Raw genomic sequence first — 143,768 nt, forward strand, 5'->3', positions numbered from 1 at the left:
GTAGACTTGCCCTCGGTTCTTATCCCAGGTTGGATGAATCACATTGCATGTGAGGATTGGACCCACCCCCTGACCCACATTGTGGCTTGCATCTGGATAGTTTGCATCAGTGTAAGGGTTAATTTTCAAGCACTGCTGCCAGTTACCCAAGATAAAAGGTACTGTGTGGTGCATATCAGAGGACAGAATTGAGACCTTACTGTTAGCTAAAAGATGTAGATCCTTCACTTAGTGGCAACAGAAAAGTAAATGAAACCCAAAGGGCAGGTTTTCAGCAGAGTTCAGACAGCAGCAGTTCCTATTTAAGTACCTAACCTTAGGCTTTTTTGAAAATCTGGCCTGATATCTGTAGCGTTATTTGATTTGCAGCAAGGGGAGCCCTTCATCAGTCAAAATAAAACATTTTAGGATCTTTCTTGCCAAGAACTATATCTAAGCATTCCTCAATAGGACAGTGCTAATATGACATCCCTGGATGGGGCACATAGGCCTTAGGGCTTGATCCTACAAGATGCTAAGTACTCTGGTCCTGATCCAACAGAGCCCTTAAGCACATATTTAACTTAAGCACTTGAATAGTGCCCCTGGAGTCAATCTATCTAAGGGCCATATTCTCTGCCCTATGTATTTTTTTTGTGTATGGAGGGGAGGAAACTCCATGAGTCGTGACTCTCCAATATTTCTCCAGTGGGGGGTTGATTAGACCCTGCTCCCTTCCTTTAGCAGCATGACTCCTGAAGCAGATGGGCTAACACCAGCTGATTTTCTGCACAGCTGCACAGTTCCAGTCGCTGAAGGGATTCTGTAAGCATCTAAGCTGCATGAGTGGGTTTTGATAGAGAACACATTGAATATGGATGCCAGGTTCCATGTCTTCAAATGCTGCAAAGAGGTGACTCGGCCTGCAGAGCTCTCATAGAAAAGCTGTTGCAGGGGCTGGGAGAGGGAGCATGCAGCAGAGATAGTGCCTTTCTTTATATACCCACCCCACCCACTTGGGATCTGACCATTTTGGCTTTCTACTGCACACAGAACTGAAGGAGAAAATATGCTCCTATGATTTCTTGATCCCAGTAATTAATACAGCCTTTTATGTGACATAATCCATTACTTAACAATGCACATTTCTGTTGGCACTACATATCCTACAGGAAAAGGAAAACATACTGCTGTTCAACAAATGGAGTCACTTTCTCATGACTTTTACTTAGAAAAATTAAAAGCTTCTCATATGGATATTAATAAGGTTACAAGTCTCTCTCATTAATTGTGTAATAAGAACAGGAACACAGTGCTGCCACCTTTTGGTTATATAATAATTTAAAACAACAGATACTGGTTTAATATCTATAGTACAGTACAATAAAAATTAAAATATGCTGAATGCGCCCTCATCTGTATCACTGATAAATGTGGGGTGACTGGTAAGCATAGCCTTAAGCAGCTGTTTGCTGGTATGCCTGTAAAACCAACAAATTACAAAGGGAGGGGCTAAGACACATCCAAAAAAAAAAAAAAAAAGAAGAAGAAGAAAGATCTCTGTGTGTGTATAAATATAGATACACTTAGGCACACACACACACACACACACAGCCATATGATCTAAATATCTTTTTACTAAATATTGTACATATGTATAAGTACCTATGTACAATATTATTTAGTAAAGAGATATTTCGATCATATGGCTAATTTTTATATATTATGTACAATAAATATAGTATATTATAAGCAGTTGTTATGTGTTAAGTATCTCTTTATTAAATAAAAGAAATAATACATAATATATGGAGTAATTAATAGTAGTTATTATTATTATTATTAGTTATTTGTATTGTGGCCATGGATAGGAGACTCAGCCATATCCTAGGACCCCACTGTGTCAAGTGCTCTACAAACAGAACAAAAAATATGATTACAATTTAAGTAAATAATAATAAAGTTTTATACAGATATAACTCAATATGCTATGCTTTCTATAGTATATTATTATTTTATTTAATACTCATAAGTATCTTCCTTAGAGCCAAACAAATACATAACCGGGGGTTACCCACTGATGTCAATAATCCATTATCACACACAATAATGACTACCCATTCGTAAAGCAATTATCATATTAAGAGAGTTGCACAGGATCCAACATAATGTGAGATTAGAAACCAGCCAATACCATGACCTTCATATCGAGCAGGGCCGGCTCCAGCATTTCTGCCGCCCCAAGCAAAAAAAAAAAAAAAAGCCGCAATCGGCAGCGGCAGTTCAGTGGCAGGTCCTTCGCTCCTAGAGGGAGTGAGGGACCTGCCGCCCCCAAATTGCCGCAGGTGCCGTCTCTCTCCCTTAGCCGCCCCAAGCACCTGCTTGTTAAGCTGGTGCCTGGAGCCGGCCCTGATATCGAGTACCATTGATTGGCTGTACCAAATGCTGTTATTGACAACAATTGATCACAATGAGCCTCACTCACAAAGGAGGAGTGTACACTAATTGAAGAGCCATCATTAAATAGAATAATAAATCGGGGGGCCACCCATGCCACACTGGTATTTTTAGTGCACTAGCTGAAACAGAGCTAGCTCCTGTCTGTCTACCTCTGGTGGGAGGCACCCCCCCAGCTGTTGTGTAGACATAATCTAAACCTCAAGTAAGTGCATGTCAGGCATTGGTCTGAAGCTGCCACCCTCTTCCTCACTTTCCCTGCATTAGAGACAATTCAGGAGCTACACAGCATTATGCTTGTGATTTGGGATGGCGAGGAGGCAATCCTACCTCTCCACACCCAGTGAAACTTCTTTAAGGTCTAAGGTTTTCAAACATGGGCGCCTAAAGTTAGGCATCTAAACCTATATTCAGCTACCTAAATAAACGTGGCCTGATTTTCACTTCACTTGACTTCAGTGGGAACTGTTGGTGTTCAGGACCTCAGAAAATAAAGTCATTTATTTTTAATAAAATAAACACAGAATTAGGAGCCTAATTTTAGGTGTCCTGGTTTGAGAATTTTGACCAAAGTTCCATATGCCCAGCTCATGAATGCAGAAAATGTTGGGCAGATTTAAAAAAAAAAATAGTTGCATCAGACATTGTTTAACTGTATTTCAAAATTTACAGTAAGAAGATGGATGGTCAGTACTATCTGACACATAAGCTGTTCTGAAAATTCCAGTCAGAAATCCATCTAATATATATTGAAATGAAACAACCTAAAAATGTTCCTGTTAAATATACATATGGGGGAGAATCAGCTAAACAAAGGGCAGCTCTGTCTGCATCACATCTTGTGCCAGAAACAGCTGATAACACTTGCCTGCCTATAAAATCCCACTTCTTAATGGAGTCTACAGCAATTACATTCACAAGCACTATAAAGGGACTGAATTGAGAATACATAAGAAAGCTTAATTCTGGAATATCCTAACTTCAGAGTGCTGGACTTTGTAAACATAATGTTCTTTTAACATAATTTTTGAAAGTAATTTATTATTTATATTACAGTTCTTCATAGGCCCCATGCAGGAATCAGGCCTGCCTTGTGCTAGATACCATTTAAACATACAGTAGAAAGACAATCCCTGAGTTTACAGTCTAGGTTAGTGACAAGATATAAAAGGTGGATAAAATAAACAAACAGATAGGGATGGGGGAGAGAGAAGGTGAGCGAACTGTCATATGAGCAGTCTTGCATGCAGATTATCCATATGCACCATGAAGCTGGCCATCTCCCTAAGCGTTATCAGCTGGCAATGTTCTGTAAGCATCAGAGCAGAGGAGAGTTTAAAGGTAGAATTTGAAGAAGGCTAGATTGGAAGGGGAGTCAGCATAAGCTTTACCTTCTTCTTCAAGGAATCTCTGCCATGCATGAAGAGCAGCACAGGAAAAAGTACAGAGGTGTTTGTAGGAGGCATTGACTAATAGGCAGTGAAGTTTGGGAACTCGGGCATAGGGAAGCTTGCAGTGAACAATGCAGTGAGCGAATAGATATAACAAATACCATGGAGTTAAGTGCCTTTAAAGTGAGGACAAGAAGCTTATATCTGGTGTGAGGCGGAAGAGGAGTCAATGGAGGGACTCAAAGAAAAGGGGGGCATCTTGAAATCAAAGAACAAGGAAAAATATTTTGGCAGTAGCATTTTAAATGGACTCAAGGTGGGCAAGTTTACAGTAGTCAAGACCTAAGAGGAGTAGATGACAGTATTCAAGACATGAGACATAAGGACCTAGATGAGAGTTTTGTGAGCCTGGACAGAGAGAAAGCTGGATCTTGGAGATTTATGACAACTGTGGATACAGCCTGGATATAAGGGCTTATAGAGAGGGCTGAGTGATTGGGAGGATGGGGGTATCAATGGCAACCAAGAAAAAGGGAAGAGGACAGGGCTTTGGGAGGGGAGATGAGGAGCCAACTGTGGATTTGGTTTGTTTTTTTTTAAGATGGGGGAGTCTGAGCTTGTATTGTGAGGAGAATGAATTTGGGTATGATGGAAGGTTTTTCTTACTAAGGAAGTGCAGTCAGTCTTCCTTTGGCAGCAATGGCAGATTTCACTTTGTTGGAAAACTGGATGGCATCTTTCCCCTCCTCCACAGGATACAAATTAAGTGCTTTACAACTAATGCATTTTATCCTTCTTTCATTTTAAGAGATGCTGCTTGCTAGAGAATATCTGATGACAGCCTCTTTAGACACACATGAAGGCTTTTATTATTTCCAGTGAAGGTCTATTCTGAAAAGTCAGTCTATAAAAACGTTTATGATCTCTCAGTGATTCCATATCAGATTTGCTCCATTTACAAGAAAGGATTGTTTTCCAGGATAGGTTTCTTCAGGCAAATGCATCATTACTACAAAGAGCAAAGTCTATAGGGCATATTCTGTCCCTAGTACAATTGCCCTATTTTCTTCAGATGATGTCTTTGGTTGCCTTTGTGCCACCTTGTAGCTTTTAGAGAATGCTCTCAACTACAATTGTGCCACCCATTGTCTTCAATAGGATTGCCTAGGTGTAAATAAGGGCCAAATTAAAGCTTATATTTGGGGCCTGATTCTTATTTACAGTAAGGTCCACTTACACTGCTGTAGCAATGTAAAGGGGCCTTAAAGTCAGGTGTGTATCTATGTTTCTCCCTTTCCCCAGGAATGTTGCATGCATGACTCTTCCTAGTAAATGTAGACTCTGTGGCCAGACATTGAAAGACACATGTCCAATGCAAACTCAGACAAGAATAACTGGAATTAATGTAACAGAAAAAATAGAAGTAGAAAAACATTTTGTACTCCAGTGTTCAAAATATGTGTGATTGTGAGAAGGGTTTTTCATCAAATTATCAATAACAATAAAAGCTTTCATCCAAAAGGAACAAGGGAACTTTAGGCATAAACCTGAGAAAAGAAAGAAGTGGCAGAAAGAGCACACTAGCAATCTATCACAGAATAAGGAACGGATACCCATGACAAATGGACCGGGGGTACACCGTGCCCGCTCCACCCACCCCAAAGCCTGGTGATCCCTTATCCTGGGAAGATTGTATTTACCTCTGACCAATACCAGAGCCATCCGTCCCTCCTTCACACTTGACAACACTCCCATGCCTTATGACAATGCATTATTGAAGCAAATTTTATTTCTCCCGTTTCTCCACAAGACGGTGTGTGTTTCTCCTGCAAATAAGTGTGTTTGTGCACAGCAGAAGACTGTATCTTTCCTCGTGGGGGCAGAGAAGAGGGAGTTCCCAAGAAAGATCTGTAACTGCCTTTCATGACCAGCAGGGGGCATGTGTGTGTGCCCCCCCTCTTTCCCAAGCAGAAGAATATATGTACCCCCTCATTTTTGTCTTCAGCTGTAGGAGGTGTGGGTGTGTGTTTCCCCATCCTCTTCCCCCAGTAGAGAGGGGTACGTTTCACGTATATATTATACATGGTAGGTTTCAGGTCAGGCTTCTGAACCATACATGGACCTGCTACAGAGTTTCCTTCCCAGAGAGATACACCAGAGATGTGTTAACTATAAGATCCTTTTCATGTACTGCCAGGTATGGCTGAGGTTAGCTTAAAATTAAATAAGGGTTTGTCTACATCACCCGCCAGATTGGCGGGCAGCAATCGATCCAGCAGGGATTGATTTATCGCATCTAGTCTAGATGCGATAAATTGACCCCCGAGCGCTCTCCCATAGACTCCTGTACTCCAGTGCTGCGAGAGGCGCAGGCAGAGTCGACGGGGGAGCGGCAGCAGTTGACTCACTGTGGTGAAGACACCACGGTAAGTCGATCTAAGTACATCAACTTCAGCTACGTTATTCACATAGATAAAGTTGTGTAACTTAGATCGATTTCCCCCCCCCCCCCCAGTGTAGACCAGGGCTAAGGTATGTTACACACTGTGCTAACTAGTAGCTGAATGGTATAATACAGTTTAGCATTCCCTACAGTACTTACAGTATATGTGTGAGGTGTGTGTGTCCCCACCCCACTTCCCCAGCAGTATGTGTATGCGTGCATGCACAAGCACCCCCCACAGGGGGGTTATGTGTGTGTGTGTGTGCCCCCAGAGGGCAGTATGTGGGTGTGTCCCCAGCAGAGCGCTGTGTGTGTGTGTACGTATGTGCCCCCAGCAGAGCGCTGTGTGTACGTGTGCCCCCAGCAGAGCGCTCTCTGCGTGTGTATGCCCCCCTTTCCCCCGCCAGCCCGCGGGTGCCATTTCCCCTCTGGGCACTAGGGGTCTCTCACGCGGCGGCCCAGCGCTGCCATTGTTGCTCCGGCCCGCGGCCACTCAGGCCCAGGCGGCAGGCGCCGCCGTGGGGAGCATGGAGGGGGAGAGCACCTCGGCCCTGCTCTCCGGCTTCGTCTTTGGCGCCCTCGCCTTCCAGCACCTCAACACCGACTCGGACACTGTGAGCCGCCAGCACCGCCCCGGCCCCCGCCGCCTCGGCCCGGCCGCGGCCCCAGCCCCAGCGGGGACAATGGCACATGGGGCTGGGGGGGGTGGCCCGGGGGAGCGCCTGGGGCCCGGAGGAGAGGGGAGGCGGGGTCTGGGGGCCGGGGGTGGGATGGGGGGTCTGCCTCGGGGGGGTTGGGTGGGATGGGGGGAGATGGTTTGAGGTTGAGAAGCGGGTTTTCATCCCCTCCCCACACACACGCTGCCCCCGAGTTTCCCCTGGGCGGGGGAGCCGCCGCTGGGTGTCAGTGACTTCCCCTGGTTTCACTTTCACTACATGCTGCCTGGCTTACTCCAGCCCCTCTCTTGCTGGCTACAGTTTAACAGCCACAGCCCCCTCCCTATGGATGTAAATAACTGTGTGTAAAGTGTGTCTGTCCAGACCTACTGCCTCCCCCTGCTGGCCCCCCGGGGCAGGGGTCTGCGAGGGGGGCAGAAATCCTTTGGGGATTGATTTCAAGGCACAGTTTAAAATACAGTAAAGCACTTTGCTTTGTGAAAGGGAAGGGTTTTGCACCCTGTGTTTCAATGAGGTATTTACAACATCCCTCTTTTTTTTAAAATCTCCCTCACTTCAGATGTCACCACAATGTGAAAGCAGCCCCTGCTTACGTAGGTAGTAGTAGCAATGATGTGGTTATAATGATAAAAGAGAGGTAGGCTTCCATCCTGTACATTGATCAGTATAGGCAGACTCTTGTGCCCATGCAGAAGGCTGAAGATCTAAGTACATGGATGTGATTGCAGGATCAGGATTTAAGTTATTTCCAGAAGTGCAACATTCTCCCCCTCCTCCCCCCCCCCCAAAAAAAATTACACATTTGTGCTGAAATGTATTTTATTTCTGGGGGGAAAGACATGTGAAATGCTTTTCTGCCCAGGTCGTAGGAAATTTTCTGGGCTCTTAGTTTAGTGTTTGGATAAACTTGATTGATTTTTTTTTAATATCAGAGTTTGAATTATCTTGGTCCTAAGTGAAGATAAGCGTATTTTACCTTGTTTAACAAAAAGTTTGGTCCTTGATCCTGCAAGTTCCTTCATGCTGGCAGACCCCTCTCCCCATATGGAGCTCCATTGATCTCCGTGGGGCTCTGCTCAAATGCAGGGATCTGGCCAGGGAGATCTAGTTTCAGATCAGGGCATTAGTTTGGAAATGAAGTTATAGCTACTGGAAAATTGCTTACAGACCTGATGCAATTTATGATTTTCACTACATTTTAAACTAGAGTCATAGATATCAAGATCCACACACCCTTTTATCTTGGCAATATACATTTGATCTAGTTTTTAACTTTTTTTAGAAATAAAGAATCTTTTGTATTAAAACCTCTTTTATTACAACATTAGTGTTTAGAATTTAAGTACACTAATGTCAGGAAGTTTATGGCTTTCAGAACTGTAACTCAGCTACACTGTGGTGTGTGGTGTAAAAGTAGTATTTTCTACTTCTGTATAGTATGTTATGGAATAGTTGTTAAGAGCTGGCCAAACTTTTAGGTCCAAGTCTGACAGGTGGTCATTAAAACTAAGTCCGCATCCCATTCCAACTATTTAAAAAAGGAATCATAACAAAAGTAAAAAGCAAGCAACAACGAATACATAGATCCCCCAGTTTTTTTCTTCACTCATATTTTTGTATTTTAAAACAAAATGCATCCATCCCACACCTTTATAGCTTTTTATTCTTGTGAAATGTTTCCTTTTTTGCTATTTTATCTTTTATTCCTGCTGTCTCTCCTTCCTATATGCTTTTGCTGAACTTAGGGAGAAGTAGCATAAGCATTTTGGGAGAGTCATTTTGCTCCACCACTTGTGGTCTTTTCTGTTGTGCCTTGACTGCACTACTGTTTGTGTCAGTAAATCATATGGGGAAATGATTGCAGGCCACACAAAATAAAGGACAGTGCTAAAAGTTCAAGAGAGAGTTAACAAAGATGCTTGCTATGGTAAATTATTTTTGTAAATTTAAGAACTTCTGTCTCCCACAGCTCGTTGTCCAGATGATGGAGTGTAGATTTTTTTAAACATTGTCAATAAAAGCATTATTTCTAGGGCAGTCAAGCGATTAAAAAAATTAATTGTGATTAATCACACAATTAAAAAAAAAGTGATTTAATCACGTGATTAACAATACTAGAACACCATTTATTTAAATATTTTTGGATGTTTTCTACATTTTCATATATATTGATTTTAATTACAACACAGAATACAGAGTGTACAGTGCTCACTTTATATGTATTTTTGATTAAAAATATTTGCACTGTAAAAAAAACAAAAGAAATAGTATTTTTCAATTCACCTAATATTGTACTGTAGTGCAATCTCTTTAACATGAAAGTTGAACTTAAAAATCTAGAATTATGTACCAAAAAACTGCATTCAAAAATAAAACAATGGAAAACTTTAGAGTCTGCAAGTCCACTCAGTCCTACTTCTTGTTCAGCCAATCGCTCAGACAAACAAGTTTGTTTACATATGCCGGAGATAATGCTGCCCGCTTCTTGTTTACGTCACCTGAAAGTGAGAACAGGCGTTCTCATGGCACTGTTGTAGCAGATGTTGCAAGATATTTACGTGCCAGATGTGCTAAAGATTCATATGTCCCTTCATGCTTCAACCACCATTCCAGGGGACATGCGTCCATGCTGATGACGGGTTCTGCTCAAAATAACAATCCACAGCAATGCGGACCTATGCAAGTTCATTTTCATTATCTGAGTCAGATGCCACCAGAAGAAGGGTGATTTTCTTTTTTGGTGGTTTGGGTTCTGTAGTTTCCGCATCGGAGTGTTGCTCTTTTAAACCTTCTGAAAGCATGTTCCCGACCTAGTCCCTCTCAGATTTTGGAAGGCACTTCAGATTCTTAAAGCTTGGATCCAGTGCTGTAGCTGTCTTTAGAAATCTCACATTGGTACCTTCTTTGCGTTTTGTGAATCTGCAGTGAAAGTGTTCTTAAAATGAACGACGTGTGCTGGGTCATCATCCAAGACTGTTATAACATGAAATAGATGCTAGAATGTGGGTAAAACAGAGCAGGGGATGTACAGTTCTCCCCCAAGGAGTTCAGTCACAAATTTAATTAATGCACTGCTTTTTTAACGAGCGTCATCAGCATGGAAGCATATCCTCTGGAATGGTGGCCGAAGCATGAAGGGGCATATGAATGTTTAGCGTATCTGGCACGTAAATACCTTACAATGCCAGCTACAAAAGTGCCATGCAAATTCCTGTTCTCACGTTCTGGTGACATTGTAAATAAGAAGAGGGCAGCATTATCTCCTGTAAATGTAAACAAACTTGTTTGTTTTAGCGATTGGCTGAACAAGAAGTAGGACTGAGTGGACTTGTAGGCTCTGAAGTTTTACGTTGTTTTGTTTTTGAGTGCAGTTATGTAACAAAAAAAATCTACATTTGTAAGTTGCACTTTCACGACAAAGAAATTGCACTACAGTACTTGTATGAGGTGAATTGAAAAATACTATTTCTTTTGTTTATCATTTTACAGTGCAAATATTTGTAATAAAAATAATATACACTGATTTCAATTACAACACAGAATACAATATATATGAAAATGTAGAAAAACATCCAAAATATTTAATACATTTTAATTGGTATTCTATTGTTTAACAGTGCAATTAAAACTGCGATTAATCATGATTAATTTGTTTTAGTTAATCGTGTGCGTTGACTGCGGTTAATCAAGAGCCTTAATTATTTCTAATATGTTTTTCCTCTGTTTGCTCCCCCTACAAAGGAAGGCTTCCTCCTTGGAGAAGTGAAAGGTGAAGCCAAGAACAGCATTACTGACTCTCAGATGGATGATGTTGAAGTTGTTTATACAATCGGTGAGTCTACGCTTGATTTCATTAGGACAGTGCATATGCTTAAGTACTTTACTGAATCTGAGCCCCAGACTGGCAACAAAGACCACTGAATCTTGTCATAATGCTGTATTTAAATGTGGTATTTATCATTTTGTAAGATAATCTTTCATATTTCATCTTCTTTAACTTTTTGAAAATTTTACGAAAATATTAATGTAACAAAATATTTTATCTAATAGTTCTAGATATATGGAAACAAAAGTATGAGTTTATATTTTCTTGAATACATCTTCTATCCCAAGAAGTGACGTTAAAAACAGATTCTGCCTCTGACTCCTTCTGTTCCCTTGAGTAAGTCACCTAACCTCTTTTGGACCAAATTCAGTCCTGGTGAAATCTGGCATGACTTTGAATTCCATGAAGTTCAGCTCATTTAGACCAAGTTGACTTTGGGTCCTTTTTTCCAATCTGTAAAATAGGTATGCTATTTGCTTTTCTCAGAAGGTGCTATAAGGATTAATTCATTAATATTTAGGTGCCTTGAAGATGAAAAGTGCTTACGTGTCAAAGACTGTTTTATTATCAGAGAGACCAGGTGGGTGAGATAATATCTTTTATTGGAGCAACTTCTGTTGGTGAGAGAAACAAGCTTTCGAGCTTACACAGAGCTCTTCTTCAGGTTTTATTATCCAGCAGGCTTTCAGATATTTCCAACTTGAAGTTTATTTAAAAAGAAATTTCTGTAGAGCTATTACGTGCTGGGAAGTCTTATATTTTATATGAACCTTTGAGAAGAAAAAATGAACATAATAGAAGCTAACCCTGTGAAAAACATCATTTAAACATAATGTTATAAAAGTGAGTGCTATTGTAAGACTTAATACTCCCCTCTGCAATGAGTATTACTGTGGGAGAATTTGGGCAAAGAAGAGGGTTTTGCATTGAGCTCTGAATGTTAAGAGGTTAGTTGTCTTTATTTCTTCTAGTAGTGAGTTCCATATTCTTGATCCAGCTCCTGTGCAAGGTTCTGCATCCTATAGTAATGAACCTACCCCAGTGGCCAACAGCTCTAGTGCTTCACTGGAACACAGCTCTTGTGTTAGGTTGTAGTCAGAGGCCGTGGCTACACTCGAAACTTCACAGCGCTGCCGCAGGAGCGCTCCCGCGGCAGCGCTTTGGAGTGTGAGTGTGGTCGCGCGCCAGCGCTGGGAGAGAGCCCTCCCAGCGCTGCAGGTACTCCACCTCCACGACGGGATTAATTTACACGAGGGGATTAGCTGGGGCACTGTTTACACTGGCGCTTTACAGCGCTATAACTTGCTGCGCTCAGGGGGGTGTTTTTTCACACCCCTGAGCGAGAAAGTTGCAGCGCTGTAAAGCGCCAGTGTAGCCATAGCCAGAGAGAGAGACTCTCTTACATAACCAGGATCAATTCCATGCAGGATGTTGAAAATCAGGAGAGTCACTTTGGACTGAATTATATATTTGGAAAACATCTAGATTATTGTGAGCACTACAGTAATACAAACAATAACTTTTCATTTATGAAACAACTATATTCTTGCATAAAAGTTTAACTGTAAGAATAATTCTGATGCTGAGTGCAAAACTAGAAAGAACATTACAATTAATTGGTATTAGGTACATATTCTTATGCCCTGATGGATCTGGGCCTTAACTGAAAAATACAAGGCAGTTTGATTAAGTGTATTTTTTATCTTTACTCTTGTTCTCAAAAAATGAAGAGAACAAAATGGGAAAAACCGGCCACGATTCTTGCTTGGCAAAGCACGAGGGGAAAAAATAGTTTATTGAAAAAACACACCTAAACATGTAGATGGTTTCCCTTTAGTCTTGAAAAACCATAGGATTATTTTTAAAAAGACTTATTTTATTTCCTGACCCAGTGTCGGTAGATATTGGAGTTTAGTGTTTGTTTTAAGTTTTAAAGGTCCCTTGATAAAATTTTTACTTCTCAGGAGGGTATGGCTATGAATATAGTCGGCAGAAGAATGAGTGCTGAGTACGTGGAGCCAGAGTAATATGTTGTTTTTCTTTCAGATATACAAAAACATATTCCATGCTATCAGCTTTTCAGGTTAGTATCATTAACTAAACGTACAAAATTAAATGACTGGTTTCTACATCAGTTAATCTCACGTCCTCTGGGTGAAGAAATAACGTAGCTAGTGGTGAATGACATATCAGCTTCTCCGAATGACACAGATATGAAATCCCTATGTATCCATTTGATACAATATTGTATTAGTTTTAAGTACTTTTTATTAGATGTATACTGTGTGCATATATCTGTGTGCATGTATAAATACATATACTGTATACCACCCGTGTTATGAACTGTAGAACCATGGTCTGCACTTCGTAATCTTCCTGAGACTCACTCTAACATTAAAAATAGCTTCATTTAAAAAAAAAAAAACAAAAAAAACAAAAAAACCTTCTTCCCATAGGTGTAGAATTTCCCCCCCAGAATTACACTGGCTCGAGGTAGTAACAGTTTTAAGGTTGGATATCTTATGACCCATCAGGGATAGAAGTGAAAGCATTGAAGCTTTATACCATAGGAAAGGGGAGAATGTCAACTTATCAATGAGCTACACTTCACTTGCTTCTAGTTGTAGAAGCTTCTTAGATAACTGGCATTAAATGTGATGTATATAAAAATCTATTTTAGGTCATTTTTAGAGGTTTTAAAAATAGTCATTTTTCTTGTTTCTCCATGGCATGTACAGTTGAACTCGCAGTAGCAAGGTTCACAGGCAAAGGGATATGAAAAATAGTCCCAATAAACAATTTTTATAACTCTCAAAACCTTAAAATGTTTTATAATAAAAATGATGTGGCCAATACAGAATACATCGCAATGGAGTATAAAGGTTTTATTGGCATTCATTTGGGATTACTACAGGTATTCGTATACCACGATGGATGCTGTAGAAAAATGTAGACGACCCCACATCACTCAATACAGCCAGTCCAAACTCATGTTGCTAAAACCTTCAAGCCATGCCACACCACATCATTACTGACTTTATGTGGCCATGGTTCAGGAAAGCCCTTAAGCATGTAATAAATCTATCCTTATTCCATTAAAATATTTAAACTTGTGTGTCACATTCCAGGTGCAGTCCAGACCGGTGAGAGGTTGTGTCACCGCCTACCCTGTAACCCTGGGTGCCTCACAATGCTTTGCTGTTGTAGCTCCCAACCTGTGATGCTTACAAACAGCCTAATGGCATGCAGGTCACACCCTGAGTGTCTGTATATAGCTATAGCTCTGACCCCAGCAGCCTGTCAGCAACATTCAAGTCACACTCTAGCTTCCACCAACTGTGCTTACTACTTTTATGGTGACCTCAACACACTCCCAGTCCCAAATTTTCCCCAAAACATGTGTTCTGCACTATCCAGCCCTCTCCTGGACAGTTCAGATATTAGAGGTCCATTGCCACTGTAAGGAGTCAATATGCAACAGTTTGTTATTTTAACTGGAGTTACCAAAACAGTTCAGTTTAAACACAACACTGGGTTAGTATTGATTAAAAAATAGAACAAGTTTATTTAACTACCAAGAGAGAGATTTTAAGTGAGTACAAGTATAAGTAGTCAGAAATGGTCACAAGAGAAATAAAGATAAAACACTTTTAGTAGCTAAAACTTAGTCAGCTAGCCTTGGTTCAAGGTAAAATCCTCACCACGTGTTCCCAGCAACATTGCTGACCAAATTCTCAGGTCAGGAACTCCCCCAAAGTCAAAGGACTGGTTCCTTTGTCTTCTTAGGTGAAAGAGAGAAAGGGAGAGAACCCTTGCTGTGTTTTTGCCTCTCACTTTTATAGTCCACTCACCCTTTGAAATGCATTTCCCTGAGGGTTACCCCTAGATAAAGTTCATTCCAGCTGTAAGGATGGAGCTATGGGGTCTCATTGTGAAAGAGATTCCATGCGGCTGTTTGCTAAAATGCAGATCCATCTGTTCCCGCCCCCATTCTTTGCCACTTGACAGGTGATTGCCAATCAACTTTGATGACACCTGGCTAGAGGCATCAGCTTGTCCTTTGTCTTTGAGAAACTAGTTTACGCATTTCCCAGATTTGTCTGGTAAACACGATAGTCATAATTTCAGCTTATGTTCATAATTGTTAAAACACATTTCATATAAACATTACACAAGAATATTGATTATCAGTGTGGTGATCGTTTTTAAATGATACCTCAGTAAGGAATATTTTGCACAAAAATTATTACACTGGTGTGTGGGGTGAATATGGGGTGCTTTTGGTCACACTGTTCTAAAAGGCTTTGCTAAATCGGGGCCTATATCTGTATTGGAATGTGAATAATGGATGCCATTATTTCAATATCACTTTAAGACAGGCCTAATTTTTTGGATTATTGTTAAGTGTAAACCAGAAAATCAGGATGTACTGGGAAGGTGTTTCCCACTAGACCTTGTTTTAATAACATTTGATCAGATTGAAATGAGGTGGCTGCTAGATTATTTTAAGAAGTATTTACTTTGGAACTGTAACCTTTTATTCTCTGATCCTTCTAATGATCTCTTCTAGCTTTTATAACTCTGCGGGTGAACTGAATGAGCCTGAACTGAAGAAAATATTATCAGGTTGCAAAAAGGTATTTTATTTTTAAAAATAGACCATACTCTGGGGTTTTATGCAGGGCATTGTGCTGACTCTGTGTAATTGCTATGTTGATTCATATTTTAGTTATCTGTTTCATTCCATAATCTCACTTTAGGTGTTTATTCCCTTTTTTTGTCTTTTCAGCCCATGACAAAAGTCCAAACTGAACTGAAATTTGGTCCTCACAAAGCAATCCTTTTTTTTTTTTTTTTTATTTAGTGTTGGGGAATACTTATTCCCTCTTCTGTGCTGCTGTTGGATTTTTTTTTCTCATCGCCCAAGTGAACCATTTAAACGTTGCAGTGAGATCATATGGCCTCTTCTGTATTTGGATCAGAGAAGCGTTTTTCATTTCAAACAGTTCACTTGAAACACAGTTGGCTTTCAGTTTATTGGAATTTTAGTATATGCATTGGAAGAGTTTGCCCTTTCATTTACTGAATCAGATTGGCATCCTCTTGTCTGACTTAAAATACAAATACTGTATATACTCATTCATAAGCCGAATTTTTATAGTAAAAAAGAGAAGCATCAGAGAAGGGGGTCAGCTTATGAACGGGTATAGAGAGGGAGAGGTGGGCAAGGAGAGGCAGCAGAGCCGCTTCTGGCCACGCTGCTGTCCCCCCAGCCTCCGAAGCAGCTGCAGCTCCAGGGCTGGCAGGCTGCCGCCGCACCGCCCGCTGGAGCACGCTGTGGCCGCGCCGCCCGGCCCGCCTGTCAGAGCACGCTGCGGCCGTGCCGATCGGCCATGCCGTCCAGAGCACACTGCAGCCGCGCCGCTCGGACCCGCCCACCGGAGCAGGCTGTGGCCGTGCTGCCTGGCCCGCTGGAGCACGCTGCGGCCGCACTGCCCACCCTGCTGGAGCAGCTCCAGCCAGGCCAGAGCCATCCTCCCCCGGCCCGCCCCAGCTAAGGTGGGAAGGGATGGGATGGGGAGAGTGTGGGGGTCCTGAGCTGGGGTGGGGTCATGTGGGGGATGGTCACAGGGGTTACTCTCCTGACCCCCAGCTTCTCCCCCCCACCCCCCCGCCAAATTTCCCCACCAGTTGCTGTCCCGGCCCGTCAGGGTAAGCAGCTGGTGCACCGGGACACTTTGTTTACCTAGGTTTACCTCCGTGCCTGCGGACGCTCAAGGTAAACAAACCGTCTCAGCCCGCCAGCAACTTATCCTGATGGCCCGGGAGCCAAAGTTTGCTTATGATAAACGAACCGGCTTATGATCGAGTATATACACTAGTTTATTTTTCATCAAACACCCTTGCTTCAGAACAGAATATTTAAACAGGATGACACTGCAGTCTGATGGGGAGGTGTACTGGTACATGGCCAAGTTCGGAGCAAGCTTAATGGTTTGGGCTTAAGCTTTGAAAGCGAACCAGTTTTGATAGATTTATATTCTCAGCACGTGACGGGTATGAAATGTTTTCAGTAAGGCCTCAATTCAGTAGAACATATAAGCAGGGGTAGGTCTAATGGAACTACTTGTGTTTAAGTGATTTGCTGAATAGGGATGGTACTACTTGTGTGTTTAAAGTCAAGCCTGTACTTATATGTTTGCTGAATCAGGGTCTACAATCTTAAAGAATTCCAATTCAGTTCAGGGCTGACCTCTCTTCTGACTTTTTCACACATGTGTGTTTTGTTATGTGGTTGTGTAATGCTAGGGAATGGTAACACTGATTAGATAAATCTTTTTTTTTCCTACCCAGAATGTGATAGGCTGGTACAAATTCAGACGTAATACAGACCAGACAATGACATTCCGAGAAAGACTTCTTCACAGGAATTTACAGTCATACTTATCAAATCAGGGTCTTGTCTTTCTGTTACTAACTTCCAGTGTAACTACAGAAAGCTGTTCCACTTACAGATTGGAACATGCTTTGCATAGACCACAAGAGGGGTAAGTACCTCTCAGTTGTTGTTCTCTCTAATTCTAGTAGGACACAGGGATGTATGATATGCTGTGACTTCCCTTATGTTGTTCATTTTTGTAGTACTTCTGACCAAAATTACTATTTTTAATGCCAACATTGACTGATTCACTTAGGAAACCTGTTGATTTTCTTCATGAAAACAATCTTCAAGTAAACTAGACAAAGTTAGCAAAACAGATTTAGAAATGATTCTTTATACTGGTAGATCCTCCCCTCCCTTGTAATTTGGATGGACAGCTTTCTGTACATTTCTCTCTCTCTCGTTTCTTTCATTTAAACACTCAGCCCCCAACCCTTTGTTTTCTCAGCTTCAAGTTTTCCAAGCAGCCCAAGATATAATTAAGTGATCTTGCAAGTCTTTATGTTCAGTCATCATGTGGTTTTTTTTGTTTTTTTGAGGAACCTTATAGCAGATGTAGAGAAATCTTTAGCAATGACTGTTCTTAGTCTCTGACAAAGTTCCCCTGGCATAGGCAAAGAACAACCTATGCAAGTTCCTGTATTGATTTCATCACTCTTAATTTGTATCAAATTAACCACCAAGCTATTTAAATTATTGGCAATTCTTTTTAGACAATCTGGGAACTCAAGTCCTTGCAAGCAGCAAACCATCTACGTTAGAGTGGGTTATAAGTTTTCTGACAACATTTTTCCATTGGAAAATGCCAATTAGTTGTTCTGTGGGAATATGTATATTTTGACAAAATTCTGATGGAAACCAGGCAGGTTTCCGATGGGACAGAACCCTGCCTGGTTTCCTGCCATTTTGTCCGCCTGACTCCTTGGCAGCCCTGGTTCTCAGGCTCCTGGCTCCGCAGAAGCACCATCTCCTTTGCAGCTCACCTGGGAGCCCTGGTTCCCAAGCTCATCTGCATCCCTAGTTTCCAGGCTCCCAGGGTTCCCCTGCTCCACATCAACTCTCCAGGTAGCTGCCTCACCTGGAGGAGAACTTGACAGCCAGGAATCCCAGACCAGGCTGCCTGGATCCTTGGGGTGGGTTCCTTCCTGTCATCAGCCTGGGGGTTTTCCTCCCACCAGCAGCAGGGCTGGTGGACAGGAAAGACAGGCAGCAGTGGCACTGGTATGTTCCCATATTGGGATATTCCCTTCCACAGGAAAGGCCAACATTTTATTCTGATTCGGACCAAAATCTCAAACTCGGTTTCCTCCCGCACGGATACTCTGTTTTCCACCCAGCTCTAATCTGGCTGTTTTGTATCTAGCTTGTTCAAGCTATTATGTCAATGCCTACCAAATTTTTCCTAGTACATATTATGTTGAATTTTCCTGTTATCTTTCATTATATTTTGACATCTTACTTCTTGGCACTTTTTATAAATGTTGCAATTTGATACAACAGCAATACAACAATCTCTCTAAATTGGTCTTATGGCTTCATTCATCAACAACATAAACAGCAGTTTAAGTAAATTCAGAAAGCTGGCTTAATACAGTAGTTCACAAAACTATTTCATTAGTAAATTAACTCAATTTTTTCAAGAAAGTTTTTGTTGGTTTTGTTTATCTATTTGAATTACAAATTGGCCTGTCTCCCCTTTTTAAAGGTAATTTGCACAGGGCGGAAATTCTTTTGGGACTTTTTTGATGTTTTATAATCTATAAAGAGGCCGATTTTTCTTTTTTATCTTAAAAAATATCAGGAACATCCGGTCTTGTCTTCCATATTTTACGATTTCATTGGAGGCCCCCAAGGAATGGATTTGGGAGACTTCTTGGTCATTAATTAAGAGGCTGGATGTTCAGTCTTTGATAAAGATCTTTTTCCAAATATTAATTTTGGCATTTGTTTTAAAACACAAATTCAGAATGCTTAAAATTGAATTAAATAAGAATCACTTCCCCTTTCAATCAGGTTTCCTTTCTTGATACCTGTGATGTCAGAATCCTACTCATGGCCTTTCAGGAAAAAAACAGAGTAAAAAATATTAAAAATAACAAAAAACTTTCAGGCCAGAATGAACAAGAAACAAACCATGTTCACACTGGAAACCGTTTACATTTGATTCCTTTGCATCCTTTCTCTGCTAGAGCTTAGAAACAGATTGTCATAACCAATCATCATTCAATTTTTAAGACTCTCTTGCTTGTGTTTAAAGAGTTCCCTTGATTACTTTGCAAACCAATTGATGGCATGCTGTCCTAACCAAAAAGACACACTGCCAGGTAGCTTTGTCCTGAAACTTAAGTTTTACAAAACCTAAAATTAAAGGGAGCACCTCAGTTCAGAATGACAGCTTTTTTTTACTTGTATTGCAAATGACACCTTAAAATATTACACCTGAAAGAAACAAATATTTTGGTTTTTGCTGTTTATGTAGTATGATTTTACATTTCAGCTTGGACAATGAAAGTAGATTAATCAGTTTCTAGTCTGTTTCACTTGCAAGGTACAGTATCAAGTTTGAGTTGCAAATGTGGTAGGGGAATGGTCATGTGTTTAAAAACAGTGTCTCCACGTAAATAAATTAAATAAAAACATCAGTCTTCTAATTACCTAGCTTTTGTCTGTGTTCCTGCCTGAGACTAAATGTGGAAACCTGGTTTTACAAAACCTAGCTTTTGAACCAAATCTAATCCTACACTATATCTCTAATACAAATGTCTTCATGGCTTTAACATTTCAGTTGAATACAGTGTGGCTTTTGAAAGGGAATGTTTAGATGTAAACAAACACTACAGTGTTAACAAATCAGAACCTAAAAGTAAAACTGCCTCAAAACTAACTGAAATGTTTTGATTCATTGTTGAAAAAATAAGTGTAACCTTAAATAGTACAAATAAGTAAACTAATCTTTAAAAATACCTTTTTCAGTAACTAGATTCAAGTAAGAAAATAGTAATTTAGCTAAGGAAACATGAATTCTCCTTTTGGTATTTTACATATTCAAAAACATTTTAAAATAGTAACGTAAACTTAAACACGGGAAAACTTGAGGAAATGTGACCTTAACTGGACTTTTGACCCATGTGTTAAATTTCAGATGTAATGACAAAGACCCTGATCCTGTAAGCTATGTATGCCGTCAGCCGTGTAAAGCCCAACTTCAGTAGGGCTTTACGCAGAGTTTCCCCTTGCAGAACAACTTGCAGGATCAGAGCCAAAATACAGAAACCAAGGTCATTTCCAGTGTTTCAAATATTGAGTAATAGTTCATAATAAACTTATTGTGATGTGGATAGGGCCAGGCTCACCAATTATAGGGTATATAATTTTAGCATTTGGGGCCTGCTTCAAAGCCCACTGAAGTCAATGGCAGTCTTTTCATTGACTTCAGTGAGCTTTAGAGAATGCTGAAAGTGAACACCTTCATCAAGTAGACTTTTTACTCATAGCTGCTGGTGTCTCCCCCAAGGGGGAAAAAATCTATACAAGAGTCTCAGATCTTATGGGCTTGCTTCATTTATGGCTGAACAAAGCTAGGTTCACTATATGATATACTAAGTTCCATAAGAATGGCTATACTGGGTCAGACCAATGGTCCATCTAACCCAGTATCCTGTCTTCCAGCATTGGCTGGTGCCAGATGCTTCAGAGGGAATGAACAGAACAGGGCAATTTACTGAGCTGATGTCCAGTCCCAGCTTATAGTAGTCAGAGCTTTAGGGGTACCCAGAGCATGGGGTTGTGACCTTGATCATCTTGGCTAATAGCCATTGATGGACCTGACCTCCATAAACTTTATCTAATTCTTTTTTTAACCCAGTTATACTTTTGGCCTGTACAGCATCCACTGGCAACAAGTTCCACATGTTGACAGTGTTTTGTGTGAAGAAGTACTTCCTTATGTTAGTTCTAAACCTATTATTTCATTGGGTGACCTCTGGTTCACATGTTATGTGAAGGAGTAAATAACTCTTCATTATTCACTTTCTCCACACAATTTGTGATTTTATAGGCTTCTATCATATTGCCTCTCAGTCATTTCTTTTCTAAACTGAACAGTCTCAGTCTTTTTAATTTCTCCTCATATGGAAGCTGTTCCATATCCCTAATCATTTTTGCTACCCTTCTCTGTACTTTTTTTTTAATATCATTTTTGAGATGGGGAGACCAGAACTGCATGCAGTATTCAAAGTGTAGGCATACCATGGATTTGTGCAGTGACATATTTTCTGTCTTATTATCTAACCCTGTCCTAATGGTTCCTAACATTTTTAGCTTTTTTGACTCCCACTGCACATTCAGCAGATGTTTTCAGAGAACTACCCACAATGATTTCAAGATCTTTCTTGAGTGACAACAGCTAATTTAGACCCTAGCATTTTGTATATATCGTTGGGATTAGATTTTCCAAAGTGCATTACTTTGCATTTATCTACATTTGAATTTGGTCTGCCATTTTGTTGCCCAGTCATCCAGTTTTGTGAGATCCTTTTGTAGTTCTTCGCAGTCTGTCTTGGACTTAACTATCCTGAGTAATTTTGTGTCTGCAAACTTTGCCACCTCACTGTTTATCCCTTTTTCCAGATCATTTATGAATATGTTGAACAGAGCTAGTCCCAATACAAACCCTTGGGAGACCCCACTATTTACCTCTCCTGTGAAAACTGACCATTTATTCCCACCCTTTGTTTCCTCTTAAAACCAGTTACTGATCCATGAGAGGACCTTCCCTCTTATCCCATGACTGCTTATTTTGCTTAAGAACCTTTGATGAGGGATCTTGTCAAAAGCTTTCTGAAAGTCTAAGTACACTATATCCACTGGGTCACCCTTGTCCATGTTTGTTGACCATCTCAAAGAATTCTAATATATGGGTGAGGCATGATTTCCCTTTACAAGAGCCATGTTGACTCTTCCCCCAACATATTGTGTTCATCTCTGTGTCTGATAATTCTGTTCTTTACTATAGTTTCAACCAATTCATCTTGTACTGAAGTTTATTCCTCTGTGAGAATCAATAAAATGAAATTCTGTATCATACATTTTTATGATAAAGAATATCTTTCACAGAGACACCACTACTTCTAAAACTTACAATGATAAATTTTTATGTTCTTGCTTTTTTTAAAAAGTCTTTTCCAGAAAGTTCCTTTGGTAGTTGCCAACTTGGGTATGGCAGAACAGCAAGGTTACAGAACTGTGTCTGGCTCCTGTATTTCTGATGGCTTTGGCAGAGCAGTAATAAAACACAGGTAGGAATGATGCATTTTTTTCATATTGAGCTTGTTTCTTCTAATGATATTTTGTAGATTTCAAAAACTGACATACTGGGAAGGAACCAGCAGTTTGACACTTTCCGAACCATAAAGAGTGGGAAAAAATATTTATATTAAATTTTACCTACAATATCTCATCTGATACACCCTACAGGTAACCTTCATAACTGAATGGTTTTGTATTAAATAATATGTGCCAAAGAAGATTTGTAGGGTAATTGAACTCTTCTTCTCTAAATGCAAATCAATGACCAGTTCACAATTTTGGGTCTGTGCTTCTTTGTATCCAGATGTAGAATGCTTCATAGGTAAAATTCTAACCCATTAAACCTCTTCAGCAAGTGATGCAACCCTAATTTGCTAGTCAGGTATAACAATCACCTCAACTTTTGTTTTGTAATTCATTGCTTTTCCAAGCTTTGGGCCAAGCTCAGTTGTCATATCAAATTGAATTAACACTGTCAGCTTCAAAATAATGTTATGTACAAAATGTCTTTACCTACATTATTAATAATATCTTAAATTATTTAAATTAAATCCAATTTACTTTTCTGTATTGCTCTTTGTTCTTTGCATTTCTATAGATTGGTCAATGAAGTTGAGGTCACTTTTATTTAGTTGATTTTTCATATTCTTGGTGCTGCTGGATTTTTGTTTTAAGAACAGTTTATTTAAAAAATAAATCTATAAGCAATCAATTGAAACATTTCTAATGGAATTTTAAAAAGTCCATGGAAATAATTCTATTAGGTTTGTAACATCTTGCTTTTACAAAATCTAAATGTGGAGCCAGATAAGAGTTTTTCCTTAACTATAATATTACTTTGCCCTCTCTCACCTTCTGAGGATCTGACAATGATTATACTTACTAACAAATTAAGCATCTTGACACCCCTGGAAAGATAGAGACTATCCCCATATCACAGTTGGGGAAACAGACACAGAAGTTAAATGACTTGCCCAAAGTCACTCAAGAGTCTTTAGAAGAGCTGGGAATACAACTCATATGTCATGAGCCTGTGTTTTAATCGCTTGCTAGATTATTCTTTACTATGAAATATTCTGTAGTATGGAGACTACATCCTGCACTTAGAGGGACACTCAAATCTCTCTCTCTAATGTTTGAGTCTGCAACTGGCTGGTGAGATGTTTCATACAGCAACTTGGCATTGTGCTCCTGTACACCCTAATAGTTCCATCAATGGCTCTTAGCCAGGATGGCAGGGGTGGTGTCCCTAGGCTCTGTTTGCCAGAAGCTGGGAATGGGCGATAGGTGATGGATCACTTGGTGATTACTTGTTATGTTCATTCGCTCTGGGGCACCTGGCATTGGCCACTGTTGGAGACGGGATACTGGACTAGATGGACCTTTGGTCTGACCCAGTATGGCCGTTTTTATGTTCTACCATGCCGCTATGTAAGGGACTCTCAGCAGCTTTCCTCTGGGCACTGTCCCCTGCCCTGCTTTATCCCCACATCTGCCACTCTGCCCAGCTCCTTCCTGTGGGCTTTGATACCTGTTTGGCCTATTCTTCCAATAGGTTCAATTCTGCACTGCTCTCTCCTTCCCCAGGATGCTGTCCCTGACTTCTCCCAGCTCTCTCTCCAGAAGACTGGTTTTGTCTGGCTGCCTGAGACCCTGACCCTACATAAGCAATGCAATTGGCTGGAGAAGAGGGGCACATTCTCCTGGCTTGCAGCCTCTTGCCCCCACACGTAGCTCACTACTGCGTGAGAATGAAAGGAACAGATCCCTGTTGCTACCAAGCTGCCTCCAGTCCCCTGTGCTACACCTGCCCACATAGAGTGCAGCATTCCTGCTCGGCCTATGAAGGGAGCAGCCTCTCTGCAGGAGTCAGTAGGCCCTGCAGCTGCTTCTGTTGTGGACACCCAGAACTGCAGTCCAATCCTAACAGCTAAGGCTACCATCAGTGGCAGCAGCAGCTATAGCTCAGCTAGAAGGCCTGCGCTACCAGGAAAAAATGTGTAGAACCACTAGTATGTTCCCTGCTGCATGCCTGTGTTTCCCTTAGTCTGAGAACCTCTGCTATAGACCACTGTACAGAGATGTATTTAGGTTATTGACTTGTATATGTGTTATCTAATCCTTTTACCACAGATTCTGGATCTGAGGCGAGGATAAAATCACAAAACATCTTTTTTAATAAAAGTTTTAAGAAACAAGTATCTCCCAGTGAAAGGTGTACTGTTAATCAGCAGTTAATACTGGGTTGGTACATACTAAGTAAAAACATACACCTGAATATCTGTAAAGTATGCAACCTCCCTCTCACCCCCCACACACACATTGTATATTTACATGGGACTTTACAATACATAGACAGAATCCTTGCCTAAAGAGCTTACAATATAAGACTAGACTAAAACACTGGGAGGGGTTTAAATGGGAGTGAAGACTAATTATCTCCCTTTGAAGGCTGGACAACTGCATTATCCTGCTTATTTTTCACCCAACACCTGCTGGTATTTTTGCTTTCTGCTAACCATTTTAATCTTGGAGTCCCGAGACCTACAGTTTATATTCTAACACAAAAGTAAAAGCCAAAAGTCCACTATTGCTCCTCGTTGAAAACCTGTTATGCTTAGGGAATTACTGCTGAGGTAGACATCTAAGTTAGACTTTAGTGAACAAAAGCATCACTCAGTACACAAGCATAGTTAAGTTTAATTCTACATTGGGCTTCTTTTTGTGTCTAAAGGTCAGAATTTTTTTATGAAGATGGATCACTAAAAGAGGTTCATAAGATTAATGAAATGTATGCCACCTTGCAGGAGGAACTGAAGGTAGGTCATTAACTTTCAGACAAGCACAGCTTGTTAAATCGTAGATGTTTAAGGTAGCACTGCAAACAAGTCAGATAATCACACAGTAGGTCCTGACTCTCATTTACACGAAGGAAACCTAACATAGCCCAAAGAAGCCTTAAAGTGACTGTAAATATAATTTGCTCCCACTTCAAAGTCCTTTTGTACTGCCAACATGATGTAAAGTGGCATTACTGTACATGAGAATTAGATCCAAGGTGTCTTGTGCAGAAATATGCAAATATAAAGGAGGTGGAAGAAAGACTGGGTACAGGACAGTAAATCATACAAAATCTAGCATTTCCATTAACTCCTTGGATGATTACAAATAATGACCCAAAACATGAAGAACTTGAGTTATTTGCTGGGATCTCAATGCAGGGCTTGAAAAATGTACCTGATACAAAAGATGATGAGCTGTTGCAGAAGGGACAACCCACTAAATACCAGCGTAGTACCAAAGAAGGCAAGTTCCTTCCCTCCATCTGCTGAAAAGGGGCAAGGTGCTGTTATTCCTAGTAGGATGCTCTGCCTGAGTCTGCTATATCGGTCAGTCATACTTGTGGATAGCGGTCTCCCTCCCCAGACAGCTAGAAATTTAGATCTCTTCTACAAAACCCTCCTTTTTTGTGTGGGGAGAGGTTCACTGGCTCCTGTAAGGGATTGGAATGAGGAGAACGGTGCCCTCTGCTACTCTACTCCCAATCTTGTCTTTTAGTTTCTCCTCCCCATAAATATCTATGCCTTCCACACCTTTCTTTCCAAAGGGAATTATGGATTAAGCAGTAAAACGGGTGAAAACGTTAATCTGCCAGATTACGTAAGTGTTAACATCTCCGAGGAAATTGAGCAGTGAATGAAATGCTTGGAGTGAGATTGAAGGTGACACACCCTTGAAAAGTTCACAAGCTAGCATATGGGTCTGCTCTTAAGTGCTGAAAATTCTATGTAGGAAACTTTGTGGCTGGCAGGGCATAAACTATGAATTTCAGTACAACATAGCTTTCATTTAAAAAAAAAAAAATTCTAATCCCTGGGGTTGTGAAGATTACATCCAGTTCATATTTGAAAAGTTAACTGGTAACTTATTGAATGATAGCTGTAGTGTCTTTGCTGCAGTTCATATATTTTCCAATGGGCAAAAAGAGTGATAGACAGACTACTTTTGATTTCATGTTACTGTCCAATGGAAGCTTACAGCAAGCTTTTCAGACTTTTCCCTAATTCAGGATAAATTTAGATCTTGCTTGCTCAAAAAAGATCTTTCAGGCACTTAGTCCTAAGGGAAACCAGAGATATCTTAACAGTGCTTCGAAGTTCCATGAGGAAGCAAAGCAGTTTTCCATTCCCCACAAGAAAAGGGTATGTTCCCAAACACTGATCGCTGGACTGCAATGTAGCCTATCAGTCCTTCCACAGAGTTTTATTAGTCACTCCTACTAGACCATATGGAAGACTTGGATTTTGGCTACTGTGTTAGAGAAATTATTAAGTTTTTTGTAGCACAACTAGTCTTAGTTAAACTTAGTGTGTTCAGTCTCCTAAGAGGAGTTCCTCAATATGATTATGGTCATGGAAGTCTTGGATTTGTCCAATAAGACTTTTGCAAACATCAGGAAAGAAAGTTGGCTCCTTATCTGGTAATGAGCCTGCAATCACAGTTTTTAAAATTAATGAGCTATTGCATTACTTTTTGAAAATTGGTCTTGAGAAAAATAAGTAGGTAGTATGGCTATTTGGAAATAATAAGGATTGTAAATACTGTTTTTAAAAACAGGAGAAATTAAATGTCAATCATCCAGGAGTTGCTAAGTAGTATGCAACTCAGAGTCAGATGGGAACAAGGTAGTTTACTAAGCTGCTGGAAATTTGTAAGTAGTATCATGATTTTAGACATCAGAATGGAAGGAGCTGGGGGAAGAATTTTCTTTTAAATACTGAGTAAAGACAACTTTACCATTACTAAGGTCGCATCCAGGAGATAGGTTCCGAGCACAAAAGAAACAGCTTAATCATAAGCACTATATACACAGGATTAGAGAGAAACTTGGCTGTCCTTTTAAATTAAGATGAAAAATAGTGAAAGAAGGAACACCATTCATGTAACTTTTATAGACTTCAGTAAAGCACATGATATAGTACCTCACTTTCTTGAAATAGTCATTCAAAGTTATTTGGATATGAGTAATACCTGTCAGCCTGAGGAGTGTCACAAATCAGTTAGGTTCATTTTTTTAAAACCAAGTGAATTCAGTTGTTAAAAGTGGTGGAAGTAGGAGTAGTAACATGAAATTAAACAAGGAAAACATGGGAAATTTCAAGTGGTATTTGGAATAACCCTAATGGGAGAATGTAAATTGGCCTCCAAAAGGAAAGAAATAAAAGTCTCATTTCTTGACTTTAAAAGGAGACTGCATAAAATACTAAAATATACTGTCGCAAACCTTCTAGGATTATAGGTAGAATGGATTAGAAGATTTTCTAAGTGTTTTCCAGTTAGTTGCTGATTCAGTAATCTTGCTGTTCACTATACCCTCAAGGTTGCTTTGTATGCTTTGTTTAGTCGTATTGGATCTTGTTTTTAAAAGACATTGTACAATGTGTTAACTTTTTTTTTTTTTAAGGATGCCTTGAAATTTATCTGGAACACTTAAATAAATAAATCCAATATAAGACTGACTTAATGACTACAATTGAATGTTCAGTAGAATTGACTTCTCTTGCAGAAGATATGTTCTAAAGTAGAGGGCAGCGAACGATCAGTAGAGAAACTTCTAGCAGAAGTGGACCAACTAAAACAAGCAATAAAAAGAAAAAAGGAGCAGACACAAACTTCAGGTAATGTAGAAAGATTATCAAGCCTCTCCATGGAAATATGAGTTATGTGGCAAAACTGGACCTGTAAACAATATTTACTATAACTATTCAAGAATGACATTTCCTTGGAGGAATCCATAAGACATTAAGGTAAACCTGATATTTCAGCTATACTTATCCCACTAAATTCAGTCTGGTCTAAAAACCCCACAGTATGGAATTAATTCTAGAGTCTACATTAGTGAGTAATCTCTACAGTTGCAATTTCAGAAGTTTGCCACTAGATATTAAACTACATATGAAACGCCACTCATTACTAGCACTCATCTTTATTCTCAGTGTATCAAAAAATAATTTGCTAACCATTGAATTTTTTATAAATGGAGTCTGAAAACAGTTTGAATATTTGGGTTTAGCCAGAATCACATTCTAACCACCAGTCAAAAGAGAAACTTAATACCTTTTCTTGAAAGAATAATAGTCATAGTACTAATCATAGTAAGGTAATTGATGTATATGAACATAATTCAGTAGAGAGGTCTATGCTGGTAATGTATAGAAATGAAAAGGACTATTCTGCACATTAAGCAACTAGAAAACTTTAAAACAAAAAGGCTACTGAACACTAATGATGGGAATACTAGAAAATGCTATTTTGAAATTCTTATTTTTTCTATTATTCAGGAGAGAACAAGTGTGTTTCAGATGAACCAAAGGAGAATGTTTTCCTTTGTCAAGCTTTACAAACATTTTTCCCAAATTCTGGACTTCAGACCTCCCTTGTTTCCTTAAAAGGCAGGAAGATTTCTAAACACTGCTGTAACACTGACCACAAAATAAATGTAATGGACAAACTGACTCTAATGCAAGAAGACAGTGACTTTTCTGAAGCTGGAACAAGGCAGATAACCAAGCGTAAAGCTAGTGTGACCACAGCTGGACGAAAACCATTCAAGAAATCATGCTCATTACAACTTCACCATAAGTTACTTAAAGGGGACCAAGACAACAGAGACCAAGAAGGAAAGCTTGCAATGAGTGGTACTGAAACAGATGAGGAAACTTTGGAGAAACTTAAGGACACTAATGAATATCCACAATCGCCAACTTTTTAATCCTTTTGGGCCAGGTGTAGGATTTTCCTCAGGGTGACTACTGCTGCACCAAAAAACTGCTGCCAACACATTTACTATGTTCCATCAATTGACAGTAGGGCTAAACTAATGTATTTAAGTATCATTTTGTAAAAAATTTTAGATGTAGAACCGTTTTTTTTAAATGCAGGTATCTTATTTGGAAAATATAGAGAAGAGTCCAGATTTACATTCCCTCACTCAGCATTCCCTTTCTCTCAGGGCTCACAGTAGGAAGAATAGTAGTAGAGTACAGACATTGAAATTGAAGAGCTACTGCAACTGTCAGAGTTGGGATGTACTGTACCTTGCCTTTTTAAGTGATGCTATGTACTTATTGCTAAACTATTGTTAAAGGAGGCTATCACCACATTTAGGCTTTGCTCAGCAGCAGCTGACGTATACAGTGCCAAAGCAGCTTGGTATCTGGGTCTGCTACAATGTTAACAGCAAAAGTTGCTGTCTTACTCTAATCACTTGCTCTCTTGCATTCTAACCATTTATATTTTGGGTTTTATTTGCAAATGGCTCCTATGATGAGCAAGTTTAACTCCATGTTTTCCTGTACTTCAAACTCAGAAAGGTATGGAGGAGGGTCCTGCTGCATTTTAAGATCAGATTATAATGCAGGAAAACAGCACACAAGTGTTTTGAGAAGTTTCCTACAGGTTTTAAGTTTTCTCTATTGCAAACATGGAGAACTTTCTCTCCTTATGAGTGCTCAATTCTGTTATTTGTTATAGTGTGTAATATGTCACAACTTCTTTCTGGCAGTTATGTAAAGGAATGCCAAGCATTTTGGGTAAGAGTATAACTGACCTGAGCATCCATTCTAAAATTGTTAGTATTGTGTTACAGAAGTAAAGGTTCTGGTAGTAATGAGCACATAAACATTATAAATAACTTTATTGTTTTATGCACAATTTACATAATTTACTCCGGATGCCTGATATCACAAATTTTTGGGTCATTAAGAAATGTTGGATCCTTGTACACAACTGGCATAAATCCTGCAAGAAATTAATACTGGTAAGTGTTTAAATAAAAAAAATAATTTTGTCTACAAAAACTAGTTTACAGCTATGCTTACCAATTACATGAGCTCTTTTAATGGCTTTTGAAATCTCTTTCTGTTTCTTCCCACACAAACCTGTAAAGACAGTTTTTTAGCATCTTATGTCAGGTATCCAAACAATGGACTCAGTGATGAGGTCAGTTATTAGGGATTCCCTTGGGCCTTTTTTAAAGGCCTTTTTTCTTACTAGAAAATAGATAAATCAGATTACAGAAACTATTAGTATGTAGAAAGTGTACAATTCAAATGTTTGAATTCCTAATCATGAAAATACCCAGTTATGTCACGTTACTCGGTGGTTTCACAATGGATAGTAATTGTTACCACTAAGATGGTTAAATACAAAATGCTAAATTTTAATATTAGCCCTAAGTAAACACTTGTAATAAGATAAACAAAGATTACTTGTTAAATTGACATTAGACTACAGCTTACATACCTGTTATATGTCTGCCATAAATGCGACCAGTATATGGAGAAACAAACTGGGATAGAAGCTATTGAAGAAGCAAAAAGTTTAATAAATATTCTTGCAAACCAGTAACTTTAAACACTAATTTTTTTTTAAAAGTTGTATTCTGACACTATTCTATGCTCCCTATGTTGTGGCATATGGCATTATTTGCCTTAAAGAACTTACCACAAGAATAACCTGCTGGCTTTTAAACCAGAATTTTAAAACCTTGTATATTAATGTTCTAAATAGGATCACCTTTTCTGTGGCGCTCATCTTAGTTCTTTACAAATATTAAGAAATTAATTAGCCCCTCACCTCCTATGGTTATCATCATCTGCATTTTACACATCAGGAACTGAGTCACACATTAAGGCCAGAAGTATCTGCTAGCTTTGGAGGTCCAGTTTGAGAATCCTATGGCGTGAGAACTCAGAGAACTCCCATTAGTCTCCGTTGCAGTTGTGATTGCTCAGCACTTCTGAAAGTCAGAGCCTGAAGCATCTCAAAGAGACAGCTGAAAAACTGTTGCCTTTTTGCAAAACTGAACTTACTTTCCTGAGGAAAATTTTTGTATACATTATCAGCCAGATAAATGAATACTAACTTCCCCTACAAGCTAGTACATTAAGCTCTTCACTCTTCTGAATGTCATGCCTCACCCACACAACCCTGTTGGGAATGTCTCCTCCAGTAAGGCTAGAAGACCCAAACTATTCTGTACTTAAGATTTCAGTCTTCTAGTCACTCAAAGCAAATGATAGTTCAACTGATCACTGTCCTAACCTCCTGCCCCTTGTGGAGAGCCCTACAGCATCAGTCTAGGTTTGCATGCCGTGCTCATCACCATAAAAATCATACCTGTGCCCCAAATACATCCCCCAGCAGAACCATTAAAAGCCACAAAATGAAATTGACTGTCAATTTGCCTCTGCTTCTGCAGTTGCAGCATTTCCTCCAGCTAGTACAAAGAGAACAAGCTAGTGGGGAGTATTGCTCACTCTCCCCCAACTTCATACCCTTCATTTCTAGAATTGAACCCCTCTAGTCCCATTTTTCCCTGGTTCCTCCTGCCTAAATAGCAACTACCCCACAAAGGCAATTGTTTGGTCAATTTTATAAGACAATCACTGCACAAATTCATATTGTAAAGAATCTCACCTGTACATTCTTGTAGTCTACATTTATTCCACACAAGACACATCGTTTAGGAGGATCCTTATAGGGGTTTTCCATTTCAATTGGCTGAAATAAGAAGTAGTTTTTGTCTTTTTTAATCCCCCCCCAATGGGACAAAAAATAAAGTGGCTATACACAAAAGAGGATATTCTACTTCTTGATTTCATTGGAACACAAATAAAAACATTCTGTAAAATTGAAATGAAGGCTGATTTTAAGACTTAGCAATAGCACGTCATTAGAGGTGGTTTCATATGGCAAACCCAGACCTTTGCTTCCCAGGCTGCCATAGGTTAAAAGTAGGGCTGTTGATTAATCAAAATTAACTCGCGCTATTAACTCAAAAAAATTAACTGCAATTAAAAAAATAGTGGTTAATTGCAGTTTTATTCGCATTGTTAAAAAATAACTACCAATTTAAATTTATTAAATATTATTGGATGTTTTTCTACACTTTCAAATATATTGATTTCAATTATAACACAGAATACAGTGTACAGTGCTCACTTTATTTTTATTACAAATATTTGCACTGTAAAAATGATAAAAAAATTCAACTCACCTCATACAAGTACTATATTGCAATCTCTTTATCGTGAAAGGGCAACTGCACTCAAAATAAAACAACGTAAAACTTTAGAGCCTACAAGCCCACTCAGTCCTACTTCTCGTTCAGCCAATCGCTAAGACAAACAAGTTTGTTTACATTTATGTAAGATAATGCTGCCCACTTCTTATTTACAACGTCACCAGAAAGTGAGACGAGGCGTTCGTATGGGATTTTTGTAGCTGGCATTGCAAGGTATTTACTTGCCAGATGCGCTAACCATTCATATGCCCCTTCATGCTTCGGCCACCATTCCAGAGGACATGCTTCCATGCTGATGATGCTTGTTAAAAAAAATAATGCATTAATTAAATTTGTGACTGAACTCCTTGGGGGAGGAGAATTGTATGTCTCCAGCTCTATTTTACCTGCATTCTGCCATATGTTTCATATTATAGTAGTCTCGGATGATGACTCAGCACATGTTGTTCATTTTAAGAACACTTTCGCTGCAGATCTGACAAAATGTAAAGAAGGTACCAATGTGAGATTTCTAAAGATAGCTACAGCACTCGACCCAAGGTTTAAGAATCTGAAGTGCCTTCCAAAATCTGAGAGGGATGAGGTGTGGAGCATATTTTCAGAAGTCTTAAAAGAGCAACACTCTGCTGCGGAATCTACAGAACCTGAACCACCAAAAAAGAAAATCAACCTTCTGCTGGTGGCATCTGACTCAGATGATGAAAATGAACATGCATCTGTCCGCACTGCTTTGGATTGTGATCAAGTAGAACCTGTCATCAGCATGGATGCACGTCCCCTGGAATGGTGGTTGAAGCATGAAAGGACATGAATCTTTAGCACATCTGACATGTAAATATCTTACGAAGCCGGCTACAACAGTGCCATGAGAACGCCTGTTCTCACTTTCAGGTGACATTGTAAATAAGAAGTGGGCAGCATTATCTCCCATAAATGTAAACAAACTTGTTTGTCTTAGCAATTGGCTATTTTTGAATGCAGTAATTTTTTGTACATAATTTTACATTTGTAAGCTCAACTTCCATGATAAAGAGACTGCACTACAGTACTTGTATTAGGTTAATTGAAAAATACTATTTCTTTTATTTACAATGCAAATATTTGTAATCAAAAATAAATATGAAGTGAGCACTGTCCACTTTGTATTCTGTGTTATAATTGAAATCAATATATTTGAAAATGTAGAAAACATCCAAAATATTTAAATAAATGGTATTCTATTATTAACAGCGTGATTAATTGTGATTTTTTGAATCGCTTAACAGCCCTAGTTAAATTTAGAGATACTGATCTTGTCTCTAAGGCGCTTTTCTACTTGTATGTATAGAGGCCATCATCTTAGTATTGAGCAGTAACTCTTCTCTCCTCCCCACTTTATAAAAGAAATGGCTTTTAGTTTGTTCTATGTAGAACCACCATGACAACTGCTGGAACTCAATAGGTGGAAGCAGTAGGTTTCCTGGTCCCCTTCCTTGCTTGAAGGATGCTCCTCTAGGATTTACATAATTTAGGGATGAATGTGACTATATTAAGGCAAGAGGAGGAGGAGGGGTGGCTGAGTGGGGGATGCAGGGACACATGGGGATGGGCAGATGTGGGGTCTGCATGGCGGAGATTCCCTAACAGTCGTCCCACCCCAAAAAAAGACTTCCATACTTCCCACACCCAACAGCCCTCCAGGTTCACCTCCAGGCTTCTTCGCAGCAATTACTTCCTTCTCCCTCAGCTCCTCCATTACCCCTGACTCCCCCCAAGCCTTTCCTCTCCTTCTGAGGGGTGCAGGAAATAAGTTTCTGTATTGTAGTTTAAATGAATTATTACTCAAATTTATATATTAATATGCCTACTAAGGAATCTATTTGTCAAAAAACATTTCCTGAATCATTGTTTTTGTCTGTAACAATACAGACAAAAACATACTTGTTGACAGGTATTTTGAAATCAATTACTAAAATTGAAATTGGCATGATTATGTTATGTTGAAAAATAAAATATGCAGATTTTTTTATTTTTTGGCACAGAATTCCCCCATGAGTAAACTCATACTTTTAAGAGCTGTTTTTCGCAGCACTGTAAGCTTAGTTAACGACAAAATGTGTCAAATTAATGCCTCTTACCAGATCCACGTTGTGGGCCACCAGTTCCTGCTGTGAACTATATCCCCTTCTCCACAACACTGTTGCCAGAACAAAATAAAAGCGACTGTTAAATCACTTTAAAAATACTGCCTCTAAACAACAACAACAAAAAACAATTTCCTGCCTAAACTGAAAGTTGTGCATCTTCCAAGGAGAGAAGTGGGTTGCTTGTATAAGGAGTTTTTCCATTAAGAGATTATGCACAGGGTCGGGAAGCCCCTTCTCTGAACGCTCAACATCTTCACCTGCTGTTTGTTTCCCTATTTTAAAATACTCTTACAGGTGCATTAATGTAATATTTCTGAAGTAGGCAGGAGACCTACTGGCAGCAGGGATCCTGCAAACACCAACCTCTGGCTCCATCCGTGGGCAGGGAACCCTCCCTCCCTATACTAGACCAAGGCAGGGGTGATGACAGCCCGGCGTGGCTCCCCGGGCTCTGGCGAGGCCATCCCCGCCTGCCTCCTGCGGGGGACAACCCCGGAGGCTTCAGAGGGGAGACACCCCGGCGCCCCTGGTCCGTGGCGGTACCATCCCAGACGGGTCGGTGCTCTGCGGCCCTGTCACGCTGAGGGTGGAAGCTGGAGGCGGGCGCTGCCGAGGCTGCGGCCCGGCCCTGCGGAGCCGCGGCTCCCAAGCCGCAGACAGAGCGCGGACACCGGGCCAGGTGCTGCACGTACAGTCCCTCCCGCCCCCGAGGCCTCTCACCCGCGCAGAAGGCGCTGGCGCCTTTACCAGCTCCCAGGATCTGCTGGAGCCTCCCCCAGCCCCGGAATGAAACCACTAGGGTGGCTGCCGCCGCCATCTTCCTCCCGCTTGGCCCTTCACGGCACCCGTCCGGCTGTTTCTACACTGTGCCGCGGCCACCGGGGCTTGGCGTCCTTGCCCAGCAAGTAAAAATGCTACCCAATCAGAGCGCAGCTAGCCACAAGGCAACCAATGGGAACACGAGCACCGCGTGACGCCTTCGCTCTTCTGTCTTTTCTTTTTACTGGTTGGTTGAAGGACGGAAATGACGTTTGGGACGGGGCGTCCTGCTGGCTGACAGTTGGGAAGCGGGAGGCTGTTTCCTATAGGAGGCCCCGCTTGCGGGGGGCAGAGGGGAGCCGCCCCCCCCAACCCGTCTAGCGATGGCGCCGCTGGAGGCATTTCCCTGCTCAAGAGGCCTGGCGGCCCCCGTCCGGACCTGACCGCCCCGCCCGGCGCCCGAGGGGCGGGGGATGGAGGGGGGTGGTCCCGCGGTGCGCAGGAGGAGCCGGTCCACCTTTGCCCGCAAGAGGAGCCGGGACCGAGCCCAGTCCCGCGTCGCCTGCTCCCCTCCAGCCCGGAAGAGACCGAGCTCTGGGGCCGGGGAGGAGCCGCAGCCCGCCCCCTCCAGCCCCGAGGTACGCGGGGAGCAGGCAGGACGCCTGGGTTCACTCCCCGTCTCCCCGTAATGGGAGCGAATGAGGATAAGCGGTTGGGGACGGGTAAATCGGGCGGCCCTGCTCAGGGGAGGGGCCCTGCTGTTTTCACAAGCCAGTCGTTCCCCCCACGCAGCGTTGTGGGGAGCCGGGTCCCAGGCCACAGTGTGGGGCAGCTGGGGGAGTCAGAGCAATGGTCCCTCTAGCTCAGCGTCCTGTCCGTGGCCAACGCTAGATATTTCACAGGGAATGAGCAGGGCAGCTATCAAAAGGTCTCTTCTCATCCAGTCTCATCTTTCGACAGTCAGAGGTTTAGGGACACCCAGAGCATCGGGTTGTGTCCCTGACCATCTTGGCTAATAGCCAGCAATAGAGCTATCCTCCGTGATACTTCTGGCCTTCACAACAACCCCTGGCAACAAGTTCCACAGGTTGATTGTGCGTTGTGTGAATAAGTACTTTCTTCTGTTTGTTTTAAATCATTATTAATTTCATTGGGTGATCCTGGTTCTTGTGTTAAGTGAAGGGATTAATAACACTTCACTATTCATTTCCTTCACGCTATTAATGATTTTATAGACCTCTGTCATGTCCCCTCTTAACTGCTTATTTTCTAAGCTGACAAGTCCCAGCCTTTTTAATTTCTCCTCCTGCGGAAGCTGTTCCATATGATTAATTGTTTTAGTTGCCCGTCTCTGCTCCTTTTCAAATTCTAATATATCTCTTTTGAGATGGGGCTACCAGAACTGCAAACAGAATTCAAGTTGTGGGCATACCATAGATTTATATACTGGTTATTATGGTATTTTTTGTTTTATTATCTATCTCATTTGTTTTCAGAGAACTGTCAACAATAAGGCCAATATCCCCCTTTTAAGTGGTAACAACTAATTTAGACCCATCATTTTGTACATGTGATTTTTTTTTCAGTGCATGTTACTTTCCACCTGTCAGCATTAAATTTCATCTACCATTTTGTCATCTAGTCACCCAATTTAGTGAGATCTCTTTGTAGACGCTTTGCAGTCAGCTTTGGACTTAACTATCTTGAGTAATTTTGTATCATCTTCAAATTTTGCTACCTTCTTGTTCATCCCCTTATCCAGATCATTTATGAATATGTTGAACAGCCTTGTTCCCAGTACAGATTATTGGGGGACCCCACTATTTACCTTTCTCCATTGTGAAAGCTGACCATTTATTCCTACCCTTTGTTTCCTGTCGTTTAACCACTCCACGAGAGGATTGTCCCTCTTATCCCATGTCTGCTTACTTTGCTTAAGAGCCTTTGGTGAGGGACTTTGTCAAAGACTTTCTGAAAGTAAAAGTACACCATATCCTCTGGATCATCCTTGTCCACGTGTTTGTTGACACCCTCAAAGAATTCTAATAGATTGGTGAGGCATGATTTCCCTTTACAAAAGCTGTGTTGACTCTTCCCCAGCATAATGTGTTTATCTCTGTGTCTGATAATTCTGTTCTTTACTCTTGTTTCAACCAGTTTTCCTGATGCTGAAGTGAGACTCACTGGCCTGTAATTGCTAGGATTGCTTCTGCAATCTTTTTTAAAATTGGCACTACATTAGCTACCTTCCAGTCATCTGGTACAGAGGCGGATTTACATGCCATGGTTAGTAGATTGGCAATTTCATGTTTGCATTCCTTCAGAACTTTTGGGTGAATACCATCTAGTCCTGGTGACTTGATTTATCAATTTGTTCCAAAACCTCTTGTATTGACATCTCAATCTGGGACAGCTTTTTAGGTGACAGATCTAAAGAAAATGGCTCAGGTGTGGAAATCTCCCTCGCATCCTCTGCAGTGAAGACTCATGCAAAGAATTCATGTAGCTTCTCCACAATGTGGAGACAATGCCTTATCTTCCTTGACTGCTCCTTTAGCACCTTGATCATCCAGTGGACCCACTGACTGTTTGGCAGGCTTCCTGCTTCTGATGTACTGAAAAAAAAAATCGCTGTTAGTTTGTGTCTTTAGCTACTTGTTCTTCAAATTCTTTCTTGGTCTGCCTTATTATACTTTTACACTTGACTTACCAGAGCTTTTGACTTCCAATTTTTAAAGGATGCCTTTTGCCTCTAACCACCTCTTCCACTCTGTTGTTTAGCTATGGTGGCATTTTTTTTGGTACTCTTACTGTTTCATTTTGTTTTTTATTTAGGGGCATACATTTAATTTGAGCCTTATTATGGTGCAGCACTTTTCCAAACCCCTTACCTTTGTAGTCCAGTTTTATATGCACTTACCCCTGTCCCCAAACATATGACAACTCCCTGGTAGAAAACATTAGTGATCCTGTGTTAATTCAAGTTAATTGGCTAATTTAATCGAGGTAACATGCATTTTTGTATGTGCTAATCTAGACTCTTTGCCAGGGTATGCAGGTTTATGCTTCACCCTGGTCTGACCCTTACTCACTTCCCCTCCCAGCTTTGTTACTTACCCTTCACTCCGTACCTCATTGCATCTATCTGTAAAGCATCTGTCTTTGTATAAAGCACTTAAAGATCTTTTCATTTTAAGTTCTTTTGGAAAAAATGCCACCAAATGTGACTGAGGGCTTGTCTAAACACAAGAGTTGGCCCACTTCAACTATATTAGTATATATAAAGCACCCCTTGAGTATGAACAGTTGCACTGGTGAACAGGTGGCTGATATCAGTATAGTTTATTTCTGAATGGGAAGGGGGAGGGGGAATAAGGTATGCCAATATAAGGCATCTTTATGCAGCTTGTTGACGCTGTGTTGTACCAGTATAACTAGCACTGAAATAGTTGTACCAGTATGAAATCTGAGTGTAGACCTAGCCTCAATGATTTAGGACCACAAGTCACTTTAGTGCTTTTGAAAATCCCACCCATTATCTTTCACAAATAGAATGAAATGCACACTTAAATTACTCATGAAATTGAAATCTGGTTTAATTTTGGTTTTGAGTCAGATGTTTCAGATATAAACCTGTCAGCATGTGAGTCAGCCTCCCATTTGCTGTTGAATATTCATAAATATACTTTTTTTTTTTTCAGTATAATAATGACAGTGAAGAAGACATGTTTGGTGACTATGACAGCTTTTCTGGAAATGATTCTTTGTTAGCTCAAGTTGATAATATGGAGCAGGAATTTATTCAATCTATTGACTTGACTTCATGTACTAAAAACATGGAAGACAAAGCTACTGTAGAGCCTGCATTTGGGTATCTTCAATTACAAAATGCCAAAAGCAAGGAACTAATTTTTTCTGCTGCAGGAAACATTACTGGTTTCAGAACTGAAGAAGAGAATCATTTGAGGATCACAAGTGAACAAGAGAACAGGACTCTAGAACCTGGAGACTGTTTTTTAGATGACTTGCCATCTTCACAGCTTCTGTATTTTGAGGAAATGAATAAGACCTCAGTTGATTCTAGAAAATCATCAGGTACAAAAGAGAGTGCTAATGACATGAATTCTTGCCTTGATAAAATGTTGAATCAGTCATCTTGTCACCATAATGCAGAGCACACCAAAATAAATAATGAATTGTCCCTAAGCACCTCTTCCAACTTGAGTAAAAGAAAGAGTCTCAAAGATCACCTCAAAAATACTATGACTGGAAATGCCAAGGCTCAGACTCCACAGGTTTCTAGAACTAAACAGCTCAAAGAAGCTGTTCTGTCTGAAGAAATTTGTGTTGCCAAGAAAACCATTGAAACTTCTTCTGTTGATATTGGCCCTTTTTATGGGTTACCCAGTAAAGTTAAAGATCTCTTAGTACAGTTCCGAGGGATTGAAAAACTTTATGGTAATATCCATTACATTTTTGTTTAAAAAATCAGTTGTTTGCTCTTGTGTTACAGTGAGTATAATATTTCCAGCAGATTGATGCAACCTTTTCATCATGTATTCATGGACAGTAAGTTTGTTGAGGTGGAATTAGTTAAAATTAAGTACCCATAAATTCTAAGGAAAAACCTTTCAAAGAATGCTGTAGCTCAAAAAGTGGAAAGCAAGGAAACTTAAGGTTACTCTTAATTTTTTTTTTAAACATTAAAATATGGAAACTGTAACTCTGTCCCCCATCCACCCTAGGCATTCTTTGTGTAACCTAACTCTCTTTTGAGAACTTAAAAGCATGATAAGGTCATCTTAAAACTGTAGCTGAGGTAGGGTGCAGGGAAGAGATGGTTGCTATTTACCACTTTTGCTAAGAAATTCTGAAAGTTTATTTTTTTCATTGTATTTGCATATGTTTTGTAAATAGGCTGGAGTTACATTGTTGTAGCTACTTAAAGTTGTATGTTCCTGTGTTTACGTTTTATGGTAAGATTGAGTTACCGGATCAACAGAAAGAATAGTGACTAAGAAGTTCTTATCCAAAGGCACCTCAACTTCTGTGGCCCCTAAAGGATAGAAACATTCTTAATTTCTCAGTTTATGGTAAAATGTCTTCTCTTGGAAAGCTGAGATAGGCTTTGCCAACTACTTTGGGGTTGTATTTGTGTCTAGATAATGTTACATTGAGTATTTCCATTGAGACGTTGTGCTGTTGGTTTTGTGACTCCTATTTTTGAAGATACAGGAACTCCTCACTTAACGTTGTAGTTATGTTCCTAAAAAATGCGACTTAAAGCGAAACGATGTTAAGCGAATCCAATTTCCCCATAAGAATTAATGTAAATGAGGGGGTTAGGTCCCAGGGAAATTTTTTTTCACCAGACAAAAGACTATATAATATATACATACACACACATACACAGTATAAGTTTTAAACAAACAATTTAATACTGGTACACAGTGATGATGATTGTGAAGCTTGGTTGAGGTGGAGGAGTCAGAGGGTGGGATATTTCCCAGGGAATGCCTTACTGCTAAATGAACTAGCAATTGACTGAGCCCTCAAGGGTTAACTCTCACACTCTACAAGGCAGCAGGAAAGGAGGGAGGGCAGACAGAGACACACCCTGTGTGTGAGAGAAAAAATGCGCATTTCCCCTTTAAGTAGCTGACCCCAGGCTTAAGTACACTGCCTTGTTAATTAAATCAGCTTGCTGAGACAGCAGCTACTGCCTAGAAGCCCCCTCCATTGTGTGTCCCCCCTGCTCTATGGAAGATGGGGTAAGCGGGGTGCAGGGGGGAGGGGGAGACACCCTGACATTAGCCCTCCTCTTACCCCCTCCCCCCGTACAGCAAGCAGGAGTCTCTGGGAGCAGCTCCAAGGCAGAGGGCAGGAGCAGCACATGGCAGTGGGGGGAGGGACAGCTGCTGCACAGGGAATTTAGGGGTGTGGGGAGTTGATGGGGGGCTGGTCCACCCTGGTTCCAACCACCCACCAGCTAGCTGCAACCGGCTGTTCTTCCTGCAAGCAGTGGACGAAACAGATGGCTGCCAAACCGTGTTAGAAGGGAGCATTTCACAACTTTAAACGAGCATGTTCCCTAATTGATCAGCAATTTAACATTGAAACAAGTTAACCGGGAGGACTTTAAGTGAGGAGTTCCTGTATACATAATTCAGGTGCAAGGTTGCCTGCTGGGTTTTAATAGTGTGCAGGTGATAATATGTGGGTGGAATTAAGGTGGTTGGGATGACCTAATCTGGTAATTTTTTGGTAATGTCAAAATGAAATGGTTCTTTTAGATATCACCAAAACATTACTTTTCACTGAACCAAAAAAATTGTATTTGGCAAACTGGAAGCTAATTCTCAAATAGTTTTAGGTCAACCAAAACTGTATATTTTGGCAAATAAAACTATTCACCGAAAATATTTTGCCCAGCTGTATCTGGTGGTCAATCCGTGAAGCTGTTTTTAATTTCTCCCTTCTGAAAGCTGTTTAACTATCTGGGCAATCTGAATGGCAAGCTGTTGCTGTAGATGCTTTAATACTATATGCAGGATGGAGCCATATGTATGTGGTATATTAAAATATTTTGTTCTGTGGACACTTACAAGAAGGAGGGTTGGAAGGCTGGATCATCAGAAATGTTCAATACTTTATCAGTGAAAGCCATCTGAGACAATACCCATACCCTTTAGTTTTACAGAAAACTTGCATTTTGATCCTGAATCAGCATGCATGTGAGAGGAGAGGTGGCAAAATAATTTTTCTTTTAATTTTACAGAGTGGCAGCACACTTGCTTAACGTTAGAATCTCTGCAACAAAGAAAGAACTTAATATATTCATTGCCAACCAGTGGTGGAAAAACACTTGTAGCTGAAATTTTAATTCTTCAAGAATTACTCTGCAGGCAGAAAGATGTTTTAATGGTTCTGCCATATGTGGCTATTGTCCAAGAAAAGGTGTGAAAACAGTGTTTTGGTTTTTTGTTTTATTCTTAAATGAATATTACTTTTTATACATGCACTTTTTTTTACCAGTGTTGGAAAATTAACTGTAAATATTTTAGGTCCTCTGTTAATCCATAGGAGATTTCTAGTGAATATATTCTTGTGTATCTTGAATAAATATCAGCTTGGAAATTAAGAGTATGTTTCTATTTTCTAGTTCAGTTAAGAGGCTCTCAAACGACTCTTTGTGATGAAATGTACATTGTCTATAGTTAAGGATATCCACTTTAATTGAGTTGTGAAAAATTGGATTTGCACTGAGCTTTTGGAATATTATTGCCTTGCTCTCAGTCCTTCTAATCCAAGTCTACTCTAAAATCCACATTGACATTTAAATAATCTAGCAAAAAAAAAAAAACCATAACTGTCTAGTGTAACTAATAAGTGATTTATGGAGGACAGATGAAGTATTTTTCACTGGTTTGAAAAATCTCAACACCTGAAAGGCTAACATGCTAAAATATTTTTGTCGTTAATAAGCTTTGATTTCACTTTTCACAGTAGTCATTTGTTCAAGTAATAATTCTTCATGTCAGCTGTATTGTTGCATAATGTATACATGAAATAATGTCTTAATTTCAGGATTAAGGCCAGAAAATACATCAGCATGCAGGATCAGAGTAATTAAGTGTGATAATTAATTTACTCTTCATCTAATTTGTTTTTGGTATTTTATCATATTGTAGGTTTGGGCCTTGTCAAGTTTTGGAATAGAGCTAGGCTTCTTGGTTGAAGAATATGCGGGAAGTAAAGGAAGATTTCCTCCAATCAAAAGGAGAATGAAGAAATCACTGTATATTGCTACTATAGAGAAAGGACACAGCCTAGTGAACTCCTTGATTGAAACAGGAAGAGTTGGTGACCTGGGTCTAGTCGTAGTAGATGAGGTTTGTTATAAAACTTGCAACAGGTTACTAGTACATATGTTATTATTTTATTTACAAAACAGTTACAAGAAAAATACACCATTTAAACCTGTATATATACTGTATAAATGGACATATTGTACAGATACTATATTAGAAAGCCATTGCTTAGCAAGTTGGAGAGTATTCAAGATTTGTCTTGGGTATTATTGCTCATTTGGGATAGGGTTTTTTTTTTTTTTGGTATCTTAATAGAGCAGTGGGCTCTACGTTTGTCTGAGAAGTCTTCTTAAAGATAGTTGGCCAATGTTAACTACCTAAAATGCAGCCATTTGCAGAATAGGATACAAGGGGCATTCATCCCAAACTAGTGTAAAACAAACTTTAAATTAAGCTTTAACTGGTTACATTGAATGTGTTCTACTGATCCCTTAATTATACACAAAACCATGTTCAGTCTAGTATAAACCGTTTTTGATCACATGACTTTCTGAGAGTCCATTTGTGGCATGAACTAATCTAAAATGATAAAGGAACAGCACCATTCAGATTTGAGATGATATGTCTACTACACTACAGCAGTGCAGCTAAGGCGCTGCAGGTTCCTATGTCAACAGAAGGGTTTTTTCTGTAGATGTGCATCCGAAGAAGTGGGTTGTAGCCCACGAAAGCTTATGCTCTAATAAATTTGTTAGTCTCTAAGGTGCCACAAGTACTCCTGTTATTTCTGTAGATGTAGTTAATCCACCTCTCCAAGAGGCGGTAGCTAGGTTGACGGAACTATTCTTCCGTCGATCTAGCTGCGACTGCTGCGTCTATCCTGGGGGTTAGGATGACCTAATTACAGCGCTCAGGGCATGACCTTTTTCACAACCCTGAGTGATATAGCTAGGATAGTCTAATTTTTAAGTGTAACTACCAACAAGATGACTCAAGTTGAAGGTGTTCCTTTAATAAAATGTTCTGTGAAGAAAACATCGAGAATTAAGTGTTGCTTTGCCAGTGATTGCTGTACTGTCACTAACTGTTAGGAAAAGGCCATCACTGTCTACTAAAGCAGGGGTTCCTAACCTTTTTCTTTCTGAGGCCCCCCACATATGGCCCAGCTGTGCCACAGCAGTTGTTTTTCTGCATATAAAAGCCAGGGCCGTCGTTAGTGGGGAGAAAGGAGGGCAATTGCCTGGGGCCCCATGCCTCAGAGGGCATCGTGGAGGTAAGTTGCTCAGACTTCGTCTTCAGCCCTGGGTGGTGGTACTCAAGGGCCCTGGATAGAGTCCCGCATGGCAGGGCTTCGGCTTTCTGTCCTGGGCCCTAGTGAGTCTAATGCCAGCCATGCTTGTCGGGCCCCCTGAAACTTGCTTGTGGCTCCCCAGGCGGCCCCAGACCTCTCGTTGCACACTTTGATCAAGATAAGAGATGTTCAAAATAAATTCTAATTGGGTAATAATAAAGATCACTGCACTGAGTATTTTCTGACAGGAAGTGCCATCCCTCTGACCATTGTTATTTAATTTAATGGAAAGCAAACCTTGTTGTTAAACACATACGTGTGGTATTAGATCTACTTTTTTCACCATTCTTCTTAAAAATATATATATATTTTATAGTGAGATGACATTATCGGAGGGGGCGTTAGAGTTAAATACACCAAACTTAATCAGAGAGAAATCTGACAAAAGGTTTACCATATTAAAAATATTTAGGATTTGATTGGTATGCTGGTTTGTATTTAGAAATATTGCTAAGTCAGTAACTAATTTAACATGCCTCACTTCTCTTTATTTTTCCCCGAAGTTGCACATGCTTGGTGAGGGGAGTCGTGGAGCTATACTGGAAATGATTCTTGCAAAAATTCTCTACACCAGCAGTAAGTAACTCCTACATCATGACTAGTTACCTTTAAAAATATCATGTTAAGTAACAACTTGTATAACTTGAGAGAGATGAATCCAATTTTCAATTTATTTTTTATTGTTTCACGGTTTCTAAAATTTCACAAATTCCACTGGGTAATAGTGTATTTCACCATGGATCACTGTGGTTATTTTTTACCTATTTGTAGTGCTTTGCTGGAGTGCATGAGGTGGCCGTGTAGTAGTCCTCTTCCTTCATCTCTGAGAAATTCCAGTTTGGTGTGAACTCTTCCCTCAAGAGTGATTTCTGACCCTTCCTGTTAAATGTGTATATAAAGGCCTTGGGGGGGCACTGTGAAACATTATCCATTGCATAGGATGCGTCTTCATGGCACAGTTGGCTTGAGTTATAACTAGTGTTACCCTTAACTTGACTTCCAGCCACACAACAAATCTGTAGCTTGAGTTAGGTGGTACTATAAGCTCAAGCTAGCTAGCCTTTCAGAGCATGTCTATAGTGTACCTGGGAATGTGCTTCCCAACATGGGTAGACACACACGCCCTAGGTCTGCTGGATCTAGTATGCTAAATATAGTAGTGTGGCCACGGTGGCACGGGTGGCAGCTCAGGCTAGCCACCCAAGTACACTCCCGGGCAGTCAGGTGGACTTGAACTCAGGTGGCTTGCACAAGCCACTGCCTATGCTGCTGCAGCCACGCTGCTATTTTTAGCGTGCTAGCTGGAGCAGAACTAGCACATGTGTCTATCAGTGCTGGGAAGCACTGTCCCAGCTACAGTGTAGACATACGCTTAGGGCAGAGGGGGGTTGAAGCCTGAGTGCTGTTGAAGTTTGAGCTAGTACTTCAATTGGGATGCATCAGCTTGAGTTGCAACAACTCATCAGCAGCTAATCCAGTCACTTTGCAGCTCATTCTGTAACTCAAGTGTTGTTTTGAACTGTAGTTGCTCAAGTGCAGTTAACTGGTGTGCTAACTCAAGCTGACCATGCTGTGAAGAAACTCCCATAGTCACCAGTGTGGGAACAACACTAAATTCTTTATTCCTTTTTCATCTAAGATGGTTTTCTGATGTCTTTGTGATTTCTCAGCTCCTGAGAAATGTTTTGACTTAAATGGAAGTGAAGTGTCTGCAACTGATCTGGGTAGGATGGATGCTGCTATGTCAGGGGATTAATCTAGAACAGTGTTTCATAACTGGTAGGTCACAACTCCCAAGAGATTCACAAAAGGCAATTAGGGGAATTTGTAAGGTGTTGAGTATCAGAGGGGTAGCCGTGTTAGTCTGAATCTGTAAAAAGCAGCAGAGGGTCCTGTGGCACCTTTAAGACTAACAGAAGTATTGGGAGCATAAGCTTTCGTGGGTAAGGCCTTGGCTACACTCGCGGATTCACAGCGCTGTAGTCGCGCCGCCAGCGCTGCGAGAGCTCTCTCGCAGCGCTGCAAGTACTCCCTTGCAGCGCTGCAAGTACTCCACCTCTCTGAGGGGAATAGCTTGCAGCGCTGCGAGCGAGCGTGCAGCGCTGCAGGCGCTGATTACACTGGCGCTTTACAGCGCTGCACTCGCTGCGCTCAGGGGGGGTGTTTTTTCACACCCCTGAGCGCAGCAAGTGCAGCGCTGTGAATTGCCAGTGTAGCCAAGGCCTTAGAACCTCACTTCTTCAGATGCAAGTAATGGAAATCTCCAGAGGCAGGTATAAATCAGTATGGAGATAACGAGGTTAGTTCAATCAGGGAGGGTGAGGTGCTCTGCTAGCAGTTGAGGTGTGAACACCAAGGGAGGAGAAACTGCTTCTGTAGTTGGATAGCCATTCACAGTCTTTGTTTAATCCTGATCTGATGGTGTCAAATTTGCAAATGAACTGGAGCTCAGCAGTTTCTCTTTGGAGTCAGGTCCTGAAGTTTTTTTGCTGTAAGATGGCTACCTTTACATCTGCTATTGTGTGGCCAGGGAGGTTGAAGTGTTCTCCTACAGGTTTTTGTATATTGCCATTCCTGATATCTGACTTGTGTCCATTTATCCTCTTGCGTAGTGACTGTCCAGTTTGGCCAATGTACATAGCAGAGGGGCATTGCTGGCATATGATGGCATATATAACATTGGTGGACATGCAGGTGAATGAGCCGGTGATGTTGTAGCTGATCTGGTTAGGTCCTGTGATGGTGTTGCTGGTGTAGATGTGGGCAGAGTTGGCATCGAGGTTTGTTGCATGGGTTGGTTCCTGAGTTAGAGTTGTTATGGTGCGGTGCATGGTTGCTGGTGAGAATATGCTTAAGGTTGGCGGGTTGTCTGTGGGCGAGGACTGGCCTGCCTCCCAAGGTCTGTGAAAGTGAGGGATCATTGTCCAGGATGGGTTGTAGATCACTGATGATGCGTTGGAGAGGTTTAAGCTGAGGACTGTAGGTGATGGCCAGTGGAGTTCTGTTGGTTTCTTTTTGGGGCCTGTCTTGTAGCAGGAGGCTTCTGGGTACACGTCTGGCTCTGTTGATTTGTTTCTTTATTTCCTTGTGTTGGTATCGTAGTTTTGAGAATGCTTGGTGAAGATCTTGTAGGTGTTGGTCTCTGTCTGAGGGGTTGGAGCAGATTGTACCTCAGTGCTTGGCTGTAGACGATGGATCGTGTGGTGTGTCCGGGGTGGAAGCTGGAGGCATGAAGGTAGGCGTAGCGGTCGGTGGGTTTTCGGTATAGGGTGGTGTTAACGTGGCCATCGCTTATTTGTACGGTGGTGTCTAGGAAGTGGACCTCCCGTGTAGATTGGTCCAGGCTGAGGTTGATGGTGGGGTGGAAGCTGTTGAAATCATGGTGGAATTCTTCCAGGGTCTCCTTCCCATGGGTCCAGATGATGAAGATGTCATCAATGTAGCGTAGGTAGAGAAGGGGCGTGAGTGGACGAGAGCTGAGGAAGCGTTTTTCCAGGTCAGCCATAAAAATGTTGGCATATTGTGGGGCCATGCGGGTGCCCATAGCGGTGCCACTGGTCTGGAGGTATATATTGTCACCAAATTTGAAATAATTGTGCGTGAGGATAAAGTCACAGAGCTCAGCAATAAGTTGTGCTGTTCCTGACAGCTTGTATTCCATCTGTGTGTGGGATGTTTGTGTAGAGAGCCTCTACATCCATGGTGGCTAGGATGGTGTTTTCTGGGAGGTCACCAATGCATTGTAGTTTTCTCAGGAAATCTGTGGTGTCACGGAGATAGCTGGGAGTGCTGGTGGCGTAGGGTCTGAGTAGGGAGTCCACATATCCAGACAGTCCTTCAGTGAGAGTGCCAATGCCCGAGATGATGGGGCGTCCAGGATTTCCAGGTTTGTGGATCTTGGGTAGTAGATAGAATAACCCCGGTCGGGGCTCTAAGGGTATGTTGATTTGTTCCTGTGTTATACACCTTTTGTAAGGTGTTGATTTATGTTGAAATAAAACTGCCAAATAAAATCTCTTCCCCCCACTCCTTGCACACTGTTACCCTTCAGTGTCAGCCTCTTGAAACAAACATACAAATAAAATTACATAGACTTTAAGGTCAGAAGGTACCATCATGACCATCTAGTCTGATCTCCTGCACATTGCAGGCCACCCACTATGTAATAGACTCCCTAACCCTGGCTGAGTTATTGAAATCCTCAAATCATGGTTTAAAGACTTCCAAGTTACAGAGAATCGATCATTTACAGTAGTGTAAACCTGTAAGTGACCCAGACCCCAGGCTGCAAAGCAAGGTGAAAACCCCCAAGGTGTTTGCCAATCTGATCTGGGGGAAAAGTCCTTGCCAACCCCAAATATTACAATTAGTTAGACCCTGAGCATGCGGGCAAGACCCAGCAGCCAGATGCCTGGGAAAGAATTCTCGGTAGTAACTCGGAGCCCTCCCCATCTAGTGTCCCATCACTGGCCATTGGAGATGTAGCAGTTGTAGATCAGCTGCATGTCATTGAAGGCAGTCTCATCATAACAACCCCTCCATAAACTTATTCAGCTCAGTCTTAAAGCCAATGGGCTTATTGTTGCACGCTTTACTCTTTTTATATAAATGGAAGGGGGTCACTGATCTAGAAGAATGGAGGTGGGGAGCACTGCCCTTTCACTGTGTGGTTTGTGGCCATGGGTTGTGTAAGATCTTCTTTTTCTGAGTACACAGAAAAAGGCATTGTGAGATATTTCTGTTATCTGTCTGTGACTAGCCCAGAGACTTTCTTTTTTGGATGCAGACCTTGCTACAGTATTACCATGTGTTTTGTCACCTAATGCAATTGTACCCCGGTGGACCTCTGCAATCTTCAGCTGATGCAGAATACAGTGGACCTGCCTTGTCAGTGGGAAGGGTGGATGAGAACACTCAGCATGTACTCAAGTATGGCACTAACGGCTACTTAGGTGTTCTGAGTAAAATTCAAAAAATCTAAGTATGCATTGTCTGGGACCCAGTTTTTTAGAAGACACCACCTTCTCTGCTATCTAATGAGGCCTTCTATATCATGACCATCAAGAGCTTCAGCCCCAGGCAGGGGGCTGTAATCTGAGCTCTGCTGCCTAGGGCTGAAGCCCTCGGGCTTCGACTTCAGCCCTGAGCTGTGGGGCTCGGGCTTCGGCTTTGGCCCCAGGCTCTAGCAAGTCTAAGCCAGCCCTGGCGACCCCATTAAAATGGGGTCACGACCCACTTTGGGTCCTGACCCACAGTTTGAGAACCGCTGGTCTAACCCAATGACCACTGTGAGAGCTTTAATTCCTCCACGGATAGTAAAGCTTCTTGTTCCCTTAAGTTTTCTTTATTAACCGAGTTAGGTTGGGTTTACAACAGTTGGCTCTGGTATGGCGACTACTGTGTTAAAATATGTTCATTGTTAACTAGAACTTTGCTTGTGCTATGATAACTTTCACTGAAATAGGTACAAAAGTCTGGCCCCCTTTTCTTGGTCTTTTTTTTTTTTTTTTTAAATGACATGATAAAACAGTTGCCTAGATACTGAATTCAGTTCTTTTTATATGTGCTATATAAGGCTATGAATACATCTTGTGACATTTTTAACATTTTGTGGCTTCTAATTGTAATAAATATTTAGTTTCAAACTTGAAAATGTACTCAACATTTAATTTTCTATTTTATAGAAACTACTCAAATCATTGGAATGAGTGCAACTTTAAACAATGTTGGGGACCTGCAGCAGTTCCTGCAAGCGGAGTATTACACTAATAATTTTAGACCAGTACGTGTTCAAGACTAGGGAAAACTATTGCTTAACATTTTTAGAGTTAAAAGTGACTGCTAGTTTGATACTTTGAGCTTTCAACACACAGTTTTTGTACCACTTACACTGATTTAGAAACCAACACAGTTAAAGCAGTATAACCCCCAAGTGCAAACATAGTTATACTGGTATAAAGGTGCTGGTATCTGTTCAGCTTATTTCCATAAACGTCTGCACTTGGGGGTTGTACTGCTTTAACTGTGTTGGTTTCTAAATCAATTCAGATAAGGTGGTACTAAATCTGTAAGTAGGCCAGCCCTTCTTTGTGATTGAGAAGGCACTTTTATTCTGAGCTCCTTCAATCAGATGCTTCAGCTACCTTTTAAAAAAAAAAACCTTTGGGCTGAAATTTCTCATTTGTTTTCTCTACCTGGGCAGGGAAAAGAGGGTATACAGTTTGATGTTTAAAAAAGTGTTCCTTTGCTTTGAGAATTAAAAATGTACGTCTTTCATTGTTTGGATTGCCTAGATTTCCAGGGAAAAATCACGTTTATTTTCTAAAAGATAGATGGCAGCAGTGGAAGTGGCACACAATACAAACTATATTTAACTTATACTGTTGCAATTCAGAAAGATACTTAGCTTTACTGATTCCCTTCAAGGTAACTAACATTAGATGAAATAGCATGCAAAACTGAAAGTAAATTACGTCATCAGCCAAGCTGTACTTTACCACTTGGTAGAAGAGGTGTGTATTTTCTTGAGGTAATGAATTCTTGGAGATAAGGGACAGGCAAGTAAATGCCTTATGCCAGCTCTTGGGTGTGGAGATAAGAATGGTTCTTTATTTTTTTTGAATTTGGAAATGTATTTCCAAGAGATCTCATAGTTTAAAAGTTGTAGTAATGCAGACAGTAATTTGACTAACATTAATATATATATATATTTTTTTTTAAACCAACCTAGGTAGAATTAAAGGAGTATGTTAAAATACAAGATAGTATCTATGAAGTTGACAACAAAGCAGAGAATGGCCTTACTTTTTCACGTCTTCTTAATTTCAAGGTAATGCAGATATATGTATGAAACTTTTCATTTCTTTAGGTATACAGTATTCAAAAATTAAGGTATTCTTAGGACACATTGGTTCATAAATATAAAGTATGATAAAGGGAAAGAATATCAATGGACAAGTGGTCTCTAGATGACCAAATACTAACATGAGGGGTGTTTTTTAGATTTTAATTTTATTCCCAGCTGTACAGGAGAGAAGAAGGGAGAGAACTTCTTTTCCCTTCTTACTGGGGGGAGCGAGCTGCTTGAAAATTTCAGACACCTAGCCAGAAGCTGATACAAAAAAGGTAGAGCCTATGAGCAAGGTCCAGGAAAACCACCTTGGTAGGTATCCCAGCATCCTCTCTTCTCAACAGCTGGGAATGGGTCACCATAATGTAAAAATCAGAACTCCTTGTTGTCTATACCTACTGTTTGCTGTGCCCCCACCCCCAAAAAGCCTTCTGATCTCTAGACCAGTACTCCTCTCCTTTGATAGAGTGACTACAAGTAGTATCGAACATGTAGCACCAGTGTTACCAATGAGCTCCAATGGTACTAAAGAGGCAAGACATTCCATTCACACCTTTCTGTTCCCTCCAGTCAAATTCTGAGCATCCCTTAATGTTCTGCATTTTTAAAGCGAAAGGAGATTCAGAATTGATTTGCAGGGTCAGGACCTTAGGTTTAATTCATGTAGTAACTACAAGTAGAGTGTGTGGTGACTCTTTTTTTTTCCACTTTTGTTTCAGTATTCTACTAATTTGCAGAAGATGGACCCTGACCACCTTATTGCCTTGGTGACAGAAGTCATTCCAAATTACTCCTGCCTAGTCTTTTGTCCCACTAAAAAGAACTGTGAAAATGTAGCTGAAATGATATGCAAGTACCTGAACAAGTATGTTTCTCTTATTACTATTTTAGAGTATACCTGAAATGCCAAATCAGCCTTGACTGTTTACCTCTTTTAGCACAAAAATTAATCACCTGCCTTTTCCCATGGTGATGGTGGTAATGATGATGAAAAAATATACTTGCCTGACCGAAAACAAACAAAAAAATAACTTGCCCTGGGCGAAAGAAATTATAGGGTAGCTTGAAGGGAACGCTCCTGTGTCAGAGTCCATTTTTGGTTTAAAACAAAAACAGGCACTAAAATACAATTTTTCAAGAATCAGTTTAAAAAATATAAACGCTGGGGAGCAAAAATAGCGAAGTTCCTTTAGAGACCATCTATGGAATTCACATCTTGTTCATGCTGTTCTGTGTAAATTACAGCACTTACTGTGTCCCATTCATGCTCTCAGTGGTTCTCTTCTTGGTCATGCCTAACAGTAGCCTGTTAAGCAGCTCTTTGTGTTTGGTTACATATGCTGTGAATGTAAGATGCAAACAAAAAGTTGGGTTTTATTTTAAAGTTGAATATCTTAACTTTTTATTTCATTATTAATGAAACAACCAATATCTCAACCAATATGCTCAGATTCATGCAATAATAATTCAAAAAAATCTATAGAAATGATCTTTCTAGGAAGTTACAAGGCACTTACACTCATTTTCAGTGTGTATATCTGATTACTTTAACAAAATAGATACTGAAAATTGAAATCTCTAACTACTTGATATTCCCATCATTGTGATTGCTGCCTATGAGGAAAAGAATCTGTGCTATTACTAGACTTGTAGGCAGTTTGTATCATTCTCGTCACTCATCTCAGTGCATTTGAAATAGAACGTTTACCATAATCTTGATCCTTTCTGTTTTCTTGACTGAGAGTATAGGTTGATTTTTTTTGCTGCTGACTAACGTTGATTCTCATTTTGGTAAAAATAATATTAGAAACACTAGAAAATGTTTTCTGGACTTCAAAGGTTGAGGTGAACATATTCTTGCTGTAGGAATGGAGAATGGGCAGGAGCAAATTAGAAGTATCCTTTTCTTTTAATGTAGTTACTGAATTGTTAAAATGTAAATGTTAAGGGTATTTGTTTATTTTCTCCCAACCACTCAAGGGAATATAGAAATCACAGGGAAAACGAGAAACAAGATCTTATTAAGGACTTGAAGAATATTGGTAAGGGAAGTCTCTGTCCTGTTCTAAAGCGAACCATTCCATTTGGTATTGCCTACCATCACAGCGGCCTTACCAGTGACGAAAGGAAACGTATAGAGGAGGCTTATTCTGCAGGTGTCCTGTGCCTTCTTACTTGCACATCTACTCTAGCTGCTGGAGTCAACCTGCCAGCTCGAAGGTTAGTCATGCAAAAAGTATTTGTGAGGATTCATTTAAACCCTATATTGTCAAAACTCCTGCATTGTCTAAAATTGGAGATGTCAACATTATATTAATGAAGTTCCACTCTGAGTAGCGATTAAACATGGCACAATCTACTCAATAGTTCTCCTTGTGTGGTGTTAGTCATATCTGCTTTTTGCTCCTGGGAACCTTGCTGCGCCAGTATCCTTCTGAACAATGAAACCGCATTCTGTTTTGGCTCAAGTATAATTAAGAGAATTGTAACTAAATTCCAATTGCAGGACCAAATCCGATGATTGCACAGGCATAACTGAGGTCAGAATTTGGGTTGCAGAATCTGTTACTTACGATGGTGCATGAGACAGTAAGAACACATCTTGGCTTTCAGGTAGAATCTATAGAGCTGGCAGTTAAGAAAACCATCACTTTACTTATAAACTGAGAAAATTTTATATTAAATCACTGAGATAGTAAATAAGGAAACAGATAATGCTATTTTTAGACAGTTTAAGTGGAATTGCACTGAAAATAGTCCTTTTATTGAAAAGTATAGACAACCCCAAAATGTGCTAGCATAGAGCACATCTGTTCAATCTGTATGTTTGAGGTCATGCTGGTGATTACAGCAGTGTGTCCAAATGACCTGTTGCTGTGTAAATGCATCAGCATTTATTGAAAACAAATATAGAATTCATGCATTCTTGAACTTCAGTTCGTCATGGTCTTGTCTTACCATTCGAAAATGGTACACTTAAACACTCTGGCGGATATTGACATATTGTTTCTCAATGTGATCAGTTACCTTATGTATTCTGATTGGCTTGGACAATGGCTTCTTGCCTGCTTCAGAAAAAAGGGCTTATCCAAAAGTAGCTTTTAAAATAAATTCCAGTTTAATGGATAAATTGGTTATTGATAGCCTGCAGTCTTAACTCATCAATGTACAATAGTAAATTACCTATAACTGAAAGAGATTAGAGAATAAAAATGTAATTCCAATGTGTTGTCTTTGTGCATTTGTCAGCATTTAGTAGGAAATCTCCTTTCCCTACATGTGTGGGTTTTTCACGCAGCAACCAGGGAAAAGAAAAACAATTTTTAAAAAAGGAAAATGTGATATAAAACCAAAAAAATTGGCAGGGGGCTCACAACATCTGATACCTGAAACTAATTTTAACTTACTTTTGTAAGTTATTACATTCAAGTTGACTCAGCTTTTAAATGGCATGATTTAAACCATAATGTTTGTGTTTTAGTAAATCTTAGGGGCACAATTTTTTGTAGGCTTGCTACTGAATAATCTGGCAGTATAAAACAGATTTGGCTCCTTTTTAATATTTTATATTAGAATTCTGTGATCTAGAGACAGAGTTTGTGTTTAATCTTGTTTGTTAAATTTAGATTTTTTTTTTATTCAATATAACTAGAATGTGACAAAATGCAATTTTGGCTTTATTTCTTTGTAGAATTCTTTAGAAATAGCCTTTCTAAATAGAGTTATTACTCAGGGAGATTTGAGGGCTTGGAAATAAACTCATTTTTGTTCTTTGTTTGACAGTTCATGGAATATGCATGTCTGTGTTTTAAATAATTCTCCTATTGCTCTACATTCTCAATTTAAATAAAACTTAAACTCTGTAGAGTGTAGACAGAAGTCCAAATTGTTTGTTGAGGTGAATCTCATATTGCATCAAATTAATATTTTTAAAATATATACGGTTGTAGGAGATGCTACAGTATAAAGATGCAGGTAAGGCAACTCATGGGTTGTCTGTAAAAGTCCTTGATGACATTGTGGTGCTGTTTATAATTTGTATTACTGTAGCACCTGGTCATGCACCAGAACCCCATTGTGTTAGATGCTGTACAAATACATAACAAAAAGACTTCCCCTGCCCTAAGGCACTTACAGTCCAAGTATAGGATGAGACAACAGATGGATACAGACAGACAAATTGGGGGATACAAGGAAACAGTGAGACAGTATTCGTCAGTGTGCAAGGCTGTGGTCTCAGCACACCAGCAGCCCTACCCATCGTCAATTTTTTGTTGTTGACATCTTGGAGAAAGTGTGTTTTGAATGAGTGAGTTTTGCGGATGTTTATGGGGAGCTCCTCCAAAGTGTGAAGGGCAGCCTGGGAGAAAGCATAAAGGTGTTTGTTTGAAAATTTAATGACTGAGCAATGCAGGCTGACATAGTTGCTTATTTGTGTGGTTTTTTTTTTAATACTAATAAGGTGCTTAGATACAGTTCCTAAGCTGATACAAAATTCAGTTTGGCACTTGTTCATATTTTATCAAAGATTCTTTCCATGTGCTCAGTATTGCTCTTGATTTTCAAATAGACCTGTTGGGGTATGTTTTGTATTTGACAGGCTTGTATAATTGTCATTAACAATGAGTCTTGCATCATGAGGCAAATAGAAACTTTTCTTTTAGGGAGAGCTTTGTGTTTAATATAACTTTACTGATGTTTTACAGAACGTAGCTTTTTCAAAGTCTCTTCTTTTTTTTTCTTAGGGTTATTTTAAGAGCTCCCTATGTTGCTACAGAGTTCCTGAAGAAGAACCAGTATAAGCAGATGATTGGCAGAGCTGGTCGAGCTGGCATTGACAGTGCTGGTGAAAGTATTCTTATAGTGCAAGGAAAAGACAAACATCTGGTAACTTACTCAAAAAATGTGGTAGCTTGAGTCATCAGAAGAAGTTGATGGGGGGGAGAAGGGGATTTGAATTGTTTGCCCCCAACTCTTCATTTGAAAGCAGCAGTAACTGTAACTATTTGACTCTCCTTGAAATAATTATTTTTGTGGGACCCTTTTCTGCAGTCATGAGGGCAGCCAGAGCCCTTTTCCAATCTCTCTTTGGAGACCAGCTTTTTCTCTGCAGCATATGTAGTCTCTCACACAAGAACTTATCCTAAAACTTGTACATCTCCAGCAATTTTCTTATTTACTAGCTTGATTTTTTAAAAAAACCTTCAAGATATTTTTTGAAAGTGGAATATTTTTCACCTGTGGAGACTTTATGAATGCATAGTGTAAATAACAATTGTTTTGTTTTTTAGGTTCGGGATTTAGTAAACAGTCCTTTGGAGAACTGTTACAGCAACCTCTTTCTTGAATTCACTAAGGGAATCCAAAGCCTGCTCCTGTCTTTGGTTGGATTAAAGGTAACAATTTAACTCTTTTGTGAGCAACTAAAGAGATGCATTTTGATATTAAGAGTATGGATGCAGAATAACTGTACGTTTCACTAAGATGGAGATCAGTTACATTAGTATTCACTAAGGCCTTGAGTTTAACCATGACTAGCTTGCACAATGCTGAGCACAACTTGCCCTTGTCTACACTAATAATGATGATGTCGTCATTGTGTTAGCTAACTCAGTTGTTAAATCATGTTGAAACATGATTATAAAATTTACTAATGTAGACAAGTCCCAAGTGGTTTCTGCTCTGTTTCCTCATTGATTTTAAACATGTTTTATATTACTCGCTCCTTAAAGAGCCCTCTCCCCTTCCCCCCACCCACCCCAAAAAAAGTAATACACTAAAAGCTGGAATGTTAGAGCAGAATGCCATGTAGTGTTCATCTCTCACAGTCAGAATGTCTGTAGTATAACTTAGAGGTATCGCACAGTTCTGTAGCAACATAAAATTAACAGTGTTGCCCTATGTCTTCAGTAAGCATAATGTTTTCAGCTAGACGAAGATTGTAGGTTGGCACTTATCTATCATGCTACGCATAACGATATTCAGATTGTTTAAACATAATGTTGCAATCACATACTAAAATGTTGTAGATTGCAAGAAACCCTGAAGAGATCTACCACTTTATGTGTGGCACACTGTTTGGTGTTCAGCAACAGTTTCTGTCTAAAGAAAAGAGCCTCTCAGCTATAACTAGAGAAGCACTGGGATGTCTGATAGAAAAAGGACTACTAAAAGGAAAAACAACCTCTGAAAAGGAACAAAAATCCCAAAGTAATCTAGAGATAACACAGTTGGGTCAAGCTACCTACAAAGGTGAGAGAGTTTTCTTCATTTTCATCGTACTTTTTTCACAATAACATTTAAAATCTGGACTTTTTTTTCTTCACACTCACTTTCATCCAACCTCTTATCTCCTTTCTGAAACGATAATTTATAATCAAAATAACAAAACACCTGGAAGATCATGATATAATAGGGTGTAACCAGCACCGTTGTAAAGGAAAATCATGTCTCACTAATGTCTCAGAATTCTTTGAACTTAGACTTCAAAAAGGCCCTGCACAAAAGGCTGCTAAAGAAGCTATGTAGTCATGGGATGAGAGGCAAAGTATTATCATGGATCAAAAAGTGAGTAGGAGGACAGGAAAGCAAAGAGTAGGATTAAATGGTCAATTTTCATGTTGGCAAAAGGTTAACAGCAAGGTGTCTAGGGTTCTGTAGTAGTTCCCATGTTTGTTTAATATATTAATTAAGCATACGGAAAGAGGGGTGAGTAGTGAAGTAGCAAGTTTTACAAATGACACACAGTGATTTAGGTTAGTCAGGACCAGAGAGCTTTTGAGAAACTTCAAAGAACCCTAAATAAGCTAGATGAATGGGAAATAGTATGACAAACATAGGTTGTATAAATGCAAAGTAGTGCCCATTGGCAGGGGAAACGTAAATTACTTGTGCACCTTTTCAGATTTCTAAATTAACTCTATCAACTCAGGAAAGGGACTTGGCATCATTGTAGACACCTCAGTGAAGATTAAGATTTCTGCTTGGTGTGTAGCTACTGATCAAAAAAGCAAACGATGTTAGGATTAACGAGAAATGTGGTGGAGAATATTATAATGCCTTTATATAAATCTGTGTGGCATCATGAGGAATACTGTGTGCAATGCACGTTTCCCCATCTCAAGAAGTATACTGCTAAACAAGAGAGAGTGAAAAGATTGGGATTGTTTACCTTAGAAAAGAAATGAAAAAGAGTGGACGTAATGTAAGTAAATGCAATTTTTGAGAAGTTAGATCAGGGACTTCTCTCAGAACTCAAGAGCACAGGGGCATTAAATGAAATTAAAAATGGGAAGCTGAAAAGTGATAAATATTTTTTCACACAACATGCAATTAGACTGTAGAACTTGTTGCTACAGGAAATTGTTGAGGCCAAGAAATTAGCAAGATTCAAAAAGGGATTGGACCTTTATATGGATATCAAGAATTTCCAGACTTGCTATAATCAATAACAAAAATTGTGGAAGTTATATTAAATCTCATGCTTTGGGACTTAAGACAATCTCTAACTGTTGATGTCAGGATGTCATCTAATGGGGGAGACCGATTAGCTCACATTTGTCTACCTTCTTGCACCTTTTTCTGAAGCATCTGGTACTGAACTAGAAGGACCACTGATCTGATCCAGTATAGCAGTTCCTGTCTTGACTACTGAGTTCTAATATTCAAATATCCCCCCATTAAAAATAGAGACCAAGCATCTTACATTCTTTCCCTTCATTTTAACTGCTTTTCCTTTTATACAAACGAGTTCTAAGTATATTTGGCCTCTGTTGTAGTAACACTCCCCAGGGTGTCATCCACATGAAGTATTGCTATTTTGGGGGTAGTAAAATGCATTTCTTATTGACTTAACAAATTAGATTTGGGAGTCCTTGGCACTGTGCTGGTTACTGAAATACAGGCTTTATTAAAGGTCCCTAAAGAAAGAACAGAGGGAGAATTACATATGATACAGTATATTATACTTACCAGTTTCTATAACAGTGACAGTTATCTTTATACTAATTCATTTTAGGCTCTATAGACTTGGCCTATTGTGATGCTCTCTACAGAGACTTGAAGAAAGGTCTTGAGGGGCTGGTCCTTGAGAGCTGCCTTCACCTTCTCTATCTGACAACTCCATATGACATGACTTATCACTGTAGACCAGACTGGATGATCTATTTTAGACAGGTAAGACAGGCTTCAACCATATACCAAGTGCTGTCCTGCACAGCAAAATATAGGTTGAATTATATAGCTGTTTCCTCTGTTATCTGTTCACTTGTGTTTGTAACCTTTATTCCTGGGGGAATTCTGCACCAAAAATTTTAATTCTGTGCACAATATTTTAAAATTTTGCAAATTGTATTTGTCAAAATAACACTATATAATCACACCGGTTTCAATTATTTTGGTAATATATTTCAAAATACCTGTCAGCAAACACACACACAAAAATTCCCCCAGGAGCAGAGTTAAAGAAACCCCTACGACAACCCAGTTCCTGCTTCTCTGCCCCCCCGTTCCCTCCCAGAGCCCAGCAAGGGGCCAGAAACACACCCCTTTCCCCCCCCCCAGAGCCCAGCTACGCCCCCCCCGGCCCAGACACTCACCTTCCCCATCCCTCCAGAGCTCAGCTGCAGAGCCCCCCAGCCCAGACACTCACCCCCCCCCCCGAGCTCAGCTGCAGCACCCCCAGCCCAGGCACCCACAACCCCTCCCCTCTAGAGCCCAGTCGTGGGGCCACCCTGCCCCAGACTCTCACACTTTCTACCCCCCAAAGCCCAGCGGCACCCCTCCCCCTCCCCGTCCCAGCCCAGACACTCACACCCTCTACTCCCTCTCTCTCCCCTCCCCCCAACCCAGACACTCTCACCTTCTCCCACCCAGGGGCCAGCTGCGGGTCCCCTCTGGCCCAGACACTTTCACACACTAGCCTCCAGAGCCCAGCTGCGCCTCCTCCCCCGGCCCAGAAACTCACACCTTCTACACCCCCCCCCCCCCCCGAGGCCAACTGCGGTCCCTCCTCCCCTCCGCCATCCCAGACACTCACAGCCTCTACCCCCCAGAGCCCAACTACTCTCAGACCCTACCCTCCTAGAGCACAGGGATCCAGAGGGAGAAACAACCTGACGCTGGGTCCCAGGCTTGCACAGAGTTTCCTGCGTGCTGCTGCCTCCTTCCTTCAGGGCATGCTGGGAACTACAACTGCTGGGAACCCTCCAGTTCCCTCCCCCTCCCCCTGGCCTTGTCTTCTATTTGTGAGCTGCTGGGCTCTGCTGGGTCCTGCAGCCCCTAGTAGCGGCCAACATTTCTGCAGCCCATTTCTGTAGGGAAAAAAGGAAAGATTTAAAAATGTTATTAAAGTTAAGAGGGAAGGTACTGTACATCTGGGGTCAGGCTTGAGTTATGAGGGATTACGGGTATCGGTTACAAGGATCACGAGATACATACATATCACATAACCAGCATAGACCCAGATTGGGGTGCGGGAGTTTTTAGAGCGTCAGTGGATAAGTGGGCTCGGATACGCCACCCATGGAATGTATTAAGAGTCCAAGTCAGTATCGGTGTAGCGAATAAGTTCATGGGTGGGGTGCGTCCCTTGGTTTGTCAGGGAAGGAAGTGGGTTATTTCCCTACATGCCCAACATTAATTCTTGCAAAATTCTGCATTGTGCAGTGGTGCAGAATTCCTCCAGGAGTAAACCTTTTGAACTACTAGCCACCGAGGAGCTAAAATTAATAAGTTAAAGAAAAGGGACAAACTAATATACCCATGAACATTTATTATAGAGTAGGAGTCGGCAACGTTCGGCACGTGGCTCGCCAGGGTAAGCGCCCTAGCGGGCCAGGCCAGTTTATTTACCTGCTGACGTGGCAGGTTCGGCCGATCGCGGCCCCCACTCGCCGCGGTTCACAGTCCCGGGCCGCATGCCGAACGTTGCCGACCCCTGTTATAGAGAAACTAAGGGGAAACAATCATATTGATTCAAAATGTAACTGTAACCAGTACGGTAGCATTAAGAATCAAATGTAATGATATGCTAAATCAGTTTGTTATTTCACTCATTAGAATCGTGTGATCCAATGAGCTCTTCACCAGGAGAATTGAGATATATAACAGAGCTGCTTCTTAACACAGCACGAAACAGTAGTTTTGTTTTAAGTAGTTTTAAGATGTAGTTTTGCATCTTATGATTTTTAGTTGTACTTGGGTCTGGCTAGATGTCTGCACTGCAGCTGGGAGTGTGCTTCCGAGCATGGCTAGACCGATGAGTTACATCCACTCACGCTAGCACACTAAAAATAGCCGTGTGGCCAATGTAGCACAGGCAGTGGCTCAGGCTAGCCAGCCGAGTATGTAGGCGGGGGGGAGAGGAGGCCCGGACGTAATTGTACACCGGCAACTAGCCTGAGATCCTGCCTGTGCTACCCCAGCTACGCTGCTATTTTTAGTACTACTGTAGCTCAAGCAAAGCTAGTATGTTGTGTGTCTGTTGGCCTGTACTGGGATGTATACTCCCAGCTGCAGTGTAGACATACCCGACAGTGATCATAAAGTGTAATATGTCCGTGATAACATTAAAATCCCTAAAGCTTATGGTTTGCTTTATATAAATACCATTCTGATGTGAAAGTCAAGATACAACTGGAAAGTCTGCAGTCAGAGGCAGTTCAAAGTGTAGCCAAGGAAACTGCTGAGTTCTGGGTAAAACCAAATAAATTGGTTGATGCTGAAGTGGTTAATAGAAGACTAAGAGATCACTTTTGTACTCTGATTACATTATAAAAAATACGTTTTATTTCTAGAGCATCCTTCATAAAAAGTACTAAACATACCGGGGGGAAAAATAAAATAAAGCATTCCGAAGACCTCTGCCTGGCTACTCTTATGCTGGCAGAAAGGGAAAATAGTCGCTGACTTCCGGTAACAAAATATTTCCCATAACTTGCTTCTGGGAATGATTACAGAGCCAGCCATCTGATAAGCACTTAATTTAAATTGGCTTTTTTGCTGTACTTCTTAGCATTGCTTATATATTTTATCAAAACTATATGCAAAGATACTAAAATTGAAAGAAAACTTATTTTGTCTGCTTAAAAAAGTTTTAGAATTTGATAGTGGTCAGCTTGAACATGAGTTCTCTCAAATTTTCACTGCCTTCTTGCATATCAGTGATAAATAAACAAAAGTACAAATATTGCAGCTCAAAAACTATCGTGTAACGATGCTTGTGCCCACTTAAATAGCTATACTTCAGATGAGGGGGAAGTGATTCCGTGTGTGTTTGTGTTTGTACACATGCAGGTGTGTTGCAGGAGGGGAGATAGGGTTCATCTGTATTAATGTATATATTTATGAAATTTTTAAAGGGATAAAATGTTATATATTTGAAGTTGTCTTTTAACCGTTATATCTTTATTGGTGTTACAAGATATAATATTTTTAAGGTATTGTTTTGCATTTGATTAATATAGAAAATGTGTTTAGCTGCAGTGTTGGTTTTTTTATTTTACTTTTTAGTTTAGCCAGCTAAATTCAGTAGAACAGAAAGTAGCAGCTATTGTGGGAGTCCCTGAAAGTTTTATTACGAAAAAGGCTTCTGGACAAGCCATCAAAAAGGTAGGCTGAAAATTATTTTTATTTAAAGAAAAAATAGTAGAATTGTAATCTTGTTAATTGAATTGTTTTTCATAGTGCAGCTAATAATTGGGGTTCTCTAATCTCACGGTTATGATAATTTTAGGGGTGACTTGTAACTAGGAAATGCACAGTTTTTAGACAGAAATACGATTTTTCAAGTTTGTGATGCCCTGTTAATTATTTTTTCTCATATAAAGTTATTAAAGTGCATTATATTGTATAGCCGTGGAAACAGTAGGATCCAGGACTCTCATGCTGGCCCTGGCAAACATACAGCTTAATTATTGTAGTTTTCAGAAACGCAAATCAGATTCAGGTATACAGAGTTAGAGTAGGCTGAACTAATCTTTGTTTCACCAAAATGCTTCCCATATTTCCTCCCTTCCCTCACAAATTCTTGAATGCAACACTACTACATCTGACTGTTTCATAGGATTAGAGACATTTAGAGATGGAAAAGCTCTATTCTGATGATAGTCTGTCCCCCTAGTAATGCAGAGTTCTTCTCTATGATATTCTTTGTTTTATCTATTGGATCCTAGCTCACACTTCTAACTGAACATGTGCATCTGTCTTCCTAGGATGTGGACAACTGTGTCATAAATAGGCTGTATCTGTCCTTTGTTCTTTATGCCCTACTGAAAGAGACCAACATATGGAACGTTTCAGAAAAATTTAACATGTCTCGAGGATATGTGCAAAATCTCCTGAACTCTGCTGCCTCGTTCTCCTCCTGTATACTGCACTTCTGTGAGGTAATATATGTTAAATGGACATTTTTGCTTTTACATGATGTAAAGTATAAAAATGTCTTTATCAGAGTCGGAGGAAAAGGGTGATTTTCTGCTATAGAATTTTAGAACTTACTGCTGTACATTAAAATGGTGTCACCTTTTAGAGGTCATCTAATTGCACGGCAGCTTCTTGGAAACATGGCTGCATTGGCAGCTCCAACTGCTACTTCAACTTTCCAAATTCAGAAAGTCCAAAATGACTTCCAAAGAACATCTTATCCCTAAAGTATTGCCTCATCCTTCAAAAGGGCCCAGTTTTGGGATGACTAGTTGAGGAATGCTGGACTCAACTCTTGGAACTGGCCAGAAGGATTACTACAATTGGCATAAGCCCTCTTCCAAAGGCTACACATATGCTGCCTTGGCAATGCTCCAACCAGAATACTAGCCCAGAGTACAGGAATTTAACTAGAATTGTAAAATTACTTTACAGACTTTAATATCCTTTGTTTCTGCAGGAGTTGGAGGAATTTTGGGTTTATAAAGCCCTGCTGACAGAACTTACCAAGCGACTGACCTATTGTGTTAAGGCAGAACTCATCCCTCTTATGGAGGTGGCAGGGGTTTTAGAGGTTAGTGTACGTACTTTGGGAGTCCAGATAACCCTAAATCCAAGCTTTTATACTAACCTCAACCATGATGTCCCCAAGTGCCTATGGAAAAAAACAAAAAACATTTTTATTAAGAATCTAGCATTTTGCTAAAATCTTGTTAAATCTTTCTGGGGTGCAAGTTCTATGATGAAAAGAACGTTATTCTGCTAAATGTGGAGGGCCATGTTTGTGTTTCAATGGTTTTCATAATTCATCTGTTTAGTTTATAAATAAAAAGTGTTGACCAATATATGCTGGCTACATATATACCCCATATTAATAAAATATATGATCTGTGCCAGATATATATTTTTGTGCATTAAGCACAAACATTATAGCAGTTATATAGCCTAAAATGGACTATCCCTTTACTATAATACTTTTCACCATGCTAAGTATCCCATAACATCATGCATTTGCTGAAGTAAGCTTTAGCTTAAGTAGATAGAGAAACTGTCAGGATCGAGGCATATGAATGTGGTACCCTAATACAAACTTAGAAGGTGCCTTCATGCCCTGGGTACCTGGAATCCATGTGTTCAGAATAAAGAGATAAGGGGTATGCCATGGTACCAGAAAAACAAAGTAGAAAGCTGATTGGTTAAATCTAGTTTCAGATGATATACACAATACCTTTTATAATGCTGCACAAGATGGCTTCCCATCGACTGGTATTGTATTGAACCTTTTTCCTGTACTATATTATTTTTTGCTTATAGCAATAAACCTGACTGATACTGGTTATTTGGTCTCTTGAATATGTTTCATAACAAACCAAAGTGTTGTCAAGCAATTGACTCTACAAATTATCAACAAACTGTTTCCCTATAAGCAATATAAGCTCAAACTCAAATTTTGCATTCAGGTTACTTTTTCCTTCTGGCTACTACAACAGGAACAATACAAATGTCACAATAGTACACTGGTTACCAGTTCTGCTGGTGCTCAAGCTAAAATAGAATCCTAGGTGCTCTTTTGTTGTACTGGTGGCTCTGCGAGGTTAATAGGAGTAAAAAATGGTATAGTAATTTAATTTATCGCTATAGTCAAGAGATAAGTGCACAAAGTAGACTATCTTGAGTTGGAAGCTACCACTTTTTTACAGTGACTTTTCTGATGAACCCCACACTTTAAGGAGGAAATCATGTTGGTCTCTAATGTGAAGGAGGTGTTCAAATATCAAATGAATCTGTTTGGTAAATACGGCCCTCAGTGCTATTTCATGTGCATTCTCTGACCTCATTTCAAAGTTAAATGACTCCACAATTAGAGCGTATTGTGGACAAATGCTGCTACTGTTATCAGGTTCAGCAGTAGTAGTGCTTTACGCCAGGAAGGGAAACTAGCTAGTAGCCTAATCAGTTTCCCTCTGCTGGCCAACCCTTTCTCGGTAAAGGATTCTGAACTTGATGCAAAGGGGAAACTGGGTCTGTTTACCTCTTCAGTTGCTCTTTACATGGAGTCATCTGCAGAGGGAAGTAGAGTAGAATTGTACAGTTCTTTCAAAGTTTTGTTTTACAGCTGTCAGCGTAAAATATGACTGCTACCTTCTAGTAGCTCCTTACTGGTATCAAAACTGATTTGGAAGGTGTTGAATGTAGTGTGTGGCCAACAATGCATTTCAGGCTGGATTCCTATGAAATTTTGTGAATGAAACACTACTAAAACCAATGTTACACACAAGTGCTTGATGGACAAACATTGCGGTCTGTATCGATTCTCTACAATAATATTTTCAAATTAATGAAATAAAACAGCTCCTGTAGGACTGAACTCACTGTCCTGTGGGTATTCTGGACCCAATAAACTGTAATTATCAAGCACATAAAACAACTGGACAATACAGTCTCTCCTACATGGAAGGCAGTTACAGGTAGCTACCAAGCTACTCTTCTACGAAGTCAGCGTGCCACTGCCCTGTAATCCTATGGCTAAATGTTTCTAGTCCATGACTACTCTAGAGGACATTGTAAAGTCTCTAGACCTTTTAAGGCTGGTTTCTTTATCAAGAGGAAAATTTTAAGCAGATAGAACCAAATAAATAGAAGAAAATGCATGGAATTAAGAAAGAGAAGAGGGGGGGGGGGAAAAAGCTGGAAGGTAGTTCAGTGAAGTCTGGGGATAGCATTTGTGCGTTAAAGTTCAGCTGTTTATGTATCTCAAGTTACAGAACAATCTTTGTTAACCTTGTTTTGTTTGAAAACCATAACATCCATGGTCAAACTGAAGATGGTCTTCATTTAAACTGGGTAAGACCTAGCACAAGTAATTTTGCAACAAAGATCTTTCTCATAAGTGTCTCTTTTTGGCTGCTTTTGTTTCTTTTCATCATAACAGTATGAGCCCTAATAAAATGCCTAAGAAAAGGGAACCAAACAAATAATAATAAAAATAATAATTCTATTCCTTAAGTACTATACCTCTCCTTTCATTATATGAGAGTCCACAGTCACAGCTTTTCACCCAATACAAAAGTAAACAAGGGTAGTATTACTGTTAGAAGAAAAATAAAACATTTTGTGAGCTATAAAGTTAAAATAGATTTTCTGTTCTGAGCTTATTGTCCGAGGCTGTGTGGCTGTTAAGCATTTGATTTCATGGCAGTGACAGTTGTCAGAGGTTCAAAAATTAATGGCCAGATTTTCAAAAGAACTCAGCTCAGTACTCAGCTGCTTCCATTTAGACACCTAAATTAAGTGGCCAGATTTTTCAGATGTGCTCAGCTCCCATAGAGGACAATGAATGCTGAGAGAGAGATGACAATAAGAGGAAAGTCAGGTCTATACAGATCCATTTCTTGAGAGGAAATAATGTGGAAGAGGCAGAAAGGTTACTAAGAGCTGAACAAGGATGTAGAAAGGAAATAATGGCTTTTCAGGAACAAATTTAATTATTAGGTAAACTTTTGTAACCGTGACTGGACTTCATATACCTACAGTATCAGTCTGCCGTTTGAAGTAATCCGAGATTAGCTGATAGATGAATGACTTGTGAGATCAGAGTAGAGTTTTGGACTTACTGACAAGTTCCTTGCATTTCTTATTTACTAATCTAATTTTTAACATTGCTTTATTTTTGGCTTAAAGTCTCGAGCAAAACAGCTGTATGATTCAGGATACAAAACTCTAGCACATCTAGCTAATGCAGATCCAGAAACACTGGTGAAGATGATAGAGCATTTGTCACGACGTCAAGCCAGACAAATAGTTTCATCCGCAAAGGTGAGCAAAACTTGACTATTTGAGCTGTCAAAGGGATATTGGCAAAGATGGAACTCTGAGTGAAAACTTTGAGGAAACTAAATATTTTTCCATTTAGTAATCTTTCCGCAAGAGAAAGGCGGCACGCGAGCTGATTTTCAGTGGCACTTACACTGCCCGGGTCCTGGCCACCGGTCCGGGAGGCTCTGCATTTTAATTTAATTTTAAATGAAGCTTCTTAAACATTTTAAAAACCTTATTTACTTTACATACGACAATAGTTTAGTTATATATTATAGACTTATAGAAAGAGACCTTCTAAAAACGTTAAAATGTATTACTGGCGCGCGAAACCTTAAATTAGAGTGAATAAATGAAGACTCGGCACACCACTTCTGAAAGGTTGCCGACCCCTGAGCTAGGATCAACATGCAAAATTTACTAGTGGGAGTTTCCCACTTAAATCTCCCATGTATTAAGTAGAGTGTGTGTATGTGTGTATATATATCTCATTCATTCCTTTTATAGCAATATGAAGGAAATACCACTGAAGGATTATGAATATAGATAGAATAGGGAATATGAAGGATATCCTATTTGCCTGTAATTTTCATTAAAGATGAAGCTTTTCTGTAAGGTCCCTAATCATACTCTTAACCCCACCTCCCTCAGTCATATTTCCTTCATATTGCTATAAAAGGAATGAAGGAGAACCTTGCTGACCATCATGCCTCAACAATGGCTAAGTGCTATGCAAGTGCAAAGTATTGCTTCCATCCAGTGATCTAAAAGGATTTTACAAGATGGTGGAGGAGTATTATTCCCATTTTACACGTGGAAAAACGGAGGCAAATAAGTTGCACGACGTGCCTGAGGTCATGCAGGGAATCAGTGACCTGACTCCTAGTCCCAATGCAATAATCACAATTGCACATGCACCACTCTGGTGAGGCAGTTTAGTGCCTCAAAATTTAACAGCTAGAAATTGTAGCAGTGATCATGGCTGGGGAGAATAGATTTGAGGTCTATATATTATAGCCTGCCCACTCACCCCAACCCCCTAAAAAATTGCCAATTTACTATAGAAGATGTGCATGAAAAATCTATTCACAAATTGTGGAACTAACAAGTTGTGTGCTTAACTTCACATTGGTGGTCATATTGCTTTTAGTCGTACTGCCTCCCTATTTCTCTCTTTACTTTGTATGTCATCCGTTTAGAACACATGCTCCTTAGGGCAAAGACCTTGGCTTTGTATGGGTCTGTAAAGCATGGTGGATGCTATACAGGTCAGTAATCCAAGAACAGAGATTATAATAAATGTGACTAATCTCAGAACAAAAATTACAAGCAGTGTTTGCTTTTTCTTCCTACTCAACAGCATTTTCCTCTCCCACTATTAGTTTGTGTCCTTGTTTGTGTTGAAGCATCAACAATGTCAGAATGACTGGAAGTAGTTCTACTTTTACAACCAAGTCAGCAGAGGGAGCTCATTTATTGAGCCTGTTGAGATAGCAGCACTTTATAATATGAGGGAAGACCTTAGAATCAGTATAAATTAGGGCTGGTTTACACAGTTTTAGCACCAATCTAACAAAGTGCTACTGTGGACACTCTTATGCTGATTTAAAACTGCTTATATCAGTTTAGCTTGCATCGGGCATTTTTCTCTAAGCTATGTCTATGCCAGGGACTCCAAGTACAGCCCCAAGAAATAAGAACAGTATACACCACACTGGATATTGTTATATTATTACCACTTGATGCTTAAACACTTCTGAAATCTGAAGAACAAAATAACTGCGATGCCACAAAACATTCATGAGTTGCTGTCATTCTCCATAATATGTTTAAGGTTTTAATATTAGGCATACAACTGTTGCTTAATGCAAGGAATCCATCATCTGCTGTTTTTACTTTTATGGTCAACATGTTAATGTTAACTTTCTCTCAGAGTTTTTGTTTTTACAATTTAAAAAGTGTGGCTATTGTTGGAAGTGCTCTTCTTAACAAAAACACTTCAAAGCCGTGCGAAACTATAATGTTTAAATGGCCTAAATTTGGCTGTTTATATAGCTGTATTAATAGAACAAGAAGAAATTCTGCTCATTTCTTAGAACTTCAGAATAAAAATGGTAATCTGTACATGCTGTGACATTTTTTCTAGTCTTCTAGATTTGACATATCAAGCTTAAACCGAAGTAGGATGGATAGGCTTCTATACAGAAGATTTCTCTGAGCAGTAAAGCCATATTGATATATTAAATGTGAAAATCCTCCTAGTGACCTGCAATTCTTGAGCCAAGAATATAGTAATTTTGTTCCTAATAACCTAATTTCTTCTTCTTAGTTTGTGTTTGACTGACGAGGTGTGTTTCATCTTACCACTAATTGAAGAAATGCACTGGCATCTGTTTGTGATCTGTCTCCTAATAATTTAATTTGTGGCTGCAGATGCTGCTGAGGGAAAAAGCGGAGGCTCTACAAGAAGAGGTTGAAGAACTGTTGAAGGTTCCTACAGATCCAGCTGAGGGCCTCCTAACAACTTTGCCATAAAAAAAACATGATGCAGTGGAATGAATTCTCAGCTCTTAAAATTATTTTAATTCTTTTTAATGTACATATGTGTAACTTAAGCTTCTGTTCTCATAATAAATATTCAAAACACCTTTTTTATATACCTCAGTTTTTGTAAATTTTGAAATCCGAATGTTCTTGTAACTCTGGATGTCATTTGAATGGTCTGATTGGATCTCTTGGATGACTGAGGAGGAAGAATCAAAAAGTGGCACTAGATATACAGTTCTATAAATGCAAGTAGCCTTGTTCCAATTCTATGGAATTGTGGGTAGAATGTTAGTTGACTGTTCAGTGCATAGCCTTCCATCTCTAGAGACCTAGGGTAAAAGTTTAATTTGGACACAAGTGAAAATTAGTTTATTCGCATTATTGGTCCCCTTGGAGATATTTCTCTGTATGACTAAACTACCTCACAATTTTGGTATGTATTCAGTCTGTTTTCAAGTAGGAGCTACTATAACATGATACAGAAGCTGTGTGGGAAATCCTGCACAGTACCTGTACAAACACTGCCTAATTTAAGCACTACTTCTACCTAACTGTCATGAGGTCGGCATCAAATTCACATTGTCTGTGCTGACGTATACTTTGCCTGGGAAGGTTTTGAGACCTTTCTGGTTGTTTCTATAATTTCTCCCTAATAGTCTGTTGTTGCTAAATGCAGATCCCATTTGCTGCAGATATAGTGTTCATGCATAGACTAACACAAAGGTTCTCCAGTACTTACCTGTCAATATCTTTAAGGTGATTTTGAAATTGGAAGGTGAAAGGTTTTAGGCAAGGGTCTAACTTTCCAGTAACTGCATCAACATCCCACAACTCCATAGACAAACATCACTCATTAGGATGCTAATAAAGGTATCTGTACCAAGACTGCTCTGGCAAAGAGGTAGCCGTAAGTTAAGATGGCTGTTTCTGTTCAGCTGTTATAGGTTAGACTTGTCTGTATTGGAAAGGTAGATAATAGCTTGTATTGGACAACACAAATTATACACCAGGCTCAGAACAATTCAAAAGCCATGAACCAAATCACTAAGCATTGTGGGAGGTATTCAGCACAGGGTGAAGCTTAAGCATAACTTTAAAAACGAAAAAGTTTCTCTGCAAAATCCGCTGGCACTTCCTGTTCCATACAGACATCCCAAGATGCATTCTTCTGTGACATTACTGCTACTGTTAATCCATTCCACTCTCAGCATTAATCATGTCATGGTCTTGGATGAATTGGATGGTCTTGGATGCATCTGAAGAAGTGAGGTTTTTACCCACGAAAGCTTATGCCCAAATAAATCTGTTAGTCTTTAAGGTGCCACCAGACTCCTTGTTGTTTTTGTAGATACAGACTAACACGGCTAGCCCCTGATACTTGACACCATGGTCTTGGATGGACATACTCTCCTTTAGTCCATAAGGGACAATTTTATATTGCATCAAGGTGGTGTTTAATGCACATTGTAATAGAATTAGTAATGTCTTGATATGTTTGAACGTGTTCTCAACCCGGAAGGTGGGGAGAGGCTGATCAGTTCTGGTCAAAGCTGTTAATGGTTGAGTGACTGAGTTTTATTTACTGTTGGACTGCTGAATGGAGGAAATCCAAGTCAGCCATGGACTAAAGTGTTTGTGACAGGGCTTCATTTAAATCAACCAAGGTGCTAGTGCTACAACTCTGGTAAGTATTTTTGCTGCTATTGTATAAGGTTCTTAAGTAAGCGCTCCTTCAGTTTTATACGCTCACTATTAAAGCCTGATCATGAACTTCAGAGCTTCATACTTCAGAAATACCATAGAAGGCTCAACTCCTGTAAGCTCCATTTACACAAAGGAAGCATTACTAGACATTTCACTGTCTAGCAAACTGCCCTTTTTTGGATGCATCAGGACACATTGCCATGTTAAATTTAAAAATAATAAATATATAGTCCTCCTAGCCATTGCCAAAGTGCTGAAGTAATATTTACAATACCTTAAGTATTCAGAGCTGTCTCTTGTGCCCAGTGTAGAAATCCCTAGTGCATTCTGTTGGTAAAGAGACTGCTGAAAATGGTTCTTGCTCACTGAGGTCTCTCCAAAGTAGGCCTGATATGAAAAAAAAAAATCTACTAGTTGCAACTAGAGAATTAATTTGTTTCTTTGGAGTTTTTATTTATGATGATAAATATTTCAAACAATCACTAGAATGTGAAGAGCAATTTGTGGGGGGGAGGGGGAATCACAGGGTTAAGTACCTCAGGAGAAATCTCCAACAGAGAACAATAGAGAACCTTCATAGGGGACCTTTTTAGTCATGTCTTCAGTCTTTGTCAGGACTGGTGGATCTAAATGTTGTTAGGTTTGTTTAGCTCTTCCTGGTTTTGTTCAAATCTTGAGGGGCAAAAGGCTGTATAGGACTGTTTGGAGTCTCATAACACTCACAAGGACTGTGAGAAAGCTAATAGACCACTGTTTTGGGTTCAGCATTGGTGCCTCATTACTCCACTACTGTAATTAATGTTCTAGGAAAACCTATATAAGTAACTAAGCTATGCAAAGAATTTATTATGATAATCTTATGATCTGTTAACCGCTATTTTTTATTGATTGTAAACAATTAAAAAATTAATGTAAACATTTGATATGATCTTCCCTACATGGTGAAACTAAACAGCAGAGAAATGGTCTTTAACAGCAGTTGGTATTTGGGTTGCTTGCTCTCCTATGTGCACACTGCTTTGTTGGTTTTGTGGTGTACAAAGTGGTGTGGTAGTGTTGCTGCCAGAGAAGATGGGGTTTAATCATGATGATAGATGTAGAGATTATATGAAGGGTCCCCCAAAAGGCCACAAAACCTGGGCCTCCTCAAAAGACATAACAAAGGGTTATATGTATTAGAAACAAACAGATGAATTTAATTCCTCAAATCCCAGTCTGGGTGAAATTTAGGTTGGCATTTGTCATTTCTGCTACTGTTTCTGCAAGCTGAGCAGTGCCAGATGGATGATCATGTTTCCCACAGGCATTCTCTGATATGACCTTTGCTTTGCTGTCTTTAGAATTGAAGTGGTTGAGACGTCAGCAGTTGAAATGAACACTACACTACAGCCAGCCTGGACTTTATTGTCTTTCGTTAAAAAAGCCAGTCTATTCAAGGTGTAAAACTGGGTGTTCATTACCCACTGATGATAAATGGCCTGTTATGGTATGTCTTGCTGTCTAAAAGCTCACCCCAGGATGGCTTCATAAACTTTGGGCGGAGTAAAACTGGTCTAATACAAAAGCTACTTCTAAAGGGGAGTCCAGGCTAAATTGCTGTTTTGATCATAGCCACTATGTAAGTGAGATGTGTTTTCTATGGCCTTGTAAGCCAGTTCCATGTGAGTTTAGTTCTGAGAAGGCCTTTCTAGTGCATGCACGCTCTCATATTGTAAAGCTTCATTTTGCCTTTTTAAGTATTGCCTCAGCTTTGGATTTCCCCCAGAATATAAGCCACCTACTTTGAGTTAAATGTGTTGCCTTTTGTGACTCGATTTCTAAGAAGGTGACCATTTAGTTTTTATTCTGCTTCTGATGTTTCAATGTCTCGAGCTGTGTAATGGTCCCAAATTATCTACAGTTGCCAGTTGTTGTGTATTCCTTGGAGAGTATTTATATTCCACTGAATGGCAACAAAGTCATAGCCTTTGGCAGCATGACAAACCTAATGATCCTGCACAGCAATGAAATGTTTCCTGTTTGATCTTACTGTTTTTTACCCTTGCATTTCCCTGTCTTGCAAACTCCACTCATTCGTCACAATGAATAGCTGAATTATTTTTAAAACCACAAGTTGCCTTTATTTTTAATTGGAAGCTTTTAAATGTAGCTATTCTTCAAGCCTGTGGCTTCTGATGACTTTTCTGCAGCTTCTCTTTATGAAGCCATGTGAAACACTGGGAATCAAAGAATAGCGTCAGTAAATGTTCCTCTCTTGTCCATAATCATGAATAAAATAAACACTGAAGAAAGTTTAAAAATCAGAGAAGGAAGAGAGAAATTGGGTTAAAGCAAACGAAGCAAGTTCAATGAAGGGTTGTCTTACTCAACCCGCTAGCTTCAGGGGGCTATGTGGTAAGTCTAGGCAGGAATTGTCTGCGTGTGCATGACCAGATCCGCAGGCTGGTTTAGAATCAGGCTTGGAAGGATTTGCCTTTCTTTGGAATTTCAGCTGTTTTTGAGCTTATTTGTGTTGAATTTTTCTCTAACAAAGGAAATTACCGAAACCACTCATTTAATCGAAATATGGCTGTGGAAATCAAGACTCAGAAATCAAACATTTTGTCATTGTTCAGCTTTCCAAGATGCTTAAGTCTTTGCTAGAGCCACTAACATGCTTATTGGCCTTCCAGCAGCATTTTAATTACAAATGTTTAACTTGGTCTCCAAAGTAGTGAGGAAGCTTTTTTTGGATGGAAGGGAGAACGGATTACCACCATTTGTCTATTTAATGCAGAAGTTTTGAGCTGTATTAAATGCAGAGTGGTTCAGCTAAACAGGTTAGATTAGATGGTTTAAAGGTTCACTCTAAGCAGAGAGCACCTCCTGCTGCTGGAGGTTGAGGAGAGTAGTTTTTTTTGTCTACCCATAATTATTATGAATAGGTCTGGGTCAGTCAGTACAGTTAAAATAAGAGTTCCTTCCTCGAATTTTTGAAAAATGGGGGCGTTTCCTCCCTTTTGACCCCCTAACTGCTTCTGGTATTCACAGAGGTAGACGTTGTTCTAAACTGCACCAGTTAGTTGTGCAGTCCAGAAGTCCTCTCTGTCATGGACAGGCAAGAATAGATTAATGGATTTTAAGGCCAGAAGGGAATACTGTTATGATCTAGTCTGACCTGCCTGCATAACACAGGTCACACAACCTCACCCAATAACTTCTGCCTCAAGTGCATAACTTCTGTTTCAGTTACAGCATATCTTTTAGAGAGACCTTTAGTTTTGACTTAGAAGTGCATGCGATGGAGAATTCACCATGTCCCTAAGAAAGTGCATAGCTGCAAAATTTCAGTGGGTGGGGATGGGAGAGGAGAAGGTTAAACCAGGACCTTCCCTGGCAACTCAAGTTTGCAGCCTGAGCACAGAAAACAAACCACCAAGTCTGTTTCACTTCTCCATTTTGTTCTTACTCTGTCATACAGAAGCTTATGGGCTGAATCTGGAGTGACTCCCATTTGATGCTCAGCTACAAATTGGGGGAGAAAAAGGTTCAAAAAGAAACATCAGCCTTGCAAAATTGTCATGAAAGATGGCTAACCTAGGCCCAAACCCTCCCCCCCTTACCCACGACACTGCTGATATACTTGATAGTTGACTCACCCTGGGTGAGTCGAATTTTGCGAGGGCGCTGCAGGGTAGAAGATAATTGTGTAAACTGCAACTGTAGGGATGTTTTGGTTATGGGCTTCCATGGTCAAAGCTGGTGTGTGTTTTGTGCAAGCCAGAAGGTCACTTGGTACTTTCTGCCTGAGGAGAACTGTTTTAAAAATAATAAAATAGAATGTTGTGCTGGTGGTTAGAGGATCTTATCCATCTCAAAGTCTGAAGTATCAGTGATGACACAAACTCCAATGCTTTAACCAGAACCATGTAGTGACCATGCTGCTTTTACTTAATTATTTGCATTATATTAGCATGTACATATTTCCTACCAAATCCTGGGACCCATTGTGCTAAGCATTAAAAAATATGCCTGACCCCAATTGCTTACAGTCTAGACAGACAATGAGTGGTAAGGGAAACCAAAGCACAGAGAAGTGAAATAACCTGCCCAAGTTCACATGGCAGGGTAATGGCAGCACTGGGAATAGAACTTGGGTCTCCCAGTCCCAGTTCAGTGCTCTTTCCACCACACTTGTTTCCCCAATGGTGGGTTGTGGGAAGAGTCTAGGTGTGGGTCACCTCACTCTTTACCCTGCACTCTCACTTCCACTGGGCTTGGGCATCAGGCAGAGGGAGCAGTGTATCCATAAAAACATGAGTTTTGATGAAGATAATACAAAATCAATATTGCCATTGCAGTTACTGGATTTAAAACATAGAAAATACTAGTTAGATACACACAGTACATATGTAATAGTGGTCCCATAAACAATTAAATGCAGCTGGTAGAAAACATTAGTAAAAAGTTTGGGAACCCCTGAAGTTGATCACGCTGTCCTTCTGCCTATTGATCAGACAAATAAGTGTGAATAATCATTCCCTGCTCTTCATTAAGGGCCCAGTCCTATGAGGTGTTGAAGGATCTTCAGATCTTATGATTACATATTCCAGCCAATTATCTGTCATTCAAATGTATAGACTCCCAAATGCTCAAATTGTGAAGTTGGAGCATTCATATGCAACTTGTAAAGCTTATTTGGTGTTGACAATGTGTGAATTAAATTAGTTAGAAAACCAATGTTTTGTTGTGCACATGTTCAATACCCTGTAGATGAAGGGACGATGGCCAGCTGGCATCTGGGGCAGTGTTCAGGTAATTTAGGGGTCTCTTTTGAAAAGTGCAACCTTGACTGTTTCTGGCTTTCTAATTCTTGTTGGGGGGGGGGGGGGGGGGGAAACAAAAAACGAATAAATCCGAGCTATAGTTCTGTGCCTGCAATCTGAGTTTCACCTTACCAAAGCTTTCTGTGCAGGAATACACTATAGTACATGGTCAGCCACTCAACTGTCAAATAGGGCAGTATGTTGTAATACAGTTCAGTGTGACTCAGTTAATACTGTGTGGGAAATGTCACTGGAATTTCCTGACTTTCATGGGCTGAAAATCTTTACTCTTAAGTTCCTTAATATACAGGCGTTTTTCTGACTTTGCATGATACTTTTTCAGTTTACAAGAAACAGAACTAGCTGTGGTCTTGTTTCCCTGGATAAGTCTGCACTTCCTCTTGGCGCTATTTAATTTCCTAGAATGTTTTATCTTTACCTCACACTAGTTTTAAGAAATAGAGTTGATTGTAACGGCCACATGACCAATAGCGTGAAATGCTTAGACTATGCAATACCATGATTACCCCTCCAAGAAATTAAATACCTCTCATACAGTCATGGGTTCCTCTGGGGAGATGAGAAGAGGAGAACTGAGAATGGGACTAGGCTGAAGGCACGCCGGAGGTCTAATCCTGGTTGACACTGATGCCTGTAACCTTGGGCAAATCACATATTCTCTGCGTTCCTTTTTTTCATCTAGAAAAAGGGGCTAGTACCACCAGACCTGTCTCTCAGTTTTGAACATTAAGAAGTTTGCAAAACGAGTTGAAAATGACAAGTACAGTAAATTGTTATAATAAGTCCTATCACTGGAGTTGGGCAGCCTTTTCACTTATCTTCAGCATTAAGATTTTGTGGGCTACTAAAGGTACAATGGAGCCTTGGACTTGCATAGCCAAAGTCCACAACATTTGGATTCAATGTGCAATCTGACAATCACTCAGCTCAGCTGGAAGGTAAATAGTGTGACTAGATGAGGTAGGGAAATATAGAGAACCATGCTGGCAAGAGTACAAAGAATCTAAGAGTTTTGTGAGCACTTCCACAGCAACACAAAGGGTAGATCTGGAAACAAACACTGACAAGCCATAACTAAACTCAAATAGTAGCCTCTTCTGTACCTGTACTAATGACTTCAATTTTGTGTTTGCTGTAATAATTGTCATGTACTCCACTGAATCCTTAAGCAGTTGATTCATTCACAAGGTTGGGTAACCTTTACCACATTCCAATCAACTGCCTGGAATGTGAATTACTCTGGCAGATATTCAGCATGGGGTGTCTCCCTCCTGCCCTGCCCGGGGTATCCATACAAAATTAATGGGCTCCCTGAAGTTGGAGCCATAGTATTAACTTAACTACCAGGGAAGACAGGAGAGCCATTAAGGATCTTCTTGTGCTGGGAGAGCAATGGATTTGACATAGGCTGTCACAACACGTGGGTTAGTTTGCTCTGCTGGGTGTCTCTCTCGCTGAACTGCAGCGGGGAGGTGGATGACTAGGACCAGGTGAAGGCTTGTGCCAGCCGGAGGCCTGCAGATTTCCTGCCTTTGCTCCAAGACGTGTTGAATTCCTGCAGGCCGGGGGCAGGTGCGAACTGCGGCTTATTTCAAAAGGTCTCTGGCCCAAGCACTTCCTTTAGAGATGAAAAATGGGAAGAGGCCTGGCTTCCCCAGGGCAGCGCATCTTAAGAGCCGGCGAGGGGCAGGTGGGCTACGCACAATGGTACCGGGCGGGCAGGTTCCGAACAGCTGTGGAGAAACAGGAGCCCGGATCAGTCCCGTTTGCAATGCACAAGCGCGCGGCTGCCGGGGGGGACGGGGCCCAGCGCGGCCAGAGAACGCCACGTGGGGACTACCTGCCCTGCCCAGCCCAGCCCAGCCTTCTCCGGGCAGGGGCAGGGCTCGGCTCCGCCCGGCCGCCAGTGGGAGGGCCGGGGGCCGCCCCGGGGGCTGGGAGCTGCGAGCTGCGCCGAGCGGCGGAGGCAGTGGCTGGAGGAGCCGGCGGGGCGAGGATGCTGCAGCGGCTGGTGCTCTGGGGGCTGCTGCTGCTGGCCGGGGCGGCAGTGGGGGCGGGCTCGGCGGTGGCGGTGCTGAGCGCCGAGCTGCGCGGCCAGCCGGCGCGGGAGGTGAGCCCGGCTTTCCTCTCCCTCACCATCGATGCCAACCTGGCCGCGGACCCCAGGTTCATCCCCATCCTGGGGTAAGTGACCGGCTCGCCCCGCGCCCCCCACCCCCCGGCTCACCCCGCGGCTGCCTCCCAGAGAGGAGTAGCGATTTCCTCCCCCTCTGTTAAAAGACGGGGCTAGCTGGGGGGGGGGGTGTGACCCTCCCCTTAAGTGCTGCAGCCGCCAGCTTGGCGAACTCAGAGGGTCGCTAGAGTCGTCCCCCCCCCCCCCCCCCCCGACCCCGGGGCCAAACAGCCTCCCAAGTCCTGCCAGTCCCGTGTCTCCCCCCCCCCCCACACACACTCACTCCAGGGAGTCCCAGCCAGGTGTCTAGGGGACCCTGCCCCGCTCTCTGCAGCCAGAGACTTACAGACTGCCCAGCTCCCTGCCTTCCCCTGTGGTAGCCCCAGTCTGCCCAATGGCCAGTGCCTGTGCTTTGCTTTCTCTCCCAGGGCTAGGAACAGCAGGGTGTCAGCAGTCCCCAGCTACCACCCACCTCCCTCTAAGCAAGCACCTTTATTCCTAATGTAATAACATTCCAGAGGAAACATGTAAAAAACAACAGAGGTTCCTACCTACCTGCTAAAAGCTTAGCAGAGGTCACCTGTAGGGCCCTACTAGCCTAAAGTCTTTCCAACCCTTCCGCAAGGCTTGGGGTGCCCTGGGACAGGAAATCCTCTCCACTTGCTGAATGAAAAAGAAGGACGAAGGCCCTACGTCAGTTCAGGCTCCGCTCTTTATACTAAACTCTTTATACCAAGACCCTTATGGGGTCTTCTGGGCCAGGACATCTATCCTGCAATTTTATAGCCTCCCAGCCTGAACCCCATGAGCCCGAGTCAGCTGACACGGGCCAGTTATGGGTGTGGTGTTGCAGTGTAGACATACCCATTGGCAGGAGCAGAGGGTGGAGGGAGTTCACAGGACAGCTGCCCACGCTGTACTTGTTTTGAGGATAAACAAGGTGCTTTGTTCTGCAGGGCTGTAACTGCAACAGCTTTCATCAGCACAAAATCCACAGGATTTTTTTTAACTGAATTAAATAGAGCATGAGAACTCAGCAGAGAAAAAGGTAGGGCTGAGGTGCACTGACAGGAGCACAGGTGTAATCTCAGGAGAGGAGCTACCAAAGGTCAGATGGGGGCCAAACACCACAACACGGAGGAAGCAGAGTCTTCCAATGATCGAGGGGCTCCTGAACTCACAGCCTTCTAGCTCCTCCACTGAGCAGGCAGGGTCATGAAGTGAGCTGATCTCCCAATCCTGGTGCAGCTTTGGACTCTCCTCCCACTTATGTCTTTTGTTTAAAGTGGAGTGAAACAAGTGGAGGAGGCTCTGTCATTGCCCGAGGCTGAATCTGCACCTGCTGGAAAATGCAGTCCTCCCTCAGCCACGCAGCCCTTCTAAGGAAATACAGTGAATAAACCAACCCATGTTTAATCTTCTCCAGAGTTTTTCCTCTCTCCTGTTTCCTTTCTGTTTTGATTCTCCATGTCTCTCCTGCCCCCCCCCCCACTTCTTCTGTGTCCACAAATCTTTCCTTTTTTACCACCTGTTTTCTATCCCTTTTATCTCTTTCCTCATCTTTTGACTAGCTCTTTCCTGCAGCTGCTTTCATCCTGCTTGTCTCACTTCTGTTCTCTACATCCCCTAACTCTTAGTCCCCATTCCTGTCTCCCCTCACCCTGCCTCACTCATCTTTCTTTTTCTTTTCTTTTTTCCTGGCCCCTCCATTGCATTTTCATTTGCCAGGTCTCAGTTTTACCTTCATCTCACAGGGGTGTTGAGGATTAATGTGTTAATGTTTGACTTGTTAAACACTTTCTTCTCTCTCGGCTTGGGCCTTGCCATTTTTGGGGATCCCTCCTGTTGCTTGGCTATTGGAGATGGTCTCCCATCATGTGGGAGTCTTCCTTCTAGCTAGCCACAAAGAAAATCTGCCCTTCTCTTCCACTGCCTGAGCTCTGGGAATAAGACCCTGGAGCAGGGATGGGCAAACTTTTTGGCCCGAGGGCCACATCTGGGTATGGAAATTGTATGGCAGGCCATGAACGCTCATGAAATTGGGGTTGGGGTGCAGGAGCGGGTGAGGGCTCTGGGGTGGGGCTGGAGATGAGGAGTTTGGGCATAGGAGGGTGCTCTGGGCTAGGACTGAGGGGTTTGGAAGGTGGGAGGGGGATTAGGGCTGGGACAGGGGATTGGGGTGTGGGAAGGGGTGCAGACTCCAGCTGGGGGTGTGGGCTCTGGGGTGGGGCTGAGGGGCTTGGGGTGCCGGAGGGTGTTCTGGGTTGGGATCAAGGGGTTCGGAGGGCGAGATCAGGGCTGGGGCAGGGGGTGGGGCACGGGGGAGGCTCAGGGGTGCAGGCTCTGGGCGGAATTTACGTCAAGCAGCTCCCGGAAGCAGTGGCATGTCCCCACTCCAGCTCCTACATGGAGCCGTGGCCAGGCAGCTCTGCGCGCTGCCCCGTCTGCAGGCACCGCCCCTGCAGCTCCCATTGGCTGCAGTTTCCAGCCAATGGGAGCTGCGGGGGTAGAGTGCAGAGCGGAGACCCCTGGCTGCCCCTCAGGGCTGTCCCTAGACATTGTGGTGCCCTACGCAGCCCCCCTGTGGGGGAGGAGGCTGACCCCAGGCCTCCACGGAGGGTGGCATCCCCAGGCCTTGGGGGCGGCCTGCACCCAAGGTCTGTGGGGGGCAGGAGCAGGCTTGGGGGGCAGTGGGGAAACTCCACTTCCTGCCGCCCGGTGATTGCAGGGTGGGCCCGACCCCGCACTCACCGGGTGGCGGGAAGTGGAGTGACCCAGACCCAGCCCACTCTGCTCTGCTCCCCTGGCTCCCAGCCTTGGGGGGCCGGGGGGAACCGCCCCCAGCACTCACCGGCGGCGTGGCTAGGAGCTGGTGGAGCGGGCTGGGGCCGGGTCGCTCCGCCGCCCGGTGATTGCAGGGCACGCCCAACCCCTGCTGCAGTCCCCTGGGACATAGCTCAGGGGAAGGGGTGGAGTGGAGGTGGGGGGTTGCTTTGGGGAAGAGGTGGGGTAGGGGCGGAGGCTATGGGGAAGGGGTGGAGTGGGCGGGAGTGGGGGCAGCTTTCCTGGCCGGCTCAGCTGGCCGGGGGACTGGGCTGGCGGCAGGAGCAGCAGGCAGCTGCATAGGGCACCAGGAAATTTAGGGCAATTTGGTGCCCCAAATTTCCTGGTGCCCTACACAGCTGCGTAGTTTGCATATGGGTAAGGATGGCCCTGCTGCCCAGGGCCGGCTCCAGGCACCAGCTTACCAAGCAGGTGCTTGGGGCGGCCACTTCTGAGAGGGGCGGCACGTCCAGCTGTTCGGCTGCAATTCGGCGGACGGTCCCTCACTCCTGCTCGGCGCGAAGGACCTCCCGCTGAATTGCCGCCACAGATCGCGATCGCAGCTTTTTGTTTTGTTTTGTTTGGCTGCTTGGGGCAGCCAAAACCCTGGAGCCGGCCCTGCTGCTGCCCTACACATAGAAGCCGGAGTGGGGACCATGCCACTGCTTCTGGGAGCTGCATGGAGCGGCCCCCGACCCTGCTCCCCAGCTGGAGCGGGGCAAGCCCCAGACCCTGCTCCCCAGCGGGAGCTCGAGGGCTGGCTTAAAATGGCTGGCGGGTTGGATCCAGCCTGCGGGCCGTAGTTTGCCCACCCCTGGCCTGGAGCCACTTGCTCATGCAGTCACCCTTTTTCTACTGACAATGCACCCAGCAGCAAGTGGGGGGGGGGGGGGAAAGGGAAGGTATCTTCAACCTGCCTAGTGCACTTCTAACCTCTCTGACATTCAACAGCAAAGTGAAAGTGGAATGAAAAACGTCTAATCAGAGTTCATGATTCAGGCTCTGCCACAAAGAGGAAGTAATTGGTGGCTGATAATCTCCTGCACAGTTGTTCCATAACAGAGATAACATCGGTGAAGTACAACTTTGTTGTCTCTGCCGCAAGGTCAGACTGAAGAGGGGCAGTCTGGTCTCTTCCTTTGCAGTGGCTGGGCTCACGGAGCATGTTCCCTGCACATTACTCCAGCTGAGAACTTGCGCAATCTCTGTGTGTAGACCAGTTTAATTTAAATAGGTTTTTTAATCTGTTACGTTAAATTGATGCTAGCCCCTATGTGGACTCTGTTTTTGGTTTAAGAGTGATTGGATTCAGTGTTGCTTAGGTCAATTAGGAATCAAAATTTAAAACCAATTTTAAGTTAAACCAGTGCAACTTTCTTATGTAGGTAAGGCCCTGGTGTACTCCAAACTGCTGGTTACAATGTTTCCTCATTTCAGAAAGAGAGAAGCAGGGGCAGAACAAATTAAATATGGGTACATCTATCCCCCCAGCATTCAAACATGACATTAAAGCTCTGTCATCACTTCCAATGGTTGGAATTTTTGGAGAGGGAAGGTGGGGAAAACCACAACAAAACATAGAAAAAACCCTTCATTTGCAAAGGATACTCCCAGTCGTATCATTGACCATTTTCATCAGAAGTGAGGACTTTCCCTGGAGAGCAGCTGCCTGACCTACAAAATCACTTAGTCAGAAATCTGCCAATCCTATGATCTAGTGGCAGCCCTGCTATATGATGCAGGGGATTGAAGTATGGATCTGGGAGTGCTGGAGGTAACACACTCAGCCCCTGGGTGTAATAGGAGGCAAAGAGTGACATGGTTAAGGGGAGGTATAAAGAGAGGAAAGGGAGGGGAATTCCTGCAATCCCCACACCCTCTGAGGCCACATTCAGCAAAATTTGCATCTGGATTTGAATGTTTATGATGTTCAGACCCATCTCTGCAACTAATTATGGTCAGCTTGACTGTGATGAAGATGTTTGTTCCATTTCTCAATACTCCCTTCCCCAGCTCTCCCAAACTGCGCACCTTAGCCAGAGGTTTGTCTCCAGGCTTCTTGAGATTTGGTGGCACCAGAACTGACTTCCTGATCTTCAATCCAGAGAAGGATTCAACTTTAGAAGAGAGAGACTTTTGGGAACCACAGGTGAATCAAGGTAAAACAGATGGCAACATGTTAACCATGAACATGTCTTTGATTTAAGTTAATTAAAATGTGCTTTAAAGCATGCTGCAGATACAGTAAATACAGGGCAAAGCATTCCAGTCCATGCTTACATGTCAGTAGACTCGCCTGAGGTTGACAGGCATGTCCCATGTCCTGCAGGACTAGCTCCTAGCTGCTGGGAGAGGAAAGCACAGGTGAGTGGAGCCTGCCCTAGAGGTACCACTAAGTGAAACCTCCAACTTAGTGGCCCAGGGCTGTTTAGAAGATTCTTCTCTGCATGGGTCTTTAGAAGCATCTTCCCTCCTATCCCTTCCATTCTGCTCTGTCTCTTCTCTTACCACTGCCCCAGTACTTCACAGTCTGCCGGTCTCCCTTTCCCCATCAGCTGGCTCTTTGTGTTTCTTTACATTATGAGCTCTGGCAGGGCCTGTTTGTGTGATCAGAGCCTAGCGCATTCTGACTGGTACCAGAGTACAAAAAACAAATGATGACAATTGAGATGCAGGGTGGAAAACCGGTCACTTTACAGGCAGAATCCCCACCTAACAATTGGGAAATCTACCTTTCTACTGGGTTGCTGTTCCATCAGAACAGCGTTCCTAGCCTCTGCTTTCACCAATAGGAGCTGGGAAATTGCAGCTACATCCTAAAAATAAAGCACTAACTGACAAAAATAATTAGGTGGAAGGGAGGAGATTATTCTGCTTTACCTCCTTGCGGGGGATTTGCAAAAGCACTCAGTTTTGGCTTATTTCCACTCTCATTGAAGACAATGGTTTTCTTCTTTCTTAGGGCAACTTGAAAAGCAACTTTAAAGATATGTGTCCAGGTTTGTCATCCACTCTGTCAGCTTCCAGTGACATGGAATGAACCAAGGCTGTCCCTCTGGGGAAGGATCTTAGGGGGCAGTGACTCACTATATGTTCCATGGTTTACTCCCATTAACTTTAAGGGGAGCAGAGTAAGGATAACATTGAATGCTCTAGAAAATCCCACCCTTATATTTAAATAGCGTGGATAGGGTTTTTTTTAAAAAATCCCACACTTTGCTTCTAGACAGATGGCTTGCGTATGCCAAGTTTTAGCATCTGATGAATTTCACTGAGAATTTATACCCTTCTAAAGTTGGGTTCACTGATGAAAAACCTTGACAAAGCAATCTGTCCAGTGGTACTAGTGGGTGGTGTTAAACTGAAATATTTCCTGTACTTTGTCCTGCTCTCTTGCAGGGCTTATGAACGTACATCCTCCTCGGTTTACTGTCCGACAGTGTTGGTGTGTGGTTTATGGGTTCAGTCATTTTTTTTTTTTTAAATATTGCCTGAAGAACAAACTTAACATTTCCAGAACTTCTGCCAAGACCTTTGTCTCACCACTCTTGTAATGAGATCAGCAGTTCTCACGGCATCAACCAGGAAATGGGTTTTTCCTGTTTTGTACAATGAGAGCTGCTGACCTTGCCATCTTTCTGCACGGTGGTTCTTTACTCAAATGGTACATTGTCTGTCTAGTTGCTTTGCATACAAGATTTAAAGACATTAGCATGATAACTCAGAGAACTGCCTCCAGTAATAACCAAACAATGTACCAAATTATAGCCACCCATAATCCAATCTCACCATATTACAACACAGTCAGTTGGTCCCCACTCTAAATGTTTTAAAGAAAAGATGTGCTTTGCACATATTTAAGTGCATTCCTGTAATGGGAATACTTTCATTAGAACTGGCAAAAATCTTAAAACCAGTAGAAACACGGTGAGTGTCCTCACTGTAAATGCTAAATATTTTTAGATGTTGAAAAGACACCTGGCTGTATTTGATTTTAGAAGGTGGAAATATCAACCCAATCATTCTCCTTTCTAACGTTTAATGTATTGAACTCAGCAGGAGGATTCAGCCTACAGAAATGCATGAATGAGCAGCTCTGTACAATCGTAACTATGTTTCTTTATGTGGAATACAATCCTCCATTTATTGTAACCTAAGCACAATACTATGAAAAGTTTATTATTATGACATGTTCTGGGGTTTTTTGGCCTACAGGTATTTGTGGAGTAAGATCTATTCCTACTGCTGTGGAGGGGCTACTGCTATCTCAGTGGCCCATCCAGGAGAAGATACTCCTTAAGGAACAATACTGGAAAAAATACAAAAACACCACCATTACAAGTAAGATGTTTGTGACAATACCTGTTAATTAGAAGGTCACTCTTGTGCTGTGACTTGCAATTGGGAGGTTGCAAACCTATTTGAGTTCTAGGGCAAAATTTTCAAAAGCACATAAGTCCCATTTTCAAAAGAGACTTTGACTATTGGGCTCCTAAATGCCTTTGAAAGTTTAAATAGACAAGGTGAGTGAGGTAATACCTTTTATTGGACCAACTTCCGTTGGTGAGAGAGACAAGCTTTCGAGCCACACAGAACTCTCCTTCAGGTCTGGAGCTCTATGTAAGCTTGAAAGTTTCTCTCTTTCACCAACAGAGGTGGTCCAATAAAAGGTATTACCTCGCCCACCTTGTCTCTCTAGTATCCAGGGCCCAACGTGGCTACAACAAATTTGAAAGTTTGCCACTGAGGTGTGACTGAAAATGTTGCCACTAGTATCTGTTTTCGGATTTAATATTTTGTCAGTTGCAGTGGGAGTTGAGAGGATGCTCAGAATCTTACAGGATAAGGCCTTGAGATTGTAAAATCAGTGGGGCTGTATATGCTACATACATCTTCAGCACTAATGAAACAAATCATCACCAATGAGTAGTCTGTATATTTGTTCTAAGTCAATTGGCACTTCAGAACTTTGAAGAAAATAATTCATTTCCCCCCCTTCTTTCTTCTTACAGAAAGTACAGTGGACATTCTGTATAGCTTTGCAAAGTGTTCAAAGCTGGATCTGATCTTTGGCCTTAATGCCTTACTTCGAAAACGTGGCTTGCAGTGGGATAGTTCAAATGCTCAGTTGCTCTTGGATTATTGTGCTTCCCAACATTACAACATGTCTTGGGAACTTGGGAATGGTAAGTGCAGAGTGTGAGAGGTGGTGTGTGTGTTAGTGTGTATTAGTGTTAGAGTAGTCATAGTAGATATTGTTCTGCTGAGACGTACTGGTGACTAAATCGATCACAAATCTCTGAGATTGGATGTGAGCTCGCCCAGCATTTAACACAAGGAAGAGTTAATCAGAAGCCCCCTTCACCTGAGACACAAAGAGGTTGTGAACCTGCCTGGGAGTTTGGACTGAGGCCATGTCTACATTACAAAATTAAGTCAACCTAGCTTACGTTGGCAGACCGCCACTGCAGTAATTACATCGCTTGTGCGTGTCTGTGCTTTGCTCCTTGTGTCAGAGGTGCACGTCCTCACCAGGAGCACTTGTATCGATTGTATTGTCAGTGTGGGGCATTGTGCAATGACTCCTGAAAGCCAGTAACAGTCGACATAAGCAATGCAGTGTCTACACTGACACTGCGTCGACCTAACTACATTGACCTTGACTGTATGTTGCTCTTGGAGGTAGAGTGAAGTTGGCGTAGCGGGGCAGTTACGTCGGTAGGAGCAAAATTTAAGTGTAGACGCTTCCATAGTTAGGTCGACATAAGATGTCTTGGGTCGACCTAACTCTGTAGTGTAGACCAGACCCGAGTGCTTTTGGGTAGGGGTGTGTGTTTGAGGGAAGGGGGAATTCACAGAAACTGAGGACAGAACAGAGAGGGAGGCAGAGGCAAAAAGCAAGAAAACCAAGCTGTAGCCGGTGAGCACAGTGTGACCCTAGCGAAAGCTAGAGAGAAGGCTTTTGAGTCTGATGGGTAAAGAGGCCGGGGGCTGTAAGCGAAGACACTGCTCCTTTTGTTCTTGGTTCCTCCTGCATTCGGAGAAGCAGGACTTTATATGTTCCTTGTAAATAAACAAGATTGCATCAAAGAAAATACCCCACTCACCAATTTCTGCTCACAACTGGAACATCCCCAGGACCCTGAACCTTGAGTAGCTGCTTGGATCGAAAAAGAGGCCACAGTATTTTGTACATTCCACTGCTGCAAAATTGCAGAAAACTCTTGGCTGCAGAAACCCTGTCAAACAATGGCAGATTTTTGTGCCTGCATCTCACACTGTTTTCTGAACTGATCCATAAAACTGGAATGTTAATAGTTGTCAGATTGTTCCACAACTAGAGATGGGATGAATCACAATTTTGGGATATCCAGGTAATACTTTGTGGCAGTTGGAGCCATATAGATCCATAATGGTACTGGCCATTGTTGGAGACAGGATACTGGGCTAGATAGACCATTGGTCTGACCCAGGATAGCAGCACTTATGTTCTTATCCTGAACATCAATAACTGCAATCCATTAGGGAGCCACAGTGGGAGAAAGCAAATTACAGGGAGCAGTGCTGGGGTCAGGAAAAGCAGGGTGTCCGCGACAGTGACCAGGGGGCACTGGCTAAGTGGGAGGGGATTTCTGGTAATGCAGTAGAGAGAAAAAGCATTTGTATATGAGGTTTGGGAATGGGTTGACTAGCAGTAGGCTATACTAGGAAGGAACAGGAGAAAGAGACTCTGGATTCAGGTGACAAGAGGGAGACAAGTAGTGATATACACAGCAAAAGAAGTCTCTGATAACAGAAGTTGTGGGGAGGGTCTCTGGGGCTGAGAAGAGAGGCGTAGCAGGCCAGGAAATGGGAGAGAGCAAGGTAAGACTGGAAATATTTACTACCACATGGCAATGGCCATTAATTTCTACAATGAAAAATTTTCAGGAACGGCTCTGTTTGATAAAAATCCAAATAAGGGCGTGGTTTATGGGGGAAAGGGTGAGATCTCAATTATGACTAAGAGAAGCAGTGGAAGACCTACTGCTTGAATTGTTTTAAATCAATTCACTGTTTGTAAAGTGCTTTGGCATCCTCAGATGAAAGGTGCTACAGAGATGCAGAATATCATCATCATTACTTATTCAAACTAATTTGGATAGAGGTCTGGAAAACATACTATATGGAACAATCCTTTCCTGGGAGGCCACGCCCTCCCGTAGATGTAATAGTCTCTCCCGTCTCTTATTTCATAGCTTATTTACTGCCCAACTGTGTAGTTAACTTTCTGTAAGTTGGTTGGTTATTACTGCTGTGCACATTTTGAATGAGTCATATGTTTGTTCTGGAACGTTACTGAGGAACAGTCTGTGTGTATATGTTTGTTTCTTTCAGAGCCAAACAGTTTCAGGAAGAAGTCTGGCATCTATATTGATGGTTCCCAACTTGGGCAAGACTTTATTCATCTGTATCACCTTCTGAGAAACTACAGCAGTTACAAGAATTCAAAACTTTATGGCCCTGATGTTGGTCAACCACGGAAAAAAACTCAGAAGTTGTTGAAGAGGTAACCAAGCAGAAACCTGCCATCACAGGCTTGATAAGAAAAGGTAGTACGCTGAGCGTAGAATGCAGATGTGTATGGGAGAGAGGACTGAGAATTTAAGGGGTCTGAGGATTCCATAGTTGGAACATGCCTAAGGTGTTAGGATATTGAAACATTAGATTTGATTGAGAACTAATTCTGTTTTAGTTTTATGGAAAACTAGAGCCAACAACTGTCTGCCTGTCGGAGTCTGATTAAAATCATAACTGCATTGCCAGCGAGTAAGGGCTAAATCCCAGCTGGTGTAAATTGGTTCAGTTCTACTGATGTAAATGGAGCTACTCTGATTTATGGCAGAAGCTCTGGCCCTTAAGGGTGACAGAAACTCACTAATCCACACACTTTTCAGTCAGCACCAGAAAAGTGAGTCCCCACCTTTCAGCAATGATTTAATAACAAATGCTGTGTCAGTCTCTTACCGCTTTATTATTCATTATTTTTGCAAAATATTTTTCAGTACATCTAATGTACTGTAAAATATTACCAGAAATAAGTGGCATAAATTGAGTATAATACATACAACAAATTTTAGAAACAAACTCAAGGGAAGGAGGAAGGTAGGGCAGGGTATTATGAATATTTTTTAAATGTAGGTTAGGGTGTCTAAAACACATGATGCATCACTGAGATTGCAGCATTTGATATAATGGAAAGCTTGTGCTTTAGGTTTTTATACATCTGTCTGATACCAGTCAAAAAGCCCCAAATCCACTTCTGCTGTAGTCGCTAAATCTTGTTTAAATAAAAGTTTTAACTAGTGTCTTGCATGTGAGAATCTCAAAGTACTGCACAAACATTAAATAACCTTCAACAGTCCACTGGTGTAGGTAAATGCTACTAACCCCATTTTATAGATGAGGTAAACTGAGGCTCAGAAAGGTTGAGTGACTTGCTCAAGATCACTCAGCTAGTCATTCTCAGAGGCAGGATTAGTTTTGTGCTCATAGCCTCACAAAATAATGGAGTTCTTTTTGTTTGTTGACAGCTTCCTGAAATCAGGAGGGAAAGTAATTGATTCTGTTACCTGGCATCAGTAAGTATTAAGTATCTATTTAATTGCTATAGTATTAATAGATACAGATTTTTGTGAAACATTCTTGATTTTAAATACCGTGATGGTGAAAGTAGAAAAACATCAGTTGAAACAGCTGTTCACACACACAACCACTCATTGTGGAACTCTGTCCCCGTAGAGTGGTGGGTAGGTCACAGAGAGAGGTGGATGAATTTGCATACAAAGTGGGGTCTTAACTCATGCAGTAGAGCCACAAGCTCCTAGAAACAAAAGACTCAGGTTCAGTCCCCACTCCCGGTGACTTACCTGGCAGCATGATGTTACACCAACCCTGAGTTAACAATATCCTACTTTTAATAAAAAGAACAACAAAAGAAATCATGTAGGGCCCTACCTTGCAACCCAACCGAACGTGGGGGGTTATCATGGTAGTAAGCATGTTTTTCAGGATCAGACCTTAAAGACTGACTAATCTAAAGGTTCTCATATTTCAAAATGATTCAGCAATACAGCTTATTGCAACAATGTTATTCTGCAAGTCTCTTGGCTTTGCATGTGAAAAGGGAGGGTGGCACGTAGTTGGAGGTGAATTATTAGTGCTAAAATATCAGTGAAGGATTTAATTGGCAGCATTTGTAAACACAGATTGTGACTTTTTTTCTTATTTTTTATAAGGTTGGTTTATTAGGTGTTGATGAGGATTCTGTATGGTACTAGACTTTTGACAATTCCTGCATGGAAGTTTTGTGTCTCTTTCCAAAATGCCAGTCTATTTCTTCTCCTTCCCACCATGCTGATGTATCCCAGGACTCCTCCAATGCCATGCATGGAGTTTCCCCCATGATTTTACCTCTCCTTTCCCTGTTCTGAATAAACAGTATACATGAAGAGAAGAGATTTTTAAAATGTTAGGATTATCTAACAGGCCTCTTAGCGCACCAGTTTTACCATCCTTTCCAGGTCCCCATATCACTGACGATCAGTGGCTATGCAGCTCCAATAAAGGTGGAAAGATGTAGTGGTATTCCTGAGCATTTCATAATGTAAGGATAGCCAAGAGTCTATTTCCTGTGGCTGTGTACAGGGCTCCGTGTGATTACTAAGCCTATGTGAGCAATGATCACAAAAGAGATACTTCCATCGTGTTAAGATGGAGCAAAGAAGTCCTAGCAGGTACATTTTTCAAAGCAATGCAGGGAGTTAAGCAGTTTTTCTGACCAGGAAAGGGTATTGTTCCAACAGACAAGGTCCGGTGGGCTTTTGCATATGTAGCATTTGGACAGGCACAGCCGCTGACATATGCAGACTGAGCAGCAGCCCAGGTTATCTCAAAGCTCCACAAATGCTACAGAACTTGTAACCGAATAGACTTTCCTACTGGGAGGTGAGCGGGACTTGGTTGGCATAAAGGAGAAGGAGAGAGGCTTACTCACTCTTGATTAGTAATTTGCACTTTGTAGCTAATAGTTCACTCTAAACAGCACAAGGAACTGTCCCAGATGAAACAGCCATGTCAGAAATGAGAGTAATGCCACAGCGTAACTAATTATGCAAATCACTTAACAATTGAGAGAGGAGCGTTAGAGATGGATGCTGTTCCTTGCAAAAACACCATTTGCAATTCAAGGAAGGTTATCTGTTGCCCAAGTGGAAGCATGATCCAGCTGCCCCTTGGCTGCCACACAGGCTTTGGCTAGTAGAGACAATAAGTCTGAAAGAGAGAGGAAGGGGGAGAGCCATATCCCTGAGGATAAGACCCATGTCAATACTGTTGTGGCCTATGAGTTGGAGTCCCCTGGGGTGCTGAAGGATGCTCCTGTCCAGCTGTTGCTGAGGCTCTGGAGAGGCTTGGGGGTTGAGTTCTCTCAGAGACTATCACACACAATAGCTGGGAGGTCTGTCATTAGAGACAGTGAGCCCTAGTGACCAAGTCAAATTGGCCTGCCCTCCCTTGCCACAAAAGGAGCACATTGTGACGTTGTGCAGTCTACATGGTTTTATAAAAACATGATAATAAGTGAATATAATGTAACTGGGATAGTTTTATAAAAAATTTGATAATAAGTGACTATAATGCAAATGGGATATGCTTTGTGCAAAAGGTCTCTTGTAAGGTATCATTACAAAGCTCATAATCTACTGAGTGTGATCATCCTATTTGTAGAAATGTACCACTCTTGTATCTAAAACTAGAAATATAAAATGCAACTCTGAGGGCCTATTGTAATTATGTAAAGTGTGAGCCATTAATGATGGTTTGGAATCTTGATGACTCCCATTGTCTGCAGATGGCTGTTTACCTGTGAGTCTCCCTGTATGTGTGTGTGCTGGCAAGTGAGTAATGAAGTCTTGCAGTGACATGTGATCATGTCACCTGAACTGGAATCCATCTTTAACCTGGTGCTTTTCCAGTGAGGGGCGGGGGGGGGGGGTGTGGAAACCCAGAGGGACAAAGGGTTCCCGCCTTATGCAAAAGATATATAAAGGGGTGGAAGAGAACAGAGAGGGAGAGGAGCCATCATGAAGAACCCCCTAGCTATCACCTGAGCTGCAACAAGAGCTGTACCAGGGGAAAGAATTGTGCCCAGGCCTGGAAGGTGTCCAGTCTGAGAAAAACTTACTGAAGCATCTCTGAGGGTGAGATGATCTGTATTCAGTTTGATTAGGCATAGATTTGCGCATTTTATTTTATTTTGCTTGTGACTTACTTTGTTCTGTCTGTTACTACTTGGAACCACTTAAATCCTACTGTCTGTATTTAATAAAATCACTTTTTATTTAGTAATTTACTCAGAGTATGTATTAATACCTGGGGGAGCAAACAACTGTGCATATCTCTCTATCAGTGTTATAGAGGGCGAACAATTTATGAGTTTACTCTGTATAAGCTTTATGCAGGGTAAAACGGATTTATTTGGGTTTAGACCCCATTGGGAGTTGGGCATCTGAGTGCTAAAGACAAGCACACTACTGTACGCTGTTTTCAGGTAAACTTGCAGCTTTGGGGCAAGTGATTCAGACCCTGAGTCTTTGTTAGAGCAGACTGGAGTGTCTGGCTCAGCAAGACAGGGTGCTGGAGTCCTGAGCTGGCAGGGAAAACAGAAGCAGGGGTAGTCTTTGCACATTGGGTGGCAGCTCCCAAGGGGGTTTCTGTGATCCAACCCGTCACACACATATTAGCTTATCGCTTCACTGTCCTCGTGGTCATCAGCCATCTTAAACATCCCAGTAGGTAGGAGATCTGTGCTGGAACTGAGCCATATTCTCTGTTGCACCAGTTTGCCTCACTGAAGTCAGTGGCGCTGTGTGAGTGCGACTGAGAATTCAGCCCACTCAGAGAGAAACTCGTCTAGAGAAGATTCCAGAAACCATCACCAAGAGCGCAAACTAATGCCACCAGTGTAGTGTGTAAATAGGGATGGTAACAGGAGCCTTAGGCAACATGGGTTGGTGCTTTACATTCTGCATTTTTCTTCGTTCCCTGTGCCTGTTCAAGTTTAGTGCAAAGAAAACCCCTTCAGGTTAAAGACTCAGTTTTTCCACTCTGAGAATTACCCATGCAATTATCAGTAATACAGCTTCAGCTGCACGCTTAAATTCCCATTCATGTTTGACAATGTGCCTCTGATAGTCTTAACTCTCCTTGGGACCCAACCCAGTGTGTAAATCAAAGAAATATTATCTGAATTGCCAGTTCCCATGTATGTGTTTTAGTGATGTTGTTTTTAAGTGTTGATATATGGGCAAAGCTTTATAAAATAGGACCCTAATTTAGGAAAGCACTTAAGAACATGTATAACTTTAAGCATGTTCTTAGGTCTCCTTGTCACAAATGGGACGTAAATAAATGCTTAAGTGCTTTCCTGAATAGAGGTGCTTTCCTGACTTTGAATCTATATTGTTCAAGATCCCAGGTCATTATCACATAATATTATACAGCTGTAATGTAATTTTAAAAATACACTTTTTGATTAAGGTTTGTAAAATAAAGAAACTAATTAATACAACTCTACATAAATGAACCCACTAAGTTAATTAGATAGACAAATAATATTTCACTATATGCAGCAAGTCTACCTTAATAATAGAGCCAGCAACTAATGTAGAAAAGTGATTTTGATACAGAACTCATCTACAGTTGGGAGTGTTGCTGGAATATTTTAGGACATTCAGGTTCTGTGTGAATGGGGAGACGTCATTTGTAAGAGAGGCAGTGTTAGTTTTGTGATCTCAGGTTAAAAATCAATTTCTTTACTGCCCAAATCTTGAGTTTGAGTTTCTGTTTTCCTGTAGCAGTGATGTCCTCAAAACACTTGTAGCACTCTGCACGCTTCCAGCTGGTTTTGATGTCAGCTTTTTTAGGTCAAACACAGTTATGCTGAATTCAGGATTGGCAGCTAAGTGAAGTAGGGGACAGATTTATGCATTTTTTTACATATACTTCCAAAGGTGAACCACAAAGCAAGAAGAAAAGCATGTCCATGTAAATGTATAAAGAAGATCTCAAAGTTCTTTCTATTCCACTCCCTCCACTTGCACACAGATATACTTTCTTTTCCGATTCTCCATTACAATTAGGCTTTGACTATCATTTGTGGGTGGATGGCCGTAGCAATTTTGGGGAGGACTGAAATGGTAACACCAGAACAGGTTGAAACCTGAGATGTTGATTTTCCCAACCCATAAGACAAGTCTGACTTAACATCCCTCGCCCCCTTCAGCTGATGACAGGGAAAGCTGTAGCCTTTGGGGATGTTACCGCCAAAGTCCTCCAGCTAAAAGCGGGAAGTTGGAACATGACAGACCTAATGTAAATAACAACCTCAGTATTTTTTCTGTTTATCTTTGTACATCAGTGGTTTTCAACCTGTGGCCCGTGGATCCCTGGGGGGCTACAGACTATGTCTAAGATTTCCAAAGGGGTCCACAGCTCCATTCAAAAATGTTTAGGGGTCTGCAAATGAAAAAAGGTTGAAAACCACTCTTATACATCGTAAAGGAGCAATAAAGGCCCCATACATGTGTATTTATCAGTAAACATTTAATCTTGATTTGAAAAAGTTGGGCTGTTCACAATTTTATGATTTATACTGATTTAGTCGATGGTGGCCAGCAACTCGCATATGTGCCCAGGCAAGAGTAGGCAAAGCGGTTTTTTACTGGCTGAGCTTATCCCTGCTTGAAATCATGTGTAAGAATAGCAGGGGCAAAATATTGATGTTAAAACTGTAAGAACAGACAGCAGTGAGATGAATAACTATATCAGGAAACAAAGTTCTTTAAATCATGTTTTGTAACCTTGGCTCTGTCATTTATTTTTGCTTGGTTGGGATGTCTCTTAACTTTTCAGTTACTATGTAAATGGACGAAGCGCTACCAGAGAGGATTTCTTGAGCCCTGAAGTGCTGGAAACCTTTATTACAGCAGTAAAAGATGTTCTTCAGGTACAATGTTATGTTAAATTGTCTGTGCACTCAGCTACCATGATGCTGGGCGTATAAGAACCAGAATAGAAATTGTTGGCTAGCAATACATCTAAAGAATCTCAATATTTAGATGCCGTACTCATTGTAAATAATATAACAAATATCATCAATGCTAACAACATTTGATCTCAAGATATTTCAATATGAGGCCTTGGTATCTACTAAGCATAAGGTTTAACATATTATAAACCATGAAAATGAATGTATAGTTATTTGTTCATGCCATCATAGCCCCAGAGATTAAATTTATGGCCAGATTCAGCCCCTTTACTCACACTAAGTAGTACCTTATTCCCAGAGTACTCCTGCTGATTTCAACAGGACTACTTACATAGTAAGATACTGTGTGTGAGTAAGGGTTGCAGAGTCTGGTCCTGATTAATTTAGATTTGGGAATCTATTATTTAATATATGTGAGTTTAAAAAAAAACTTTTTTCTTTCCCCTACTCCTGTTCATCAGAACTCTTATGGAGCCTTGCCTCATTAAATATGGTCATATTAGGAGGCTCTGAAGGTCGTATGGTCTCTCTAGAGATCTGTTCTAAAGCGCATAATTTGTGACTATTTAGGCAGATCTATATATGTACTTACTTTCCTCTCTTTATCCTAATGACACAACATTCTCTAGATTGTTGATGGAACTGTACCTGGTAAAAAGGTGTGGCTAGGAGAAACAAGTTCAGCCTATGGAGGTGGAGCTCCCAGACTGTCTAATACATATGTTGCCGGTTTTATGTAAGTAGAACAGCATGTCTTTAAAGTTACTCTTTTTTTCTGTAGGGCTCTGGGTTTTTCAGGAACTCCTCCAGTTAAACGACCACCATTAAATGCCCAGCATGTCAGCAACATTCCCCTGTCTGAATAGGACTGGCTTTCTTTGGAGCCCCATAACACTTCTGCATGCAGACCTGAGGTGGTCACTCTCATGCCAGTTAGTCCCCAGGAACAGAGAACATTGATCCCAAAACATTCCCTGTGTGAGGGATCTAGCCAAGACACGGTATTTTATGTTAAGTGCTGGCCAGGAAAATGTTTGCTTGACTTTTAACACTGTATAGAAAGGGTGGCCAAAATAAGTGTGGCCTATAGACCGCAGTGCAACCATTGTAGCATTCTATAGGGTCACTGCTTCGTGTGTAAGTTTGGAGGTGTGGCCCAGCGAAACTACAGGTCTTAGCATACTAACAGCAATCATACTGGGAAAAAAGTTCTGGTACTGTCCCTAGCTTCATCCATAGCTGGCGCACCCTCCACTTGTGATGCCAAAATGAGATGCGACTGACTGAGCAGATCTTCACCATATGTTTGTCTGTATTTCTTTCTTTTGGCCGACAGTGAAATAACTCACCACATGGATGTTTAAATTGTTGCCACTGGATTTCAACATTACCGCTTCATTGAAATGAAAGGACAGTGTTTACGCTTTTCTCAGAAGTTAATTTCAGTCAGTCTGCAGACTCAGGCAGACATAACTGCATTGGTTCACGTCTGGTTCATGTTTTAGCAACCAAAAAATCTAGAGAATTATTTTTACAAATGAAAGTCAAAAAACTAGAGCACAAAATGACCTCTTCATGTGAGGCTCCATCTGAACCTTACTGCTTCTGTTCAGGACAAAATCACATGCTGAGCCTTTTCATCTCCATAGGCTGCTTCTCTTTACTCAAGACGAAGATGGTGACAAGAGAGTTTAAGGAAACAGCACAGTAGACTCAGACAGCTAGTCAGATGGAATGTGAAATGGATTTTCAGAGATGCTCCTGCCATTTCTGTATTTTGATTTAGTTTCATGGGTTTTTTGTGCTTAGGATTATCATTTGATTTTAATTCTTGTTTCGTGTACAAGGCAGCTGAGATGGCATGTAACATAGTTTAGATGAGCAGTTTTTTCCCTGTTTATTTTGGCGACATTTGCATTACTGTTTTTTTCTTTTTTTGTCTCCTGTTCTCTGGCAGGTGGTTGGACAAATTAGGACTGTCAGCCAGAATGGGTATTGATGTGGTGATGCGACAAGTGTTCTATGGAGCAGGAACCTATCACCTGGTGGATGCAAATTTTGAACCTTTGCCTGTGCGTATACAATAGCATTGCCTTAATAATAATCATACATATTGTATCTATTTGTATTCTGGTTAAAGCTGATGTGGAGAGAGATGCCAGCTATTTTTACCTCCCTGAAGAGACTCACATATACGTGCCTGTGACATACCAAGGTACAATCTAGACTAATGAGCAGGTGTGTCACCCCTGCCCTACAGCCTTGGGTGCCTTACGATGCCTTGCTGAAGTAGCTCCCACCTGGGCCGCTCACAATCAGCCTTCCAGCATGCAAGCCACACCCTGAGTGTCCATATGTAACTGCAGCCTGCCAGCCACACTTGGGTTACACTCTGGCTCTCACTAGCCTTGGTTATACTGTAGGGTGACCCCAACACATCCCCAGCCTCCGATTTCCCCCCAGAAATGTACGTTCTGCACTGCCCAGCCCCCTCCTCGACAGTACAAATTATATTAAGTTGGTTGTTCCTTTAAGAGAATAATATGCACGCAACTTGTCACCCCAAATGGAGTTACTCAGCCACTTCAATTTAAACACACTGGATTAGATAAACCAATAAAACAAGTTTATTAACTACAAAGAGAGAAATTTTAAGTGAGTACAAGTAATAAGGCATAAAAGTCAGAAATGGTTACAAGAAAAATAAAGATAAGACTAACACCTAATTTAACAAACTATATCAGATTCAAGCAATGTTTCTCACCACATGCTTACCGCAGTCTGACTGACCAAACTGTGGGACGGGAACCCTCCCCCAGAGACCAACGATTACTTCCTTTGTCCATTCAGGTACAGTGAATGCGATAAGCAGGGAAAGAGAGAGGGGTGCCTTGGGGTGTTTGTCCCTCCTTTTTATAGTTTCAGTCCCTCTCTTGAAAAACATTTCCAGCTGAGCATGGGAGACGAAAAGTCAATGTGGAAGGATGTTCTCTGCTGGCTTTTTCTCACCTGTTTGAGCTTCCTTTGTTTCCCTTCCTGCGTGATGACTCTGTTTACTATTTAAATGCAAATTAAGCAGAGCGTACATTCCTTTGTTTAGGACAGACCTGTTTGCCAAGCTGTGCTTGAGCAGCAGAGACAGACCTGAGCCACAATGTTCTGATCTAGATACAAACTTTCCCAAGTCTTCTGAGGAGTCCATGCTTTGGTTTGGGGGTTTCTCTGAGTGGTAAATGATTTTCAAATGTTAATGATTTGAGATGTTTCAACTTAGTTATTTATGTTATGAGCTAATAGCATAAGAATGTTATTTTTAAGAACAAAGCTGTTAGTCAAAAAAGCAACAGAAACCAATACACTTTTTCATTTCCTTATAACATAGGGAGCCAGATTTATTTGGATTAACTATAAAGGTTCTACTCTTTCTATGAGTGTAGACCTCTCATTAGTGTTAATGGCAATTATACATGGATATGGGGAGGAGTAACAGTTCCCATCCTTCTTTCCTACCTTCCCCACACTTGATCTGCTTCCAAGTTGTGGCTGCTACAAATTCGTGAAAAGAGGGCTTATAATGGAAACTGGTGTATGTAACTATGATGCTGTTTTATGTATCCTGCTCATTGTAAGATGTCCCCCGGGGGCAGGGCTGTGGGGGGATTTAAGAGTTAGTATTTGTTCTTTCTTGTTTTCCTTAATCTAGAGTAGATAGTGGGAAATGTATATGACTATAAATAAAGCCAGTTTTCTGGGTTTGCTGGTGAATCACTCATCTGAAAATTTAGATCTTTTTCTATACAGCAGCCTTCATTCTGCAGGGCAAATATCTTTCATGATCCAGAGGAAATTTAAAAATAACAGGCTTATTTTGGAACCAGTCAGCCTTCACATGGTCCTCATACATATGGTTATGGGGAAAGAAACGAGTCTGCTAAAATGGAACTTGTCTTTTCCCCATGTGTTTTCCAAGCCATATCTACCAAGCTTATCTAAAGTCCGTGTTTTCCCTGGTGTTAGAACTACAGAGCTAATCTAGCAGAAAGCGAGTTGCAGTGTATGCTGTCTCCTCTTAAAAAAAACAAACCAAGTTAGACAAAGGAACAGTGCAGCAATATAAAGACATGGGGCCCTGATCCTGATCTCACAGCATTTTTGCATTAGGATAATTAGTGACTTCAGTGGCATTACTCCTGACTCTCTCGGTTGTACGAGTTCGGAATTGATCTCCTGATATTTATAAAACCGCTTTATTGGAAAAGAGTGAGCTGTTCAAAGCAGGCACGGTTAGAGCTGATTGAGGGTCCATCCCTGTGAAGTACTGAGGGTAGCTCAACTCCTGTTGATTTCAGTTGAAGGTTAGGCCGCTCAGCACTCTGCAGAAGGTGCTTACCATTGTGCAGGATCAAGACCTGCATCTCCCACTTGAAGGACTCCTATATCCACCGATGAAGAGAGGAGAGCAAAATAGCTCTAACTGTACCTTCTACACTCAGCAAATCGATAACAGGATTTTTCTTTGTCACATTATTTGTTGTGAATTTGAATAAATTTGATATGAAGGACATTGCAAAAGAGAAACTAAAAGGAAAAGCACCAAGATCGCAGAAAAGGGACTCTCTTAATTAAACAAAAAAGTGCCTCACCATATACTGCATTAGCTCTAAGCTGCACTAGCAGATGCAGTTACCGGGTTTTTAGTCATTATATGTCATCTGCATTTGAGAGTATTCACACTCCCAACAACTTGATGGTGGCAGCAGAGTGAATGTACAATCAGAACATACCGTGTATGTGACTTGCCAAGTTCTGCAATTTAATGGAGGGTGGGAGGTGCAGCCACCGGAGACTGTGAGCCCAGCGTGGCTCAATATCCATCACTGGATGGTGGATCTAGTGGTTTCAGGAGTCTGCACTTAGGTATTAAAAATGAGAGGCTGCAGCCTGCCCTGGTACATGTATATTGGATGTAGCCCTCAAGCTCCTGGCTAGTTATCATTGGGACCTTGTTAGGATAACATTTTGGACACCCCTGACACAGAGCATGGTGATATTGTAGTCTAGTGTCTGAGTGTAATTTCCCTCTTATCTAAAATACCTTGTTTGCCATATGGAAAAATGTTTTGTTTTTATATGCAACACAGGATTATTGGCTTTCTCTGCTGTACAAAAAACTGGTCGGCACCAAGGTACTGAAAGTTGGCCTGAAGGGAGCAGATCCGAAGAAGCTTCGAGTGTACCTTCATTGCACGAATAACCACAAGTAAGCATTTAAACACAACGTCCAGGAACAACTGAATACAGTGAAAACAGAGGCCTTAATGCACAATGAGCCCATTGTAACCAATGGAAACATTCTGACAGGCTAAAGGGGGCTTTGGAGCAGGCCCCGCAATTCATCTGCAATTCCACAGTGTAACATGTAGAATGGGGAGAGGAGTTCTAGAAAAACATTCAGGGGTCTCTTATGAAACTTTCAACAACTAGGTCCATAGGAATTGCAATAGTGAATTATGTGAGAAGGTATAGATGGTGTTGTGGTTAAAGCCCTGGGCTGGGACTCAGGAAATCTGAGTTTTATTCTTTGCTCTGCTTCAGACATCCTGAGTGACTTTGGGAAGTCACCAAATTTCACTGTGCCTCAGTTCCCCATCTGTAAAATAGGGATATTTTTTTTTCTCCCCACTACCCCTTTGGTCTAACTCTCTGGGGCGGGGACTTCTTCTCACTGTGTGTGTAAGGGCCCCATTGTGCTAGGCACTTATCTCAGCTGGTACTTTTGGGTGCTACTGTACTACAAAAAATACCACCACCATTGGGTCCATCCAGTCCAATATCCTGCCTCTTGTGAGGGGATCTGGAAGGAGTCTTCTTACCCTCCATAGAACTAATTCTAAGGAAATGAGAACAGTATACTTGCAGGTGCAACCTTTTACCTCATCTCCTTGCCATCCATGTTGCTCCCTTAGTGGCTAAGGCACTGAGGCTGGTGGTGTAGACATAGCTGCAGATCCAGCAGCCTATCCCGTGTCTCCCTGTATTCTGGGATGTTGTTCATCGCTCTTGGTGCGCTGGGGGCACACACAAATGGAGTTTTGCCATTCATCCTCTCCCGGGGCAGAGGAACCATAATTGTTCTGGTGAAGAGGGAACGTGATCTGCCCAATTGTGAATACAGCTCCTTTCAAATACTATAATTTATTTTTAATATGTGATTGTTAATGTGCCTTTCTCTTCCCTTTCAGCCCAATGTACAAAGAAGGGGATGTTACTCTGTTTCTTTTAAACCTCTATAATGTTACCAAACACGTGCAGTTGCCCCATAACTTATATAATAAGCATATAGATGAATACCTTTTATTACCTCATGGGGAACAGCACATACTTTCCAGGTGAGAATCCATTTTCTTTTATTGTAAATTTGTACCCTCACTATCATGTAGATGAGCTATAAAAACAGGTCTCTATTTTCAATTTTTTAGGATAAAAACGAATTACTTTGATGTTTTAGTGTTTTGTAAGTGCTTACTTATAACATTTGGGCTCCTAAAACCAGGCACTGTTTATAAATGTTATTGATATGGTAGCTCTGCAGACATGTAATGACTATTATTGATGTTCTATTTCTGCATTTAATATGGAACATGGGAGTGATGGAACGTCACAAAAACGTATTGATCAAAAGGCTGCCTGTATCCAGGTTCAGTATTTTGGGCTTGATTCTCATCTCAGACCGGTTTTGAACACAGGTGTAACTGCAGTGATTTCAATGGAGTTACTCTTAATTTATAGTGGTTTTATTAAGATTAGAATCAGGCCCTCTGTGTTTAACACCTACTATTAATATCGCTAACACATAAAATGGTAAGGATCTGCATCCTTCGATTCTAAGGTCAGAAAGGACCACTGTGATCATCTGGTCTGAGTGCACCTCTTTGGGTGTCAGTGGTGTATTAACAGTTTCAAGAGAAACAGAAGCTTATCTGTGTTTCTCAGTGTACATTCTCCACCCAACTTGTGATTGTGAACAGTTTATCAACAACAAAAACTTCTACTTTTCAGTATTCCTTAAAGTTACCCCACATAAATGTGTGTGTATCTATCATGTACATAAATACATGAAGCTTGCAGGCAGCTTAATAGATCTAGTAGACATGCTGCCAGTATCCTGTACACTTGTAAGTCTGTAAGGATGGGGGTGGAAAGTGGTTTAACTACCTTAAAGCAACCTAAATCTGCCTTAATGTCAGTGCTTTCCTTCTTTCTTCCAGTCACACCAAGTGAGCTTTGTGTTAGGTGGTGCACACAACACATAACTAACCCAACAACCTCTCTCCATGCAGGTCTGTTCAGTTGAATGGTCATGTCTTAAGGATGGTGGATAACAAAACACTGCCAGCACTTACTAAGAAACCCCTCCCTCCCGGGAGTACTCTTGGCCTTCCAGCTTTCTCATATGGATTTTATGTAATAAAATATGCAAAAGCTATTGCTTGCATTTAAACATTGAACACATCCTCACAGGACGGTTGCAGGCGCATTGTAGCTAAAACTCAGGTTTGATACTGGGGGTCACGTTTTTGCAATAAGCATTAACTCTGGCAAACTTGCTGCAAATCTGCTGGAGTGGCAGCAACAGCAAAAGCTGGGGGAGGAGAGGGCATAAATGCATATTGTGTACTGTGTACATGAACCATATTGATGTAAACCTGCAAGAACATTTTCCCCAGGTTTTGGGGAGTTGCTTCCTTCCTCTCTTGGGCCCCCAGTGGTCCACTTAGCAGCAAGTCCTTCTCTATTCCGCACACTCCTGTCACAGGAGCTGATTACACTGTGTCTGCAGATCTGCCAGCCAAAGACTTAGATATTTCCTCATGGTCTAGGTTATATACATTTAAGCACAATTGTTATAGCAGCCTTTTTTTTCTGAGAGCAGATGAGGTTCATGAGGGCTTTTAAAAAAATATATTACCACCCCCCCGTGTTTTTACTCGCACTGTTCCTGTAATGCTCACACAATATGGGAGAACAGGAGACAATCATGGGAAAGCTACCACTAGTTACTGCAGGTAATGAGCTTCTGATTTTTTTTGTGCATTAAGGGATGTTCAAAGCCCAGCTGCACTCTAACTGTTAGTTATGTTGGGGGCGAGGGATGGAGAAAACAAGCAAAAGGAAGATGAATAAAGGAAGGATTATCTAAATGGAAGGAGGGAAACAGTGAGGAAAAACGCAGAAACTTAGGGCTTGTCTACACTTACAAGTGCAGCTATGCCACTGTCGTGCTTAGTGAAGACACTACCTATGTCAACAAGCGAGCTTCTCCCATTGAGGTAGGTACTCCACCTCCCCCAGAAGCACGCCTGTAGACATAGTGCTGTCTCCAGTGAGAGTTAGGTCAGTATAACTGCATCACTCAGGGGTGTGGCTTTTCACTCTGATAAAGCTTTTCACTCTGCTTTACTGATTTTTCAGGATAACTATGATCTCCTTTTAACCTGCTTCCCTGGCTCACAAATGTTATCAGTTTTGGGAAGAAGTTACCTCTAAACAACTCCATGAGGAACTGTGAATATGCTCAGTGAAGTCCCCTCATGTCACTACCAAGGGCCTGAATTATGATCAGGCTGGATAGTTTCACTAACTGTAGGGAAGGCACAGAGGGTCTGACTCAAAGCCCATTGAAGTCGGAGATAAAACTTCACTGGGCTTTGGATCATGCTCAGAATAACTAACATGGCTGTAGGAGACAGCTGATTTCTCCCAATCAGAACTGTGAGCCCTCTTCGTCTTTTCTTTGGGCCAGCAGGGGTAAATGTCAGCTGGAGCCTTCTTCTCTTGGCAACCTTTCAAAGCCAATTTTCCGTCTCCCTTAAACTTACTGCATTCTTCCTATACTTTTACTCAGGAACTATTTATTCTCTCATAAATAAATCTCAAAACACCAAATAGCAATATAACTTAAAGCACAGCTATTGCCTTTGATATTTGTTTGTACCTAATTTCTTAAAACATACAACCTGCTACAATGCAAACTGTGAATGCTTATTTTGAGATATATCAGGAAAAGGTTTCACATGACTGTATTTTTCCTATTCAGGATTTAAGAGACACAATTGGGTAAATAAGGAACCAAATTTAGATTGTTTTTTAAAAACCCAACTACTTTAAAAACATACAAATCACTGAAATATAGTTATGACATTTTGTTTAAAAATTGCAATGAAAACAGATAATTTGTGTTCAACTTAAAATATTTCATTGCAGTATTTGCAACCCAAAAAGTGCACCATTGTGCTAATACATACATGCCCAAAAGTGAAATGGGCTATAAACAAATGCAAGACCGACAAGTCTCTTTTCAGTCTCCAAATTCAAATGAAAGAAGTAAACAGACAGCATAAATTATGAAAAAAAAAATAGGTTTATAAAGTTTAGTTGTAACAGTCTAGTTTTGAAAAACAAGTAATAAAATTTTTTTTAGACTGACAACATACTTTACAGAACCATTCTTAAAAACCAGCAACACAGCCTGTTTGTAGTGACTTTTTAATATTTGCATATTTTAATGAAATTTATATTACAGTTTGGTAATTGTGGTTTTCTTTAGAATATCAGTTTAAAAACTGGAAACACAGCTCTCACTGTTTGTTTTAATGTTGTGACATTTTTATATTTGCACATTTTTAATAAAGTAATTTATATCACATTTTAGTAATTGTGGTTTTCTTTAGAAGGTTCATTTTTAGCTTATTCATATCTGTGAAAGGTACATCCTTACAGTCAGATTTCTTTTTCTTTTAATCAAACCTCCTCCAGCTGTCTTTCTATGATTTCCCATGAGTGCAAGAGATAAAAAATAAAACTCTGTGGTGTTTTGTGGAACACCAGCTGACAAACACTGGTTTTACAGTTTCAACCAGATAAATATAAAACAAGGGATTTAATAACAGTACAAATGCAAGGGAGCATGGAGACAAGGCTTGTGATGTCAACAAGTAAATCATTGTGATAGTTTCATTTTTAAACATATGGCCTCTTTAATAGATAATTATCATTATGGAGGTAACAATTAGTGATATTTAGAACTTGGATAGTGCTTTTCAACCTCAAAACACTTTACCAATGTCATTAATCTTTATAACACCCTCTGAAGAGTACTATATAATGAATAGGAAAGCACTATTAGCCCCATTGTACAGGTGAAGACATTGAGGTACCGAAGTTAAATGATGTGTCCAAGGTTACAAAGGGTTCAATGTCAGAGCCTGAATTAGAATCCCAGGTTCTCAGCACTGTGCTCATGTAGCTTGACCATGCCTATCTCCCTCCCACTACAGTCATTGCCTTAGCATCTTGCTTTATGGTTTTTCCATGGCATTATAATAAACCATAGGAATTTAATCCAGACTAAGGAATTGGTACATACATGAAATCATAGCTCATGAATTTTTCCTATCCCCATTATAATTATTTTCAAAGAAATTACTTTGTTGTTTTAATACTCGTGGCATTTTTCAGAAGTATATAAGAGAGAACAGCATTTGTGTACAGCAGGAAAGATTAACAGCTTTGACATGTCCCTCTTCTCCCCTCATCCCCAGAATTGGGAGGAAGGGGAATTCAGGTTCACACATCTGACATGGTTCGGTTAAGTAAACGTAACATAATCATCATAAAGTTCTGTGTTTTAAAGTAGTATTTTCCAGAATATAGTTATCTCCCATGAACTCCCAGGAACTTGCCTAGTCCAGCTACTTAAAGTACACCCTTAAGTGTGAAGCAGGGACAGAGACTGGCTCTCCTTACATTGTATGAAGAAAAAAAAAAAAAAAAAAAAGGAAGGCAAAGTGTATCTAAGAAGTTTCCAATGTGAAGACACTGAAATTTGGGGTCCTGTTTTGTTAATCACAATGCAGCAGGTTGGTATATGTCAATGTTCAAGGTACTTGTGAAGGAAAACGATGGGGGGACATAAATAACCAGGAAAAATTTAATGGAGCTAGTCTCTAACTGCAAGGGAACCATTTAGCAACCAACTGCCTTATGTGATCACCCTCCTCTCTGTTTAGGGACGGTCTTACAACATTTCTGCTCTTGAAAAGATAGCAAAATTCTGAGTTGGGCTCATTAGAGTGAGAGATTTTAAAATGATGGCGCCTTTTTCTATGGTTTATTCATGTGAAGTGGAGAAATGATATATAGAGATGGGTGCAAATCCAAAGTGTAGAACCAAATGGCTGGGAACTTTGGGGAAGCATGACTCTGAAGCTGGAAACAGTGGGCCATGTGATGAAAGCTTCCAGAAGAATTCCCTATGTGTGAATACCAAAGTCTTTGGGTGGAGATAGTAAAACAGAACAGCAAAAGTTCTTATTGTACCTTATAAAATGATAGTCAAATTAAAATTATTTGCATCTACAATTTTTGTACTTACTGTTACAAATAAATTCTAAGATTACTATAACATTTTTTCCTTTTTTTTTGCCATTTGTTTACTTTGTGCTGATGATGCATGCTTTTCCTGTAAGACCTTAAAGATGGCATTTACCAGTCACAGCAGAAGAGCTGAAAATGAACAAATACCAAGCAGCATCCACCTGTAGGTGTAACAGTTCAGGGCAACTGCACCTCTATTCCACTTCTGTGATCCAGCGAAGGCATCCACTCTAGGCTTCTGGCTTGCCTCGCCATCATCTCTCTTGAACGGAGACAGTCTCACTCCCTCCTGCCTGGGGTATTTCCAGGCTGCACAGTCCCCCTGACTGTATTCTGATATCTCCTGCAGAAGACAGACTACCTAAACAGGACTGCTTACTTTCTCTTCAGAGGCTAACAACAAAGTAATTGCGCACAGTTGTAAGGTACCACATACCACTTCCTCTGCAAACCTATTTTATGCTTAAGTTGAAAACATATTCAAAACTACAAAGGAACCTATATGCATGCCAATAAGCTTACCAGAGATCACAGGAGCTGACTTTCCAATGTGCTGGGGTGTGCTCGACCCCCAGCTCTGCCCCAGGCCCCATCCTGCCCCTTTCCACCCCCTCCCCCGAGCACGCCGTGTCCTCGCTCCTCCCCAGAGCCTCCTGCATGCAATGAAAAAGCTGATCGCAGCAGGTGGAAGGGAGGGAGAGGTGCTGGGGGAAAAGGGGGGCTGCTGGTAGGTGCTCAGCACCCACCATTTTTCCCCGTGGATGCTCCAGCCCCAGAGCACCCCAGAGTCGGCGCCTGTGCCAGAGATCACTCCAACCCTATTGTGGGCTTTGGCAGGAGCAGTCCTTCAAAACACCACCCAAGGAGTTTCATTGTAGTTTCAAGTTTGTCAGTTTCAGCTCAGAACAAGCATTCAGTCTTTTGGGGCCTCAGTAGGCCAACTCCTTCTACCCCTCCCTAAGGATTGGGACCCTCCACGAACTAGGGGGTCCAGTTCGTTTGCCGCAGCAGGAAGAAGGTCCTAAACCTGTTTAAAATCAGGCTATTTATCCAAAAATCCTTTCTTTTTCTGTTGGTCCCCAGAGAATCCAGTCTGAACTAGTTTCAGACTGGATTCTGCTCATCTCTCCAGAGGGTGGCGTCAAAGGGCTGATAACTGCAGAAATGTGATTAGCGTCCCTCACCTCCTAGAGGAGTTATATACAATTCCAATAACATACGCAACTGCTATTTAATACAACAGGCCACAAGGATATTAAACCTAATTCAATATGTTATAACTTAATTCAGTAAATTTATCTTACTTCCATAAAGTTTGGCCAGACTATTATCAATCTGTCATAGTATGAGCAGAGAGAAAAAAGTGAACTGGAGTATTTTTAGTTTTGCTCTCTGGACTATCCAAAAGGCCCATCTAAACATTAAAAGGGAAGCAGGAAAAAACCCTTAACTATTAAAGGGATTTTTTAAAAATGCATGCTATTTAAATGGTGCTCTATCTGAAATAATGCTTTAAGTAAATTGTTAATCTAAAAAAATTTAATTGGACAATTAATTTAATGTGTGTTAATTTAGGTTCCAATCCCGCAAACATTTTAGTATGTGTTTGCAGGATTGGGACTATAGGATAAACAAAGTGCTAATCTTTTGGCTTTTTTACAAATCATTTCCGCAGTTTCAAAAAATAAATCTTCAGACATATCCTGAAACTCAACGATATACACAAATCAAAATGTACAGCACAAACAAAACTGCACTACAAGAACAGACAATGATTATTGCCGGAAATATGACTAGCAATTAGGAAGGGAGAAAGGATGACAAACAGAAAATCTAAAGCACTTGTACGCAAACTCCTTGTGCAATTATTTTGTGGAGACTAATTATAGCGATTGCGAGTGTCTGCCTCCACCCTATCATTGCGTTGATATGTAATCCATTTGAGGGTGTAGAGCTCTAAGTGTACTTGTGACTAATATCCATCCTTGAGGAAATTTTCATATTTGTGGAATCTTTGTGAGAAGTTGCATTCTGTGACAAAGTAGAACTTTGATTATTGAGCCCAGATTTACTGCAGCTTTGTTTCTGCACTGCAATATTTTATGCATATAAACACACACATGGTCTACTACTGCTATCACTGAAATCAATAGGAGTTTGACCATTGATTTAAATTGGAGCAAAGCAGGTTTTTGTCATATAAATGCTGCTTCTCTGATTATGAAAAGGATTCAGCAGGCCTGTAACATCTAATGTACATGTTGACTGGATGCAGTAATAATAACTCCACATGATTAATAGTGGATCATTAGAGATATCAATCCTTTTTTAAAATATCCATTATACCTACATACTGGATAACAATGGAACTCATAGTACCATCTTTTTTACCATAGAATTACACTGTAACTAGGCTTGTGATTGAAGACTTTCATTTCACTTTGCTATAAATGGATGTTCATTCTACCAGTGGTCAGCAACTGTGGGTTCCCCTGTGAATCACAGTGTTCTTTACAAGATGTTACTATTCTACAGCTGAACAATGAATGGAATAAACTGGGGGACACCCTGAACCGTACTGTTTTTCTATGTTTCCAGTTCTTCCTCTTAGGATAATTTCAATGGATTTAAAGTTAAGTTTGTAGAGCTTCTATCAAGTCTGTCACACTGAAAGGGAGGGAGGCTGTGGCATGAGACACCACTTAGCCTCCTGGGGAAATACAGAGGTCACAGAGTCATGATGATTGGATTCCTGATACTGCACAGTCACCTGAAGCTTCTTTTGTAAGAGGCCTCCTGTCATAAATGACTCTAGCTAAATCAGCATATAAACCTCTTGCATAGTACGAGAATGGACTCAACCCATTTGTTTGGGGGTAAGAAGACAATGTCTACAAAAATAGGTGTCCAGAATAGCTGCAGAGGCAATGGGTAGTAATGGCAAGATAGCAATTGTCTAGTGGCTTTGTCACCACAATGGCCGTCGAGACCTGAGTTCTATTCTTGCTTCTGCCACTCACTGTGTAGCCTTGAACAATTTACTTAACCTTTCTGTGGTCAGCCTCTCTCTTTGCAGAAGAAAATAAATATTTCCCTACTTTTGTAAAAACAATGAGAAGTACTTGGGTGAAAGGAGCTCTCCATGTGTAATATATTCATAGTACAACTTTTGCAATGAAAACGCACCCATGACAAAAATGTTAACTGTAAAGTGCTTTCGTATCCAAATCAGGCAGGCACCTTGCTCAATGAGCTACACAGAGATTTTGGTTAAAAAACAAATCTATACATTTATAGTGTGACACTAGCCACCAGAGGGAGCAATTACTTAAACTATGCTACAAAGTTCATCTCAATTCATAACAAGTGCTCTCTGTATTTCTAGTGCAGTACTGTCAAGCCCAAGCATTCAAGAATCAGGAGTAAGGCCTCAAAAATCATGAGGTTTTTTTTTAAGTTTGTTTTTTATTTTGCCTTCCGGTTATTGAGCCTTTAGAGTGCACACAGGTGATTTATTCAGGCTTTTCTCCTCCACCAGGGAAGTTGAAACTTACTTTTTTAAAAGAAACTGAGATCCTCACGTAATTAGTTGCCTCCAGGAGCTGGGACTTTAAAATATGTGAAATATCACAAGATCTGGCAATGCTGATGATGTTCTTTGTAATCTGAATGCAGATTGTAATGGGAGATCGTAAATTGTAAATGGAGATTAGTAAAATACCAAGATAGAGCTGTGACAGCCCACATCCAAATCATACATGTGAAAAATGTTTATCACATATAATCTGTAAAATAAGATTTAAATCTATTAGGCATCAAAGCCAGCATATATAAAAATTTCATAAACAATATCAGGTAGTATTAGTACTACTAAATTAAGCAGTAAGAAGAGACTTTGATAAATAGCTGAAGTGAAGTACTGTAATTAAAGAACTTAAAGTTCTTTACATTTTAATTTATAAATCCAATTATTTTTAATTTATGTTGCCAAATGTACTTAGCAGAAAAGTTGAAATGAGATTTTATCTTTGGTGGGAGTTGGTAGATAAACAGCAAAGGCACAAAGATCCACACACAAAAAGCATGGATTTTTTGTAAGAGAAAATGTATTGGAAGTAGATGTAAACTTAAATATTAGTTCATAGAAATTAGAGATGGAAAAGACCTATTAGGTTATTTAGTCCATCCTCCAGTTAATACATGATTGTTCTCTATATTGTATACTCTGTTGTTTTGTTCAATCTTTGGGGGACTATTCCACAGTCCAACAGATCTCAGAGTCAGGAAGTTTTTCTTAATATTCAGCTAAATTTTCATTTTCTTAAGTTCCTTTAACTACCTTTGGGTTATTTTGTTTCTTGCCCTTAAAGGTTTCCTCTTACTGACTTTTTACTCATATCAATTATAGATAACTATCATGTCCACCCTCTTAGTCAACACTTATAACTAACTTTTCCTTATAGTCAATCTTTCCAGTTCCCTAATTAATTGCTCTTTGCTGAACTCACTGCAATTTGCTTAAGTGTTTCTGGTGCTGAGTAGCCCAGAACTGAACACAATATACTAGGTGTGGTCTCAGAAGTTCTATCTGAAACACAATGTAAAAATAGCACTACTTTGTACAACAAAAATGCAGCTCTTTCTGTGTAGACAGTCATATCTGCTGACTTTAAGTACATTTGTATTGCTTTTTACTCCCTCTCGTCCTGCTGGGGCCAACAGCTCTGAGATATTATGCCTTGATGAACAGTTCCAATCAGTTACACCTGTGCAAATTCAAAGACTACACCAGGGTTGAAGAGATGTCAGAAGACAATTTGGCCTGCAGAAACTTCCATGACAGAGGTGAGCAAGAAGGAAAGAACCCAGCTTGACTATTTTCAGGGTTTGCATTTAGTTAGAAAGAAATAGCCTTTGTTTTTGTAGACTGAGTCTATCTTATGTGGAAATTGAGACATCATGAACAGTAACATTGTCTCCCCCCATGCCATTTTTAGAATTACTTTTTAAAAAAATGCAATTTAGAGATTTGTAATATGTGAAAATATTACAGTGGATATAGAAACTGACTGAAATTAAAGTCCAGGCCTACAGAGGAAAATAATATGAACTAAAGTTAAAATCAAAATATTAAAATGTCAAGTCATTAATACAGAGAGAAACCATCAGGCTAATTTAGGACCTGAAAAATATTCATGGCCTTTTCTTTTTAGCTAGAAGAAACTTTAAAACACACGGAGTCCAAGTTTTGTTGTTAAAATATCTGTCGCTGTTTGATGTCCCTAGCTCTGCAGTGGGGAACGTATATGATATTCTGGGGTGCAATCCAGACCAGTAAGGAGCTGAGTCACTCCTGCAACACAACCTTGGGTGCTTCACAATTATAGCTTACAACTTGGGTTGCTCACAATTAGCTTGCCAGTATACAGGTTGCACCCTGAGTCTGTGTAAAGCCACAGCACTGGCCCAGCAGCTCTGACCCCAGCAGCCTGTCAGCAGGCACCAGCCACACACTGTCTTCCAGCAGCGTTGGTTACTATTTTCAACGTGACCCCAACGCACTCCCCATCCTGAATTCCTCCCCCTCCTCTCCCCCCCAAATAGGTGTTTTGCAGTGTCCAGACCTCTCCTGGACAATCCAGATATACTAGCTCCGTTGCCCCCTCTAAAGGGTAAGTACCCAACAATGCTACCTTAAATTAAGTTACCCAAACAATTCACAACACTGGATTAGTTTTAATTAAAGAATAAAACAGATTTATTTAACTACAAGAGATGGATTTCAAGTGAGTACAAGTAATGAGGCATTAAAGTCAGAAATGGTTACAAGAAAAATAAAGCTAAAGCACGTTAGCACTTCAGTGTAGACACTACCTACGCTGACAGGAGGGGTCTCCATCGGCATAGGTAATCCATCTCCTTGAGAGGTGTTAGCTAGGTCAACAGAAGAATTTGTCCATTCACCTAGTGCTGTTTCCACCGGGACTTAGGTCAGTTTAACTATGCTGCTCAGGGGTGTGGATTTTTCACACCCCTGTGTGACGACGCAGTTATGCTGACCTAATTTTCTAGTGTAGACTAGGCCTAAATTTGTTTTTCCACTGATTTAGTCCTTATACCAATTTAACTGTTTGTACTTTGTTAGAGAGATCACTCCTTGGATCTCTGTATTTTCTCCTAATAAGAAAATAGGCCAGCCTACAACAACTGCTCTTGATGGAGATGTGAGGAAGGCAATACTTAGTGAAATCTGCTTAGGGATGGGAAGAGAAAGAGCTTCATCTTCCAATATATACCTTGGGTGAGGGGAATTATTTAAGGATGGGGGGGGTTGGTGAAGGGCTTTAGGCACAAATGGTTGGGGGCGAGCAGCTTTCTGGGGCTGTAGAAGAATACACAATACCCTGCCCCACCCTCTTTTTTTTAATTGCTGTGCTTCAAACTTCAAGAGAAGTTTCTAAGATTAAATGACCTAAACCCGCAGGTGGGTGCCCTACCCACTGGGCTACAGTCATTCATTCCCCTGCCTCTTGGGCCACATGACTGTTTAAGTATTTACAACAGTGGAATAGTCAGAGGCCAGAGAGAGAGGGGGAATGACTCCGTGGGTAGGGCACCCACCTGGAAGAGGGGAGACCCTGAATCCAGTCCATCTGCTCCAATCACTCTTTCATTATTTAATCCACAGTGGAGCACCTTCAGCAGGAGAGATTGAGGGAGCCCCACATCATAATATCCCACAGCTCAGCAGTTAGAGCTCTCCTATGAGAGGTGGGAGACCCCTATTCAAATCCTTTCTCCCCCAGTGGCACAGAGGGGGAACTTGAAACTGGGTTTCCCACATCCCAGGTGAGTACTCCAACCACTGGGCTAAAAGTAATAAGGTGAGCACTACCACCTCCTTCTCTGGCTGTTTTGTGTGAAGCAAGGCAGATCCCACAAGAGGTGCCTAACCTGCCTGACTCCAGGCAGCTGTTTCCTGTTTGTGGCTTGCTAAATAGAGGGAGATGCCTCTTTATAGCCAGGATTTAGCCATCTATCTCCAACACCACTCAGGTTGACATCTCCCATTGGCTAGTTTGCCAGCTCCCCACCTAGCATGCTGGCTATTGTGAATTGCATCCTTAGGCACCTACCTCTCCCTATTCATTCTATAAGGAGCTTAGGCACCTAAGTCTTCATGGTGGACTGCAGTGTTGTTCCTGGGACTTTCTAGGCACCATGACCCTCAGTGTTGCAACACCTAAGTACCATTGTGAATCCCAGCCTTAATCTGTGCTTCTATTTCCCCATCTATAAACTGTGATAATGATGTATAATTACCCAACAGGGTTGGTGTGAGCCTTACTCACTGTTTGTGAAGTACTTCTAGTTCTTCAGGTGGAAGGTTCTTTCCAAGTGTTGGCAGTTGTTATTCCATAAGTAATTATGTGTTATATTAGTAACAGGGTTGCTACCTAGCCAGTTTCTGACTGGCTTGGATGGTTTTTCTATTGCCTTGCTGGTTGCCATGTTTTTGTTTTTTCTCTCTCATCTGTCAGCTATTCAACACATGCAGCAGCACAACTGGCTGTGCTGCAAACTTCTAACTACCACATACGTCACATGGCTGGGAGTGCCACATCGAGGTCCTGCTCTGTGCGCTGGTCCCTCAGTATGCCCAAACCGTGGTGGCTGAGGCTCCTGCTCCTCCTGGCACTGGGAAGTGAGAAAGATGGGATTGGGAAGCAGGACAGATGGACCCAAGGCTTGCTATTACACAGCAGGAAACAGTGGGGACCAGGGTGGGGGTGGCAGGGGCTCCTGGGAAGGTATGGATGTAGGGGCTTATGGGCTGGGGGTCAGTCTGGGGGTGGGCACCTAAGAAGGGAAAAGGAAGATTGGGCTGGTGTGTGTTCATGAATGCCAGAGAGGGGAAAGGAGGTCTGGCCGGTGATAGGCAGGGCAGTGGCCAGTTTCTCTGCATCTCAGAGGTGGTGACCCTAATTAGTAAGAGGAAAGGAGATGGTTAAGAAGTGACCGTTGGTTTGAAAAGATTAATGGTAGCCAGGAGGCTTTTGGGAATCAAACTTATAACAGAAGGAAGGGGTGGCTTAAGAACTGAGAGAAGCTTGTTGTCCTGCCCTAGAGAAATGGAAATGAGTGGTGGGCACAGCCATAGGCTTTGCCAGCGACAGAGGGTTTCACTCCTGGAAGTTCATAGGATGAGACACCAAGAATTCAGGGCAATGGCAGGGGAAAATCCAGATCAGAGATGAAGGAAACAAACAGCATTGTGCATAGCGGGGAGATAAAGGTTCAGCTCCCCCCCAGGGAGCAGGAATTGAGTGCTGCCCACTGGTGACCTTACTGCCCTGTTACTAATTGCCGGGGATCTCCATACAGGGCCAGCTCTTGCAATCCAGGCAACGCGCAGGCACCCCAGCTCTCAGGGCACACGCCAGGTCCTGGCTTGGAGGGGTGTGGGGAGAAAATGGCCAAGGGGCCGAGGGCTCCGCCATCAGAAGGTGCGAAGTCCCCACGCGTTGTTGAAGGCGGGTATTTCCTGTAGGCCGGGGCTGGGGGCTCTACGGGCTTTCCCCCAGCACTGTGGAGGAGACACTGAGAACAGCTGGCGGCCTGGGCAGGCGGCGGGGGAGGGATGCGGCATCGCGTGGCCAGTGCTTTGCGCCCACCGCCCGCGCGAACCACCCACAACGTGCGGGGGGCCATGGCCACGGTGAGAGGCATCGCCGAAACCGTAGCCGTGCCCCCCTCACGAGCCCCGCGGGGGTGGCTCAGAAGCCTGAGGCGAAGTGACTGAACTTCTTCGCGCCCTTCGGGAGGGGAAGCCACGGGCAGCAGCGAGGGAAAGGGCTGCGCACGCGCAGAACTTCACGGCGGGACGGAAGCCGAGAGGGAGCGCTTCGACACCTGACGTCATCAGGCTGCGCGCGCCCTGCCGCCGGAAGTGGGAAGCATGGCGGCTCTGGTAGCGCGGCTCTGCCGGGCCCCCGGAACTGCCGCCGGGCCCCGCTGTCTCCTCCGCCTCCTCCGAGCCGGCTGCGCCCGCCCCGCCGCCGCGCTCGCTGTCCCGACCCACGGCGCCCCCGGATCGCCGCTGGGCCTTGCGGGGGAGGCGGGGAGCGGGAGGCGGCCGCTGAGCTTCTCCGCGGCGGGGCTGGTGAGCTCGGCCCCCGGCCCCCTGCAGCCCTACCTGCGGCTCATGAGGCTGGACAAGCCCATCGGTGAGTCGCTGCGGGGCTGGAGGCCTGGGCTAGCGCCGTCGGGCGTGCCGGGGCGGGGCAGAGAGCCGCCCCCGCGTGCGGGCTGGGACCCCGGGTTCAGCCCTTTGCTCCGCGTTAGCCTGCGGGCCCGGCTCTCCAAGGTGCTGAACAGCCAGGCGCAAGCGCTGTCCGCAGTTGTGGCAAGCCCCCGATTACCAGGAGCCGGCCCTGGACAACGCGGGTGGCTCAGTGGATGATTGCTGCTCATTCATGCCCTCTGAAGCACCTGGCGTTGGCCATGATCAGGCCACAGGATGTTGGGCTAGATGGAGAATTGGTCTGACCCAGTGTGGCCATTCCTATGTTCTACAGCAGGCCCTGGTTCCCTCTCCTTGGGGAGTGATGTGCCTCTGACTCATGGGGATGTTGTGAGGATAAACTCCATGAAGGCTGCTGCAAATACTGGGGCCTTCAGGGGGGAGAGGTCATATAAATGCAAAGGGTTGCTATAAAAATGGATTTCAGCAGCATTCACCTGCCAAGAGACAGTTGGATTGTCTGTCTGCCGCAAAGTTAAACTATCTACAGTAATACCTGTGTCTAGTCTGTACAGTCCCTGATCATTTTTTTAGTGTACAACTTTCAAAACCATCATTCGTCCTACCACAATCTAAAACTCCTTGTTGTTTGAGCCACAAAAGAGCCACAAAAAAGACATTAAGTACAAACTGCCTTTTGAGTTTGAGAGCACTTTTCTTTACAAAAGAAATTCCAGTGTTTGTTTTACAAAAATCATGTTATAATAATACTTCATGCAACAGAAGTTGAGTAATATAAAACACTTAAGGATCATTCAGGACAAAAGGATTGATTAACTGGTTTACAGGTGATCTAGTACAGCACCACTCAAACGATCAGGTGCTGACAGTTTGGTGCCCAACAATACTGTACAATTATGGGAGAGAGAAATGTTTATCAAGGACAGTAAGGCAAATCTCTACACTTGTATATAGTGCCCTGGGATATTTTATGTCTATGATTGTCATGTGGAAGCCTCTCCCGTCGCGGTAGTTAATCCACCTCCCCAAGAGGTGGTAGCTATGTTGACGGGAGAAGCTCTCTTGTTGACATACTGCTATCTACACGGGTGATTAGGTGGATTTTTCACACACCTGAGCAATGTAGTTATACCAATATAGGTCTGTAATGTAGACCTGCCCTTACACAGAGCTCTGCTTCAGGTCTGGGAAACTTGCTCACAAGTTTAGACTAAGGCTATGTCTACACTAGCATTTGTGTCAGTCAGGGGTGTGAAAAAACACCCCCGATAGACACAAGTTTCACCAACAAAAGCGCTGGTGTGAACAGCGCTATGTCAGCGGGAGACACTCTCCTGCTAACATAGCTACTGCAGCTTGTTAGGGGTAACTTAATTTTGCTGGCAGGAGAATGGCTACACGGGAGACCGTACAGCTGTGTCGCTGTAAGGTCCGTAGTGTAGACATAGCCTAAGACGTTAACGCACATTTCAAGGGACCTTTTAAGGTGAAATGGCCCGTTAACACCCTTCCAGTCACAGGGGGAAAGAAAGAGGGATGGATGGCGGCGGGGGAGAGGGGTTGTTTTATAGATTGTTGTAATAAGACAGAAATCCAGTATCCTCTATTCTTGATAGAAGGATTGCAATTTGCTTATTCAGGTTAGACAGTCAATTAGTCAGCAGGTCATGTGACATTTGGAACATAAAATATTTTACAGATTGGCTAGACAATTCATATAAACTCAGGAGACAAATCCATTTTGGAATATGTCCATGTGAATAATTGTAAAGGTAGTTAAATATTTGGTCTGGATAGATATGTGGAACAAGGTGGCTTACCAAACTAATATGTGTCGCATCTTATGTTCTCTGTAATGGCTGATTTTATAGCTACTGTTCAAACACTGCATTCCCTCCATGGTTCATTTTTCTGTTTTTACTGGGAAAATAGACAAAGTGTCTTTATATTCAACATTTCAATCAAGAAGAAGAAGAAAAAGAAAAGTAAAGGAGCAGAATCAAATTGTGGAACTGCAGCACCTTGCATAGATAACCATCTTAGCTGTCTCTCAGCTTTGGTGTTGCAGTTTTAGAAGTTTTTAATTAGTAATTCAACACTTATTTACCTTTTATGGCATGCTAAAGAGTAATTCCATTTATAATTTCTCTTTTTCTAATCTCTTTCAAATTCACTTTTCTAGGAACGTGGCTGTTGTATTTGCCATGCACATGGAGTATAGGCTTGGCAGCAGAGCCAGGCTGTTTTCCAGACTGGTATATGCTGTCACTCTTTGGTACTGGAGCGGTCCTGATGCGTGGAGCAGGCTGTACAATTAATGACATGTGGGATCGGGACTATGACAAAAAGGTAGAGAAAGCCCCATGGACTTGAAAAGAACAGACAGGCTCCTCTTAATGTTTGATGAGTAAGTAAATTGCTGGCCTTTTATTGAAGTAAGCCCTCTTCTGTCTTTCACCAAGACAAACTGGTTGTTTGTCTGGTAGAAATACTGGCTTGTCTAATGAAGACTACTTCCAAGTAATCTCCTTTTTTTTTTTTTTTTTTCCCCCTCCTGGTTCAGAAGGCATATACTAAGTAATATGATGTTTACCATTCATCTTTGAATGGTAAAAGTGCTTTCTTTTTTTGCATAACAGAGAGCCACAAGTAGTAATGCAGTAGTGGTTCTTTGTTTTCTAGATAATTTGTATGTAGGATAAGGTACATCAGATAGTTGCAATGTAATCAGAGCTTAATCAACATAAATCCACTTCTTGTAATATTTTCCTAAAAACTGAGCAAAACCAACTGACATGCTTCTTTTAACCTTGTTAGCCGTTATCTATCCAAGAATTATCAGGGATTTCTTTAGCTGCGTTTTGTAACTTTTCAGGTATAAATTTTTGCCAAAGGTGAATTTTATACTCTCTTTCTTAATTAAACTGGTGGCTATAGTAATGTACCCCAAATAAGAATGAGCTTTTTGTAATGCCAACTTGCAGTTTCCTCAGTAATTTTACACTAAGGGCACGTCTTCACTGGCAACATTAAAGCGCTGATGCAACAGTGCTGTAACGTGGCTTGTATAGTCATGGCATAGCGCTGGGGGAGAGGTCTCCCACCTCCACGAGGGGAGTAGCTACCAGCACTGTTGCACTGTCTACACTATCGCACTGAAACTTGCAGCGCTCAGGGGGGTGTTTTTTCACACCCCTGAGGCAGAAAGTTGCAGCGTTGTAAAGTGCCAGTGTAGACAAGCCCTAGGAGAAGATTGGATAATTTGACACTGTTGTGTTCCTGGTGTGTGGTAATAAAAGCTGCTTCCCTTATGGAGTCACTTGCATAATTGGGGCCTAAATACAACAAAATAATGAACTTAAATGAAATTGACAAGAATGTAACAGTAAGGAGTTTAAAATTCATATAGAAAATTATTTTACAAATAAAACCTCAGACAACTATCCGTGAGAGGTGGGTTGGGGGTGTTTTAGTGGTGGTATGTCTAGTTAGTGGTCATTTTGTTGATTTCCTGACTAAAACATCCCTTGCTTGGTCTTACCCACAGCTGAATTTTTCTTGAATGTTAGAGTTAAATTAGTGCAGCCATTTTTGAGTTTCACGAAGGTGAAGATGATACTTTCTATGGCCCCAAAAATATTTTTTATTGTGTCTCACTTAAACTGCAGATCTATAAACTTCTAACTTGGCATAATTGTAGTCTTAACTGAGAGAGGAAAATTGAGCCAAACTTAAAGGAAAATAGCTTAGTATTGTTAAAGTGTGCACAAACAACACTTTTGATAAATTTTTAGAGCGCTGTAAGCAGGTGGCATTCTTACCTGGCTCTGAGAGTACAACTGTTCTGTATAAAGTCTAAAACTTACTCCTTCCCTGGGGTTTGGTTTTATTAATTTAGATAATGTAAATTCAGCCTAAACTTTCTTCCCAAACTTGGTTGCTCGTAGAGTTTTCCCTGCCCACCTCTGTGCCCCTGAAAGAGGTTCCTTTGCCTTCTATATCCTGCTTGGAGCTAATTGAATCTATCTGCTAGTATGATCAGGAATGACTATACAGCATCCTTATGTAGGGTTCAAGCATTTAATGCAGGATGAGTCAACAGAAGGAGACAGGACCCTCTGTTGCCTGTAACTCTATAATCCTAGAATCTTCCCCCCTATTACAGACATCTTAGTACAGAAACTCTTAGAATGTTTGAACAAAATTGCTCTTAAAATAGGGATATTCAGTGCAAAAAGTTAGTTTCTCAATATTGCACTGAGCACACAAATAATAAAATTTAAATCTAAACTTTTTATAGTAGCTCTAATTCATCCTCATTACACATAATCCTGCTTTCATTTTTAAAATGATCCATATTTTAGTAGAAGGTGTTAATGTTTATTCATAAATATGTACCATATACAGGATGTGAAATGTGGTAGAGGTAATATTGCTGTAGGAACCTTAACTTTTGAATTCCCTGACTCGTGGGCTTAATTTTCCCACCTTACTTTGCATTAAGATATGAGTTTTGCCTATAATGTGTATTTTAACTCAGTATATTGGATTTAGTATTGAAACTATTCTTTCTTTAGGTTTTAAGAACAGCAAGTCGACCAATAGCTGTTGGAGATATCTCAACTTTTCAGTCTTTCGTTTTTCTTGGGGGACAGCTTAGCTTGGCTTTGTGTGTCCTTCTGTGTCTAAATTACTATAGGTAATGTATGTGTGACCTTTTATTCTTGTACTATTTCGCTACCAGGCTAAAGCTAAGCATGATGAATTTCAACAGACAAGGCAGTTTTTTGAGACAGCAACCAAATCCATGATTTTAGAACAAAATAATACTTTCAGTCTTAACTACAGCATCATTCCTCTGATACTACAGTATTGTTTCTTAGACTAGGGAATAATGAGAGTACAATAGAATTATTTAAAGTAAACCATATAAAGTCTCATAATGAACTTCTTTCATTACAGTATTGCCCTAGGAGCAGCCTCTCTGTCTCTTGTGATCACTTATCCCCTGATGAAGAGAATCACGTATTGGCCACAGTTGGTTTTGGGTGAGCTTCAAAATTGCTAGTTTCCCTTCTTTCAGATGTAATTTTTTTTTTTTAGTGTTCTGGCAAAATCTTAATAGTTGAACTTCGATATCAAATGAAGTTGCCTGAAACTACAAATAAGGTCATTGGTATGTCCTACATTTCTTAAACAGATAGTAAAACACATGGAGTTTCTTTCCCTCATGTAGTTCCTCCTTTCCCCACACTCTGGTGTTGAGAAATAATCGGTTTGTCACCTGAGTACCGAGTGGGAGATGTGGGACATTTTTCTCCCAGCCTCTGGAAATCTTTCTTAAATATGTATTTCACCATGTATTACACTCTTAAACATTTAAATTAACTGGGGTAAACAGATGCATTGCGCTGTATTCCAGCTTGACCCAGTTTGGTATCCTACCTTTAAATTTTGTTTCACATATTTTTTCCACTTTTAGTAACCGCTTTTAATATCTACCACCTTTAGTAACCACCACTGTTGTGTCTGCTCTGTTCTCCTTCCATTTTTCTTCTTTAACAGTTCTCTAGAGCTAACAAATATTAAGCTTAAGGCCCGACATTTAAGAACACGCTTAGCTTGAGATATATGGGTATCTCTGCTGACTTTATTAGGACTAGTCACATGTACAGCTGTTTGCACGATGGGTGTGTGTGTCTGTTAAATATAATTTAGAGAAAGAATGTGTTGCTATTTATACTGTGTAATATATAGGTACTTAGATTTATTGCTACTCAATTGAAAATTTGTATATAAATGTTACAAACCCAATGTGATATATTATTGGGCTTATTTTTCTTCTTGTTTGAACACTCCACTCTTTTGAAATTTTAAAAAAGAAGAAAAAAAAAAAGTAAAAAAATAAAACATTGCACAGTGCAATGTACTGATAACAACTCAGCTGTCTGCTCTTCAGATACCATATGGTTTCTCTGTTACTGTCCCTAATAGTAGCAGTTAGCCAGCATCCTCGTCAGTGCATTCTCACCAAATATTTCAGAGACTGGAATGTTAGTCACTTTCCTTCTGCTGCAGGTGCAAGAAGAGCATGGAAACCCAGGGATTAGTAGAAGGGAGACGAGTGGTGTTTCCTACTATGATCAGCACTCCTGTTTTCTCATATAACTCCTTTCTTTTCCCATGAGAAAATAATAGAATAATCTTCCCTTTTCCCCCTTCCGCATATATGAGTTCAGTGTTTCTGGGTTCATAGATTCCAAGACCAGAATGGACCATTGTGATAATCTAGTCTGACCTTGTGTATAACATAGGCCATACAACTTCCCCAAAATAATTTCTAGGGCTCGTCTTCTGGAAAAATATCCAATCTTGATTTAAAAATTGCCAGTGAGGGAGAATCCACCATGACCCTTGATTGGTTAAATCCACCATGACCCGTTACAAATTTACGCCATTATTTCCAGTCTGAATTTGTCTAGCATCAGCTTCCAGCCATTGAATAGTTATACCTTTCTCTGATAGATTGAAGAGCCTATTATCAAAAACTTGTTCCCCACATGGGTACTTATAAACTGTAATCAATGTTGTTATAGCTGTGTTGGTCCCAGGAGATTAGACAGACAAGGTGGGTGAGGTGATGGCTTTTACTGGAGCAGCTTTTGTTGGTGGGAGAGACAATGTGTGATGTTTAGTTGTGATGCTCTGAGTAAGTTTCCCAGACGTGAAGAAGAGCTCTTTGTAAGCTAGGAAGCTTGTCTCTCTCACCAACAGAAGTTGGTCCAATAAAAGATATTACCTTATGTCTCTAAACCAGTGGTTCTTAACCTTTACTGCAGCCTGCACCCCTTTGGTTCTCAAAATATGTTCTCGCACCCCTTATCAAAAATCATTGAAGTAGGTCAGTTCTTTAAACCTAGATATATTTTTTGTTTGTATATTACAGTAATCGTTTAAAAATGTATAATGTTAATAAATATATAGGGTTGATGAAACAAAGTAGTTATACTTACATGCCTGTGCTTAATTTGTGTTTTTGATTTACCTTCTGAAAAAATCTGGCATGTCTCAAACCCCCAGAAAGGGCATCTCGCACCCCAGGTTAAGAACCACTGCTCTAGACTGTAAGCAAGTTGCCCCTTCTCTTTGTTAGGCTCAAGGAGCTCAATCTATTTAGCTTGTCACTGTAACGCATGTTTTCTAATCCTTTAATCATTCTTGTGGCTCTTCTTTGAACCCCTTCTCCAATTTATCAACATCCTTTATGAATTGCGGGCACCACAACTGGACACAATACTCTAGCAGTGGTCGCACCAGAGCCAAATACAAAGGTAAAATAACCACCCCAGTCCTGTTCAAATTTCCCCTGTTTATGCATCCAGAGATTACACTAGACCTTTGGGCCACAGTGTTGCACTGGGAGCTCATGTTCAGCTGACTATCCCCACAACTCCCAAATCTTTTTCAGAGTCCCTGCTTCCCAGGAGAGAGTCCCCCATCCTGTAAGTGTGTAGGGATTAAAAATCAAAAAACCACACAGATGCTTGAGTGTCAAATGTGGATTAAAAAATATAATTTAGATTGTTCCTGACTCTTACATTTTTAGAAGCCTATAATTCTGTATATTTTTCTTATGTCTGTTACTTACAGGACTTACATTTAATTGGGGAGCCTTACTTGGGTGGTCTGCCATCAAAGGTTCATGTGATTGGTCGGTGTGTTTGCCTCTGTACTTCTCTGGAGTTATGTGGACATTGATATATGACACCATCTATGCACATCAGGTGAAGTAATAACATTAACTGTTAACTTCCTCATTGTTAGTTATGTGTGTATTTATGTATAAAACTCACTACTTTGGACTTGCATAGGACTACTAATCTTCCAACTGCAATCAGAAGATTTAAAACCTAGAAATGCTTTTAAGAGATTTTTCTCGTATCCACTAGTTTTCACCCCTCTAATTACCCTATTATCGCATGTTTTTCTGCTCACTGTACTATCTGTGTAAATTAGTTTATGAACGTCTCTGAGTAGAGCCCTTACTGTTAAAGTGCCGTGTATACCTAGGTATGTCACAGTCAATAGCAGCAGTCAAGTACTCAGCAGTTTTGAGAACCAGGCTGCTTATTTCAGTGCCTAAAAATGGATTTAGGAGCCTAACATTAGACACCTGTTCTTAAAAACCTTGGCCTTAAGGCAAAGCCTTTTCTATTACATCCCTAAAACTACTTTCCCCACCCACGACTTCTCAACTTGTGAATTGCTAGGGGTATTATGTTTTTTTTAATAACGTTCTTTATTCTAGGATAAAAGAGATGACATGGTCATTGGTGTGAAATCAACAGCACTACTGTTCAATGAAAACACAAAGCAGTGGCTCAGTGGCTTCAGTGTCGCAATGCTCGCGGGTCTGAGTGTGGCAGGAATAAACTGTGATCAGACTTTCCTCTATTACACAGCTGTGGCTGCCATCGGTGCTCACTTAGCTCATCAGGTTTGATCTGATTTTTGTACTTCTTTTCTAAGTGGAAGCTCTAGATTCCAAATCCTGTATCAGTTTATGTAAAATATTCAGCCATCTTGTCTCAAACTGCTGCAGCAAAAAGAAGGCTTTTCAATAATAGCTGCAGGCAGGTCTGTCTTTATACACCTAAGCACATAGCAGCCTTTTCTCATCTCCTAATGTGTTTATTGTAGCCATCACCATGGCATTTGGATGCATAACTTAGAGTACAATAGGTACATAATAGGGTAGAACCTCAGAGTTTCAAACACCTCGGGAATGGAGGTTGTTTGTTACTCTGAAATGTTTGTAACTCTGAACAAAATGTTATGGTTGTTCTTTCAAAAGTTTACAACTGAACATTGACTTAATACAGCTTTGAAACTTTTATGCAGAAAAAAAATGCAGCTTCCCCTTTATTTTTTTAGTAGTTTGCATTTAATACTGTACTGTATTTGCTTTTTTCTTTTCCTCTGCTGCTGCCTGATTGTGTACTTCTGGTTCCAAATGAGGTGTGTGGTTGACTGGTCAGTTTGTAACTCTGGTGTTGGTTACTCCGAGGTTCTACTATACATTAGGATTATTCGCTTAAATTAAAAGGTGTATAAAGGTTAATGGGGTGGGGGCTAAATGGCCCAGTGGCTTGGCAATGGATGCAGAATCTTTAAGTGGGGTTATGCTCTGAAAAACAGCAATGGAAAAATGACATTGGTTTTGTCTCCCAGTAACTCAGTGAAATTGGCACCGCTTACAAATGAATACATATTTTCTAACTGCAAGCCCTGCAAACTCAGTCTGGGATCTGAAAGGCAGTCTGGGTTCCCTTTGTCTCGTACTTTATCACCAACTGCCAATATCCTACAATTGTCATTTAGTTAACAATTCTGTGTAAGTGCCAGGAAACAATCCAGTTCACTGTCTCATACCTATATTGGTTTTAGTGATCTGATGAGTAAAATGTAGTAAAAATCCAACTTACTTTAATCAATAGAATGAGCAGCTAGGACTCACTTTTATGTACTCACATTTCTGATTTTTAAATTCAATCATCCGTTCATATCCAGACCTAGTTTGTAGTGATGGTAAGTAGTCTGTAGAAAATGAACCGGTGGTCTCAGTAGTAGACTGGAGGTAGTAGAAGTGTAGAGGTAGTTCCTGGTAATAGAGAAGTGTCCATATCCCAGCTTGCAGCCTTGTTAGTAGTTAAGAATATAATTGGCATGGAGTCTGATCTATGATCTCTCCCACATCAGGGTTGTGAGGTGCATTGGGGTGATTTGGGGAAGCTCGCACATCTGATACAGGTGCTGTCCTCTATGGATAGATTTCATTCTCTCTGACTGCTGGCCTGGCGTCTTTCATGAGCACTAAATTCCCTCTTTCTTATCGTGCAAATATTGAATGGCCAGAATTCCCTTACATGGGAGTTGGCACAGCATGAGAACTTCTGTTCTCCAGACCAGGTAGGCTTGGCTATTTGAGAATGAAAACATAAGACTCTGGGGAGGGGAGTATAGAACAGTTATCAAGAACAACGTAACCGATCATTCATCCCTGTCCCATGCAAGTGCATACACAAGTGATATTCGGAAGGTAATTAGGTATTCAACTCTCTTTAGTTTGGTAGCTGTTATGACCTTTTTCAGAAAGTTAATTGCAGTCATCTTTTGCTATTCATTTAATCCCCTCTCATCTCTTTTCCCACATGCCCCCATCTTGCACTTGCTTCTCTGTTGCTTGGTCGTCATCCTGTTTTGTACCCTGAACATCCCACTGCAGCTCATTTTAAGTAGCAGTGGCCCCCAGTGGAGGCAGCTAGGCTGGCTAATCCTTATTTCCAGCTGCTATTGCAGGTCTCCTGTGAGTTTTCTGTGGATGACAATTTGAGAACCCCTTTCCTGTGAACTCTCGTGTGTGTTTGTATTGAATCTTTGAGACAGATTTTTTAAGGTACAGATAATACACTATGCGTCTGTTGTCTGTATCTTTTGGTGCTTAAATACCTTTAAAAATCTGGTCCTTAGAATCCATACATGTTACTCATTCTCTGTACCTTTCTGGTATATCTTCATCCATTTGTCAAGCACATTTAGTCAGACCTCTGTGTCTGTATCTAATCCAGTGCAGGCACGGAAGTTAGCCTGTGTGGAGCTCGTTGTGAGTCCCTTGAAGTAGGGACCTGTCTCTTCTCTGAAGTGTCTGGCGTGCTTGTGGTACTATAGATAATAACAGAACATTATACTGTACTTCCACAGATTTACACTTTGGACATACACAAACCTGAAGACTGTTGGAAGAAGTTTACCTCTAACCGCACAATCGGACTTCTACTTTTCATAGGGATCATAACTGGAAATTTATGGAAAAGAAAAAATCCCAAAGAAATTAATGCAATCAGCACTGATATTTAGTCTTTATTTTAAAAAAAAAAAAAAAACTGTATTCAAAAGTAAAAGCACCTTATCCGCAACTGCTACTAATTTTGCTTAATTCAAATATTTGGCCAAAGAGTCTGTTTTTAAGAAGATACTTTAGCAAACAGAATTATTGTTAGTGTGTGCCTTGTAAATACACTTTAAAGACTGAACTAGCAGTGGTCTTGACAACTAAGCTTCTCAGCTGCTTGTGGTGATCTTTTATTGTAAAATCCCTGTCCTCCCTCTTGCAAGGAATCTTTTGTAAAATGTTGACTACTGCCCTGGCAGTCTGTAAAACTCTCAGTAGGTTTCTTAGAGTCATGGTTCGTGTGAAAATGTAGTCATTTTGTAATGTAAAATAAAACCTGATGTGTGAAGTTTTCATGGTTTGATTTTTGCAGTAGTTTTTTGCATGAAATATTTAGCTCCAGTAAATCGTTTTTTATCCTGCCAAGTTTAGAAGCATTTATATTTTGGTTCTGGGTAATAAGTAGAAGAATGACTTGCCTGTCTGATTGGCCGGCTATGATTCCAAGCCAGGTGGAAATGCTTTGCTGGAATCTATTCATGGGCCTCAATTTTTTGCCTTTTTTAAATCCCTTTTGAAAACAAACTTCTGCAGCATTGCTTACAAAAAGTGAGCTGATCTGCCAAGAATTAGTGATTGAAATATGGGCTATATATAAAAACAAACCCAAAATAGCCCAGAACTATTAAAAAGCATACATAGCCGTTAAAGTTGTTTGATGTTGCAAATCTAATCATGTCTTACTTTCACTCCTTTGTGTTTATTACCCTTCAAGATTGTAAGATTTCCAGAGGAAGGACTTGTCTTTCTCTGTGTTCTGTAAAGCCTCTAACATGCTCTTGGGCACAGTAAAAGTAATAATGGGATGACAAATACGTAGGTGAGAACTACTTCGTATTTTTATTTGTTTCTATTATGAATTGCATCATTTAGTAGGTGATCCAACTGTTCTTTTATTGGCCCTTAATACAGGTGAGAATTACTTTGTTTCTACTATGAATTGCATCATTTAGTAGGTGGTCCAACAGTTCTTTTATTGGCCCTTAATACAGGGCTGTCTCCTGCAAGGTTCTAGGTTCTTTAATATTCTATTGAAGTCAAAGGGTTGAGGGTGGTCAGCCTCTCACAGGAGTAAGTTCATTGATTGTGACTTTCAGTAATGTCCTTGATAGTGTGTGATTTACAAGTGAAGTTGCTCAGCCAACCTGTCATTTCCTCACTAATGAAACACTGTAAAGAAAATGTACTGTGTAACTTCTGGAGTTAGTTTCTATATAAGGAACAGCTGACACACCTATGGCTGAGTTGCTTCCCTGGCATTTCTTTTAGATGAGGCAGGTGTCATTTCCTGTAGTAATGAGCTCTGACAGTTCTTGTAAGTAAGGCACCACACCCTCAACCAAGTTCTTGTGGGCAAATCACTGCCCCCACATAGAGTCCCATTGAAACCACTAGCCCATGGATACACGGATCTGTTTGCACTGAGTTTATTGCAGGATTAGGCCTGACTGTCGTTTTTTATAAGGCTTCCATCTTGCTTTTATAATTCTTTTGTTAATTATTTTTTCTCAAAACAAAGTAATTTTCTCTTACTCTTTGAACAAACAAAATATTTTAAGCAAAAAGTAAACAAATTAAGAATCTTATTCACTAAGGATGCATTTTTCAATTTAGTCCTACATACACGTCTCCAAGTATTTCAATATATTTTAGCAACTCGCAATAGTTTTGTTTTTCCTGCGGGCTTTTAGATGTTTGGGCCAAGTTTTTTCTAAAACTAGGTAAATTATCTCTTGTCCTCTATTTGTTCTGTGTTTTTTTTTTTAAATATTAAATGGTGTGTGCTCTAGATATCAGGGACTTTGAGACTTTAGATTGGCCTTTAAATTAACTGTTTCTAATTAAGGTATTGTGCGGTTTTAGGTTTTAAGCCATCTACTCAAAGCTGTGGTGTTGTCATTGGTGATTCTGGGTCACCAATAAGGAGAGAGAGAAAGCCATGTTAACTTTTAGCTTCCTTAGAACTATTGGTTCCCTCTTGCTCCCATGTTGTCAAAAGAGGTGGGGGACAAAACTATTAAAAGAATATCATTAAGGTAATAGCACGGTGAGAGTGGCTCAGTTGGTTTGTTCTTTCCTTAAAATACAAACAAACCCCCCCTGGTATTCTGGAAGTGGGTGGAGAATTTCATGTCATCCTCATCTTGGGGAAAAGGACAAAACAAAATACACAACCCCAGTTTATTTATCAGTACCAGTTTAAACTATTGGCTTACTAGCCAAATCTAGACCAGTGCTTTCTGGAAGCCTCTATTCTATTGAGGATTCTGGCCCTTTAAAAATAGTTTCCCGTGTTCCAGATTCTCAGTTATTAACGTGTTGCATCTGTCTCTCCAAATCATTAGTAATTATCAGTATAACTTGTCCATAGGTGTATGCATTTGCCTATTTGACTTTTGTTGGCTCTCTGAGAAGAAAAGAAAGATGCTGCACCTGTCGCACTTCATTCCGATCCATTTCACTCACACCAATGCCACACTGAACAAGGAAACTCCGAACAGGAGAGTGACCTGAATCCTTAAGGAAAACAAAACCAAATCTGAATAGTGCCTTAAGAAGACAGACCGCACCCTGTCACATACGAAGAATGGTAGGCAAACGTAAAATTAAGTCTTTGACAATGTCCATGTAGTCTCAGGATTGTTTTAAATACAACGGTCTACTCTGGATGGGTGGCTTGAAGGTGTTCAAGATCCTTGAAATTGCATCTTCAAACCAGCTGGGTAGGGTTTTTTAAGTGGACAGATCCATCCAAAATGTTCTCTCTTTTCCTAAAATTGGATTTTTGTGTATTAACTTCTCCCTGTAGTATGTATAATCCCCACCCCCAGTTTGGAGTTCTGAAGTAGTATCTTCAGCTATATTTGGTATGAGAGCTTGATATTACTGCATGATTTCAATCCTGTACCTTTTGCCAGTAATGAGAGATGCAGCTTAGGTAGTTAAGGTACACCGTGGTGTGTGAGTGGCCTCACAAACCCGAAAGGCCAGCACTGGCACGGATAACCAGTGATCTCTAGGGAAAAGCTGTGATAGCTCTCAGCCCTGCTGATTGATTTAAAATTTTAAATAGACTTACGTTTTCAAAGCAATCTTCAAAAGGAGAAGGCTTGGGGGTGGGGAAAGAGTTAATGAAAAGTATGGAAGAGAACATATGTATACATTTTTGCAAACCAAATCCCAGTTACCCTAAAGTTCAGCTTCAACTATTCTGTCCCCATCTATTCTCTATGTAATGGTGAGGGGGCAAGAATCTCAAGGGTTTTGCTTCTACAAATCTCCTTGATCTCCCAGATGATGACCCTGCAGGGGTAGGATGTAGATACCCTGGTATAAAGAGCACCAGTGTGCTGAACTGCCTGAAATTCATCCTTGGTATGGAGGCTATTGAAGGCCCCCCTAGACCACGTAAACCTTGTACAGCCAGAGATTGTAGATGTCTTAGGTCACAGTAGGCTAGTATATAAGGTATTCAAGGATTAGGAATACTGGATCTGTGATTGTGTGTGTGTAGTGGCCCAGAAATCTTCCAAGGGGGCTGAATTAATGCCCCAGAGCCTCTTTCTGAGATGGGAGATGAATTCCATCCCCTTTGTAAACCATCCATGGAGTTCCCCAGATACAATCAGGTTACTTAGGTTGGGATTTTCAAAAGTAGCTAGAAAATTTAGGAGCACAAGTTCCATTGACTTTCAGTTGGACTGGTGCTCCTGCAAGTCATGTAGGAGCATTGGAAAATCCCAATCTTGGTCTTCCACGGCAGAATTTCAAATTACACAGTGTAGCAGCTCTGGAGCTAGACCTGTTAAATCAGTAAACAAACATTTTGAAGTGCACTGGTCTTTATTTTTTGAACTGCAACAATTATTACAGAAATCTCAATTTTTGTTTTAGTCACTAATGTGTACTTAATGTAAGCGTTATGGCCCCAGTTCTCAATTGACTTATACTAGTGTAAATTGGGAGTAATATTCATTCCATGCTGTAGAGTCAAACCAGTGTAAAACTGATGGTATAAAGAATCAGTCCACTTATGTCAAAATTTTTACCCATTATCATTTTATGTTTACGTGCTCATTTCTTCTGTTCTCCCTTTCTTTCTCCCATTCATTTTCTTTCGTTCTTTCTCTGTTGGAACTTTTTTCTTTTTACCCCTTGCTTACTTTTTTTAATTTAAAAAGCCAATTTTCACAATGGTTTTAATCATACCGAACTCAGGACATTTTAAATTTCGTTTTCTATAACTAACTCAACCACATTTCTTGTATATATACACCGGGGTGGCCAACCTGAGCCTGAGAAGGAGCCAGAATTTACCAATGTTCATTGCCAAAGAGCCACATCAGCCCCTCATCAGCTCCCCCACCCCACTCCCAGCGCCTCCCACCCACCGGCAGCCCCCCATCAGCTCCCCCACCCCGCTCCCAGCGCCTCCCACCCACCAGCAGTCCCACCGATTAGCGCCTCCCCTTCCCTCCCCGCACCTCCCAATCAGCTGTTTCGTGGCGTGCAGGAGGATCTGGGGGGGAGGGAGGAGCAAGGGCATGGTAGGCTCGCGGAGGGGGCAGAAAGGGGTGGAGTCGGGGCAGGGCCTGTGGCAGGGGCAGGAGTTGAGCAGTGAGCACCCCCCCGGCACATTGGAAAGTTGGCGCCTGTAGCTGCAGCCCCGGAGTCGGTGCCTACACAAGGAGCCGCATATTAACTTCTGAAGAGCCGCATGTGGCTCCGGAGCCACAGGTTGGCCACCCTGATATACAAGATTGACAGCCTATATTCAAAATGTAACAAGGGAGTTGAGTTACTATGTGAACAAAGATTTCAATTCTGAGTTTTGCAAGATTAAATCTCACCCTTGGTATTGCATAATGTATTTCTTTTGTATCTAACATACATCATTTTGTGATGGAAAAACAGATGACTGTTCTTACAAAATATCTCTTCAGGTCAATTTGTGATATCCTATAATTATATTCCTTGATGACAAATAGCCAATAGCAGTTTTGGAAAGCCGCCTGGTTAATTTACATGTTGCAATTTGTGTTGCATATGGATATATAAGGGACTTGGTTGAAGTTGGACCAAGAAAAGCGATCTCTTGATCTCTCTCTCCAAGCCTGCTCTGCAAGTGGTATGTGCATATTTCTTTGTTTAGTTTGACAGATTATTTGGCAAAGTTCAATGTATTCAAACTTGCAAAAGCTGTTAGCTGCTGAGTTGGTTATTTCTGGGAAGGGAAGTTAGTAAAAAGTGAAAATGTTTAGTTTTTTGCTCAACAAACCAATTAAGGTAAAATGAAATATGCTGTAAATCCTATTAGTGGGCATTTGACAAAATTATGCACCTAATCTGAAAAGCAGAAACTCATTTTTGTTTGGTTTTTTTGCCTGACACTGTTCAGATTGTAGTTGGGGATTGGTCCTGCTTTGAGCAGGGGGTTGGACTAGATAACCTCCTGAGGTCCCTTCCAACCCTGATATTCTATGATTCTATGAAATATATTGAAATTGATACTTCCCAGAAAGTTCGAGGCTGTTTTTACTGAAAAATGAACTTTTCTACAGTTTAAATTTGGCTGCCTATATTTCAAAATGACCAATGGAGACAAAGTACATCTTACTAATGGTATTGGGGTTGTGAAACAGATTTCAGAAGAATTCAAGGAAACTTCTATCCTATGTGCTTTGGGATTATCCATGTTTTAAGAGCAGGCATATGTTGCTTCCTGTTTTCAGGATGCTCTATCCTCCTTTCACCTATTTTCTTCCCTCTTGAAAGAGGCAATGATCTCGTCATCTGCAATCTTGTTCGGTCACCGAGATCTGGGCCGGCTCCAGGCACCAGCAAAGAAAGCAGGTGCTTGGGGCAGCCAATGGAAAGGGGCGGCACGTACGGGTCTTCGGCGGCAATTCGGCGGCGAGTCCCTCACTCCCTTTCAGAGGGAAGGACCTGCCGCCAAATTGCCGCCAAAGAATGAAAAAAAAGAATGGCGGAGCTGCCGCTGATCGCGGCGCTTTTCCCCCCCCCCCCTTCGCCACTTGGGGCGGCAAAAACGCTGGAGCCGGCCCTGACCGAGATGTGTATAGTATTAGTGATGGCAGAGTACCAGAGGCTCAGGTGCTACAAAGAGCCAGAGCTGAGCATACAGGCTGCTCGTGCTGTTTGCAATGGTCTCTGCTGTAGGTGTACCCAGTCCCTAGTGTAAGTGAAAAGCTTCTCCGGTAAACTCAAGCAGAGCCTCCCGGGGGGGGGGGGGGGGGGGAAGGCGGCAAGTGGGGCAATTTGCCCCAGGCCCCCACAAGAATATAGTATTCTATAGTATTGCAACTTTTTTTTATGGAAGGGGCCCCCAAAATTGCTTTGCCCCAGGCCCCCTGAATCCTCTGGGCGGCCCTGAACTCAAGGTGTGTGAGTTTAAGTACAGATACACAGTGCTGTCAAAGAAAGAGCGTCAAAATACACGTTTGTCTAGGGCACCATTTTCCCTAAGGCTGGGCCTGGAGGCAATAGCTCCATTGCTGGCAAGCTTCCAGAGGACTCTGGAGAGCAATTCTTGTCTCTAGTCTCTGAGGGATGCCTCACATCTCAATCCGCTCTGCAGGCTTGTTTAGACATGGCAGATTCTGCAGCCAGGGCCATGACGACAGCAGTGACTACGCACAGATCATCCTGGGTACAGTCCTCAGGGATTCCTGGGGCAGTGCAACAATTGAGGACCTCCCTTCTGAGGCATGTGCTCTATTTGCATCTAAAATAGAGGAGGCGTTACACACGCTAAAAGATTCAAGAGTGGTGTTGAAGTCTCTCAGCCTTTATACGCCAGCAACGAAGAGGACAAAACATCACCCTCAATGTTAGTCCAGGCAGCAATACTACCCCTTCTGCCAGCCTGATCTGTCCAAGAGGAGATAAAGGCCCATCAGGAGGAAGCCAATGCCTTCTACTTCCTCACTTTCTTCATCCCAGCAGCCACAGACCTCAGAGCAGTCATTTTGACTCTTACGTTGAGGACAGCGCACTATCCAACCCAGATCTCACCTGGCTTTTTCCACCTTTCCAGGACAGATTGTCCCATTTTCTACATTGAACAAGTGGGTGCTAGTCCTGGTGGAATTGGGATATACTCTCCAGACTCCTGTCTATCCCACCCCCATGCTCCTACCCAATCCCTCTTCAGGGCAGACATGCCAAACCCACGAAAAAAACGCAGAAATTGGGCTTGTTTTTGGCTTAATTGGCTTGTGAGTTGCTTTTTGGCTTGTTGCTTGTTTGGCTTGTAGCTTGTTGCTTCTTTTGTTTGATTGGCTCCCGGCAAGCAGGGGCAAGGGGGGAAGAGTCAGGGGTGCACAGCGGGCCCACCACAGTCCCAGACTGTATGCCGGGGGGATCTAGTCGCATAGAGTGTTGGGGTTCTTAGGGATTGGCTTGTTTTGAAATGGGATTAGCTTGATTTTGGGCTTTATTGTGAAAGTCGGGGTGCTTATTTACCGCCTGAAAGTTGGCAACTGTGCTTCAGAGACCCCTCTCATGAGTCCGTGCTGAGGCAAGAGGTGCAGACTATACGTTCTTTGGGAGTGATAGAAGCGGTGCCCCTTCTTCATCAGTGCAGGGGAGTTTGTTCCTGATATTTCCTAATACTCAAAGCCAAAGGAGCGCTCAGGCCCATACTGGATGTTTGGAACCTGAACAAATACACCAAGAAGATAAAGTTCCATGTGAGATCCCTGACTATGATGATCCCTTCCCTGGATCTGGGAGACTGGTATGCTGCCCTTGACTTACAGGATACCTATTTCGAGGTAGTGATCCATCCTGGCCACAGAAGATTTCTGAGGTACATCATAGAAGACAACCATTACCAGTTCACCGTTCTGCCCTTCAGTCTATCCTCAGCACCTACAGTTTTTACCAAGTGCATGGCTGTAGTGGCAGCCTACCTTCACAAAGGAGACATCCACATCTATCCTCACCTGGACGACTGGTTGGTTCGTAGTTGCTACATACGCCAAGTATGGGCCACTGTACACCAAACGCTGTCTGTTCAACATCTGGGGCCTAAAACAGAACAAAGAAAAATCGACCTTAGGGGCTCTGCAAGGGATGGAATCAATTGGGGGCATCCTGGATTCAGCCTTGGCCAGGGCTTCCCTGCGTCTTTCCAGATTTTACACACTATGATATCTCTGTGCATCCCCGCTCATGAGCCATTCCCAGACCACTGTGAGGAGTTCTCTCAGACTTGGGTCATATGTACATGTGTCACTCCTCATGCCAGGCTGCACCTCAGAGCTTTGCAGCTATGGCTCAAGTCAGTTTATCACCCTTATATTCATCACCTAGAGAAGCTGGTGCACATTCGGGACAGGGTACTGTCATCTCTGACGTGGTGGGTGAGACAAGAACATCTGTGCAGGGGAGTCCCACTTTCTCCCCCTCTCCCTATCATGACTGGTAAATGGATGCCTCAGCTATGGGGTGGGGAGTACATCTGGTGATCTTCAGGCTCAAGAACTGTGGACAACCCATGAGGCCACATCGCACATAAATGTTCTTGAATTATGTGAAATATTTTGTGCATGTCGGCAGTTCTTGCCGCACGTTCACGTATCCAGGTGCTCACCGACAGTCCCACAGCCCTGGTTTATGTGAACAAACAGTGGGGTGCCAGGTTGGACAGGAGAATGTCAAGCTGTGGAGTGGGTGCATTTGGAGCTCACTCACTCTCAAGCCATCACACCTGCTGGGGCTTCAAAATGGCCTGGCGGATCATCAGAGCAAGTCTTTCAGTTTGGACTATAAGTGGTCTCTCAACATGAATGATCTAGCTTGGCTGTTCGATATGGGGGGGATGGTTCCCATCCGTAGATCTGTTTACGATGTGACAGAACAGGAAGGGTCCCTGTTTCTGTTCCAAGGCAAGTCACAGCCCACAATCAATATCAGACGCTGTCCTGTTTCAGTGGAACAAAGAGCTTCTATGTACACACCCACCAGTGTCCCTGACTCCGAGGGTCCTTTTCAAGCTCAAGCAAGATCAGGATAGAATGTTCCTTATAGCGCCAGCCTGGCCAAGACAGACATGGTATTCAGCTTGGGTCACATTCGAACCTTTGCAAACTGTCACTCACGAGCCTTTACTATTACCAGTGACCAGAGCCCTACTGTTACAGAATCATGGCCGGGTGCTGCACCTGGATCTGCAAGCACTGCACCTTACAACATGGTTCATCAGTGGTTGAATATAGAGGAGGCACATTGCTCTGCGGCAGTCCAGAGTGTGCTCCTTAATATCAGGAAGCCATCTGCATGAGCTACTTAGCTTAGTAAAACTGGAAATGTTTTTCCATGTGGGCAGCTTCCCACAGTGCATCCCCAACTCAGACCAAGATTCCATCAAGTCTCGACTGTCCTTAAGGAGTCAGGTCTAGCCCTCAGTTCTGTTCGGTACATCTGGCAGCCATCTTGGCATTTCACCTTTGTGTAAATGGTAAGACTGTTTTCAATCACCCAGTCATGACCAGGTTTCTGATCGGCAGAAACCATCTATCAGAGACCAGTGCCTTCCTGGGATTTGAATCTGGTGTCTGCACTAATGGACTTCCTTTTAAACTCTTAACATCGTGCTGGTTTCTATACCTGTCAGCAAAGATGGACTTCCTAGTGGCCATCACCTCTGCCTTGAGGATGGGAGAAGCAAACGCATTGGTCACAGATCCACCCAATACAGTGTTCTACAAAGACAAGGCTCAGCTGAGACAACACGGCAGGTTCCTCTTAATGGTGGTATCTGGTTTCTGCTTGAATCAGTCTATCTACTTGCCAATTTTCTTTCTGAAGCTGCATATGCACAAGGACAAGTGGAGGCTCCACACCTTGGATGTTTAGCAAGCTTGGACATTTTACCTGGATAGAACAAAGTCTTTTCAGGTTACTTCTGAGCTCTTGTCTCTTATGCAGAACATATGAAAGGCCATCAGATTACGATTCAGAAGTTCTAGAAATGGATCACCAGCTGCATTACAATCTTCTGTGATGCCAAAGTAGTTGCACCGCCTGCAACACTCACAGTGTACTCTATCAGAGCTCATTTGACCTCAGCAGCATTCCGGGCACATGTCCCAATTATGGACCTCTGTAGCACAGCAATGTGGGGTCTTCCATTCATACTTTCACCAGACATCACGCACTGCCTGCTGCATCAAGAGAGGACACAAACACACAAAGGCGGCCCTGCAGTCCATCTTCTGTTGAGACTCCATGCCCCACGTCCTGGGGTAATAGTTTGAGAGTCACCTGATGTAATGGACACATGCAAGCACTCGAAGAAGAAAAAATGATTATTCGCCTTCTCAAAGAACAAGAGTTGTGTTGCATGTGTCCATTACACGACCCATCCTCCTTCCCTGGCACTGGAGTCTACCACTGGCATTCTGGTGCAAAGGAACTGGGGGGAGGAGGGAGGGGCAGAGTGGCTCTGCCCTATATACCCTCACTTTGAAGCACTGGGGGGGAGCTTGGTTGTGGGTGGGACCTCCCCTATAGGTACGAGCAGGGAAAACTCTACAGCACCAGTGCACATGACATGCTCACACCTATGGTGTAACAGACATACAGTGTAATGGACATATGCAACACCTCTTGAAGAACAGCAGTTATGACAAGGAGAGTAACCGTTTTTTCCTTTGTGAAAACACAGTAATAAATGCCATTCAAACATACTAAGAAAATATGTATTTTGGTATGGTGTCAAATAAAATCCAGCTGTACTAAAGGGACACCAACTATAAAACTAAGTGATTTACAAAATTAATTGAACGTAGTTTCTGATCCAGTGCCTGTTTCGGAGCCCTCACTACTTTTTGTTGTTTTACAATCAATCGCTTTTTCTTATTGCTTAAACATGTGCTCCTCCCCCATGTTACTGAGTGAAAGACGCACACAAAAACCAAGGGAAAGTGAGTCACTGACTGTACAGGGGAAACAGTTAAACCAACTACAGTTAAATGTACAAAGTAAGCAAACTAAAAAAATCAGAAAAATGTTTTGTTTAATCTTTCATTGATAGTAATCTTAGGTGTTACGTGTCACAATAGTAGCTGAGTAACTGTCACCATGTAGTAGCTGCAACATTTTCAGACTTAGGTGATTTGTTAAGTTGGTGTGCCTTTACTATGTACATTTATAATGGGTGCAATACATATTCTACATATGTACAATACTATACGCTGTTGTCTGAAAATGTATGAAAACTGTTTTTGATTGCCAGAATCATTCCTGATTTAGGCCATCCATCACTGAAGTCAAAGGGAATTTGCCAGAGTAAAGGACTGTGTGAAATCTGAATGTTTGGCTAAGTGTCAGCAGCAGCAAGAAAATCCTGATTTGAGGGCTAATCTCTGTCTTTGAGAACAGCAGCAAGAGAGATTTCTGTTTCTGCAATGATGTCTGTAGTAGTTTGTGTTGTGATGGTCTCAGATCACACATGCCAAGTAGGATCAGCATAGGTCTGATGTCACCTGGAGATGGCCAAGGAACTGTTAGATGTTGCCGGAAAATATGTTGTCCATTTAGTTAGTGGCACCCTTTCCTTAGAATCAGGAATCCCCAATGTGATGTTAGGGGAAAATACGCTTTTAGATTGAAACCTCACCCATTAATAACCTGGTCTGAAGAAACTGGTCTAATCCCATTGACTACAATTTGGCCTAAGATGTTCACCAAAACTATCCAGGCTTTATAGCATTGCTTCTAATGAAGTGAGAAACATAGTGCCATTTCACAAAGCGATGTGAGTAACATTCCCCTAATTGCATCCCCACAATGACGAGATACCCTGACACTGCAGCCCTGCTAATCACTAACAGAGCTTTTTAACATGTTCCTTTTATTTTTCCTTCCAGGCTGTACACTTCTAAACTGATTTAGTGAAACTAGAAATGGCCTCGGCCCCTGTTACGAGTCAGCCCCAGTTTGGAGTTGCTTCTATTGCACGTAATTCCTGGCAGACCGGGACATTCGACTGCTGCAGTGACTGTAAAGTCTGTAAGTGAATGTGAATATCTGACTTTTGTTTTGGCTTGTGGTGTCTTGAGTTTTGAATTAATGTTATATCTCTGTTCATTAATGGGAGTGACTTTTAAATGAGGGTGGGGGAATAGTTGTCTATTATTTAAATTAAAAAAGAATGGCTTGTAGTGAATGGTCCCACATGCATAGTGTGAGCCAGCCACTAGATGGCAAGATCACTCACCCATTCATTCACATACACAGAACGAGTACTGGTACTTCTGCCCCAGTCAGACAACTGAGGGTCACAGATCTAATGGGCTGGTACCACCTGGTAATAAATCTATACTGTGCAGACAACAGACACAGCTACTCAATATAAAACACAGGTGGGACTAAAACTTTGGTATTTCAATTCCAAACTATAGACCTCTACTACTTATGTTAAAGAAGAACTCCACACCAGGTATTCTTGTTTTAAAGAGAGACCTTCACTCTAAACCTTCAGCCCTCAGACCACATGACATCTATATTTTTTTTTATTTATGATTACATTTACTTGCTACCACTGTTCTGAAATGATTCTTTTGTTCTTCTGAGGAACAGTCCTACACACAGATCATGGTTTATTGTTGAATCAAAATATTTACCAAAGATCTACATGAACTAAACACAAACCAAGTCTGCACTATATACTAACAAAACCAGCTAGTGTTCCAATCAAACATAATGGTGTGAAACTAAAATATCGGCTATTTGTTTTGCTCTCTAAAGTTCATTATGAGCTATCAGATTCTTAGAGCCTGTCTTTCCATTCTTTGGGGGACCTGAATAGTGATGTCATGTACGGCTGTCACCTGCTACTTAATTGGTTATGGGGGAGAGAGCTGCAGCTGAGATAACAGCTTTATGTGACATCATTGCTGAGGTCTTTCAAAGATCCCACCTTCCTTTCCGCAGGCTCTGGCCCATTGGCACATGCCTAACTTTCTCCTTCTCTTTGTCTAGGCACTTCTGTGTCTCTCCTAAAAGTGGTGGTGAAAGTTAACTGACTGCATAAATGGTGGGGAGAATATCCATTTGTTGTTTTATCTTTATGCAGGTGCATGTGGAACATTCGGTTTCTGTTGTCTTGGATGTAAAGTTGCCAAAGATATGGGTGAATGCTGCTGTTGTGGCACAAGCGTTGCCATGAGGACTCTCTACCGGTCAAGATACAGAATCCCTGTTAGTTACTATCTAATCCTTTGTTTATCTCATGCTCAAAAGAACATGTGATCACCAATGAGGGGAGGAATAACATGAAGGGACCTGGGAAGGATAGAATTATGGCCATAACATTAGTGTCACAGTTCATGGCAACTGCACCTGTATTCCCCCTCTGTGGCCATCAAGGGCACCCACTCTTAAGCTTCCCACTCCCTAGCTGTCATCTCTCGTAGGCGGAGACATGTATCTCTCTCCTTCCTGACTGGGGTATTTCCAGGCTGCATAGTCCCCTGCCTACATTGTGACATCCCCAGCAATCCAGACTACCTAATCGGCCTGCGTCTGCACTTCACTTTCTCTCTAGGGACTATGAACAGCTGTAATTGCCCACTGTGTAAGTTACTACACAGCTCCTTCTAAGCAAGCACACTTATTCTTAGATTTTCTCTGCAATGATTTTACCCTATTAAAACAGGAGAACATCATACAAGCATGCTAATAAGCCTACCAGAGATCACCCCCCCCCCACTCTAACAAAGGCTCTGGTAGGAGCCAGTCTTTCAAACCTCACAAAGGGGCTTTTCTGTGATCACAAGTTCATAACAGCCTAAGCTCAGAACTAGCACAAACCATGAATAGTTCAGATTTTCCTTTATATAGCTTCAGACTCTGGGAATAGGTAGTCAGCAAACCATGGTCTTCTCTGTAGCTTTAATAGGTTGGATCTTTGCCTAACAAGAGGTGGGAATTTACATTCACCTCCTCTCAGGTATTCCCCAGGAAACCCACTTAACTCTGTTTGTATGAAAAGTTCTTTCTTGCTGGGCACATTGTTCAGTCTAGTCTTCTGAAGCTCCCAGCACTTCCCAAAGTTTGCATTGGTCATGTCTCTCCCCTAAAAAGTAAAATACAGTAATACATAAACTTTGCATTTGTAATACAGTAGACTCCAAAGACACTTAAACTTAATCATGTTTTTAAAGGATATTGAAAAATGAGATTCAGCTTAATGTCCCTAGGGAAGAATAATCCAAAACTCAGATACTCTATTGGTGGAAATACATGGAAAGGAATAACACCAAAATGTACTTTGGGGGTGAAACTGATCAGTAAATTAGATATAAGCTTACAAATGTAATATAGCAACAACAAAAGGCCAATGAAATTTTGGAATCTATAGAAATATACTGTAGATTGGATTTTTCAAAAAAGCTCAGCTCCTATTTAGGCATCTAAATGAATTATCCAGATTTTCAGAGGCGCTCACAATAGCTTCTGGGTGATGAGCACTATTCATAATGTACTTAGGAACCAAGATCTTTTTAAAACCTGTCCCTTTGTCACACAGCAGGAAGGCAAGAGTAGTTCTGTGTGATCCTAGTGAGCCCACACCTACAATATTTTATGCACTGGTGGGATCTTCAATACCAGAAGAATGTAGATACACTGGAAGGAAACTGGAGAACAGCAGTGAAAATATTTAGGAGCCGAGTGGTACTGACTTTTAAGAAAAATTAAGAGCTAATATCCATAGTTTGGCCAAGCAATAATACAGGGGATTATAACTACAAAGTCTGAAAGGTGTAGAGCGATATTTTAAGGTGTGGTATAAGAAATAATAGGATGAAGGTAAGAAAAGGAAAACCTAGGGTGAGTATCTGAAAATACTTCCTAATGTGAAAAGAAAGTAGGCTGTAGAGAAGGGTCCCAATTTAAGGGCTGAAAACCCTTTACTGGAGACATTAAAATGGAAACTGAAAAACCCCCGCAGAACATTCTGTAAGGCACAATCCTGCATAGGTAGGGAGGTGGACTAGCTTGACCTCGCAGGGCTTCCAATCTCTAGTCTCATTTGATATCCAGCTGCTAAAGTGTGTTTGTTATTGCGTAAATCCCACCTATTATTTAAATCCACTGCCTAATTTGAGTAAATAGCTTCTTTAGTGCCTAAACCAGCCCTCTTCAGAGGCAACGTGGTACCAGCAGTCCAATCTCTTTTCCTCCTACAGCAGGCAACTGGTTGCCAGCTGTGGGCACACTTCTTTTTTTCTGCTTGTAATAGCAGGGACATGGACTAGATAACCAAGTAAGGCTTGGCCTCTTTTTTTTTTTTAATCTGTGATTGTGGCAAAAATCCTTTGGTAAAAGTTGTTTAACTAATTTTTTTTCCCATAATGCTCCTGTCACTCAAAGGCAGCATTGAAAGCCCATGTGGACCTGATTTTAGGTCCATTCAATGTACTAAAGTCACTGAAAAGATAGATGTACATCTTCTGAAGTCTACAGCCGGTAATATTTTAATTCTTTTTAACTAGGGAACCCTCCTCTGTGATTGCTGCACTGCTGTGTGTTGTGCTCCATGTTCTCTTTGTCAGCTGAAGAGAGATATTAACATAAGGAAAGAGATGGGGATATTCTAGCAAGGTTTGTCACTTATTTAATATGTATTTGTAAGCGTGTTTGATAAATCAAGAGGCTTCTATAATGCAATGTCTTGTTTAAAGTTAGTTGTAGAACAAATGGTTCATGTGAGAAAAAAGTTGGTATACAATTAAAATGATATGCAATTAGTGGACAGGTCTGATTAGGATAGAGAGGGAATATTCTGCTGTGCTCACCCTGTGTATATTTAACTGAAGTCTTCCTGGGCCCAAGATGGCCACCCATCTGTAATATGGCTTTTGGAAATCAGCAGGTACTTGACATGTGTTAGAGACACCACGGCAACAAGGATTTAGTGTTACTTTAGTGACTTAAGCCAATTTGAAAGGAAAAGTGTATTGTTTTTATGAACAAAATGCCTGGCAGGGGAATGCAAGGCCACTTGGGGAGAGCCTCGTTGGTTAACCAAAGGTGCAGAGTATTCCACACTAGGTGGCATCTGCATTGGGACTCCACAAAGGAATAGAGCATGTCAAATACACAAAAGAATGGGGC

At 41.5% G+C, this 143,768-nt stretch overlaps 5 protein-coding genes across 7 annotated transcripts; 4 read left to right on the forward strand and 1 right to left on the reverse strand.

Moving 5' to 3' along the window:
* The first annotated feature begins 6,797 nt into the window (after window positions 1–6,797).
* Window positions 6,798–30,118, forward strand: ABRAXAS1 (abraxas 1, BRCA1 A complex subunit). Its single transcript, XM_065404679.1, has 9 exons — window positions 6,798–6,884; window positions 10,689–10,779; window positions 12,820–12,856; window positions 15,344–15,410; window positions 17,128–17,321; window positions 22,393–22,512; window positions 25,257–25,341; window positions 28,089–28,200; window positions 28,864–30,118. Exons 1-9 carry the CDS (start codon window positions 6,798–6,800, stop codon window positions 29,292–29,294), a joined length of 1,224 nt encoding a protein of 407 aa, XP_065260751.1. The 3' UTR covers window positions 29,295–30,118.
* An 85-nt stretch (window positions 30,119–30,203) lies between these two features.
* MRPS18C (mitochondrial ribosomal protein S18C) lies at window positions 30,204–35,612 on the reverse strand. Of its 3 annotated transcripts, none has more exons than XM_065404681.1 (6): window positions 35,483–35,612; window positions 34,727–34,785; window positions 32,003–32,086; window positions 30,827–30,884; window positions 30,403–30,462; window positions 30,204–30,322 (listed from the first exon to the last, which is right to left on the reverse strand). In XM_065404681.1, exons 1-6 carry the CDS (start codon window positions 35,550–35,552, stop codon window positions 30,246–30,248), a joined length of 408 nt encoding a protein of 135 aa, XP_065260753.1. In that variant the 5' UTR covers window positions 35,553–35,612; the 3' UTR covers window positions 30,204–30,245. The 3 variants fall into 3 exon arrangements, with proteins under 3 accessions (XP_065260753.1, XP_065260752.1, XP_065260754.1); XM_065404680.1 differs by having other exon boundaries at window positions 35,456–35,612; XM_065404682.1 differs by lacking the exons at window positions 30,204–30,322; window positions 30,403–30,462 and adding an exon at window positions 30,473–30,573 and having other exon boundaries at window positions 35,456–35,612.
* Window positions 35,613–35,967: 355 nt separating this feature from the next.
* Window positions 35,968–70,404, forward strand: HELQ (helicase, POLQ like). Its single transcript, XM_065404956.1, has 18 exons — window positions 35,968–36,132; window positions 39,196–39,952; window positions 42,273–42,451; window positions 43,186–43,386; window positions 45,160–45,232; window positions 50,341–50,438; window positions 51,387–51,485; window positions 52,226–52,371; window positions 53,487–53,726; window positions 56,252–56,393; window positions 56,798–56,902; window positions 57,536–57,758; window positions 59,524–59,681; window positions 63,018–63,116; window positions 63,719–63,892; window positions 64,390–64,503; window positions 67,611–67,745; window positions 70,179–70,404. The coding sequence occupies exons 1-18, from the start codon at window positions 35,968–35,970 to the stop codon at window positions 70,278–70,280; spliced, it is 3,210 nt and encodes a 1,069-aa protein (XP_065261028.1). The 3' UTR covers window positions 70,281–70,404.
* Window positions 70,405–78,818: 8,414 nt separating this feature from the next.
* Window positions 78,819–105,613, forward strand: HPSE (heparanase). Its single transcript, XM_065404805.1, has 12 exons — window positions 78,819–79,006; window positions 83,832–83,977; window positions 86,034–86,159; window positions 86,831–87,004; window positions 89,196–89,367; window positions 90,392–90,439; window positions 95,772–95,865; window positions 96,537–96,643; window positions 97,865–97,979; window positions 101,049–101,167; window positions 102,150–102,296; window positions 103,248–105,613. The coding sequence occupies exons 1-12, from the start codon at window positions 78,819–78,821 to the stop codon at window positions 103,405–103,407; spliced, it is 1,596 nt and encodes a 531-aa protein (XP_065260877.1). The 3' UTR covers window positions 103,408–105,613.
* Window positions 105,614–116,302: 10,689 nt separating this feature from the next.
* Window positions 116,303–127,912, forward strand: COQ2 (coenzyme Q2, polyprenyltransferase). The gene is made up of 7 exons (XM_065405190.1): window positions 116,303–116,570; window positions 118,791–118,957; window positions 121,186–121,307; window positions 121,571–121,656; window positions 124,259–124,392; window positions 124,917–125,105; window positions 127,370–127,912. Exons 1-7 carry the CDS (start codon window positions 116,303–116,305, stop codon window positions 127,523–127,525), a joined length of 1,122 nt encoding a protein of 373 aa, XP_065261262.1. The 3' UTR covers window positions 127,526–127,912.
* The last annotated feature ends 15,856 nt before the right edge of the window (window positions 127,913–143,768 follow it).

This window comes from Emys orbicularis, chromosome 5, assembly GCF_028017835.1.
Source record: "Emys orbicularis isolate rEmyOrb1 chromosome 5, rEmyOrb1.hap1, whole genome shotgun sequence".
NCBI lineage: Eukaryota > Metazoa > Chordata > Testudines > Emydidae > Emys > Emys orbicularis.

Excerpts from the sequence above, each read along its gene's own strand:
- ABRAXAS1 (XM_065404679.1), top strand. The coding sequence starts at position 6,798 with ATGGAGGGGGAGAGCACCTCGGCCCTGCTCTCCGGCTTCGTCTTTGGC. Across the intron at positions 10,780-12,819 it reads TGAAGTTGTTTATACAATCG|ATATACAAAAACATATTCCA; the intron begins GTGAGTCTACGC and ends TTTTTCTTTCAG. Across the intron at positions 22,513-25,256 it reads AGAGCAGTAATAAAACACAG|GTCAGAATTTTTTTATGAAG; the intron begins GTAGGAATGATG and ends TTGTGTCTAAAG.
- MRPS18C (XM_065404680.1), bottom strand. The coding sequence starts at position 35,552 with ATGGCGGCGGCAGCCACCCTAGTGGTTTCATTCCGGGGCTGGGGGAGG. Across the intron at positions 30,885-32,002 it reads TAGACTACAAGAATGTACAG|CTTCTATCCCAGTTTGTTTC; the intron begins GTGAGATTCTTT and ends CTTCTTCAATAG. Across the intron at positions 30,323-30,402 it reads TAAAAGAGCTCATGTAATTG|GATTTATGCCAGTTGTGTAC; the intron begins GTAAGCATAGCT and ends AATTTCTTGCAG.
- HELQ (XM_065404956.1), top strand. The coding sequence starts at position 35,968 with ATGGAGGGGGGTGGTCCCGCGGTGCGCAGGAGGAGCCGGTCCACCTTT. Across the intron at positions 39,953-42,272 it reads AGGGATTGAAAAACTTTATG|AGTGGCAGCACACTTGCTTA; the intron begins GTAATATCCATT and ends TTAATTTTACAG. Across the intron at positions 52,372-53,486 it reads ATATGCAAGTACCTGAACAA|GGAATATAGAAATCACAGGG; the intron begins GTATGTTTCTCT and ends CAACCACTCAAG.
- HPSE (XM_065404805.1), top strand. The coding sequence starts at position 78,819 with ATGCTGCAGCGGCTGGTGCTCTGGGGGCTGCTGCTGCTGGCCGGGGCG. Across the intron at positions 87,005-89,195 it reads GTCTTGGGAACTTGGGAATG|AGCCAAACAGTTTCAGGAAG; the intron begins GTAAGTGCAGAG and ends TGTTTCTTTCAG. Across the intron at positions 102,297-103,247 it reads GAACAGCACATACTTTCCAG|GTCTGTTCAGTTGAATGGTC; the intron begins GTGAGAATCCAT and ends CTCTCCATGCAG.
- COQ2 (XM_065405190.1), top strand. The coding sequence starts at position 116,303 with ATGGCGGCTCTGGTAGCGCGGCTCTGCCGGGCCCCCGGAACTGCCGCC. Across the intron at positions 116,571-118,790 it reads GAGGCTGGACAAGCCCATCG|GAACGTGGCTGTTGTATTTG; the intron begins GTGAGTCGCTGC and ends TCACTTTTCTAG. Across the intron at positions 118,958-121,185 it reads ATCGGGACTATGACAAAAAG|GTTTTAAGAACAGCAAGTCG; the intron begins GTAGAGAAAGCC and ends TTCTTTCTTTAG.